Source organism: Chelmon rostratus, chromosome 7 (assembly GCF_017976325.1).
Source record: "Chelmon rostratus isolate fCheRos1 chromosome 7, fCheRos1.pri, whole genome shotgun sequence".
Lineage (NCBI taxonomy): Eukaryota > Metazoa > Chordata > Actinopteri > Chaetodontiformes > Chaetodontidae > Chelmon > Chelmon rostratus.
The window spans coordinates 27,971,570-28,106,569 of NC_055664.1; the positions used below are offsets into that span (position 1 = coordinate 27,971,570).

Sequence of the window (135,000 nt, forward strand, 5' to 3'; positions counted from 1 at the left end):
GAAAAGAGAAACAGAAAGAGGACTGGAAGAAAGAGACGTTACATAATGGTCTAACCTTCCTGTCTGTCTGCTCTGCTGCCTGCACCGCCCCCTGCTGGTCACACAGCACACTGCAGCTGCACCTCACAGCTGTGAATATCCAATCAGGCTCATTATTATGTAAGGGGGCTGACCAATGGCAGAGACTGAGACGCTGAGAGGTGGTGAAGGAGTTTAACAGCCAGTTTTAGCTGAAAAAATGTTTTTATCTACATCACAGACACCACTGACGGTCCTGAGCCAGAACACATCATAAAACCAAAACTGAGACAACTGAAGAATATGGAGCAGTAAATCTGGAATGAATTTCAAGAATCAGTCAGTATTTCTAACCAGCAGCTGTGACATGAGTCATCCAGCAGACGCCCAGAGAGAGTATTCAGCTTGATGCCAGCGGGTTTCATTCACAAACTAAACTCCAGACCAGAATAATCCTCCTCTTCACTGAGATCTGGATCAGCTGATCTGAGCGCTGGACAGAGGGAGAGAGACATGCAGAGACAGAAGAGAGAGAGAGAGAGAGAGAGGGTGATTCTCTTCTCTCTCAGGTCATCGCCGGGTCACAGACTGAAACATCAGTCTGGATGAGACTCAGACCTCCGATTCTGCCTCCTCCCTGTTTCTCCTTTTCTCCTCCTGACTTTTCATCTGACTCATCAGATCAGACTTTTAAATTGACCGATATTTTGGTTCATGACCAAAGCTAATGTGGTACCCATCAGCCCGCGGCGAGCAGTAGTTTATCTTTGGTGCTAATAGCATTTAGCTCATAGCGTCGCAGTGCTTCAGTGCAGCCTCACAGATCTGCTAGCATGGCTGCAGAGTCTCTGAGTGTCCCGGACACTGAAGACAGAGCTGCTGATTTCTGCAGAAACGATTGTGGATGAAAGATCTTCTACAAACCCTCATTGATTTCCATCACACAGTTCACATTAAGCTGCAAAACTGCCAAACGCAAGAGCAATCACATGATAATCATCATTTCACTGAAGCTCTGATGCATCTTCTGTCCTTCACTGCTGATCAGCACTAAACACCATTCAAAACAGCGACTGACCGGCAATGAAAGGCACTCAGGACAGTGTTGAAACTCAGCCCAAAGATACACGATGCTCCACTGCAATCAGCCAACAGAGTCAGAGTCAACAGTACTGAAACCCAGCCAGAAAACGGAGTATTGAGATCACGGCCAAAGGCTGTCTTACACACAGTGCAGAGGAGACACAGTATTGAAACCCAGCCAGCGTGGACGGAGGGATAATACGTCGCCAAAAGGCAGAGCGAGCAGAGAACTGAAACCCGTCCAGAAAGCCCTGCGAGTGAACTCCCGCCGTGTTCTCCAATCAGACAGCAGACAGAGACGAACCAGACAGACAGCAGAGACAGACACAGAGACAGCAGACAGAGAGACAGCAGACAGAGAGCAAACGAGACAGACAGCAGAGACAGACAGAGAGACAGCAGACAGAGAGCGAACGAGACAGACAGCAGAGACAGACACAGAGACAGCAGACAGAGAGAGAGACAGACAGACAGACAGCAGATAGAGAGACAGCAGACAGAGAGCGAACGAGACAGACAGCAGAGACTGACACAGAGACAGCAGACAGAGAGAGAGACAGACAGACAGCAGATAGAGAGCGAACGAGACAGACAGCAGAGACAGACACAGAGACAGCAGACAGAGAGAGAGACAGCAGACAGAGAGAGAGACCTAGAGCGAACCAGACAGACAGCAGACAGAGAGAGAGACAGCAGACACAAAGAGAGACACTGGCAGAGTGAGAGACACTGACAGAGAGAGAGACAGAGAGAGAGACAGCAGACAGACAGCAGAGGCAGCAGACAGAGAGAGACAGACAGAGAGAAAGAGACAGCAGACAGAAAGAGAGACACTGACACAGAGAGACTGACAGAGAGAGAGACAGAGAGAGAGACAGCAGACAGATAGCAGAGACAGACAAAGAGAGAGACAGAGAGACAGACACAGAGAGACACTGGCAGAGAGAGAGACACTGACAAAGAGAGAGACAGAGACAGAGATACACTGACAGACAGCAGAGAGAGAGAGAGAGACAGGCTGCTGGATGTCTGGAGTCCAGCTCAGTCTGGGGCTTTGTGACATTTTTGCTGATTCATGCTGAGAGAGACGAGGCAGCAAAAGACGAACACACACACACACACACACACACACACACACACACACACACCTGGTGTGAAACACTCTCCAGCTGGAGGAGGAATAAAATCCTACAAGACAAATAAAAGTTAGAAGAAGACGAATGTCTGGACTGGACATCCCAGAGCAGCATGTTGACATTAACGCACTGAGACAATGATGGAGGACGTCAGCTGAACTTGTCTCTCAGTTGTCTCATTAAAAGTCACTTTCACCTCTTTGCCTTTTATTCATTTAAGATATTTGTACTGTTAAATCTTTGCCCTGAGTCAAGTCTCACAGACGCTGCGTCCTCTCAAACTATGCTTCACTGTGATTGGCCGAGCCAAACCCCGTCCATTACCATAAAGGTGCTGCACCATAGATGTTGTTCCCATTCACTTCAGTAAAAACAGGTTGAGACTTGGTCACTTCCTGTCACAAAGAGTTCAGTCAGGCTCAGCGGGGACATGTGAAACCAGCAGACTCTCCAGCGTCCTCCACTTTGAGACAGAAGGACTGATCCTCCATTCAGGACATTATTCATATTCTCATTAATGTAGCTGCGGACAAAAAGACACAAGCAGCAGAGAAGTATGGAAGCCCAAAAAGGCCAAAAGTGACATCTGAAAGAGAGGTGCTGCTTGGCTACAGGGAAGGACAACGATAGCTGTGAATGACGATAAAGCATTTGATAACAAGTGGGGAGGACTTTTGTTAGCCTGTTAGCCATGCTAGCTTCACAGTTTGAGCATACAGGCCCGCCCACGCTACTTCCTGTCCTTCCCGCCTTCTGCTACACTACATGAGTTAATTCCAGCAGGTGAAATCCGGACTGCCTGCAGCTCCTTCTCTAATGTTAACTGACGTGTTTGATTGGTTGGTGGGTGAGGTGCATAGTCTGGTAGACAAAATTCAGGGCAAAACACAACATTTGATTTTGTTCCATCTGTTTCCTGAGTGACCGTGACCTCTGACCTCTGACTCACTTTCTAAACTTCATTAAATTTATTGTCACCAATAATAACGTATGAATGTGTTTCAATTACATCTAAATTAACTATAAATATAGACTGCTTTATTTTATGGGTCTGTAAAGTCGAGATAATTCCACAGATATAATTTAGTATTCAGTAATTAATTATAGAGAAAATAAAAACAGTGTTCAATTAATATACTTCCAATTAATTATTTTAAATTCATTGTTAGCATAGCAAATTGACTGTTAGCATAACACTATTTACAAATAATAGAGTCCTGTTTCCCCCCAGATTAGCATCAAGTTACGTAAGATGACTTCTGACATAGAAATAAAAAACAGAAAAATGTAGAAACTTTAAAAAATTACTAAATAAATACAGACTGAGATTTGAAATCACACAGAAAGTTCAGCTCTTGATACCTGTGCTGATAATGAACTATACTGATATTGAACTGTGATTATTGAACTGTGATGATATTGAACTGTGATGTTATTGAACTGTGATGATATTGAACTGTGAATATTTAACTGTGATGATATTGAACTGTACTGATATTGAACTGTGATGATATTGAACTGTGATGATATTGAACTGTGATTATTGAACTGTGCTGATATTGAACTGTGCTGATATTGAACTGTGTTGATATTGAACTGTACTGATATTGAACTGTGATTATTGAACTGTACTGGTATTGAACTGTGCTGATATTGAGCTGTGATGACATTAAACTGTTCTGTTTGTGTACTGAACTCATCTCACTTCAGATTTCGCTGTATAAATATTCAGCAGCCGTTGTTCCTTTTGCTCTTTAATCTTCAGTCTGAGGATTTCTGATAATGTGTTTCTTTGTATTCATGTCGTGACTGTTAATGATCGATCAGATCAGAAGGGGTTGAAAGAGAGGACACTGATTGATCTGCTATTGATCACTGATTGATCTTCCCTCAGAAGTCAGACCGAGCTAACATCACATCAGAGACTCAACAGAAAATTATATTTACATTTCAGGCTTTGAAGTGTTCTTCTGTCTGTAGAGGGTCCTGTTTTAAAACTCTCAGTTATCCTTTGATATCTTACATTTACATGATAAAACAAGGACAATAAAGAGAGAAAGAGAAATTATTATAAATGTCTTTGTGCCACTGTGTATATCTATACTGTGCTCTTACTAAATACTACTGCTGCAGCTAGTACTGCTACTTTAATACCACCACTGTCACTCACATCACCAGTGCTGCTGCTGCAGTAATAAGTAACATAATGGAGACTTTAACGAAGCAGAAAGTCGGGTTTACTTAGCATTAAGTTGAGCATCAGACAGTTTCGGTCCCTGCAGACTGAGCGTGTGCAGTTCAGAGCAGAGAAGGTGAGAACAGCTCGTTGACTGCTGTCATTTCCCGCTTTGATCTCTTCAGTTCGTCTGTGACAAAGATCCTCTGCTGCAGATTAAAGCTGCTTCACTGAACCAAAGCTCCACTTTCACTCTGATATTCTTAAGATATTTCTGAACTGTAGAGGAACTGCTTGTTTTCTTCTCCTCATCAGGTCACAGCTAGAAGAATGGAAGTACTTTTACTCAAGTACTTTAGCAGGCTGAAAATACAACATACTTGTAGTTTACTTGAGTATTTTCATTTGTGCAAATTCTACTCCACTACATTTGTCTGACAGCTTTAGTTACAGTTACTCTTCAGATTCCTTCCTGTCCAGTGAAAAGCTCGTATCTCCAGATGTGTTGCTGTTGAATGTTTGTGATAAACTGAAGGATGAAGTTTTCCTTCATGTCTTCTCGTCCTTCTTCAGCTAAATAAACTGTTTAAAAAGCCTCTTGGATCAGCTGAAAATGCATCGTCACAGAGCTGACAACAGGCTGTTTTTCCGAGATACGAGGTTCTCACAGGACAAACATATGATGATCTTATAGAATATGATGCATCGCTGTAGATTAAACCAGCCAACAGGATACAAAGTAGTTCAAATGAGCTCAACCTGAAACATCTACAGCAGGAATATTAATCCACAAACATCAGAGATGATGAGAAACACTGACAGCAACAGTTTACTGATACAGCAGTACTTTTACTTTAAGTACTTTAAGTACAATCTGTTGATAATACTTTTAAGGTTCTGTGTATTTTCACACTGTGGTTTTAGTACTTTTACTGTAGTATCTGAAAACTTCCTCCAGCACTGACGTGTGACGTCTATTTGCTTCGTGTACGCGCGCGTTTCTGTTGATTACATCAAACAACACTGCTGACATCTGCAGGCCACAGACCGTCACTGCAGGTCATTCTACAGAGAACCTGCAGGAAAAGTTTCATGTGTGAACTCAAACATCAGGAGGTGAAAAACAGAAACAACAGAGAAACTGTGAACTTTGTGTTTTATAGCATCAACCAGGAGATAAACCTGAACCAGGAGATAAACCTGAACCAGGAGATAATCCTGCAGATGCTTCCAGGGCAAATTTAGACACTTTTAAAGTTTTAAAGTTTCCATTTTCTCCTGTCGACACATCATCTCTGGAAAATAAGAAAATAAAATCATATCTATTCTGACAAAAGTTTGTAGACAAGAAGACATCATGGATATTTAAATCCCAGCTTTTAAATCACATATTACACAAATTCTATGATGAAGTCATTAATATAACATGTGATGAGATAAAATGTGTCATATTTTTCTCTAAAAATGATTAAAAACAGGATTAAAAACTATGACGAAAAGACTTAATGGGAAGGAAACAGCTGTCCAATAAAATAAGAGCGTTTTGAAGGAATAACATCTTAACAGACCCACGCGCACTTCGGCCCAGTGATGATGAAGCCGTTTGAAGAGAATGAGCAGCTGAATGAGATGAAATGAGCACATTAAAGTGATTCCAGTGAAATGAACAGTTTTCACCTTCAGTTCAAAGAGTCAAAGAGTTCAGGAGGTCTGACTTCAAGCTGTCATTAACATATTAAAGAGCCGCCAGCTGTTTGATGCGGCTCCGCGCGTCACTTTAAAACTGGACTCTGCGGGTCTCTCACAGCTCACAGGCCTCAGCAGCAGCAGTCAAGTGTGAGGATGGACGGAAGCAGAGTGTCGGACTTCAGCATCGAGCGCATCCTCTCCCCGCAGCTCGGACTCAAGCCGCCGGTCATGCGCTTCTCACCGGACGGATATCTCCCGGGAGTCCCTGACGGATTTAGACTGGACTCCGGGAGCTTCAGACCTCCTGCGCCGGTCCCGGTCCCGGTGCCGATGCCAGGCTGCCTGCAGCACAGAGGGATGAGCTTTGGAGAGGCGCTTTGCCCGTATGGAGCCGGTTTCCATCACACAGACTTCAGCAGCGTTTATTCAGACTCCGGAGTTTTCGTGCACTTCATCAGTCAGGACTCTGCAGGTACGCTAATGACTGTTGCTCACACAAACTTTAATCTAACATAATTTAAAATATTGCTAGTTTCATCAGTTCAAGAGAAACTTTCAGACTTTTCTTAAAAGTTTAATTTCACATGAAGTGAATACAGATCAGACGCTCAGCTCGGGCTTCAAAGTGACAGTAAAATAAAATATGGATGAAAATAGATTTCAGTTTCTGCTTCTTGACTAAATCTTTGAAATGTTTCTCTCTTCTTTACCAGACGCTCAGCAGTTGGCAGGTTACCATGGCTACCAGCACACCGGCGTGTCCGCGCATCCGCAGCTGCGTCAGAAGTCCCGGATGAGGACGGTCTTCACCGACAGTCAGACCAAACGGCTCGAGGCGCTGTTCGAGCTCACACAGTACCCGGCGGTGGAGGCGCGTGCGGAGGTGGCGAGGAGCACCGGGCTGAGCGAGGAGACCGTCAGGGTGAGTCCGACGACACGATGCGCTGTGAGGCCGCTGCGGGCTGCGGCTCAGGCAGCTGCGTAAAAGCTCTCCACGTTCCATTTTACGCATGACGCAAATCAAGTCAAATTATTGTTTGACATCCTATAATTCATATTTATGTTGATTAGGCTACTTCTGACAGAGGCTTTGTTAAAAGTGATTTAGAAATAAATTACGCATTTCAATTTAATTTGTTCTCCATCAAAAAGACGGACTTCATTTTCCGGCCAACATCCACTGATTTTCATTAAATTTAAGTCAGATTTGGGGTTTCGTGTGAGACTCGGTGTAATGGAATACATGAGAAAAAAAACTTTTATTGTTCTTGTTCTGTTAACACTTCAGATCATGCAGTTAACGCTCTCATGTGTGTTTCAGGTGTGGTTTAAGAACCGCAGAGCCAGGAGGAAGCGGCAGCGCAGCGGGTCAAAGGTCAGCTCTCCCTCCCGTCCCGGCAGCGTTTGAGCAGAGAGGAAGCTCTTCACCCCCTTCCTATGAAGCTGACAGAGGGTCCCCCAGCCGCTCAGAGATCAGACTCATCTGGTTCAGGGACTCAGAGGTCAAAGGTCAGCTGACTGTATCCTGCTCAGCGGCACTTCGGCAGGATGGATGTTTGCTTTCCCGTTAAAACAGTTTGTGACTGCTGGTGACCCAACAGGACATTTTACTGTGATGATGCATTCAGAGGCCGCTGGGACAGTCTGAAACTTTAAACTCTGGAGGACTGTGACATGTTTGGCCCACTTTATTCTCTACAGAGAGACTTGTAGTTTTATACCTTTAAATTATTTTTTTCAATTTCTATGTAATTTATGGAATCAGTGTATTAAAGATGCTGTTTGTAGGTTTTAAACACAAGCACTGTTTGTAACCTCGAGGGCTTTCGTTAAGAAATAAATGTAGTTATCATGACATGACTTCAGTCCTGTGTTGGGTTTTTTTTTGTCTTTATTAGCTGTATGAAAGATGTTTCAGTAACATTTGTACAAACTGAATCCCGACATGATCTATGAAGCACTTTGTGCTGAAGCACTCTGGGAAAACAGCCTATAAATCTAGTGCCAGTTCCATTTCCATAAACAGGTTTGTAACTTTTTTTGGTTGATTGCACTATTAAAACTGTGCTGAGACTTGACCACTAGGTGTCAGTGTTACACGTTATCTGTTTTTTGTCTTTTCCAGGCAGTGGTGGAATTAACAATTACTACATAAGTTGTGTATTTATGTACAATTTGAGGTACAACTTGAGCACATTGTTACTTAATACTTTAATAACATAATTTGTGAGATAAAGTTACTTTACAGATTGAGATTTTACATCCAAATCTCATGATAAGGTTATAAAATATGTGCTGAAAACTATCTGTCAGTATATAAAACAGTCTAACATTAAAACAACATAAAACAGACGACAACATTTTGAGATGAGTATTATAAAATCACTGAAGGTTACTTGTGGGTTTCTTCAGTATCGTGCCCATTTTTGTTTACTTCATACACAAATTTTATGTTTCTGATTTGCAGATGATACAAAAATCAGTTTTCTGTTGGTTGAAATTCAAACAGTGTTCGGATTCTGAGGGAGAACTTGTTGGTTTTACTTTAGGAAACACTGAGTTTAAAGCAATAATCGTCATTTTTCTTCGACATCATTTGAATTAAAATACAATTCAAAAATAATACATTACACTTTTTGAAGAATGTACACTTTGCGCTATTTTTGTCATATACTAAAGTGTACTCAGGTAGTCCTTGAGTACCACTTGAGTAATACTTGTCATGTCTCGTCAGATGTGTTAATGTGCTTTGTTCACGAGCGTCATGTCTTGTCTTGCACTTCCTGTTTTATTGTGAAACCTAACTCTCCTCTTGTTTCAGGCCCTTGACTTCCCGGTGTGTTTCCCGCCGGTCTGATTGTCTACCCCCCCCTAATTGTCTCCACCTGTTTATTGTTACCTCGTGTATATATAGTCTGCGTCTCCCTTTGTCCTGTGCCAGATTGTCTCGTGCCTTGTCCTGTACTTGCCTTGCTATCTGGCGTTCCATGATCCTTGTCTTCTGTGTCCCTGTAAGTCTAGTTATTAGTCCAGCCTTGTACCTTTTGTTTGATACTTTGTTGTCGAGCCATCTTTAAGCCTTTGATAGTTTTGTTCTTTTTCTCGTCTAGTTATCCTTAGCGTTTTCTGTTGCACTTTGTTACATTTCTTAGTTTGCATTTTGTCATTTATCCTGAGCGCTTTGAGTTAATAAATTTCCTTTATTTTGAAACCTCGCTGAGTTGTCTGTGGTCTGCATTCTGAGTCCTGAAACCTTGTGCCTCCGGGCTTGTCAATACTTGAGTACACTTGAAGAGGAAATAGTTGCTGAATTAGTACTTTTTTTCCCTCCAAACTTTAAGTGAACTGAAGTCCACCAGTGAAAATCATGAACATATAAAACACACTCGCAGTACAATTGTATTATATCACCAATGTGCTGGAAATATTCTTCAATATACTTCAAATGAAGTGAAATTAGACTTTAATTAAGCTGCTAATAATGTTTTACAAAGGACTTGAGCATGAGTACACCTTTTTATTACTATTAAAAGTCTCTGAAATTTACACTTTAAAGGTCCAATTTATAATACACTAACTATAAAGTGCACCTTTTATAAGTTCTTTGTAATATTTTGTAAAGTACAAAATAAATTCCAACTAAGAAACTCAACCTCCAAACTGTTTTGTGTGAGTCAAAGCAATGAACAGGAGAGGTAGAAAAACAACATCAAAGTCTTTATTATATTCATTTCACTGTTAATATTAGAAGCACTTCCATGCTGATGAGAAGAAGATACACACACTGAAAAACTCAAACCAGAAAATACTGAGAAGGGAAGTGACAGAGAGAGATAGAGAGCATGCAGTGAGTGTCTGTCAGGATGAGGACGTCCGATGCTCGCTCTCTCCTGTTTCCTCTTTAACGTCCGTCAGCTTCACGTTTCAAACAGGAGTGATTCACACACACACGGACTGTAACCGAACACAAAGCAACACACACGCACTACAAAACAAAAAGTACACTTAGTGAAGTTATCAAAAAATAGGCTATATACTGTTTATTCTTAAGACGTATTAATGTTCAAACAGTGCTGAGTTAGTTTCTATGAGAATGAGTTCAACGTTATATTCTCAGACACGTACACCGATCGATTATAGAAGATTTAAAGGACCAAACCAGTGATTCTGAATGTTTTAGTTCGTCGGCTACAAATCAGCTTCACATCCCTGATGATCATCTTCCAAACGATCCATCAGTTTTTCACTGATCTCCTTCTTTACACGCAGCTGTCGTTGACATGAAAATCATTTTACGGAGATTTGAGACTCTGAAGCACTGAATCATTTTGAGGTGTTTGAAGGCAAACTATCAAGGTAGCGACTTCTACTGGTGAACTCTTGGTACTACAGGTGTATGGAAGGGTTACACCCAAGAAAATGATGACTGAGTGAGTCAGATTATAAATGGTCTCACATCTGCCTCTATGTTGAGCAGAGCTAACCACAAATCTGATGACACAGCGATCATTTTATAGAAACTGTGGACAGCTTCTTGAGTTATTTTAGCCATGTGACTAATTTGTGACATTTCTCTCAGACCAGGCATGATACTGATTTAAAGCTCTGTGTGCAGCTGGACGAGGTTTGTCAGTGAATGGATGGATGGAGACTGAGCTCCATGCAGAAAATATTATTGCTTTAACAAACACAGCCTTGTTTGTGGTGGTCATGTGATTTTTGGCGTGTTGAAGCGAGGCATTAATTGATCTTGCTGCAACCTTTTTGATGTAATAGATGTCCAAATTCAGTATTTGCACATTGTTTATCTTCTTGGTTTGATTTTGTGTCAACACAGCAGAACGCCATTAAGTCTCAGATGTCATGAAATTCTTAAATACGCCACCAGGGGGAGACAAATGATATAAAAACGACTAAATGTTATGTTAAGTTCTGCAGTTGGTTTCACAATGATTTTCTTAGAAATGAGGACAAAAATCTAAAACCTGAAGGAAGGTTTTGGCTGTGAATCGTCAGGAAATAAGTACACGTACACTATTTTGTAGTTAAAGAGCTAAAACAGGCAAAACCAGTACAGTCCTTTAAATTGAGCAGAACAAATAGAGAATATGTAATGAGGAAAGCTTATTTAACGTTTTGTTTGTAGTGACATGATTAACCAGTGACTCACTAGTGACACTTACTGGCCAAACCAGAGAAAGCTCCACATTTACACAGCAGTAAGAACACTATGTTCAACCCAACAGAGGCTTCACTGGGACACTGACTGTACTGTACGTTTACTGTACAAAGACAAACCTCACCATCACTGTGGTCCACTGACGTCTAGGATGAAGGAGTCAGCAGGTCCTGACTCTGTGGAGCTTTAGCAACGATTAGCGTGCTGCAGCAGTTTATTTGTAGCAAAACATTTCCCGTGTGTGAAATTATGAACAGATGCAAACTACAACATGTGGAGTTTCTTTAGTTCATCAGGCTCTTCTGCTCAGGTTTGGATGGAGTAGCAGAGGAAGGAGCGAACAGCATCAAAGCAGGAAGGTAAAGCTGTGAGTCGTCTGCATATCGTGTTATCGTGACATATAGATTCTCACATTTACAAGAAACTGTCGTCCAGAACATCTTAAGCACAGTTTCAATAACTTAGAGTCTGTGCTACAGTTCAGAAAAGTGGCTAAAACTGGAGTGTGAGTCCAAAATTTGGATTTTCAAAAAGAGTTGACATTAAGTTAATTTAATATGATCAATTAAGTGTGAAATTTACAAGAATTCAGTGTACACAAATTCAACTTCATCTGGTCTCAGCAAAGCTGGAATTTGCAGGGAGATTGTATGACAATGCATTTGGGAAATTCTGAAATGTTTCTACCAACTTGATTGTACTTTTTGGGAAATCATGTCATTTTTAAGGAAACGTTCAAGCCTGGAAAACTAGCTTACCGAATTCTAGTTTTTTTCAGGACAGGCAGGAGCCCTGGATTGTTAACTGACCGCGGCTTTCCCCCTGCTAGGTGAACTGCAGAGTGTCGGGCAGGCCACGAGTTTGTGTTTAAAATGCCAAGCTGATCAGTTCTGTGTTCACCAATCAGGAAACCACGCAAAACTCAACACACAACTCGCAACAAAGCTCAGGAGCTGGATGAGCCTTCCGCTGTCTCCTTCAGCAGCAACGCTCAGAGCTAAGCTTTGAGCTTTAGCTAGAATGAAAAGCTTTGTGTCGATCGCAGCTGATTAAACTCCGCAGCTGGCTGAGCTAAACCGAACACCTGACGAGTCAAAGCGCGGCAGTTTCATTAGCATAATGTTAAAGCTGATTCTACGGCAACAAAAAGAACAATCATCAACAGCAGTGTGCAGGAGCAACCACAAAGTGTTTCCTTTAGCCGACGCTGCAGCGCTCAAAGAGCAGCTGAGAGAAAAACTCGCCAAATAAATCTCATAAATTCTGTAAAAATGACTGATAATTTTCAGGTCCAGTCCTCAGTTAGAGATTTTTATGATTCCAAACCACAGTTTAGACTGACGCAGACAGGCGTGGATAAAGTTTTACGGCTCAGGTAACATGTAGCTGGATATGCTAGTTTCACATCCAACAAAAAAACAGAAATCAAGTCTTTCTGGAGCTGTTACACAAACTCCACCTGTCTGAGTACAGGTGAACATCCACCCGCAGTCCTAAACTGAGGATGTTACCTGCGAAACCTTGCAATGCCTGCAACATCAGCCCTGGATTTAGATGAACAACTTTGGATTTCCACAGCTGGGTAAATGCATTTGTTTTTGGCTAAAGGTGCTGAAGGAACTCACACTCAGTCACTCGGCGTAAATGCACCTGCACAGGTGAACAGTACAGGTTATTTTCTCAACCTGAAAGCCTCTGAACGTTCGTTAGTTTGGAGCGTCTCGGCGCCGACAGCCTCGGCCGTCAGAGCGCGAGCGCGTTCGTCTCTCTGTATTCATGTGCTGACAGAGTGTACAGAAGCATTAACACAGGAACCAGGTACACGGCTGACATATTGCTGTTTTCAGTTATGAGATTTTAACATTAAGCACATACGTAAGTTTCGATTGACTGTGTTTTTGTCTTTTCGCAGATGCTCACGTTCACAACACATACTGAAGTCTTTTAAATGGAGAGAGAAGGATGAGAGAAGGGGGGGGGGGGGGGGGGGGTTTATCCGGGGTTTGACTTTCTGCGTTAAGACTAAAAAGATGGAGGAGATGGAGGTTTGATGAGGAGCTGTACAGCTGATTATCAAAAACAAATATTCAACTCCAAAATTCAGCTTTTCAGATGTGACGGCGGCAACACAAAAACATGAATATGACGTGTGGGGGGGCTGAAGACACTCGTCGTTTTGGGCCTGTTTGCAGCTCTTCAGGGGATTTCTAGAACATACTGTACTTTAACTAGGTGGACTAATGTTTGTATTTGGCTTCATCTATTAAAGACTAAGTTATCTGGCTCAACTGTCAAACTTTCAGACAAACTTCATTGAGTTCGACTTCCTGTAATAAAATTTCGGCACCCGCGTTACCTACAGAGTCCACGTGTGAGACATTTCACATAGGACCAAGAACCAAACAGTGAAATTCTGCCTGCTTCACCCGTCTGAAAGATAAAAAAATAGAAGTGTAACACTATGATAACTGGTTAACCCTGTTTTCAGTCTGACATCTGAGGTTAAAGCATGCAGGTGATGAAAGGTCGCCACACAGTCGACAGTCTACGAAGTTTTCTGAGTACTGACTTCCTGTCACAGGTGGAACCACGTCCTCTGAGTGGACAGACCGGTGTGTGGCTCTTATAAAGCCACGGTTTGCAGGTTAGTCCACGGACGAAACTGAACAGGATCAGTGCTGCAGTGGGTGGGGAGCCGGAGTCGACACGAGAGAGAGGATTCACGAAGCGGCGGCTTGATATCCGGTTTTCTACAAACACTTTGAATCAAAGCCACAAGGTGTGTTTGGAAAATTCAACGTCGTCCCCTCAGGACTCAGAATAACGTGCAGGCGGCGGATGTTGCAGCTGTTAGCGTTCAGGGACGTCTGCAGAGTACATTTTGTGCAGACATTTTTGAACCACAAACCCAGAGTTTAAACATCAGCGTTGTTTCCTAATTCGAAGCTCGCTGCCGCTGGTTCGTTCAGAATTTGGTGAGAGCCAAATCAAGTAGCAGCTAAAAGAAAACGTGTAGCAGCAGAAGCTAACGCGGTGTGGTCGTTTTTTCTCCTTAAAGAAAGCAAACAGCCGTTTTTCTGCCCCAAATAAAGACACAACATGAACGAATACCAAGCCGAGACAATGAGATGAGAACTGAAGCAAAATGAGATAAAGAGAATATTTTAGGGGAATTGCTTTAGCAGAGCTGGATTCTCAGCTTCATTAAAGGAAAGCAGGACATTTTGATCAGATACAAGGCACTATAGATGTTGCTATAGAACGGCTAAATTAGACGGATTTGGGCTGCGAGAGAAGAGGGGCGGAGTTTCACTACCAGTGGTTTGACTGACGACAGCGAAAGTCTGCAGAGACTCACGGAGGAAAGCAAAAGTAAAAGATGAAGAGAGAGAGGAGCAGAGAGATCGATCTGGTGGAGGAGAAGAAGGAGGGCGTGGTTAGGACTGCATCTCAGCACGCAGCATCCACGGAAACCAGCAGCAGAACAGCAACCTGGAGGAGGAGAGGGAGGGAGATGGAGCGAGGATAAGGAAGAGGAGGCGAAGACAAGGAAGGAGCATGAGTGAGGAGAAGAAAAAGGGAAGGGCGGGCGAAGAAGAAGAGCCGGAGGAGAAGGAGGAAGAGGAAGTTTCACTGAAACGTAAAGTTAGGGCATGTTTACACCACCTCCTAACCACAAACCACACCTGAGGAACATCAGGTGTGAACATTTACAGTCTGCGTTCACGTCACTTTGGACTGAATCTTACAGAAAAAGAGATCTTTTCCATCTCCACCTTTAATCCGCAGAGACATGAACGCAGCATAAACCCACATGGAGTATCTGAATATCTTCAGCTGTGGTGTGAACGGGGCCTGACAGGTTAGCAACAGTCTACCTGCTCTCTGCTCTCACCTGGATATGGAGCTCTCAGAGGTCAGGTCTTTAGGAGAGCGCATGGTGTTGAAGTTGCGTTTGGGCTGTGACACTGCGGGACACAAACAACCAGAGAGCAGCCTGTTAGCGATGTTAGCTTTGGATATAAAGGTCAGTGAGAGCTAATCGCAACACAAAGCTCAATTTCCAGGTTTAACCAATCAGAACACGGTATCAGAACACAAGTTTAAATGTCTAAAGACACACGTACCTGAACAGACTGTTTTCATACAATCTCACAACTGAATTAAATTCAGGTAGCAGGTACAAAGTTAAGCTCGTTAGCGGTCAGAAGCGAGTCACCTGGAACCTTTAGGTTGAGATAACTGGGTTAAACTGGGTTAAACTGGGCTCGTTTAGACCTGTCTGATGGCTCATGTTGTGATTCTCAGATGTAAAGCCAAGCCCAACAACTGATGAAAACCATGAAACCATGATCATCAAGTCGTAATAAAGCTGTGAGCCTCACACGCCTTCCTGTAGGTCTGATGCAACAATGAAAGACACTCACTGGTGACCTGGTGGACTTTCTTCACCATGGATTTGTCGTTCTGTGAGCCGTCTTTAGGGCCTCCGATTCTGACAAGACAACGAGAACAACCACAGTCAGTTTTCCTGATTCATAAAGGACCACGACGCAGCACCACGCTGCTGTTTAGACTTTCATGTCAGCTTTAATGTAATCAAACCTCAGACTATTTGCTTCATGCACCAAAGCTGCATTAATAAACTTGACACAATATGATTACTCAGACAACGATCAGAACCCGACTTTGACCACATGCTTACCTCTGGACACGGGAGGGCGGAGCAAACACTCCATATTTGGGGAGGCAGCTGAAGTAGCGGACTCCAAACACCGAGCCGTCGTGTTTTCCCGTCGGTTGATCCAACTCGATGCCGAACCAGTAACCTGCGGGGACACGGACAGGTGGGGTCACAGCTGGTCTACGGCTGTTTGAAACAGGCTTATCGTCACAGTTCAACTCACACTGAAGACTACAGTCACACTAAGAGGCCTGTGAGAGGAAGACGAAACCCCATGTGATGACAGCTAATGAAAAGGCTGCCTACACCATCAGACTAAACTCAGCTGGAGCTCCACTGCACATGCTGCCATGTGAGTACTTTACACACAGTTACATGCTAGAATGCTAATATTTATCATTAGCACTTGGAATGTTAGCTTGTCACGATGATTATCTTACTGCACAAACACCCATCAAACAGGCGACACAGCTTCATTTTTAATTAGCTGCGTGCTGCTAACTAGCCCGCTGAGCCAATCAGCTGCAGACCAGCCCACCGACCTGGAGCGAAGTCCGTCTTGCCGTAGAAGCGGACGATGCCGTTTTTCTGTCCGGCCACCAGGACCTGATCTCCGACCTCCACGTTCAGTCCCTCCGGATCCAGACTGGCTACTGACGTCTTCTTCCTCTGGGCTGCGAACACACACCGAACACACTCGCATCATAGACACGCCGCTAACAGCTGATGCAAACACACAAGTCCAGTTTGAAGAGATGCGATATTTGGCTACCTTTCTCTCGCTCCTTCTCCTTCTTCTCTTTCTCCTTCTTGGTCTTTCCAGCCAGACGGGAGGCCAGGTCTATGCGGGGGGTTCGGGGGGTGGAGGTGACAGATGACGGCGTCTGATCCACAGCCTTGGAGATCTTTGACACCGGAGCAAAAATCCCTGCAAAAGACAAACACAGTGAAACCTCAAAGCCAGCAGACACAGAGACCCGGTCTGATCAAGTCCAGTAAGTTTCCACTGGAATCAACAGCCCGGGATTGAAAAACCCTCTGGGGCTCCTTTTGCAGGGGTCCAGTGTCTTGCTCAAAGGCACCATGGCAGCAGCTGTTACCTAGTTTAGGAGGGCAGATGAAGTAGCGGACGCCGCCCACGCTGCCGTCGTTTTTCCCCTCCGGCTCGTCGAGCTCCACGCCGACCCACTGGCCGCTGGCGAACTCTGTGGTCCCACAAAACCTCAGAGTGCCGGTCTGACAGAGACAGAGGAGACGTTCTCCGGTTAGAAGTGAAGCCTCTACACACCGAGTGATGCTGCACAGATTTTGATTTGGCATGTGACAGGAAGTTGGCGTCAGAGTGGTGAGTCAGTTCAGTTCAGTTCCAGCCCGGTCCAACCAACCTGTTTGAGGTTTGCAGCCGGGCTGTCGTCTCTGCTCTGGTCTCTCTGGAGCTACACAGTGAGAACACACTGTTCAGAGCTCATGCAGCAGTGTGGAGGACAAAGTGGCAGCCATCACACAACACAAGCCCAAACCTTCGTCTGTCAGGCGCAGAGCACCTGTGCTTTCACCGATTTAACAGGAAATACAAACAGTCCGGCGCAATGCAGAAATGCTACGCTAAGTCTGAGATCGTTTAAAAACAGTGACTGCATTCCAGAGTTTGTCCACCAGAGGGTGCTGACAAGCTGATTCTTTAGCTGTAAGACGCCATAATCAGTGTTGTTTATGTTGTGTCTTTTAGAACTGGACTCATATACTGTTATCAGATCTTAAAAACACCTTTATCCATATATATCGATGACAGTATCACATCACAAAGGTCTGAGAAATGTTTGAAAAACAGCTGCTGCAGCTGTTTCACTTCCAGCCTTTTATTCTCTGTCACTTTTCTTTCCGATGTGCGACCCAGTGCCTTTGTGTTGAACATGCCGTCCTCTCTGAGCTCTTCAGAAACCTTTGGTCGGACATTTATCCCCTGTAGGGTGACGCTCACTGATAGCTTCCACTTCCACGTTCTTTACATAACATCTATTCGATCTATTATTTAGGTAAAGCAGAGCAGCTCAGTCAGGTTTTATTTCTAGTTTTTTTTTAGACATAAGTTAGATCCCGTTCAGTCCTCTCGGTTAGCTGATTTGGTACATGCTGATTATTATTACGTGGATTTAAATGTGTCAGAACAAGCTGCTCCTTCAGTAAATAACCAGTTTCAGCTGGTTACACTGCTGGAAACACTGGTTTCCCACTGAGACATCTCAGCTGTTTCTGTGCACGCTTCATCTTTGATGTTCATACAATCCAACCAGACGAGGAAACGCCTCCTTCCACCATTTAACTACATTTTAAGGTTGTTTTCCATTTGTGCGTCTGACCTTCATGTCGTCCAGCTGCACGCGCTCGCCGAGCTTCAGGCCCAGCGAGGACAGCATCAGGTTTCCTGGGATGTTGTCGTAGTTGGGCAGTGTGGCTCTGGGAAGGTTGCAGCTCAGAGGGACGGCGTCCAGAAGCAGCTGCTTCAGCTCTTTGGCCACCATGGCTGCCTCCGCCTTGTCCAGACTCATGTCCATGGGGTCAGGAACCACGTCTGCTGGAACCAGACCCTTATCGTTCTGCAGAGGCAAAGAAGGGAAAGAGGAAGACACCATGATGACATTTCCACAGCGTCACACAGAGAGTGAAGTGAAACAGACTGATGATTCAGAGCGAGAATCAAGCTGCAGGTAAATATCAACCCCAGAAACAACGTCAGGTGAAGCATTTTTACCCGGACGCTGGGGTTGGCGCCGTGCTCTAACAGACACTTGACTGCACCCAGACAGAGGTTGGAGGCAGCGATGTGGAGAGCTGTGCCGTAGTGGAAATCACTGCAAGTGGAGTTCAACACTGTGGAGACACAAGAGGAAGAAGAAGAGGAGGAGGAGGAGGAGGAGGTCTGTTATCAAAAATATGAACCATAATAACAACAGTAAGAACCGCTCCTGAGCTGCAGCTTTGAACATTTACAATGAGGAGCTGATGATTGTTAATGATGTGGTGTGTGTGTGTGTGTGTGTGTGTGTGTGTGCACCTCTGGGTTTGCTGGCTTTGAGCAGGACTCGGATCAGTTCTGGGACGTCGAAGTAAGCGGCGTAGTGCAGAGCGTTCATGTTGGTCCAGCGGCTCCTCAGACTCACGTCGGCGCCCAGAGAGATCAGCTGGCTGCTGAGACGCAGCGCTGCCGCCGGGTCGCCTGCACACACGGCGAGGACCGAACTGAGATCAGATCCGGCTTCACAGCAGATTAAATAACAGCAGACTAATCCTGACTGGATCCATGTCTGATGAGCATCTTACCGACTCCGTGTGCTCCAGCCTTGCAGCTGTAGTGGAGCAGCGTCATGTCGGTCAGGCCGTCGCGGTCGTTCACGTGGCAGCCACGCTTCAGGATCTGAGAAGACACGACGGACAGCGGCTCAAAGACACCACTCGACCAGCACACGGTCCTCATACACATGTAGCTGTCAGAACGTCCTGACACCCAAACTCTGAGGCTGACATGAACCTTTTTTCAACTCTGATGCTCGTAATTACAGTCCAGGCAATATGACATGAACGCATCATTAACCTTTTACATTCAAAAGACAAATATGAAATAAACAATCATAATAAGAGACTAGACAATTCAATTTTGACAGTGGCACGAGGGGGCTGCTGGTGTTATCTATACCAGTGTTTCTCAAGCCTGGTCCTGGAGTACCGCTGCCCTGCATGTTTTAGACGTATCCCTGCTCCAGCACACCTGATTCAAATGAATGGCTCGTTATCAGGCCTCAGCAGAGCCCAGTAACGAGCAGCAGAGCGGGGCAGCTGGTGCAAAATCCCTCTTTATTTAAATTTGGTGGGGGCTAACCCTTTAAAATTGAAATCAGAGGCAAGAAGAGACGTTTGTCTACAAAAGGATCCAAACATTATGTGTCTCCTATTCACCGTTTGGAGTTCATGGCAATTAAAAAAAAAAAATTCAGGCGATTTCTCACTGCCTCTCGCACTCCAGCTGATGACATCACCCACTCTAGGGGCAGAAATTCTGAGCATTTTTTGAGAAACTTTATGGTCTTCAGACGGTCAGGGATCGAAAACCATAAGAGATATCAAAAAGTGAGCCGAGGTTCATTTTGAGCCGACAAAATTATCCATTCATTTCTTATGGGAAATTTTTCGCAGTTTTTTGCGAATAACTTTGCGAATTATTAACGAATCCTGTCATAACTACAGAGCACACCATTTCCGATCAAGACGCACGTTTTGATATATAGTTTGCGAGGGTTTTCTCAACGCTGCGGGACGAGTTACACGCCGAAATTCTGGCGGAAGATGAAAAATAAGAAGAAAAAACGCGGCTCGAGCCACTCGCCTCCATAGTGAATTGCCTCGTGCCACTAATGATTAGATAAAGATTAAAACATGAAATCCTTATCTCGAGGTGTGGAGTGAACCACCTGATGTTCTGCTGAATGGGGTCTGGATGCACTTTTAGTTATTTATTAAACCCGCGAACGTGATTCTGAGGTTTTTAAACGTCTGGAAACGAAGCTGAAGTTCCAGTTTGGCTTCAGCCGGTGCACCGAGCGTGACGGCCGTCGTCTGAGGCTTCCCTCCATCACTCCGTCACAGTTCACTCCTCCAGGCGGACTCCGCTTCCTGCTGAGTCATGGTCGAGCCTCAGTCACTTCCTATCACTCTCTCTCTCTCTCCCTCTGCACCACTCTCTCTATGCTCGCTCGCTCTTTTCGAGTGCGTGCAGCCAGTTTAACTGGGTCATTACCACCATGTTTGTGTGTGTGCTTGTGTTACTCACATTGTGGGGACTCACCTATTTTGGACATAGAGGAGGTCCCCACTCGGTTAAATTAGATCACGTCTCCAGGCAACAGATGTACATCAGTGCCATGTCTGTTAAAGCAATGGTCTCGAAGTTCTCTGTGTCGTTTTCTTTGGAGGCACCGACCTGTGGCGGTGACTACAGGCGTGTTTTTAAACCTCACTTCCTGTGTGACGTCAGTCGGTTGGCTTGTTTTGAAGTTTAATTGTCTGTAGTCATCAATCTTTGGCCATAGCAACTGCTTACAGACTAAAGAAAAACCGTGTGTTGCTTCACGCACAAGCGACTTGAAGAGCGAGTCTGCTGCTTTAGCTCCGCCTACCCTTTCTTGTGGGCCAACCACTGTTGGATGATGGAAAACGCATCACTAGCTGTTTCCTGGGAATGTCGCCACAGACACCCATAACGCTGCAAAGAGTCGGCTGGCCCGTGACACCTCACGCCTCACAGGGCCTCGCCAAGACCTCTCTCGCTACGACTCATCTCCTCAGAGACCCCCCCCCCCAGTGCATCGCAGCCCACATGTGTTTTGTACTAAACACTGCTGTACTGGAAATTTATCAGAAGTTGCAGGATTTTCTGCACGATGCAGCAGAAAATCACTTTTCTCCATTGAATCAGGCAGTGAGACTCGGCCAACACATTTCTGGAGCGGCCAATAGGAACGCCCCATCTCTGAAATGACCTGTGATTGGCCAAAGAGTCCAGTCGCCGGCTAGATTTACTAAAGGCTGAGAATCGGAGACAAGAGGAGGTGCAGATATCTGAAACGACATCGAACTGTGCAAAACACGAGTACAGTGTGTTTAAAAATGATTAAACTTAATACCTTGCTGCACCAGAGGCAGAGCGACCTTATAAATATATATATAAATATATCAATCAAATCAATGTGTACCCACGATCCTGCAGCTAAAATGATGCATTTAATTAATTCAGTTAATACAGGTGAAGAATCCAAACCAACTGCATTATCGCCTGGCAAAAGTCAGCGCGCACACAGTGAAGCTGTGCAGCAGGTAAAAAACCAGCTCCACCACACCTGCGTACCTGTAATGCTTTAAAACCTGTTCAGCAGTCCCACTGGTGCAGCTTTCACCTGAACCTGGTTTTTATTACATCCAGATTACAATTCACGCCTTGAAAATAACGAGTTTCGCTTTCAGGCTTCGCCCTTACAGCTCTGACACCAGCTCCAGGCTGCTCAGTGGACGCCATTGTTCATTATCTGTGTGTGTGTGTGTGTGTGTGTGTGTCCAGAGGATTGAATCTGGGTCATTGTGACAATGACAACCGAGTACAGATTCAGGCTGCAGGCCTGAACAACTAGAGCAGGCAGTACAGTTAAACACGGCCGCTTAGAGGTTTGAGCCACCAGACAATAGAGAGCTGCAGTTACTGTTAGCTTCGTTAGCTTTAGCTTCCCCTTAACCCTCGCTAACAGGCAAGAAACATCAGGGTCGCATGTAACTCGGGGTTTAAATCTGCTGTGGATCATCTGAAAAACAGATTAAGCGTGTCTGTTTCTCTGCAGTCAGTAGCCGACGGCGACAGAGACGAGTGCGCTCGTTCGGATCCAGCAGGCCCGTGATGCTCGCCAGTCTCTGCTATCTGAAGGAAGCTGTAAATCCATTACAGCTTATTCAGAGCTCTGCAGCCCAGAGGGGACTCAGACCAGGTTCAAGTCGATTATACAGCAGCCTGTTTGTGGAACTTGGTTTTGTGTTTTTCGTGAACTGTGTTTGACTTTCAGCGAGCGGCGTGAACTCAAGCTGAAGAACAGCGTTGTTGATGCGTGTTCTCACCTCGTTGCCGATTACGTCGATCTTGTGCTGCACCTGGGGAACCCACTGACGCACGATGGCGAACAGCTCCGGGATGGTGGTCCGGGGATCCATGAGGATCTCCAGACAGGCCGGGTCATTGGGGTCGAAGAAGGTGAAGGCTGGAGACAGATAAGGTGAAAATGAGGAAAGAGAAACAGAGCAGAACAAAGCTGAGGAGAGAGGAGGCACGTTAGGGAAACAACAGATCACTGGAGACGGTGGTGCCAAGAGGTTTCGGCCACCCTCATCAAATCAGGAGGAACCTGTGAGCTCTGCAGTTTCTCTTCCTGCCAGCTCTGCAGTCTGAGCTCAGAGGCAGATTTCATTTCACAGAGTATCTGCAATCACCAAACGGCACGTTTCCTGACGGTCTACAGCTCAGGAGTCCTTCAGTGGATGACAGAGTGGTCCCACTGCAGACTGTGGTTTCATCTGATGCGGTCCATCCAGGCACCAGAGAGTTCTGGTTTTATTTTCCTGATTCTTCTGATCCATCCATCCAGAATTCTGCTGCTGATCCAGGTCTGGATCATGGTGACAGCAGGCTAGGCGAGGTCGCCCATGCATGCGTCCTCCTCTCTAGCCACGTCCTCCAGGTCTTCTCTGGGGGTCCTGAAGCATTCCCAGGCCAGAATTGAATCACAGTGGACGGCGCCAGGCTCCTTTTTGGTGCCTCCATTAAAAATGAATGGCAGCCTGTTGCACCTCTAACGTTTGAGTCCTTGTGTGAACGAGGGTGAAGGTGAGACCAGCTACCCTGCAGGGGTCACGTGACGTTACGCAAAGCTCGTGACCAGGGCTGAGGATCGGAAAGTGGATCAACAGGTAAACCGAGAGCTTCACCTTGAACCTCAGCTGCCTCTTCATCACAACAGAGCAAACATCACCCCACATCACGTGACCCCACATCAATCCGCCGGTCCGACCTCAGGCTCCCGTTAACCTTCATTTAAACTAGACCCTGACAAACAAATATCAGCGAATGGTCGTTGTCGAGGAGGGTTGTGTTCTCTGTGTGGATAACAGACACACACACACACACACACACACAGTGTATAATGGAGCTGGCCCACTCTGAGCGGGTCTGATGAATACCAATGAGCCCGTCGTCCACACAGCAGTCGTTCCAGAGCTCCTCGAAGCTGCCGTTCGATCAAAGCTCTCACAGACGGCGTGCGGCGACCGTCCTCTGAGCTTTCACTTCACGGCTTCGTGTATCTGAACGTTTGCAGCCACATGGACATTCTGTCGATGCTGTTTTATGGGAATCAGAGCAGAACTCTGAGGCCTGCTTAATGCTGCCGGTTTCACTTCATGACAACTCAACTGTTTTGAGCTCAGCTGAATTATTCTGATCAACAGCAAAGTGAAAATGGCGACACCTCAGTGTTACTGTTTGTGTGACTCCTTTAAAACGAGGTCATTGCTGAATGTGAAAGCACTGAATGTCTGTTGCAGACAGCAGCATTTTAAGGTGGTATGGTACACTGTGGTCTTTGCTCAACGGTGCGAGTACAGATTTAAGTCAATGTGATGTACCGCTGTCCTTACACAACACTGCCTGGTTGGAGAGTACAACATTACGTATTTAAGGTGGTATGAGCCACTGCAGTGTTTAGGTGAAGTACTGTATGCCTGAGCAAAGATGTATGACAGTATGCATTTAAGGTGGTATACCATAGTTTATGGGTAGCTGTGTCTGGACAGGAGGTTGTGGCAGTGTCTGTTTCAGGTAGTATGCCTTCGATAAGGGGTGCCTGGGTGTAATGACAGTGGGTATTTAAGGTGGTATAACAGTGTTCATTTAAAGTGGCATGATGTACCATAGTCTTTGGGAATTAGAGTATCATACTTAAGGTGGTACAACAGTGTTTAGTTAGTTTATTACAGTATTGGTGATGTAATAGTGTGTATTTAAGGTGGTATGACATTTTATAGTATTGAAGGTGGTGTAACAGTGTGTATTTTAAGGTGGTATGATGGTACTGAAGGCCGTCTAAAAGTATATATTTAAGGCAGGATGATAGCATGTATTTAAGGTGGTATGACAGTGTGTATTTAAGGTGGTATGATTGTGCAGTATTGAAGGTGGTGTAGCAGTGTGTATTTAAGGCGGTATGACAGCATGTATTTAAGGTGGTATGACTGTGCAGTATTGAAGGTGGTGCAGCAGTGTGTATTTAAGGCAGTATGACAGCGTGTATTTAAGGTGGTATGACGTACTGTAGTCTTTGGGCAGCGGTGCCTGGGCAGAGGGGTGCACCATGGCTCGGCGGCGTGGCTCGTGAACTGGACTCTGGTACTCGGACACTGACAGAGGCTCCGGCTCCGGCTCGGCGTCACACTCCCGGCCGGCTGGCGGATCCTCCTCCTCCTCGCGCTCCTCTCTCTCCTCCCGCTCCTCCTCCTCCTGCTCGTCCTCCTCGTCGTCTTCCACCTCTGCCCTCTCCTGCCCCTCCCTCTCTTCCAGTTCATATTCCTCCTCCTCCTCCTCCTCCTCTTCTTCCTCTTTGTCCTCTTCCTCCTCCTCCTCCTCGGTCAGCGCCTCCTCGTCCTCTCTCTGGACCCTCCCCTCCTCCTGCTCCTCCCGGTCGTGCCTCTCCTTCTCCTGCACCTCCAGGTTCTCCTCTTTAGTCATGATGAGGGATGCTGCAGCTGGGCCTGTGAGAGAGGAAGCAGGGAACCTTTAATGATGGAAAATGTTTCAGCTTTTGTGTCTGTATAAGCAGAGATTACGAGTATTGATAACATGAATACTGAATCACTGTGCATTGACACGACCTGAGAGACAACGACTCTTTAACGTGGCTGAAACACACACCTGAACCTCAGCATTTTGTTCCTCCTCCTAAAACATCCAGCCTCTTCACATATTATCCAAAACATGACACAGATTAAGATGAAAAAACGATTAATGGTGAAACAACGGCACAGGAAAACGTGTCACCGTTCACACCGGCACCACAACAACTGACGAGAACCGTGAGTTATAAACAGCCAGTAGGTCTCACAGCCATCCAATCAAGCAGCTCAGACTTATCCTGCGTGAACCAGGTCCAGGACACATGAACCTGCACACAGCTGCACTCAGAGGGCGTGGCGAGGATTCAGGTTAAAACGGCGGTTTGGTCTGACGTGGCTGCCAGCCTGATGGTGCGCCTCCTTCTTTTCCTTGTTTCTGTTCTGCATCACCAGACCAGTGCTATGTTTAGCTCTGGAGTGTGTGTGTGTGTGTGTGTGTGTGTGTGTGTGTGAAAGAGAGAGAGCTAATTGACCCACTGCATCCTACTGATAATGGCAGTAGCTAAAAAGGCTAATGCTCACGCTCCCTGTCCATCATTAGCTGGCGACAGGCCTGACTGGATTAAATCTACTCTCCACTTTAGCAAATGGACGAGACGCCGAAATCCACCCAGCAGCCACTCCCTCCATCACCAAACCGTCCATCTTCTCCTCCGTCATCCGACATCCGAGGAGGGAGGACAATACGCAGACGAATTTATTTATTTTTTATCGTCTCAATGCGGCTGATTAATTCACTGACACTCTAGATGTGATCGTGGATCACTCGACCTGCACTGCGGTCAATTTTAAGACAAAAAAGTGTTTTAATATCGTAAAGGCAGCTTTGTCCTTATTATTCTGATGTGTCAATTAATGATCGTTTCTAAAACAACAATCAGCAATGGATCAACACTTGGCTCAAATCTTAATGATCAGTGCCAAAGGGTTTACCGATTTCATTTAAGTTGAGGGATAGATCCTGGTTATAGTGACGGAACACAAACTCTGGTCTCCAGGTTGGGGTTGATATTTTCATCTGTGTGCAGAAGCTGTGCTGGAGGCTGTTCATCAAATTAACATCTTGACTTGTTGTTTCTGTTTGGCAGCTCAGAACGTGTTCTCACACGTTTCTGTGTCCGTTTCTCTGTGTCCGGGTTCGGGTTAGCGTAACTCAAACCATGCATGCAAGGGTTAGCATAACTCAAACCATGCATGCAAGGGTTAGCATAACTCAAACCATGCATGCAAGGGTTAGTATAACTCTAAGCCTGCATGCTAAGGTTAGCATAACCCGAACCCTCACAGCTTCACTTCACAGGAAGAAGATGTTCATTTTAAATCCCTCCTACAACGCTCTGATTGGCTCAGCTGATTTTTCAACCGTCACCGTCCACAAAGATCTGAATCTCTGAGCAGGTTTGAGATTCAGTAGCCTGGAGCCGTGTTCAGTTCTTCCTGCGCTGACTCTGGACATTAGCATTAGATGTTAATTTACAATGTGCGCTGCATAATCGTGCACTATGAACACACAGATCAGAGACCATCAGATCTGAGTCCCACTGAAGGAAAAGTTGATTCTTAATTAATCTGTTCCTCAACGACGCCACATGATGAGAAGAGCAGCCAATTAAAGTCCTGCCCAGTACAGGAAGCCAGTTCAACCAGTAACATCCTCTTTAACTGTTATCTTGGAGGCTTAGTGCACGCACACAGACACACACACACACACTCTCCCTCTCTCTGTCACACACACACACAGATCAGCCAGTAGGTCAAATACGAGAGTCTCTACAGTCTGAGTTCTGCAGTTTAATCCCCACGAACAGCAGCTCTGTTGTTTTTAATGAGTCAGCTACTGTCTGCAGCTACATGCTAAGCTAACAGCTGCTCTCCGTTGCATCAGACATCCACACCGACGGGATTCTGATCTGTAGAAAAGCACAATCGATCGATCCAGATCGATCAAATTTGACGTCAAACTTCTTGTGAATGCAGCTTGAACAGCAGCTCTTCGGTTTGATGACGGAGGTTTAGGTGTTAGCTCTGACGGCTGCAACCTGCAAACACACTGTGTGGAGTAAAAATGTCTTCTGCTGATCCCAGAGCAGCTATTATGCGATCACGAAAACAAAGCTCGTTCTGCCGAGATCACAAAGCAATAACACATGAAAACAGCACGTGATGGAAACCCCCCGCGGGCGGTGACTTTTGGTGGATTTAATTCTCTGCTCGGAGTAATTATTGTATCTGTAATGTGGTTTATGTAATCTGAGGCCTCAGCTGGTTGATTCCTGCCTGAACTCAACAGTAATCACCGTCTGAATGGAGCTGAAGCAGGACTCAGCTGAGGCCACGACAAAGGTTACGCAACACGACCGTATGAGTCAGCAAGGACACACACACACACACACACACACACACACACACACACAACATGAAGGCGAGCACACCAAGAAGAGGTGTGTATAATAACCAGGGCTACAAAATACTACAAAATTGAGATGTTTAACAGTTTAAACATTCTGACGAGCTTCTCTTAAAGTCCTAAACGTGTCTTCCACGAGGATTTTGTGTTGAGTTTTGCTTGAACTGTGACGCAGCTTCACGCTCTTCAAACCAGAGTCCATCTGGTGTCTGAGGACGGTGAGAACAGAAGATTCAGAGTTCACGTCTCACAGTTTTCTCTCTGAAGACCTGAAACCTTTCTCTCTGCTGAAACAGTCAAATCTGAGCAGCTCATCACTTTTCCACAGACGGAGCGAGTCAGTTTCACGACATGACTGAAGGAGATGTTCATCAGTGTTCATCAGAAGAGGATCAAAACAAGTGATGCCGTCAGTCAAAACCAGAGTTTTATAATGAATATTAGAACGACGGGGAATGATGTTACATCTCTCCTTTTAAACTTCTCTACTTTCTGAATGTTTGTCTCCTTCGATGGTATTCTTACTGTTGTATTTCTGGAATATTGTAATGACATGATGGATGGACGGACAGATGTGTTATGTGTGAGCAGCCCCAGCAGTAATAAAAGAGGTGTAGAGTTATTAATTATTGGATAATATTCTTTTAACCTGAGTTAATAATGACCTTGTGCTGGTCAGGTCTTTGGTTATAGAGACTGGAGCATCACTCACACTGAGCCTCTGTGGGAAAACTGATGGAAATCACCGTAATAACCAACAATAAGCACGTTTTAAACACTCAGCACCGCAGACAACCTGCACACTTATTCGATCCGACCGTTTGGTGGTTCTGTTGTTCTGGTTGTTTTCGGATCTGAAGGGTGTGTGAACACCATGTGATGTGCGCCAGCAGGCTGTGAGAGGCGGAGGAAGGCCGTGGCAGCATCCTCCTCCTCCTCCTCCTCCTCCATGCAGCCTCCATTTTACAACAAACCAAACCTGAGACACAAAATCACAGAAAAACACGAGCAGGTGGCCCAGACAACGAGCCGCAGAGCTTCAGTTCACACCTCCCAGCGATGTTTGTGATCCAAACAGATAAAAAAAACAGCAGAGACGAACTGCGACAGCCGCCGTTTGCGCTTTGTGCCAATGTGCGTATGAAGGGCTGGACCGCGGGCACACAATGAAGACCCGCACCCGCAAAGAGACACCGAGGCGGGACCGTTCACACCGTTAAAAACAGACGACGCTGCTTCCGACGGGTTCTGGTTCGGGCTCGGCTCAGACAGGCTGCCAGTAAACAGCAGCTTTATTTCAGGGGGTTCAGGGGGCAGCGCCCCTCGGTCCTCTTCCTCAGCATCTTCATCCTCACACAAACAGCCGCCTGAAAACGAGCCGCATTCATCCAAACAAACAAGCTGAAGGTGTTTTTACCTGAAAACAAGCCGCTGGTGGTTCGACGATGAGCTTCTCTCCTCTCTGACACGGATGCTCTGCGCTCTCTCTCCCGCTGCCTCCACAGCTCGCTCCACCCCCCCTCTCGCTCTTTCCACCGCTGTCTGTCTGCCTCTCTCTGCCGCCCCCCTCCCTCACTTCATTCACTGCAAGTCACTAAAGCCTATTGGCTCAGGGAAGCAGTGAGGCGTCAACTGACCGACAACAAACAGCAAAGATGTTTAAACTGATGCCTGAATGACATAAAAATATGATAATGATGATGATGATGATAATAATAATAATAATAATAATAATAATAATAATAATAATAATAATAATAATAATAATAATAATAATAATAATAATAATATCATGGCTTTATGAAATGTCCTCACATTTCCAAACTGTTGCCAATACAAAAAAAAAAAACATCTGTATAAAAGTCTCAAATTCACCAAAATGTTTCCAGAATTTTCCACCTTGTACAAAAATATTTTCACTTTCCAAAATGTCCTTATTCTTCAGGTCTAAACTCGTGTCGATCCTCACAAAGATAGTAGACACCGCGCGCACACACACACACACACACACACGGTAAACCCTGAGGAGGAGGAGGAGGAGGACAGGCGGTGTCCTCTCAGTCTGTCAGGAAACGAAACTGAGACACAAGACTTCTCTCCAGCTGATATTGCTGCTTCTTCACTGAGAGAAAACGTTCATCCAGGTGAGTTTGGACTTTTTTACCTCTGATTCGTTTCTCTGCGGTTCATTTTGGACACTGTGGAGTTTCACATGTTGAGTCTCTCTGCGCACCTTGATAGAAATCAACAGACATTCTCTGCGTCATTAACTTGTGTGGAATAGAAAAACATCCCAGATTTAAAAAGTGTTTTATTTGAGAATAACTAGTTGTTCTGCAGCTGTCCTCCACTCTTCATCCCTCAGCCCATTAAACTGTTTTTAGATAGGACTGCAGATTGAAAACTTTGACATGTTTAACTCCCACATTTGACCACATGACACACTCTGCTGCTACTTTCAGTGTGAAAGCTGAAAATCACACATCATGTCAATATCGCTGTGGTGGTTATTTTCTGATTCCACCTGACATAATTTACACATGAACAAAGTGCTACATGCTACATAAACTGTTTCACATACAAACTCATTTATTGAAATATATAAAACATTAACAAGGGGCCGTGTGTGTGTGTGTGTGTGTGTGTGTGTGTGTGTGTGTAGACTTAAAGCCTTTCTAACAGGATGTGTCTGTAGTGTTTCTGTGTCAGATCAGGAAGATGAATGTTTAGCCACACTAGCGACGTGGCTGTACAGACGGTGTCAGAGACAAGCAGTGAAACCAAAATGCAGGTTTTTATGGAGCCTCCCCAGGAAAGGAGAAGAGGCACAGCAAAGGGATTATTAATAAAAATTTGATCAGTGAAACAGAATTGAAGGTACAGCAAACTGAAGGGCAACAGGCCTGAGTGACTAATCTGACCTCAGCAAAGACAAAGCTGACCTAAGACAGGACACATGAGAGGAACATGTTGTATTCAGCCTGACAGTTTGTCTGTAAATCAGTATTAACCAGGCCAAACCAACAGGTGGCAATATAACGCTAACCCTAAAGGCATGCTGGCCAATCAGAAGGCTGAAAAAAGCACTTACCTGTAGGCTACCTGCAGCTAGACATTGGACCTAAAGCTGATGGGGTCTGTGTTGTGGGACCTCCATCGTGCATTCTGACACCTCTGATCCTCAGTGACAGCAGAATTTTACATTCATGTGTCAGCATGTACAAAGTCCTGTCAGAAAGGTTGATGCCTGCATTATTTTGGCTAACGCTGCTCACTCTGACGTCACGAGGGAAAACATAAGCAGGCATGCGTCACATGTCCGGGTATGTGAAGCATTTCCAGAAATTCAGGGTGGAGGCTTCAGCTCGCTGTAGTTCGGGTTGAGGGATGCCACCACAGGTGACTGCACCATAAAGAGGCACCTGTTACATCTAGTTCTGGATTCAGTCCTTCTACCCTCTCCTCTTTCTTTCCTCCTCCAGAAATGGCCTCAGCCAACATCTCCGCATCTGACGACCAGTTTTTGTGTTCGATCTGTCTGAGTGTTTTCACTGAACCCGTCTCCACTCCCTGCGGACACAACTACTGCAAGAGCTGCATCGTGGACTTCTGGACCCTCAGCGACGTCCACCAGTGTCCGCTGTGCAAGGAGAATTGTCGCACAGCCCCTGAGCTGCAAGTCAACACCGAATTCAGAGACATGTTGGAGCTTTTCAAGAGGACAAGGGTTGCAGGTGAGGACGGGGGTTCCTGTGCCAGTCCTGAGGAGGTGCCATGTGACCTCTGCCATGGTGTGAAGCGTAAGGCCCTGAAATCCTGCCTGGTTTGTTTGGCCTCTTACTGCCACATTCACATGAAACCACATCACACGGTTCAGGCCTTAAAGTGGCACGAGCTGATCAACCCTGTGGTGACCCTGGAGGACAGGGTGTGCCAGAAACACAACAAGGTGAAAGAGTTTTTCTGCAGGAGAGATGGAAGCTGTGTTTGCGTGGTGTGCTTGAGGGACGACCACGTGACGCACACAGCCGTCTCTTTGGAGGAAGAGATGAAGGAGAGGAAAACCCAGCTGACACACATGAAAAGGAGCGTCAAGCACACTCTGAACCGGAAGTGCATCTTGGCTAAGAAGATTGAAAATGCGATGATGCTGGGTCGGCAGGAAGTGGACAGAACGAAAGCAGAAACTGCCGAGGCCTTCGCCGCTCTGGCGGCCATGATCGAGACCAAAAAGGTGAAGCTGATCGAGCTGTTGGAGGAGAAGCAGAAAGCGGCCGAGCAGCAGGCCGAAGCACTCCTGAGACAACTGCAGCTGGAGATTTTCGAGAACGATCGGACCAGAACCAAGCTGGAAGAGCTCTCAAAGACCGAGGACGACTTCAGACTCCTCCAGGACCTCCCGTCCGTCCCCTCCTCTTCAAACACAAAACAGTGTTTTACAGCCAGAGTCCAACCTCTCCTGCAGGTGGAGACAGTGAGGAGCGCGTTGGCCAAGCTGGAGGAGATGCTCAACCAACAGATGGAGGATATTACCAGAGAAGTCAATCAAGCAGATCAAGAGAAGACACTCCAGGGACTGATGCCTGATGATGAGCTTGGGAAAATCCAGAAGGAATATGCAATAAATGTTACTCTGGACCCCAACACAGCACACCCATCCCTCATCCTCTCAGAGGACAGGAAACAAGTGAGGGACGGAGGCGCAAAGAGGAACGTCCCTGACAACCCCGCAAGGTTTGACAACCTCCATTTTGTCCTGGGAAATGAGGGCTTTTCCACCGGCAAGTTCTACTATGAAGTTACGCTTAAAGGGCAAACAGGATGGGAAGTCGGGGTGGCAAGAGAGTCCATCAGCAAGAAGGGTGTCAATCTGTGTCTCAGCCCTGAAAACGGATGCTGGACATTGGGGTCGTATTGGGGACGTTGCCAGGCCAACACAAACCCTCCAGTCATCCTGTCCTTGTCTCAGCAGCCCCAGAAGGTTGGAGTGTTTGTGGATTATGAAGGAGGGCTGGTTTCTTTCTACAACGTGGATACCCGGGATCTGATCTACGCCTTTACGGGATGTGTCTTTGCAGGAAGTGTACCGTTTCTGAGAAATTTACTAGCGTTCAGTGTTTACTCAGCAAAGACCAGGATCTACCCTTTATTCCGGCCAAGCTGTGAGGAGGGGAGTGACTCTGCTCCTCTGCAGATCACTCCTGTCTGATGCACCAAAGGGAAGAATAGTGATCCAGTAAGGCAGTGCCTATTTTAGAGGGATTTTTTGGCTTTTATGTGTTTTTCTTATACTTGTGGGTAAATTTCAGTGCAGATTCAGATGCCTTGTATAGCTGTCACTATTATACTACAGTCACATCTGGAGATAATGTTTAAGATTCGTGTGAAACAGACGTATACACCAAAAAAATCTCATTGGTATATAACAGACACATGATAGTGTGTACATTAATGTTCTATTATTGTTATTATGCTAATGTTCTACATATGGTTGTTGCTTATGATTAATTACTTTATCACATATTCAGAACCCATCAGACTCTGCGTGCAAGCTTTGGGGCAAAGTTATTGTCGTGTCTTGCCAAATGTACAGTCAGAGTCGGACTCTGCTGCGCCACCTAGTGGAGCGCACAGTTAATAGTTGGTCATATGCACAGTTGAATGTTTGTGTTGAAACTGATATTATGTTGGACTAATAGAGGACTGAAGAAATGGAGTTCAGGAGGAGATGAGAAGTGAAGCTCTCTACGTCATGTCTACCTGACTGTATGTCTCATTCATGTTCAGGTATGATGTTACTTGACATTCCCTTTGGTTCTTTGGATTCATTGTCTTGTTTCTTGATTTTTACATGTTTAATCAATATAGAAAGAAAAGTTGCAGCCCATCTAATTACATTTTGAAAGTTTTCACCAGAAATGAGCCATTCTGTCTGCTGGTGCCATGGGAACATTTATATTCATGTTAGTACACCGCCCTCTGCTGGTCAAGGCATGTAACGACATCTTTGTTTATTTTGAAATGGGTGCCGTTACGTCCCGTGGCCACTGGAGGACGCTGCAGAAATAATTATAAACGCTTTGATTCAATGAAAGTAAAGTGGAAAACAGGACGGTGGTGTTCTGAGCTGGTGTTTTGATATGTAACACGTGTTCCCTCATGTATGCTGTTGTTTTTATCTTTACATGTGGTTGGAGTGTAATTACAAGACTGTTTATTTTGAAATCTGATCGGCATTTGAAGGTTCAATTCAGTGAAGGATCTTGTAAATAAAGTTTATTATTTGTACAAAAGAAAAAAAATGCACACTGTGATTTCTCACTTCGATGAGATGTGGCTGTAGGGATGGTGTGTCGTTAAGTCAGCCTCGTTGTCATGCAGCATAAAGAGAGAAGTCCATCATTACACAGTGTGGTTGCACAGACAGCACTTTAATAGCAGAGCCTTCGCCCTGAGAGCATGACTAGAGCATCACAAAACCAACATCTCACAAAGCAGGTGGTGACAAAATGACCACTTTGACCGCCCAGCCATGCTTCCATCACCAGCTTTGGTGAATATTGCAAAAAGCAAACCTGCAACATCAACAATGGTATGTAAAATATGTGATGCTTCTAACAAATAAAATCCAAATAGTGTGTATGGGTTTGAAATGTGAGTGAAGAGAATTTTCTCATTAACGGAGGACAACAAGTCTCAGATCACTCCTGCAGCATGATCGAATTATTATCCAGCTGCTCGCCTTCACGTGACAGTTTACACCTGAGATGTCCGCTGTCTTTCCACAGCGACATGAGGACGATGTGCTGCAAAGCAAAATGAACAGCACAGGAAAATTATATTTTCCTCTGATGAACAACTCCAGTTTGGAGGAACTTTAGTCAAGTCATTTTGTGATCGGTCAGACTATGAGACCGGCTGGAAGCAGATGGTCTATCCGGAGCACCCAGCGTTACCATAGCGATAAACGAAAAATAAATGCCAAGGAAAAAAATATCCTGACATATTTTCCATCGGACGTTCATGCTGTGCACAGATTGAAAAAGCGTGCTAGCAGCTGTTGGCTAGCACCAGAGCTAACTCTCTTTCCTACAGCTCACACAAAGATGCCGAGCACCCAAACACCTCAGCTGTGAACCAGAGCCTGAAGGCCGGGTAGACGGGCTCGGTGAATGAGCAGTGGAAGGTGTGGAGGTGGATCAGTGTGTCAGAGGACACTGCGTAGAAGGACAGGATGCCAGCAGGCCAGTCCACGTACACTCCGACTCTGTGAGAGACAGCCGGAGAAACTTCTATCTCTGCTCCTCTGTTGTTGTGCCAGACGGAGTATTTGCATTCAGAGCAGACCAGCATCCAGGACTTGTCACTCCCGCCAAGCCAGTAGGCGACATCCTTCGCATTTCTTTTCATTCCTTTGTAAGTTACCCCCATAGACACCAACTGTCTCCACTCGACCTCCCAGTAGCAGCGACCGGTCAGGGCGTTTCGACACAGCACGTGACTCCAGAACTGTTGCTGCTGCGCTGAGAATCTCGCCCCCAGCACCTTCCTGTTGTCTTCAGACAGAACGAGGTTGATATGGGCCGTATTTGGGTCCAGTGTGAGATAACAGGCATCTGATGGAGAAAAAGACCGAGTGAGTCACGTTGCTGTGATTTGTTGATCACAAATATTTTGTGCAATATTGCACATTTTTTACTGTGCTTATATATTCTTTATCTACTGTTACATACAAACTGAGTTTTAATGAAAACTGCAGATCTGTCTGTAAACAGGGCCATCAGCGCCTTCACTGCCTGAGGAAACTGGCACACTTCCACATTGACCGAACCATTTTGTTTTATTGTTCTTTTATTGAGGCTGTTTTATCTTTTTGCACGGTGGCATGGTTCGGTCAGGCCTCAGTAGCAGAGAAGAACTCGCTGAATCAAATAGTCAGGCGGTCCAGTCGCCTGATAGTCGAACCCCAGTCTTCTCCTGCCTCCCTGTGCACTAAACAGGTACAGAGGATGGCCACATCAATCCTTAATAATGACTCCCATCCTTTACGGGGTGAATTCTGGCTCCTTTGTTCTGGACGAAGGTTTCTAGTCCCAAGGTGCAGGACACAGCGTTATAAAAACAGCTTTGTTCCTGTCGCCGTCACTGAGCTCAATAAGATACACTGACATAGCACTTTATTTATTTATTTACTGATCTCGTTATTTATCTTATTTTTCCTATTTATGTGCCCTCTTTTATCTTTTATCGTGATTTTTACTACTTTTATGTTCTTATATTTATCTTCTTGAGGTTTTTTTGTCTTTTAGTGTGTTTTATTGTTTTATCTATTCGATTTTATTAATTTTGTCCTTGTACTTATCCATGAAGCTATACTGAGTCACTTTGATCAAGTACCAATTGGTTTGATGTGTGTTTTGTTTGTATGTGGTTTGCTGTGAATCACTCTCTGCAAAACAAATCTACCCTCGGGTATAAATAAAGTAACCTTGAACCTTGAATACTGTGCAACAGTAGACTAGAAATGTGCTATATTTAACATGTTTCTAATATGTACTTATTCACTTTTAATTCCACTAAACGCTCTATGATAAGACATCAGCAGCAGATAATTAATCAAAACAGTAAGGTTTGATAAAATACTGCCACTGCAGGTGCTTTCCAATAAAAACTTGGCTGTTTTCTCAAATTAAAGAATAAAAATTCTACTTACACTTCCTCAAATGTGGTTTCAGCCTGTGGGCTCCTCCGTTGTCCACCCTGAGGTGAGGAGCAAACAATGTCAGACACGACATCCTTCTTCATCACAGAAACATGAGCGTGTTTGGTTTCTGTCAGTTATTTTTATTAAACTGTTATAATGCAAAGATGTGTTCAAACTGCATCGGTTACTCCCGGTTATCACCAGTTAACACGAGTCAAGGCTTCACTGAACATAAAAGACATGAACTTCAGGTGCCAATATCAGTATTTCCAACAAATAATCACAACTGATTACAACAGCATTCCAAATATATGGTTTGACAAATACAGTTCCCAAACGTGACGCTTCTTTAGATGTTACCTCTGCATGACAGCTCTGCATACCTGAGAGTCTTCAGTCTGCAGAGTTGGTCCTCCAGTCCAGCAGACAGCAGCATCACTCCTGAGTCTCCCAGATGGTTGTAGCTCAGGTCCAGCTCTCTGAGGTAGAAGGGGTTGGTGCTCAGAGCCGAAGCAAGAGAAGCACAGCCGACTTCTGTAACCTGACAGCCCGAGAGACTGCAAACAAACACCCAGAGCATGTGTTTACTGCGCAGTCAAATGTTAAAAAGGCGGAACTGAAAATGTCTTAAAGGAGTCGACACAAGCGGCTTCAACACACAACACAGACTATGACAAAATATTTAACTTGCACACAGAAGAATGGCCAAGAGTGAGTTATGAGAGGGGCTGGTGAGGTTGATCTAATGTGGAGAGCGGCACTAAAGGTGGTGGTAGACCTAACCTAAGTGGTGTTGATGTCTATACCTAACCAAACTCTGACCGTTTCACCACATTAACCACATGTTAGAAAGGCTTCTGGCAGGAGGGCTCGCTCTGATCGTCTAATATTGATGCGGACAGGTAAACGGTGGAGTTAGTTGAAAGCCTGGTGCATCTAATACAGACATTAAAAGGTGCCTCGCTGTTAAAATTTTGTATTGGTCTCAAAGTTAAAATAAACTTCACATTCACAGGCCAAATGTTCAGGTGTGCCTCGGAGTCTGTCCTCTGTCATTTCTGAGCTGAATGTTTCAGAGGAGTTGGGATGTGTTTATAGATGAACTGTTCAGTTTGAGGAATTGTGACCTGAGAGTTTTCAGCCGACAGTGAGGACGTCCCAGCTCAGCACAGAGCTGCATGACTCCTGAATCTTGCAGGTCGTTGTTACTTGGATCCAGCACTCTCAGCCGAGAGGATTTAGATCTGAGGACTGAAGCCAGAGCTCCACAGCTTTTCTCTGACAAACCACAGCAACTCAGCCTGAAGAAATTCATTATTATCAGTGATAACACGGACACAAATGAATCAGCATGCAATACTGGAGCAACAACACTGCATAGCCTCAGCTGACCTGAGAGTTTCCAGTTTACAGTGTGGACTCTGAAGTCCAGGAGAGATTAGCCTCACTCCTGAATCCCCCAGATGGTTGATACTCAGGTCCAGCTCTCTCAGACTGGAGGACCCAGAGCTGAGAACTGAAGCCAGAAATCCACAGCTTCTCTCTGACAGATTGCAGTCAATCAGCCTGAAGGAGCAGAAATTAAAGCTGTCTGTTACACGTATCCACGAGAGGCTTTTTTAGCAGTACAGACAGCAATATGAGGAAAAATCTCACCCGAGACTTTCCAGTTTACAGAGTGGACTGCCCAGTCCAGCAGACAGCAGCTTCACTCCTGAATCCTGCAGGTTGTTGTAATTCAGGTACAGTTTTCTCAGACTAGAGAACTCTGAGCTGAGGACTGATGACAGCTTCTGACAGCATTTCTCTGTGAGGCTGCTTTGATTCAACCTAAAATTGAAATGAAACACTCTTTCCTTCCTCTCTTCTCTCTCAACAGCCACAAAAAGGTGGAATACAGCATTTCAATCACAGTGGTTATGCAATACAGAAGATTTACAACAACAACACTAAATATAGCACAAAGACAAGACAATCAGTGCACAGAGTTACGCTATTTAAAATCTAACCTTAGGGCTTCCAGTCTACAGTTTGAACTCTCCAGTCCAGGGCAGAGCAACATCACTCCTGAATCCTGCAGGTCATTGTTACTCAGGTCTAGCTCCGTCAAACTGCAGGACTGGGAGCTGAAAACTGTTCCCAGGACGGCACAGCTTCTCTCTGACAGGTTACAGCCACTCAGCCTGAAGAAGATATGATGAGGATAAAACATAACAGTGGAAAAGTCATCAAATGTATTATTCATGTGTCTACAGTACATATAGTGTGTAATGTACATATTTATTTAACTGTGCGCCTACAGAGATTTGTGGGAGGATCTGACCACTGGCAGCAGTCTTAGAAAGCCCTCCTCTGAAGGAGAATATTTCTTCAGGTCAAACACACCCAGATCTTTTTCTGATGACAGTAGGATGAAGACCAGAGCTGACCAATGAGCAGGAGAGAGATTGTCTGTGAGGCGACGGCCTGAAGCCAGGTACGGTTGGATCTCCTCCAGCAAAGAATGGTCCTTCAGCTCATTCAGGCAGTGGAACAGATTGATGCTTCTCTGTGGAGAGAGATTCTTCCTCATCATCTTCTTGATGTACTGGACTGTTTTCTGGTTGGCGTGCGAGTTGCTTCCTTTATGTTTTGGCAGACCTTGTAGAAGAACCTGATTGGTTTCTAGTGAGAGACCCAGCAGGAAGCGGAGGAAGAGGTCCAAGTGTCCATTTGGACTCTGCAAGGCCTTGTCCACAGCATTCTGGTAGAGGTTTGTGCATCTATCCATGAATAGTTCAGACCACTTGGACTTTGATTGCACCTGAGAAAACAGATCGACACCATAGTTGACGAAAGTCAGATGGACATGAAGAGCAGCCAGAAACTCCTGCACACTCAGGTGGACGAAGCAGAACACCTTGTCCTGGTACAGTCCCCTCTCCTCTTTAAAGATCTGTGTGAACACTCGTGAGTACACTGAGGCCGCTCTGATATCGATGCCACACTCTGCCAGGTCGGATTCATAGAAGATCAGGTTTCCTTTCAGTAGCTGTTCAAAAGCCAGTTTCCCCAGAGACACGATCATCTCCATGGTCTCTGGAGTCCACTGTGGATCCGTCTCAGCTCTTCCATCATACTTGACAGTCTTCAGTTTGGACTGAACCGACAGGAAGTTGATGTACATCTCAGTCAGGGTCTTGGGCAGCTCTCCTCCCTCTCTGGTCTTCAACAGATCATCCAGAACTGTCGCAGTGATCCAGCAGAAGACCGGGATGTGGCACATGATCTGGAGGCTTCGTGTTGTCTCCATATGGGACATGATTCTGCTGGCCTGCTCCACATCTTTGAATCTCTTCTTGAAGTACTCTTCCTTCTGTCGGTCAGTGAACCCTCTGACCTCTGTCACCATGTCGACACACTCAGGAGGGATCTGATTGGCTGCCGCAGGTCGTGTGGTTATCCAGATGCGAGCAGAGGGAAGCAGTTTCCCCCCGATGAGGTTTGTCAGCAGCACATCCAGTGAAGTTGACTTTGTGACATCAGTCAGGGTTTTGTTGTGGTGGAAGTCCAGAGGAAGCCGACACTCATCCAGACCGTCAAAGATGAACACAACCTGGGGCTTGTCATAGCTGTAGGCTCCTACTTCCTTGGTTTCAGTGAAGAAGTGATGAAGAAGTTTCATCAAGCTATACTTCTTCCCCTTCAGCACATTCAGCTCTCGGAAAGTGAAGGGAAACGTGAAATGTACGTCCTGGTTAGCTTTGTCTTCAGCCCAGTCCAGAGTGAACTTCTGTGTTAAGACTGTTTTCCCAATGCCGGCCACTCCCTTGGTCATCACTGTTCTGATTGGTTGACTTCTTCCAGGTGAGGGTTTAAAGATGTCTTCACATCTGATTGTTTCTTCTGGTGTGGCTGTTTTCCTGGATGCTGTTTCAATCTGTCTGAACTCATGTTCATCGCTGGCCTCTGCAGTCCCCCCCTCTGTGATGGAGAGCTCTGTGTAGATCTGGTTCAGAGGGGCCGGGTTTCCCGCTTTAGCGATCGCCTCAAACGCACACTGAAACTTCTTCTTCAGATTAGACTTGAGTTTTCGCTGGCAGATGACGGCTTGAATTTCTGAATGAACAAACAACAACATCAGTGGGAGGACGGTACAGATCAGATGGAAAAAGTTATGGAATGAACTGTACATTCTTGACATGTGGGAAACGTATATGCATTGGGTCATATGTTCATTTCTCACAGGGGGTGGCCCTAACCCAAACCTTATATCAACTATATCTGTAGTCATGTCACCCCGAAAATATTTTGTTGCAGAGGTGGTTTGGTCTGGTGGTCTATTTTAGATCTAAGATCATAGAAATATTACAGAAATGCTACAGGCAGCAGTGTGTCTCTATGATCCTCTCGCTCTTGCACAATTACACGTTGCAACTTGTCATTTTGGGCCTGAAGGCTACAATACACGGTATAGAATTGAGCATTTATAATATATTTTAGAGAATATTATAGATATAATACACAGCAGAGTTAGGCTACTGATATGTCAGAGTATAGTATTGAGTATATGTAACAGAACAAGCTAACCTCTTACATGCTTTCAACCACATTTCATTCACATCCGATACCAAAAACCTTTAAACAATGCGGGGTTATGATTCATGTGAGGCAGCTGAGGAAGATTGTAATTTGTTTGGAGGATTGGGTAAGTGCTGGCAACATGCTGTATGCACAAGTGTAGTATCTGTCTTAGCTAGGTTAGCTTGGCTATATTACATTAAAGCCATATACTCGACACTTTAGCGGCCATTACCGCAGTGAAATAATTTTTTTTAATCTACAAGAACCATGCAGATTTGGGATTTGGATTTGCTCATTTAGTATTTGATATGGAGATGTATACACCTTGTCGGACAAATGCTTACATTTATGAGAGGTTGTAAAAATGCATCTTTTGCATTTCCCCACTGTTCGCTGGCCTGTTCCTGTTAGATCTGTCACGTCTCGTCGTATCTGTTAATGTGTTTTGTTCACGAGCGTCATGTCTTGTCTTATACCTCCTGTTTTATTGTGAAACCCTAACTCTCCTCTCGTTTAAGGCCCTTGTCTCCACCTGTTTCTTGTTACCTTGTGTATATATAGTCCGCGTCTCCCTTTGTCCTGTGCCAGATTGTCTCGTGCCATGTCATGTACCAGCCTTGATCTATCTAGCTTTCTATGATTCTTGCCTGCCTTTTTACCTTGAAAGTCTTGTAAGTAGTCTAGCATTGAGTTATTTGTTACTTTGTTATCGAGCCATTTTGAGCCATTGAGAGTTTTTGTTCTTTGCCAACCAATTTATCCTTAGCGCTTTTGTTTGTACTTTGTTGCCTTACCAAGCCTGTATTGTGGTGAATTATCCTGAGCGACTTTTGTTAAATAAATTATTCCTTTTTTGAAACCTCGCTGTGGTGTCTGGAGTCTGTATTCCTTGAGTCCTGAAACCTCGGGCCTCCGGGCTTGTCAAGATCATGTTAAAGTGCTTACTGCTCTGCAGAGAATCGGCCAGCTCCTCCTGCTTCATGCCCCTCATGAAGTGCAGCGCGATCTTCAGAAACGCCGCTCTGCTGTTCCTCTTCTGCTTTTCGGCCTTACTTTCTCCCACCTCCTCATCCTCCCTATTAACCTCGAAGCATTCTGGGTAATCTGGACTCAAAGCCCTCTGAATCATCTTCAGCTCCTTCCTCACAAAGGTGACAATGCTCTCCTCAAGCAACTGGAAGGGGAAGGTATACAAATTAAACACTGACTTCAAAGACAAAAATGCAACATCCAAGTAATGCCACTCATTAAACAGTGCTGCATGAAGGCTCGGAGCAGACCGGCTGTTTTCCTTTGGTTTTAGGAAAGGTGTGTTTTCATTCACATACACTAAATATGGAGTCCAGGTCTGGTTGATGCTTCTTGTCCTGAAGGTTCCTGTGGAGGGAATATGATGAATAACGTGTTGTAACTTACTCATATAATGTTGAAAGAGAAAATAAATGAACAGAATCTCAAATATAAATTCTATGACTGAGAGTCTGACAGCTATAAAATGATTTTCTGTGGATTGTCACTTTTAAATCACAACCTCTGTCCAGAAGGAGGGCGTCCATCTTTGAATGTGAGAGGTTCAGACTGTGACTGGTCACAGTTCATGAACACAAAGCTGGGTTCACAGGATTTTGGTCTCTCCTGATGGATCCTGAGAGAGACAGAATGAACATGCACAATCTCATGGAGCAAGCCAGAAAGTCAGGGTGTGGAGGTCGTGGTGGTGGAGCGCTGAAAAACACATCCAACTTTAATGGAGAAGACCAGAGTTTGCATCCTGTCGATTGACACTCTCAGTTACCCAACAGGCATCATACCTTTACAGTAAAGTTCATTTGCCATAACCTTAAAGCAGCTAGAATCAATATTTTCATGTTAACAATGGGTCACATGATGTCTTGCAATGGATCATCATGACAAACTCATTGAAAATGATCATCAGATTCTGCAGTTCGTCTCAGATCTACCGAGCCTTTGAGCATCTTTCAGCTGATTGTTTCGGTGCTTCCAGCAGCTTTTGTTAGCACGCTAGGTCTGATGAAGCCACTTTACACTATCGATTCAACACAGCAGACAGACACAGTCAGAGACCAGCTGGTGAAGAAGAGGAACATCAGCCACTGAAGAGCCAGATGTTTTTCTCAGGAGCGGGTGAAGACATAATAAATTTAAATGAGAGTAAATATTAGACTTAGATTCATCTGAAGAACAGAAACACAGCTCTGAATGAATTCTAGTACTTCATATCTGCTGATTGTATAAATAACCAACTGTTCTCTCAGGTCAGTGTTGTGTTTACAACTTGTTTCTGCCTCCCCCAAGTGGCAACAACAGTTATTACAAGTTTAACCACACCTGAAACTTTTGGTTCTTTTTTTGTCATTTGGTTTGGCAGAATGGACCAACACAAACATTCTCAGCAGGTGAAAGGGTTCAGGTAAGAGAGGACGCCGTCACTTCAGGATGCCAGGAATGTGCAAATGAATGTGCAAAAACCAGCATAACCAGACTAGACCGTGATGTCACCTGAGCTCTGAGAAGCAAATCCTTTCAGCACATGACAAATCAGCCTGAAATCCTTCCCCTTTTCAGTAGAGTGGGTCCGTCTTTGAAAGCAATAGGATGATGCATAGATCGATTACTCTTCAATGACACAGAGCTGAGTTCAGGGGAGTCCGGTCTCTTGTGCTGGACCCTGATTAAAAGAGGGAAGTGATTTTTTGTGTGTTTCTTGCAGTTTACTAACCCGTTTAATAAGAAACTGAAGCCTCCCTCTGTTTAAACCTGCTGTCAGTAACACACAGTCCGCTGTAACTAAAACATAAATGACTGCTCTGTACCTTTTCCTGTGGGAGCTTCGTGCTACACCTGAAAGTAGAGAAAGAGAGTGTGTTAGCTCCTGCACAGTTAACACAAGAGTCTTTGTTTCTGGATTGAGGATTATGTGAATTATTAATTATGGTGTCATAGAGGTTATTCTACTCAAAAAGAACAAAAAGTTATTGATGAAAGGAGAAAGTATGTCAGAGATTTCTCTCATTTAAAGACAGTGAGTCTTACTCGAGTTGTTTCCTTTAACGTCCGTCATCCCAGCAGCTCAGCTGGTGTGTCCCGAAGAGCTCTGACTGGAAAAACTGCTTCACGATGTTCTTGAAGGGATGATGTATCTGGTTGAATAAACGCTAAATCCACAATCGGTAAATGAGACGCTGCTTATCTCCTGTATGAGTCTTCTGTGTCTGTAAGTAACTTCAAACTCTGAACCAGTCGATCAAGTCTGATGAGTCACTGGAAGAGAACACAAATTAGGTGATTTCAGGTGGTGAACTTCATCCCCAGTGACCACGAAGAGGTAAATAAGCTGCAAGTGCAGTGTCCTAATACTGCAGTGTACCCTCTTTTGATATGATTCTCCCATTTAATTAACTGTGAACTATCGTATCAGCCTGAGGAGTCAGAAGCCACTCTATGAGGCTTAAAAAAAACATTATCACAAAACTGAAAGAGACAGATGGAAAATCAGTAAATCCTAATATTAAAAAACTTCAAAAAGTACACGTCTCCAAGGACATTATTCTCAGTGCCACACCTGAAAAACACAGACTGTGCACAAGCATACAGAAAACTTAACAAAATGAGTCGATTTAAACTCCCCTTTCACAGCAGATACACACAGTGTCCAGGTGAGTTCATGTAAGGGAGAATTAAAAGAATAACATAAAAAGAAATTACAGCACTCAGAGGCAGCACAGTGCCGACGCTGCACATTCACAGATAACTGACAGACTGAATTTGAACCTCTTTTTCTCAAAGTTATGTTCATTGTATTTTATTACTTATTGGAACTTTAGCATGTGTGCATGTGTTTTAAGCAACAACTTAATTTGTGCATTAGTCTTCCAAATGTGGCTGCAAGAGTTATGAAAACTGATGTCCAACAGGTCATATCCTCGGAAATCTGAGAGATATCTCAAAAAAACAATTTATGCACATATTATTAGATTATCTGGATCCAAATTTAGCAAATATCCAGAAAAAAAATGTGAGCTTAGTAAAATCTGTTCTGGTGGAAATGGGTGATAGCTCACGAGTTGTGCCAAAATGTACAGTTACAGCGCTTATAATATTCATATCTGATAATGATTTCCTGTGTTAACATTAACGTTGTTTCGCTTCAGAATGGTTCAGTTTTCTTGTTTTGCTACAGGTGAAATAATTGACCAGACTTTGGGCGCTTTGCCATCAACCATCATGGCAGTTTTGTGTTGCAATCGAAGGTCAGACTCGTTCTTGCTTCTGATTGGGCCGGACGCTCTACTGCCCGCCCTCCTCCCTCTCCATGTGGCCTCTAGCTGCTCTCAGCGCGCCCCCTGCCTGTCACTCAAACCGACCCGAGCCAATCGGGTGCTTTTGTCCTTTTCACGTACGTTAGCCGGCAGCTAGTGCTACTATCCAACATGTCGGCTACGTCTGTGTTCCCCATGTGTGTGCGAGCGAGCCGGGGCCTGATGAGGCTCAGGAGCGGGGCGGTGGGTGTCTCTTCCCCGGCCGTGGTGGACATCGTCCGGACACTCTCCACGGACAAGCCGCCGGCCGGAACGGGCAGTGCGACGGGCGGACTGGCTCAGGCTATCCTCCAGGAGAGACTCCAGCAACAGCAGCAGAGTCAGGTGAGGCGACTAGCCTGCTTATGTGCGCTCGATTTGTGTAACGCATCAGCAGTCGGTGATGTTGGCGGGGAAGGCGAATACGTTGCAGATCGAGGGTTTGGCCGTGTGACCCCACCCACGCGAGTTGTCCTTGTAAACCAAATTGAAGCCACTTTTCTGACATTTCTAACCTTAGGTTAGGCTGAAAGCTAGCTTATATCTACATATTTAGCAGAGACAGAGAGTGGCAGACTGTGTTTGTTGTATGTCATTTGTCACGACTAAGGTGACCTTCAGAACTGCGACATTTCTGCTCCTCACTGCGTGTGTCTCGCGGTGTGCTCAATGAATGAACCTGAAACTGTAGTAGCTAACAGGTTAGCTAGCCTGTGTTAGCATGCGTTTTTACAGGGACTGCTAGGTTGACCGTCTCTCAGTAACGTTAGTAAGAAACACGCTAGTATAACAGTCATTTCCTGAGCTCACTCGTTATATTTTCCATCAAAGTAGTGTATAAATTCGTGTGTGGTCTGTCTCTCTGGCTAGCTGTGACAGCTAGCATGTAGTTAGCATCAGCTCTGTCCCTCAGTGCCTGCTGCTGTGAGCTGTGTCTCGTGTTTCCGCCTCGCTGTAACGTTGAGGTTCAATCAGCTCTTCACAGACACACACACACACACACACACACTCACACTAACACACTGAACCAAGTGTGTCGGACAAGGACTTCGTGTTATCTGTGGCAGCTGTTGGATAAACGGCGTCAACAGCCAAGGTTTGTTCGTTTTGAAGGTCAGAGCACACCGCCGCCTCCTCGCGCTCACTACAACCTTCCCCGAAAGCCAAATCCGTAGCACACACACCGTGACACACCTGACGTGTTGCTGATTTTTCAGGCAAATTCCTGCTCGTGCAGACTGAAGCTGGAAAAATAACTGACAGCAGCACTGACCTGAACATTTCTGTGTTGCGCAATAATTTAAATGAGCCACAAATTGTCAACATGTGACCTTTTGCTTGAAGAAGATTTTAGCTGTGGACCAGTTCTTTGTCAAACAGTTGATCAGTGAGCTGGCAGAAAAATAAGAAGTCCTTCAGAGTTCAAGCACACAGCTGCAGGGCGATGAAGAGTTGTCCATCTTACACACCAGAGAGGGGTCAATGAGGCAAAGCTGCTTTTTCAGTACAAAAGGAAATTTAGCCGTGGATGTATTGGAAGCAGCAGACTGGCTTTGAAATGAGTGTAATCCGTAAAGAGGAGGAGATTTAGATAAAATGTGTTTTGAAAAAATCCATCATTTGCTGATTTGTTTTGAAAATTGGAGGTTAAAGCTTTAATCCACTAATGATGAGATTTTTATTTGCTAAAGAAAATCTTGAAAATTTGGCTGTAATATTTTATGTTTTGTGTTCAGGATTTCAAATTCAGTTATTTTCTTTTTTAAAAGACGATGGTGATGTTGTATCGTGTCTTAATATCTTGCCGCACTTAAAGAAACGTGAAACAACCCTGGTGCAGGTGAGACAGCTGGAATCGCTTAGTGAACAAACCCTGATCTACTGGAGGAGAGTCCTGCGACATGTTTTGCTTTTGATGAATGCACTGAAGCTCATTGTGGTCTGCAGCTCGCAGCATTTGTGTTCTGAGGAGCAGAAAATATGAAGTGACATGTCCCTCCCTCTCTTCATCATTGGATATTTGTCGAGTGAGATCAGAAGATCAGACTTACTCTGGTATTTTGACTTGTAGATTTTTGACACGTCGGTGTTACAATACAAAAAAAAAAAAAATCAAGATATCACTTCCTGCTTCTGGAAGTTTTGATTGGACAGTAGGTGAGTAGATAAGGTGGTGATCTGATCTGATTGGCGTCAGTGTAATCAGGTAATACTCAATCCTCGGTTCAGTCCAGTCTGTGATCAGCACAACAATAATTCGCTGACATTATGGGATTAATGATGGTGAAATTAAAATTTTTGTGTCTGTGCAGGGCCAGCCTCCTCCTGAAGGAGGCGAGGGTGACAAGGATGGAGAAAAGGCAGAGGACAAGAAGCAGAAGGAGAACACGGCCTACGCTAAGAAGATGGTTCTACGGCTGGCGGGGCTCATGGGGCTCGGCGGGGCGTTCGGCGTGGTCTACATATTCGGTGAGTGTCAAGCTTGAGAATCAGTGTCTGCTGTTACCTGTAACCGCTCACCAGACAGATCATTTTCCAAAAAACAAAGAGTATTCAGGTTTTGTCTCGGGGCTGAAGTGAAAACACTGAGAATTTGTGCAAACAAAGGAGCATTGCAGGTCAGATAAACACTCACCATCACGCTGTCAGGGGTGCAACGGGAATCATCAAAATAAGTATTAACAATTAATCAGTAATCACAATAATCATTAATTGCAACCCTGCTTGCTTGATGGAACTCTCTGTGAGAGTAAGTGGGATTATGGCTGAGCTGAAACTTGATCAGAAGCCCCCTTCCCTCCCCTGAAGATGTTGTAAACATCGGGTGTGATTGGTTTATCGCCCCCCCAGCTTCCTGTTTACGGGCACAGCCCACAGGTGGGTGGAGCTAGCGGCTGTCAGTCAGAGGTGAGCAGCAGAGAAGGGTCAGACTGAGAACGTTAAAGAGGCTTAATTCATCAGTTTGTCAGGCAGAAAATACGCGAGTGGAGTTTGAGGCAGCGAAGAGAAGCGCACTCACATTTGAAGTAAGTAAACAGCTTCTCTCAGGAGCTCAGGGGGCGAGCTGGCGTTCAGCAGCGGTCGGTCAAGAACAGTCACCACAGCAGCGACTGGCTGCGTCATCTGAGGGCTTCATGAAGTCACCGCTGCTGTTATTCTGGGACGAGGCCACATTTGGATCCTCTGTTTTTTGCTGTGTGATGTTGAGAGAGGAGCAGGCGGTCTGATCAGAGGTTGGCTCTGACTCCTCTGCAGCCACAGAGTCTGCAGAGGAGCGAGTGGTGGCACGATGGATGGAGCACGCAGAACATGGATGGATACCCGTTGTTTTATTATTTCAGAAACTACTTTGGAAGCTTTGGAAGTGCAAGATGCCACATATTTACCATCCTTTTAACAATTTCTCCCACGTTTTCCTCATCTCGTCTGAATCATGGAATAATTCTGTTGCACATTTGGAATACTGAATCGGAATACGTTCTTCCTTTATATGGAGTTTAATCACGTTTCTGCCATGTGGATTAGCCCCTTTGACATATTCTGGAGAATCTGGAATATAACGAGAAAATATGCACGTCTGCACCTTTCTGTGTGGTTTCCTGCAGATAGGTTTGTTAAACGCTTTGTTTTTTTCCTGTTGTCAGAAGATTTGGGTGACGTGCAGATAATATTTGCACAAGAGTCTGGGAATGAAATCTCTCCTCTCTGACCTCTTTCATGCTGTTTCTTAATGCTACAGTGCAATGCACGAAACTGAGTGTGACTGCGTATGATTTCTGCCTTTATTGAGGCTGCAGCTGATAATTATTTCATTTAAGTATTTTTTCAATGAATCGCTGAGGTTAGAATATTTACAAAAATAGTGAGAAGTACCCATCAAATGTTCTTGGTGACTGAGGTGAGGTCTTCAGATGTCCTGCTGCAAATGTGTGTCAGGCGTTTGATGACAGCTGTCACTTTACAGTTTTTAATACTCGACTGGTACTAAACTACAACAATACTACAGTCATTACAGCTTGTGGTTTATGAGCTTGTCTTGTCTAAATGTCATAGAAACGGCTTCCACACAGGTGATAAACTGTTGTCTTTCTCTTTTAGGCACCAATTCAGTGGATGAAAAAGGAAACACGGTAAGTTTTATTGACACACACACACACACACACACACACACACACACACACACTCTGCCCACCTTACCAAGCTGTCAGTGCCTGTGTTTCATGGTGGTGGTGTCCACACAGTGAGGACACCTCGACCCATCTGTTCAGGCTCAGATGGGGTCTTGTCGTGTGTGGCGGTTTGAGTCGGCACACTTCAGCGCTCCGCTGTGAATTTCAGCCGTCTTTTCTGTTTGTCGCGTCCTTTTGATGTGCGGTGGTGTTTCTCTCACCTCACAGGTAGGAGATCCTCTTCCTGTTGTATAGGATGCTGTAAAGGGCTCAGGGTGGACACCGCTATGAATTAGTATCGGTGTTAATTTTGACCCGTTGAGTGCTCATTTTGTTCGACCAAAAGAAAAAAGATGAAGTTGTCCAAAGAGTCGACATCATCAGGCTGCGCCAGTGAATCTTCTGGAAGACGTGAGAGCTCAAGCAGCTTTGTTAGGAAACCAAGAAATGGCTGAAAGTGAAAGCTGAAAGAAGAGTTGGTGGAAAAAGTCCATTATATGGATGTGGTTCAGGTTTAAAAGGTCAGTCAACGGGATGTGTTTCTCAGACAGGGAAGTTACTTTTTTCTATTTATTAGTGCAGTTGTGCTCAATGAATGTTCTTAAAATACGTCCGTTCTATGTGAAATACAACAAAGCTGAACAGAAATAGCTGCTGCACCACATCAGAGGCATTTATAGTTTAGACATTTAAAGAAAATGAGTAAGCCGTGATAGATGCTGTTTCCATCTGTGCGTCGAATTATTACCGTGATATAAATTTGCAGGACTCAGATCACAGCTCTGTCTGTCTGTCGGAGGTGTGAACGTGGACAGACGATTGCTGTCAGAGGTGTCGGTGTGGGAAAGGAAGGAGCACACTTACATCACCTCCGCCGTCCCCTTTTGTTCATTGTTATACTGTAACAGAAGGGGCAGCACACTCGGCAGCTACCTGCAACATCACCTCCCTCCGAGCTGGGAGTTTGGGAACGTCAGGAACATCAAAGAGCCAATTATCCCACATCCACACAGTAATGGCCGTCACTTCCAGTCCTCTCATGCATGTCCACTCAGGGACCAGTCTGCCGTCCAAATGCTTACAAGACTGTTACTGTACAATCCACCAGGTGGAAGTCAGTCTGATCACCAGTTAGATTCCAGATCTCCACAATGAGTCTGAAAACTGCTTCCAGAACCAAATATGGAGCCAGCGAACACCCGCATGATGTGAAAACCTCCAGAGAAACAGCTGAAAGACTGTCGGCCTTCATAACCTTTCAGTATTCATATATTCATGATGGAACGGTGTGACCTTCATCTGCAGATTAGATTAGATGATATTGTTCAGTAACTGACCCTGTTTGAAAGTATGAATCCCACAGACGATTGCCATCTAACACAGGAGCTGTGTGTGTGTTTTGAAGCACAGATTGTGTCTTTAATGTCATTAACCTACTGTACCAAACTGGACATCTTAAAGGAGCCGAAGTCAAGAATTCAGCAGCATCAAAGCTTCTGCGCTCATCCGTGTTATTACAGCATCGTCGCAGTAAGACTCCTGCTCAGATAACAGCTGACGTGAGGTCTCAGGGTCTCTCTGGTTCCAGCTCTCAGACAGGATCTGCTGTTGGAGGTGTTGGCCTGGGAAGACGGGCCACGTCAAAGGGCACACTTCTGTCACGTCAGGATCCTTTTGTTGAGAGCCGAACGTGTCAGGAGGACTTCCTGCTGAGCGCCCTTCACCATCGTGACTTTGAAGCCATCCGAATGAGATAGAAGGTCGTGCAGAGAGAACCTCAGAGGGCAGAAGAATGACCTCAAACCGGAGCCTCCCGTGACCTCATCATCATTTTTCTTCTTTGTTGGACAGACGATAGTCCACCAAGATGAATGTTCTGCTTTCCTTTAGTTTCTTATCCAGCTTCAGACTGTCTGTCAAACTCTTGGGGCACCGATTGTCTCAGTCCTCTTGTTTTGCTGCAGAGATCTCTGGGAAATTAACTTTAAGGGCACAAGGATCCAGGTTGTGACGTTTGATAACCCGCAGGACGAACCGCCCTGACATTCAGATGATTCTGAGGGATAAAACGCCACCAAAGCACGGCGTGATGAGGTGTGGATGTGGGAAGGATCGCTGTCTTTTGTCTCCAGCCTGTTCACTTCCTTACAGCCGGAGGGGATTGCTTCCTTCAAAGAGCACACTTATCTCACCTGGACATCCTGTCGGGAGCGTCCAGCTCCCAACAGACGACACACTTCGCATGTCAGTGTGGCGCCCGCCCGCTGCCTCTCATCTGAGCCTTCAAAAGGCACACTTATGACACCTCGTCTCCTCAGGATCTTTGTCGTCTTCTCACGCTAAACAGGACTGTGACATGTGCCGGTGCTGTTTGTGAGCGTGGGAAATTCAGTTCACTTCAAAGGACACAATCACTGCCAGGTGTGTGTGTGTCTGTGTGTGTGTGTGGACATTTCCTGTGTTGTTCAAACAACAGTCCAAAACCCCAGTTTAGCTCTCGTTAAGCTTCAGAGAAAGGTTCAGAATCAGCTTTGATAAATCATCATCTGACATCCATGACGACAAGCTGAGGACTTCATTATGTCTCTTTGGACAAACAGAAAATAAGCAAGAGATGAATCAGACATGAAAGTCATTTTTAATTGCAGGTCGATCTGCAGGGAACTGTGCTGTCCTGTACTGTATTGCCCAGAGGTCAGAGGTCACGGTCAGCTGTATAACAGTAATCAAACCCACGTCTGAGATCTATCTGAAAGAGTCACCGTGCGTCAGTCCGTCCTCTCACCGGCCACGGCTGGACGCAGGGCCGAGGCTGCCCGAGATTGAATTTGTAATCAAAGTGTTATTGAAGTGTCCTCTGAAGTTTTGTGAGGATGCGGGAACCAGGACCCGTCCTCTCCTCCGTGCTCTTTGCTTCCCGTTGTCACACGTTATAAACCCTCCGGCCGTATCCTGTCTAGCCAACAGGCAGACTGGATCACTTCAAAGCCCGGGCACACTTCTGCCACCTTCCTGTTCCACCCCCACGTGGGAGGAAGTTCTTCAAAGGACACACTTCTCATTAGCGTTGCGTCGTGCCGTGCTCAGACTTCTGTCCGCGGGCTGTGACGTGACAGTACGGGAAATCCGGACACGCTCGTCTCATCATGCGGCGCAGCCTCGATGCTCAGATTTAATTAGATCATTCTCATTGTTTGATTCTTTCATCAGACATCCTGCCACTTGAAACTGACTTTCCAAAAGCCTGCTTTACGTGCCTGTACGTGAATCTGTCACTCCACATGTGATGGATATATCAAGTATTCTCCAGTATATCTGAAAATATTATAACGTAAGGCAAGAAAAAGCAGATTCTCCCATTTGAGGCGCGGTCTTAAAGGATAACTTTCATTTTTTACAACCTGGACCTTATTTCTAACATTGAATATGACCATTTACTCACCCAGACAACTTTGGTGGCATTTGGAGTCGTTTTGAAGAAATTAGCCCCAGAGGAGCGGCGCGTATATCCGTATAATGCGAGTACTCGGGGCATCCATGCGCAGCCTCTATATAATGCATAATCTGCTGCGAAACTCGTTCATATTCCAATATTTTGTTATGATATGCTGGTGCTATTCCCCTCTGAGCCCGTGGTGGTATGTTATCAACATCCGGCGTCTCTAGGCAACTACCTCTGACGTGGATGATGTCATTACCGAAGCAGCCAGCCACAACACGGCTGACTCTGCGGCGGTCGGCTACGAATACGCAATAACGAACCACAGCTGTGCCAAACTACAGCTAAACTAGCCGACCGCCGGCTCAGAGGGGAATAGCACCAGCATATCAGAACTAAATATTGGAATATGAACGAGTTTCCGCAGATTATGCGTTATATAGAGGCTGCGCATGGATGCCCCGAGTACTCGCATTATACGGATATACGCGCCGCTCCTCTGGGGCTAATTTCTTCAAAACGACTCCAAATGCCACCAAAGTTGTCTGGGTGAGTAAATGGTCGTATTTAATGCTACAAATAAGGTCCAGGTTGTAAAAAACGAAAGTTATCCTTTAAGTTTAATTAGCTCTAAAAGTGCTGATGTGATAAATTTACATGTGGCTTTTTATAGATTGAAGTGAGTAACACGTACAAATCTGTTCACAGTTTATGTATTTCAATATTAACGTACTGTAGCTTGTTATTAGATAGAAATACTCCTGTTTTTGTAGCATCAGAGCACGGTGTAATTCATACTTTAACTACTTTTAATACCTGAGTCAGACCTCTTGCTCATGTCTTCACGAGGCTCGTTGTTGGTGGCACACTTATCTCACCTTCCTGTCCAACCTTCTGTCCTTCAGAGGGCGCTGCACGTGTCACAACTGGACTTTTGTCCTCCTTCCCTTCTTCCTCTGAGTGGACAAGCTGCTGCTGCTGCTGCCGACACGTCAGAGAAACCCACAATAAGAACGATGATAAGGAAACCATGCAGAGTCGTCCCTTTTGTCTTTGTGCAGAATGTGATCTGAAAGTTAACTCAAAGAGAGGAAACGTCTCAGTTTGTATGATGTGTGAGGAACTAAAGGATGGAGGATTTCTGCACACTGCACCTCAAAAAAGACACACAGGTGATCTTCAGCTGTTGCAACCAGCTCTGACATGTGGCTGTTACACTGTAGAGCGAGCTGGATCCTTCAGAGAGTTTGTTTTTATCTGCATTATAGACTTCAAAGACATTGGTTCAACCATATTTTATATTTCACCGTTGAATATACGAAGCTCCAACTGAAGAAATAGTGAGTTCAGTTCTTTGTGGTTCAGCAGGTAGAGCAGGGCGGTGTTTAAGCGTCCTTTAGGAAGAATCTTTACTCTCTTTGCTCCCATTGGTCAAGCCAGGACCTTGTGTGGTGGCTTGCAGGCATTTGTGTGTGCATGAGAGACACATTATGTGGAAAACATGGAAAACTGTTGTCAGCAGCAGTGATCATTGATTAAAAACTGGAGATACTTCAGGCTGAACTCCACATCAGGAAGAAGTTACTGACGGAGGATTTTGGTTTGGTTTTTGCTCTCAGATCTCAGCCAGCGACTTAGCGTCTCGCAGTAAATCAGATATGGCAGAATGGCCTGTGTTCACTCTGTGATAGTTTAGTGTTTCCGTTGTTTGTCACGCTGGGTGTGGTGTGTGGGAACCCGTTCCCCTCCCGCTCCCCCGGGGTGCCGCTCTGCAGTCGTATCAAGGTGTCGATGAGCTTTAACGGCCTGTTTCACACCTCCGTCCACACCGGCCCTCACGAGACACCCGGCAGCAGCTGAACTCCAGCCCCTGACATCAATTCACCCCCATTTGTTAGCATCTGCTTCCCTTCTAATGGCTCATTTTCACCGCCCTGTCAGGTCTCATACAGCGTCATCTGTTTGAGCTCGTTGGAAAGTGTAGGTAACGTCAAAAGTCTCAGCCGAGAGTCAAATGTGTTTACACCCGGTGGTCCGTTGGGCTGATTTAGCCTTTCTAGAAGCTTTTTCAAGGACTTTGCCTTCAGTTCGACCTCAGGAACCTGCTTCCAATTTTGATTCCTGCCAAACTGTGTGTACAGACTTCCCTCAAACAGCAGGAGAGTACTGATAGTGCTGTTGCCATTTTTAGTCTCCCCTCTCCTCTCCTCTCAATTTCTGATAGAACTGTAATGTGACCAATTACAAAAGTGCTACGTGTTTTAATGTGTGTCAGTTTAAAAACATATTTCCCCATTAGCCATGATGTCCTCGTTGTGTTTGGGTCATGATGAGACCACAGAAATGTAGACTATAGAAACTGAGAGAATGAGCATTTTTCATTGTACCCTCTTAATTAGTTCAAAATTAACACCCACACTGGTGTTTTCAACCATCCTGACTAATCACACTCCCAGTTGCCTAATGTGTCGTAAAACTAATGAATTGTCATTACATTGAATCAGTGAATCTTTGGTGAATACGGCTGCACGTCTGCTTCGTGGCCACCAGGTGGAGCCCTACACCCGAGCTGTGAGCTCTGCTCCAGAGTGCTGACCAACCCTGCAGTGCCCCCTCTCCTCCTCCTCTTCTTCTCCCCTTCCTGCATCATCTTCTCCATCCATGTTTCTCCTTCTCCCTCTCCATCTCCTCCTTCCTCTTTCTTCCTCTCCTCCTGCTTCCTCTTTTCCTTTTCTTCCTCCTTTATACTTTCCTTCTCCTCTTCCTTCAATGGCTCTTCCTCATTCTCCCAGTCCTTCTCATTCTATGTCTCCTTCTTCTTTTCCCTTCCTCTTGTTCTTCTTTCTCCATTTCTTCTCTTCCCTCCCTTTCCCTTGGATCTCCTTTTTGGTCTTAATCTGTTTTTTGTTCAAACATTTTTTATTTTCGTATTAAATAGTGTTATTATTATTAGGGCTGCAACTAATAATTTCCATTATCCCTTAATCTTACTATTATTTTTATTACTTTTCTGATGTGCTTTGTAGTACAGAAGTTGGCAGTCTAACACAGGGCTGCCCTCCTGCCTCTCATTGGTTTCTATCCTGTCGGTCGTAAAGTGATTTCTTTGTTGCCGTCGCCAACATAAACCCCGAGTCGTCACGTCACGCACACTGATTGATGTCAACACAATCAACGCCGCTGATGATTGATTGATGGAGTGATGTGGTTGAATTCCATCCAGCTGTTGTGTTTGATATTAACACCTTTTCTCACCTTTCTCCCTCCCCGACAGATCCCAGACAAGTTCGACAGAGGTGAGTGCAGACACACTGGTGTGTGTGTGTGTGTGTGTGTGTGTGTGTGTGTGTGTGTGTGTGTGTGTGTGTGTGTGTGTGTGTGTGTGTGCGCGCCCTGCCTCGGTCCAGATGAGTCCTCCTCCATCATCTACTGAACATTTGTGTTTTTATTGACACCCTGGCAGCGACGCGTGTGTTGATGTCGGTGTTTGTTTGAATGATGGATCTGTCCACAGAGTCTCTGTGGCACTGCCAACTGCTACCAACCCTCCATATGCCCCCGTCCCATCATTCACCCCCCCCCAAATTGCCTGTCTGACTGCCCAAAAACACTAAACACACACACATGCATTTACACTCTGGTTATTTATCCAGAGACAGGGACTCAGCAGCAGACCGAGCTTCAAGCCAACAGGACGGAGGTCAGAGGTCACTTCATTTCACTGAAAAGCACTCGGACACTTTTGGACAGTCCTGGAAAAGTCCCAGAAAACAACAAAACTGCCAAAAATGTCGTGGAAAACAGAAAATCATCCGTTTCCAAAAAAACTAGATGAGATGAAACTGACTTCATCAAACTGAAAGTGACTATTGGACAACAAAATGTTCATATAATATCACTGGTACTAATAATAATAATAATTGGATACTTTCAAAATAAAAGCTTTCACAAAATCTTGATGTTTTCTCCAAACCATCACATAATCCAAACCTCCTTGCTGCATTCTTAATCACACCTGTGTGAACCTGCCGCTCTGTGGCTGAAGTTTGACTCAAATGTCCAGAGAAACACAGACGTGACAATACTTTTAATGGACAGACACCACTGATGAGTGATGAGCTCCAACATCTATACAGATTCAGGATTAAAGTCCAGATGCTGCCGCTGACCACGGCTAACTAAAGCGATTGATCTGCTGATTTGACTCGCCCTCTAAACGAGTTCTGATCACCTGCTGCTGCTGATAATCACTCCATCAATAACTCCTCCTCCCAGAGGTCCAGTGTGTGTGTCCTGCCTGCACACATCCCTCCTCCTGAATCCATCCCTCCATCGCAAAACACTCCCCGAGGTCCACTCTGTCCTCATCTGTCTGCAAAACTCCATCTCTTCATCCCTCCCTCTGTGTCTGTAACTTTATGACTGTCTCTCCTCTATCTCGCTGTCTTTTCATCTTCCTGTCTGTCACTATTTGTCTGTCCATCTGTCTCCATCTCTGACCTGGTTTCTGGCTCCCTGAGGTCCACACCTCATAAAACTAATGTGTTGTTTACAGCCGGCGGCTTGTTGGTTTTCACCGACACTGATGCTTTTAGACGCAGGCTAAACTAAAACTGGGGGAAAGATGACAGGAGTCAGGAGAGAATGGGTGGATGGATGGATGGATGTGTCGAAGCATCGGACAGAAGGATGGATGGATTGATTCGTGAACAGAAGGAGGGATGTGGATGCAGGCAGGACGGGGCCTCCGGGATGCTGACGTATTGACGAAGGGATTATTGGAATCAGCAGGCGATCAGAATTCGTTTAGCAGGAGAGTTCTGTCGCAGCAGATCGACGTGATGTAAAACTCACAGCTGTCTCTCACACACACACACACACACACACACACACACACACAGTATGGATGCTTTAAGGCACCTGTATTCTCTGTTAGACCTGCTTGCTGGATGGCTGAGTAGCCTCAGAAACCTCCTGCCCACGGCAGATTTAAACTGCAGATGTCATAAGGAACCTTCGCTCTTAATTGCTTCAAGACGCCACAATTAAACGACCCCCCACACTTTTCTTTCGGCCCTCACATTCACCGCCCTGCTGCCACAAATACTCTCCTGAGCGCCGAATGCGGGGTTAGGGTTAGGGTACACAAACGGCTGCATTTGTGTGTAAATCAGTCAGTACGTTTGGGACTTTTTGTCGTTAGGCAGTCGTCATGGAGACGGGCGGAGAGGACAGAGATGTGATGTCCTGGATTTGAACCCGCAATGTTATCCTTTCATCTAGATTCAACTGAGCTTATTGGAAGCAGTGGTCACATGATCATTACCATATGATTATTACAACATCACATACTGATTTCACTGAAAGGTGTTAAAGGACCGTCGCCGCTGACCCAGATCTAAACGCCACTCTGCACATTTCCCATCAGCCCTCTCCAGAGTAATGAGGGCCAATCATGACCTCAGGGACCTCAGGGACCTGTTAGGGACCTCCGGGACCAGGGCCAAATATTCCCTGATGAGCTTAGGGACCAGGGTAAAAGTTCATGATCCCTCAGGGAGCAAATACGGATAATCTCTGCCTCTTCATCTCCCTCACCATGTCCTCCTCTTCCTCCAACCCTCTGTTCTCTCCAACTTCGCCATCATTACCTGTTTCGTTACAACCGCTCTTCTTCTTCAACTCTCCTCTCCTTCATACCGTGTTCCTCCTCTTTTGTCCTCGTTCTCCACTGTTCTATCTTCCAGCCCATCCTCCACCTCTGCCATCCCCTGCTTTCCTCCTCCTCCTCCTCCTCCTCCTCTGGGAGCAGCAGACGGTGAGCAGTGGGATGGATGGATGGATGGATGGATGGATGGATGGGTCTTATGGGGCGTGTTTGGCTGCAGACTCTGTTTGCGTGCCAAGTGGCGGCATTCGTGTGCGTGATGCAGAGGGGCATCGGATACCATAGCAACCAGGAAACGTGACACCTCCTCCACACACACACACACACACACACACACACACACACACACACAGTGACCCTCGATCCTCACAAGCTAACCATTATCTAGCCTCTTCTCTGTGTGTGTTCCCTGCGATGGCGTCTGACTCAATGATATATAGACACACATATAAACACGTTGCAAATAGACCAGCACCATGTGTTTTCTGGCATTTTCTATTCATTTTCGAACAGTTAACACAAAAACATGTGTTGCAAAACTATCTTGACCCAAAGTGTGCTCATTACTGGGCTTTCATCTCTGTGGATTTCCTCTGAAGTAAAACATGCTGCTTTGTTAATAATGTTAAATAGACCAGAGTATGCAGTTGTGTGGAAGTTAGGGGGTTCCAGTATGCAAGTTTGTCTCAAAACAGGTGTCTGTTGTTAAAAATTGGCCAAAAATAACAGAAAAACACATGTTTTCAAACCATTCCAATATCTATTTTTGCACATTGTCTCCATGAGAAGGCAAACCCTGCTTAACTTATTTAAATATAAGCTTGTCTTTGGCACCTATTTTCCATGTTTTTGTGTCCAAACTGACTAATGGCGACAATAATTTTTGTAATTGGTCCAGTGTTGAGCGAGAGCGCTGTAGCTCAGATTGTTAATTGCATCTGGCAACATAAAGGAAAGGATCCCGACAGAGAGAGACCTTATTGTTTAAGGGTGAGATCTGTTTTGTTTAAGCAGAAACAGCTGTTATATTTACTTTGCCAAAGCCACCAGACTCCATTCACAGAAACAGTCATTTTAGCATCGTGAAACACGCTTCATTCTAACTCGACAGAAACAATAAAACTGACCGAAGCCTTCTTGGTTCGTCGTTCACTGTTCCAGCAGTCATCACGGCTCTGGTTGGGTAGAAATAAACGCTTAATTCAGAAGCAGCGGGGAAAACAGCGTGCAGCGCCGGAGTGTTTCCACATCTAGCTCTGGAATTATTTTCACCGGACGTTCTGTCTGCAGGGATTGAATATGTCTTAATTTAACAGACAATCTGATTGTATATTTGAATGCAGAATAGTCATTGACGGCCCGAGCGCCTCTATGAACGTAGAACTACGCCTCCTGTTAAACGCCTGAGAGATCCCGTCCAGTGATGGGACACCAAGTCCACAGTCCTCATCCTGTGCAGAACTCTATTCACACGTTTGTCTCGAGCTAATATGAAGCTTCAGTAGACGAAGGCTCACAGCAGTCACTGAAGCTCAGCACAGAAACACACACACGTGTCTATATATACGTGTGTATATACACACATAGATACGTGTGTGTGTATATTCTATATATACTCACATGAACACACACACATGCAGATCCAAACATTACAGAGGCCGCCCTGTCGTTTGTCTCCCAGAGAGAAAACAAATGATTGACGGAGGAGGAGGAGGAGGAGGAGGGTGTTGTTGTGAAGCAGATGCGGAGCCTGACCACAGCTTTTGTTTGGGACTGAGGCCCCTCCATCCATCTCTCCACCTCCATCCTCCCTTTTCTCCTGCGTCCCTTTTTTTCATCCCTCACTTCCTTCCTTTCCGGCTGTTTCCTTCGTTTTCCCTCTTTTTCTTCTTCACTGCTTCCATCCTTTCTTCTTTCCTGTACTCGTCTTTCTCTTTTATGTATACCTTCTTCTTTCCTATTATCGTTCCTCATCACCAGTTATTCTCTCCTCTCAGTCTTCTCTCCTTCCTTTACTCCCTCATCTGCTTTTCTCCATCCTTCTCTCCTCCCCTTTCATCTGTCCATTTCTCCCTCCTGTCCATCCTTTCCTTCCTCCCTTTCCTCTTTATCCACCTTTTTCTTACTTACTCCCATCCCCTCTCTCTCTCTCTCCTTATTTCCTCCCCTCTTTCCTCCCTCTCCATTCCCCTCCTCCCCCCACACTGCGTTCCTAACCGTCTCTTTCTGTTTATCCTTCGTCCTCTTTCTTCTCCTTTCATCTTTTCTCTCATTATTTTGGTTGACCCCTCCCTCCTTCATTCTTTCTCTCTCCCTCCTTAACTGGCTTATGTCAACTTGTTTTCTTCTCCCCCTCCTCCTCCTCCTCCTCCTGCTCTGTTTCGATCTGCTCTTTTCTTTTTTCATCCATCCTTTACAGCTTTTTAAAGCTTTAAAAAGAAATATTTTCCCACACCACGACACATGTGGCAGAAAGTACAACTTAGAATATTTCTTCACTTTCAAAATATGTGGCGCTCCTTCCTGCTGTTTTATTTCTAGATGAAGTGGAATTTGTTCTTTTCCGTCTCGGGTTGTGATGCCACTTCCCTGCGACCTTCATCATCTGCTTCTACTTCGCTCACCGGCTTTAGATCATAGAAACGCAGAAACTCTGTCGGAGCTGTGAGGAATATTTAGATCGGCATCATCAGGCACGTCGTAGAAACGATCAAACTGAGAGGAGGCGAGAAACTTCTGCCGCTCTTTAGTTCTAGAGTTGATCAGGACTGGGGGGTAAAGCCAGCTGTTGATCTGATCATTATCAGGCTGACTCATATTCAGAGGAAAGTGTGTCACTTTGCAGCAAGTTAAATGATCCCCTCTGGACTCGCGGCTCAGCGTTCGCTCCTCCTTCCTCTCAAACCTCCACTAAGCACCAAACAGCAGACAGACAGAAGCAATCCTTCCATCCAGAGCAGAAGAAGACTGGCAGAAGACTGTGAATTTGTGCTTGTTTCCCTCCACGACCGTCACGTGAATGTTCAGAGTTGGTTTCCAGTCTTTAAACCATCGTAAAAGAAGAGGACATCACAAAATGATGTCATTAAATCAGCGCCAGCCAGAGCTCAAATGGTGGGAAACATAATGGAAATCAGACTTTTCTGTGACTTAGTTAATTAATGCGAGGAAGATGACAGGCTCCTCATCCTCATCGCTCCACAGTTCTCATGTTTTTTTCATTTTCATTCTTCTTCTCTTCGGGACGTTAAAGTCAGTTGCTTCACGTCTGTTTCCATTTCACTCCGTCGCACAGATTTTCGCCGTCTGTGTTGCACAAATTGGAAATGTGCATAAAAACAGGTGGATGGGAACGAACCTGCAGTCAGAGCCCTGCAGCCGCAGGAAGGGGAACATCTAGCAACCAAATCTGTACACTCGCAGTATGATAGCCTCGGCCGTGATGCCTGCAGCCTGACTGTCCTCAGCAGCGACCTGGCAGATCAGTTTCAGGGCACGAGGAGAGTTGTTTGGCCCACGTCGGCCCACCCAGGCTGGTTTCGAGGAAAACACAAACAGGCCCTGATCCGACAGCTCGACCGAGCGAGGCCTCTCGCACAAAGAGCTGACATTGACTATGAAAGGAAGACCGTTAGAGAGGGAGAGACGATGAAAGGAGAGGAACAAGAGAGGAGGAGAAAGAGGAGAAGGTGGCCTCTCGTCCTTCACTCCCGGCATATCATCAGCGTGAAACGCACAGGCTGGACTTCACTTTGGACAAGACCTTTCAAGGCCCTAACGGGGGCTAATTTAAGGAAAGGTCTTCAAACTAGTCTCCTAAATTCCGACTTTGTAAAACATATAGTCAGAAAAACAGCCTTGTTTTGGTCTCATCCAGGTTCGGTTTGTTTCCATCAGTAAGGCTGTGAGGCTTTGTCCGTCCTGTTGTCTGCACCCGCTTGTCCTTTGAAAGGTGGCATCGAGCTGGAGCCTGTCCCAGCTGACACTGGCGATAGGTGGGGTACACCTGGACAGGTCACTGCTGCGCAGAGACCGCCAGCCGTTCACAGCTAGAAGAGACTCTGAGTGCTGCGAGCAGCCGTGCACAGGTAGAGTCAAACACCTGCTAGACCACAGGACAGTCAAAGCAGCCGTCCCTGTCCTCACAGTCTGCGTGTGGACGAGGTCGTTCTCAGACGGTCGTGGGTCCAGTTTGATCAAGCTCCCGAGCTCCTGCCCACACTCGGACCTCAGCGTTGTAGTCAGATCACCAAAGCATAAGATTTGTTTCATCATTTTAATGAAATATTCAGGCCTAAAGACATCAAGACAAAAAGCACATCGTCTGATGTCCAAAGGGACGTTTTCATCATGTTTGTTTTGTTCAGACAAAGGTCCAAAACCTGAAGACTGAGAAAGACACAAACTGCTCATATTTAAGAAGCTGGAACTGTATCAGTCATGATTAATTCTGCTGATGGAGTAATCAGTCACTCAGCTCAAAGTGTCAGCTCTACATGCAGTGATTCACGTCCTTTCCTGTTCCTGGAGATGTTTCTAACAGTGTAAAGTCAGCACAGATCACTGTAGATCCCAGTCAGGCCATAACAACCAATCAAAGCCCCCGATACACCGACAGCTTTAATCATGGCCGACTGGAAGCTGACGGGGTGGCAGATACTCCACCCTTTTCCAGCCATCCTCCGTTCATCCACCCATCAGCCACCCTGAGACATCACTTCCACCCCTCTGTCCTCCCCCATCACCACCACCACCACCTCTCCTCCAACCCCATTCCCCAACAATTAGCATGAAAAAAGCCTGCCTTTATCTGCCCCCACCCCCACACCACACACACACATCACAGAACGCATCAACACATACGTCAGGCCTATACTGCAATGTACTGCATAACACACACACACACACACACACACACACACACACACACACACACACACACACACACTCATCTTTCCTACTAAAGGGTGTGTTTGGTTAGTTCTCAGGGGAGAGGTTACCCAACAGCCATGCATACACTCCCACACCCCTGCGTGTGTGTTTTTCATCACTCACCTTCATTTCATTCCTCACATGCACACACACACCTCCTCAGATACGCACAGATACACAAACGAGTAACAGGAAAACATTCCACCTTAAAATGTGCCGGTAGCTGCTGTCAGCCTTTGAGCAGCACAGTGAATGAGATGATTTGGTCTCCAGTCTGTAGCAAAGCTAACGTTAACCAGTAAAGATGGCAGGAAAGCATCCTTCTCTTCGTCGTTCACACTTCTAAAAGTTTTATTATTTATTTGTGATTTAGCTCAGCTGCGTTTTCGTGGCCTGCTGGATGACGCCTGCTCAGAATGGACGTTTCCATTTGCACGAGTTATTAAATTAAATCATTCAAAACACAGAATAACTGATTATAATTATACCTAACTGTAAACCAAACCCCACATATATATACCGTATTTTCCGCACTATAAGGTGCTCCTAAAAGCCTTTAATTTTCTCAAAAACCGACAGTGCGCCTTATAATCCGATGCGCCTTTTACAGGCATGTGAGAAAATTAGGACACCCCATTAAATAATCAGCTCTTTATTTAGAAATGGTACACATACCAATATCCAGTCATGTTTTTATGTATTTTTCAAAAAGAAAGTGATTTGATTGCAATTTAACAACAAAAATGAACATTGTTTGACAAATCCAAAAAAAGAAAAAAAATAAAGTATGTATTTCAATGGAGGAAAAAGTTAGGACACCCTACCCCCTAGTAGCTAGTGTTGCCCCCTTTGGCTGATATGACTTCAACGAGACGCTTTTTGTAGCCTTTTACCAGTCTCTGACATCGATCAGGAGAAAGTTTGGCCCACTCCTCAATGCAGAATTCTTTCAGCTGTGAGATGTTTGAGGGGTGTCTTGCATGTACAGCCCGTTTCAAGTCACCCCACAGCATTTCGATGGGATTAAGATCAGGGCTTTGACTTGGCCATTCCAGGACTCTCCACTTCTTCCTTTTTAGCCAGTCCTTGGTGGATTTGCTGGTATGCTTTGGGTCATTGTCTTGTTGCAGTATCCAGTTACGCTTCAGCTTTAATTTTTTGACAGATGGTTTCACATTTTCTTCAAGCACCCTCTGATACACAGTAGAATTCATGGTGGATTCTATGATGGTGAGTTGGCCAGGTCCTGCTGCAGCAAAGCATCCCCAAACCATGACACTGCCCCCTCCATGCTTTACAGTTAGTATGAGGTTATTTTCTTGGAAGGCTGTATTTGGTTTACGCCAAACATGTCTTCTGTTCTGGTGTCCAAATAATTCAATTTTAGACTCATCTGTCCAAAGAACCTTATTCCAGAAGTCGTGGTCTTTGTCTATGTTCTCTCTGGCAAACTTCAGTCTGGCCTTGATGTTTTTTTTAGAGAGCAAAGGTTTCTTCCTTGCACACCTCCCATGCAAGTCACACTTGTGCAGTCTCTTTCTGATGGTAGAGTCGTGCACTTTCACATCGACAGTTGCCAGAACCTGCTGTAATTCCCTTGATGACACTTTAGGATTTTTCAGGACATCTTTGAGCATCTTGCGTTCTGCTCTGGGGGTAAACTTGCTCGGACGGCCAGATCTTGGCATGGTGGCAGTTGTTTTAAATGTCCTCCACTTGTAAATAATTTTGCGAATGGTGGAATGGCTGATGTTAAATTCTTTTGAAATCTTTTTAAATCCTTTACCAGACTCGTAAGCGGCCACAATCTTCTTTCTGAGGGCATCAGGAAGCTCTTTAGACCTCACCATGGCGCTCACCTCAACATACCAACTGTCAGGGCCACACCAGACTAAATTTGAGGTTTAAATAGGGCAAGGCTCCATTCAAATGCTGGGTAACGATGTACTAATCATGTGCACCTGACGTGATGCACCTGTTTGGGATTTGCAACATTTTAAGAGGGATAATATAGGGGGGTGTCCTAATTTATTCCTCACCAGAAATTGCATTATTTTTTAATTAAATTTTACAGAAAGTTTTAAACAGGCTTTTCTTATTTTTTTATTGTTTAGTTATATTACTTGGATCCCTCAGTTTAATTAAAATTGACATTAAATACCCATATGTCCAAATATATTTTAAAACACACAGGATTTCATGAGGTGTCCTAATTTTTTCACATGCCTGTATATGGATCAATATTGGTTAACTATCGTCGTCAGGGGGCGTGGCCGAAGTAACAGCTGTATTCCACTCTCTGCGTGCCGTCAGTCTTTTACTGGAGCGTGCAGTCAGCTGTCAACCTGAATAATAAAATGACTGTTTCACTGAACAATGAAAAAATATGGATATATGCTAAATAATAGGCAATTAAAATATTTATCAAACGTGGTTAATGTGATTTCTGCTCCTGAACCTCAGCGCACAGCGTCTGCACATCAGCGCTGTGCGCCGTCACCTGCATCTTTACGCAGGATCAGCTGTCATCTGTGAGCGCGCGGTGTTTGTTTCAAACGAACAAACTAAAATTCATTTTAAACATTTTAAATAAATACTCATTAATTATTTTCAGGAGCCGCATCAGAGGGATGAAAGCGCCGCGGGTTGCCGACCCCTGATCTAGTGGATGCATAACACAACCCAGACACCACAGGACGGTAGTTTCTGTCTATGCGCCTCATAATGCGGTGCGCCTTATATATGAAAAACGTTTTAAAATAGGCCATTCATTGAAGGTGCGCCTTATAATCCAGTGCGCCTTTATAGTGCGGAAAATACGGTATATAACAGTATATTAAAGTTTGTCACTGTCATATTGAGAAGATGTTTCAGTCCACGTGTGTGTTAAACTGACCTGTTTAAAGCTCTTGAGCAGTTTGGCACATTTTTATAAAATAAATAAAATGTTTAAATGTTTAGATTCCTCAAACCAAAAGGCGAACACACTGTTTTGACCCTCTGTGTTTCCTGTGGGTGCTGATATTTGTGACATTGAACACATTGACCTGTAGGGGGCGTCGGGGGCAGTTGCCTCGCTGGTAGTGCGGCCTCGCCAGTTTGGGCATATTCTCGCCTCACTTGACTCTCACAGATGTGACGGGTCTGCGTGTTTACTCGCTAACTGTGCGTCGCCGGAAGCTGTTTCTGTTCTGAACTCACACGTGAGTCTTCACTTGCGCGGGTCTGTTTTCGCCTCAGAGCATTTTTACATCAGTTGGAAGGTCTCTGAAATCCACTTTGTGCTCCACGTGAGTCCACATTTAGACTTCAGAGTCCTCAGTATCTTCCCTTTAAGCTTTCAAACAGCTGTAAAAATGAATGGAACCTGTTCATGCTGCTCGCTCGCAGCTTTGACCTGTATTTATTTCCCTCCTCCATCTGCTAACACACACACACATACGTACACACACCCACACGTGTGAAAGCGTCAGCGCGTCATCACAGCAGGATTGTGGCAGATGGCTTCTGCTTCCTGCTTCAGCACGCTGCTATGAACTCTGGGGTATTGAGTCCCCTGGGACCAGAGCATGCTAGCTTCGGCGTGTGTGTTTAGTGAGCGGGGTGGATGCTAGAGAGGGGCACGTGCATGTGTGTGTGTGTCTTGTTATTGTGCTTCTATTTGCAGTAATGAGCCTGCGGCCCCATGGGAAGCAGAGTCTTTATTATTATTAGTCATTAGCATGTTGACAGCTGGAGGTGTTATTAGCAGGACGCAGTTAGCTCTCTTATCAGTGGCGTCATCAGCAGGTCGTATCTCTGCCTCGTCGGTCAGTCTGGAGGCTGCAGGTCAAAGCGGGTGACTCCTCTGATCACCACACTGATAACTTTTCAGCCTCATGGCGTCATCCTGACCAATCAGAGCTCATCCTGCTTTGCTTTATTTGTGGTTTGCTGGATAATCGCATCGTTTTTGACCTTTCATCTTCTACAGTCAAAGACATTTAGATATATGCAAACACAAAGCTTCATATGAATACAGTTCATGTCAGTTAGCACACTGTGTGCGGCTGATGCAGTTTGTGAGTGCAGCTTCAGTCTTCAGCTTCAGTTTAATGTTAGACCAGAAGAGCACGCTGAACACGTGAAAATGTGAAAGACGTCCTGAACGCCTGTTGAACTGCTCTGTCTCTGTCTCGTTTCCGCTCTTCAGATCCTCCAGTCGTCCAACAGTTGAAAAGAACCTACAAATACTTCAAGGACTACAGACAGGTGAGTGGAATCAGACCTCCTCGTGCACTCATGCACTTTTCTGTCATCAGATCAAAGCAGGAGGATGAAAAACGTCACGTAAACGTGCAGTGAGGTATCAGGCCTGTTGTTTAGAATCAGCGCTTTTAAATGAAACTGTTTTAGAAAAATAAAATTGAATGAAATCACATTTCATTCTAGAAATCTAAAAACACGTACACGGTGGTTTGCTGTCTAAATCTTTCACTCGTCTCTGACGCGAAAACAAAAGCTGATTCACAAACTACTGATCAGGAACATTTTGTCTTCTTTGCCTTGGGTTGCCAAAATAAATATTGATGCTATGAATAAGTTGTTGCTATGGAAACCACAGGTCTGCTCTATCAGGCGATAGATGAGAAAATGTGCTGAAGCTTCTGTGAAGCGCTCACCAGGCTCGCTCGTCCCCGTTTGATGTGTGATTTCTGCTTTGGGGTTTTCCTCAGTGCTGTAATACTTTCACAGATGTATATTCTGTTGGCATATCTCAATGTGGGCCTATCCCGCCTTCCTGTTGGGGTTTTTCAAAGCGGTGATTGCCAGAACTTCCTGAATTTTCTCCAACTTCCTTGTCTGATTCTGGAATGTATTGTGAAATATGTTAATAGTTAGTGTGCGTGTGTGTGTGTGTTTGTGGTGATCATCAGATGATCATCGAGCCGACGAGCCCGAAGCTGCTGCCCGACCCTCTGAAGGAGCCGTACTACCAGCCGCCCTACACTCTGGTGCTGGAGCTCACTGACGTCCTGCTGCACCCGGAGTGGTCGGTACGTGTCCTCAACACTCCTCTGATCCAGGAGTTCTCACGATGCCTTTACAGCATGATCCGATGTTAGGTTTCCTCGTTGCTCTCCAAGCAAAGTCCAGAATGTCTGAATAAGATAAGATAAAACTTTATCAAGAGAGACAGAGAGAGATCAAAAAGTCAATAAAAAAGGTTGCAGACTCTGCACGCTGAATCTCAAGCATCAAGTCGAAAAACTCTTTGAGACTGTCCTGATGAATGTTTCAGCATCAACAGAGAGAAGTTCTGCGTGATCGATATCAACACAAACAGATGAGTTAAACTTTATGTGTAACATGTTTCATTAACACAACGCAGAACAAGCAGGAGGAGGAGAGAGCAGGTAAAGAAGGAAGGAGTGGAGGTGAATGGTTTTATGGGACAGGTGGAGGACATGGAGGCGTGTCCCACCACCTGTCGACTTGTCTTGTCTGCTGAGACACTCCCCCCTTTTAGACACGCACACACACACACACACACACACTCTATCTCTCTCTCCATCCACCTACCTGACAGGTGTGCAGCAGCTGTAACTCGACACCTGCCGCCTGTTTAAACTGGCAAACGTAGTTGAAGTACCTGCACCTGCCCCACCACTCAAATCTCACTTCCTGTCCCGGAAACACACACACACACACACACAATCAAACCGTAACTGCTTCAACTGTCACCAACATTTTAAAGCTGCAGATGATCAGCAAGAGTTTGAGCAGAAATAATCATAAAAAATGCTTCACTGTGTTAAAACATCAGTCTGGTCACCAACAGCACGCACGCGCACACACACACACCAAACAAAACATTAATCAAGCTCTCAGGTCACAAAGTGCTTCACACAAAGCTGCAGTTAAAATCAACTCTATAGGATTTAATGGAGGACCTGGAGGAGACGAAGCCACGAAAGACGGGAAAACACGAGGTCAAACAAACAGAAAGACGACCAAAGACTCAGCTGAGAACACTCTGCTGCGTCGGCCAATCACACACCGGCAACAGTGTGTGAGCGCCGTGTTTCTGCTCTTCCGATAAAAACTTTCCAGAACTGTGAACTCTGTCTCTCGTATGATAAACCTGTGTGCAGTCCAGTTTGAGTAGCCCAGGTACCGGACCTTTAGCAGCATGCCTCCGACAACAAGGAGGAACTGCACCGGCCAATCAGAGAGCTCTCTGTGCCTTACTGTAATTAGCTGGAAGCCCTGTGGTGTCACATCATTCATCATTAGTGAGATTCTCCATGCAGAGCTCCCATTATCTAATAATAATCTTTTAATGCGTGAGGTTTCAGTGTCAGGTCAGGAAATGAAAAGCTTCTTTTCGTTCGCTCTGTCGCTCCTCTCACTCGTTTCCCGCCTGTGTTCTCAGTTGTCGACGGGTTGGAGGTTTAAGAAGCGTCCGGGCATCGACTACCTGTTCCAGCAGCTCACTCCGCTCTACGAGATCGTCATCTTCACTGCAGAGACTGGCATGGTGAGACACACACACACACACACACACACACGCACACACACAGGCCTGTAGGTGGCTCGGCCGTGTTTACCTCTAAATAAGCCGTCAGAGGTTTGGCTGTTGTGCTGATGCGAGCTGACTGATTGTGTCTTGTTTTGTGTTGCCTCGCTGTCGTTTACCGACGGGGCAGGCGCCGCCCGAGGAAACACACAGTTTCACATCATTTCAATAACGCGTCGACAGTTTGACGAGCGCTCGGGTCCGCCCAGACCGCATCTGCTTTTCAGCTGCATTCAGAAACGTTCAGAGTCTCTGAAGGTAAAACTGACCTCAGTGCAGCTGTTAGTGGGCTTGTACAGCTGCCGGTCTGGACTACAGTCTCACAGCAGGGAGGAAAATAAAAAATATGATATTTAACATTAATGAGGTAATGTTATGAGAGGTTGTTCATTCAGTACAAAGCTGCAGCCAGTTAGCTTAGCTTAGCACAAAGACTTAAAACTGTTCAGAGGTTACAAAATCACCACTAATTAATACTAATTATTAAAATAAATGATTAACACATGAAATCCGGTTAGTTTTGTTCGTATTAAAGCGACATGTGGTTTTTGACCTGTTTGTGATAAACAGGAGTTAGCTGTTGCTGTTTACGCGTGCTCAGTCCTGGACCTGGTTCTGCTCTGTCCTTTCAGATGCTAACAGGGTCGTCAGTCAGCTCTCTGCTCTGTTTGTGTGTGAAGTGTGTCGACTTGTTTACGGTCACACACACACACACACACACACACACACACACACACACAGACTGGGAGTCTTCCTCACAGATCCAACCTCGACTTACTTATTTTAAGTTACTCATTAATTCTAATTATTAAATATAAAGACATTTACAGATTATTCCGTCTGCTAGCTCATTCCATCTGTTGTCTATAAAATGTGTGAAAATACTGGAATAAAACAGAAAATGTCCAGCACAGTTTCCCAGAGCTGAAGCTCTGCAAAAGTCCAAAAGCTAAAAATATTTAGTTTACAGAAACAGATTGTCGCAGCAGAGAAGCAGCAGGAAACCACTGTTAGAAAAGTTTGTTTAATCCGACTGATAAAATTTTACTCTGTTGCAGCGATGATGATGACTTTGTCCTTCTTTGCTCGTGTGTGTGTGTGTGTGTGTGTGTGTGTGTGTGTGTGTGTGTGTGTGTGTGTGTGTGTGTGTGTGTGTGTGTGTCTCCAGACTGCGTATCCTCTGATTGACAGCATCGATCCTCAGGGTTTCGTCATGTATCGCCTCTTCAGAGATGCAACTCACTACATGGAGGGGCATCATGTTAAGGTACGTGCGTGTGTACGTGCGTGCGTGTGTGTATGTGTGTGTTTTAACTCATGGCTCACAGACCGTCGTCTTTTTTCTGCTTCATCTTCTGTGTTTAAAGGGCGATCCCGTCTAGTTTTAGAGTGTCTGTTGTTGCGGCTGCTGCTCTGCTCGTGTCTGTCACTCACTCCAACCTGTTAGAAACAGGTAGAGTAAACCTGTGGCCTGGTCAGTGAGTCACAGTCTAACCTCTTTGAAACAGGTGAGTGGCTTTAGAGAGAAGTGAGTGAGTGATCATTCACTAACTGAAGCCTGATGAGAAACTTTTGGACGTCAGTCAGTGAACTCTGAGCAGTTTCTTCTTCCTGTTCGTGTTTTCTGACTGAAGAATCGGACGTTTTGCTTCAGCTTTTCTTGATGAAACACCTGAACGCTGTTATAAAAACGCTGCGTGTCTGCTCTCTGTAGCTGCCTTCTGCCGCTGCCATTGATTCCTCCTCCTCCTCCTCCTCACAATAGACCTCCCTCCTCCCCTCTCTCTCCCTCTCAGGCCTCATTAACCTTCTGCCTCCTTCCCTCTCTCCCCTCTTCCTCTTCTCTCACCTCCCGTTCACCCTCCTTTACCCCTTCCTCCCTTCTTTTCCTTCTCTCCTTTCTCGTTCCCTTTGCTCCATTTCTTCTGCTCCCTCCTTCGTGTTTCTCCTCTTCGCCCCCACCCTTCCTTCCTCCCCCTCCTCCTCTTCCTTCTGTCTCCCTCCAACTGTCATCTCTGTGTGTTGCTGACCAACAGTCTGGAGGTTTAAGGAGCAGTTTAACCTACTTCTCAGAAAGAAGACACACTTTTATCATCTCATCTCCATAACGCCAAGACGGACCTGAACGCAACAGATGCTGAGAGAGAGTTATTAATGCTCCATATGCTCAGGGAGAGTCATGAAAGCTGCATATGTTAAGAGAAAGTTAGTAAATATCCATGAAATTAAAAATGTTGTTGTTTATGTGTGCATGGATTGTTCATTTTCTGCCATCTGTCATCTGTCAAATGCACCTCAGTGCACAGAGAAACCTACAAGCTTTAAGTTAAAGCGTCACGGTGGCAGACAGTTTGATCCCAGTCTGGAGGAGAAACTGTAAATCTGGCGTCATCTGATGCTCGTAAAGCTCCAGATGCACCGAATCAGCAGAAGTAACCAAGCAGACGTGGTGCAGCAGAGCCACATGTGTCAAAACCTACATTACCCACAATGCAACTTGCCCACCGACGGCAAGTGTTACGTCACTTGTGTCACTTTGGTGGAACGTTTTTACTTTGAATCCCTCCTCCAGCTCGCTCGGTTTTATGGTTTTCATCCAAACCAGTTATCTAAACTGTGATGTCATAGTGACGTCATGGCATAGTGACGTCATGGCATAGTGACGTCATGTCATGATGATGTCATGTCATGATGATGTCATGTCATAATGATGTCATGGCATAGTGACGTCCTGGCATAGTGATGTCATGGCATAGTGACGTCATGGCATAATGACGTCATGTCATAGTGACGTCATGGCATAGTGACGTCATGGCATAGTGACGTCATGGCATAGTGACGTCATGTCATAGTGATTCTGAATCAAACTGTGAGGCTTCTTCTTCATCCCATGTGGGATAATCCAGCGCCGCCCGTCCTCTGCTGTGAAAAACACAATGAACTTGACGAATGTCACGTGACTCCTGAGGCGCAGCAGTGTGATGTCACGCTGTAAAACCCTCAAACAGCTACAGTCACGTTAATTCCTCGTCGGCCGGCGTCGCCCCGTCGTGTCGACCCGACCGACACGCAGCTATTGTTCGCTGGCCTGCATCCGAGCGTGGGCTGCAGGCCTGAGATGGATCAGACGTCTTATTGTTTGTTGGATCAGTTGGATTAACTGCCCTCCTCCAAACTTTGTTGTCTGTTTTCTGTCCTGCTGTCCATGCAGGCTTCACTGTCTCTGTCTCTGTCTGCTCAGTTTATTCATCTAAACCAGATTTATTTATGTCGTAATGACGCCCCGCCGTCCCGACCACGACCCACGCAACACACACACACACGTTTGAGACTGTTATTTCGAACTGAAGTGTCGCCTCTTTGTCGATTTGTCGGTGCTTTGGGCTGCGGTGAAACGCCGTCACGTGACGCCGCGTCTGCTCGTCACAGCAGTCGATGTCGTTTCTGCTTTTGATCTCCAAAGCGAGCCGGCGGCCGCAGATGGCTCCCGCCAATAACATAACGGAGCGGATTTGACGAGTGGCGCATTCATACAAAGCACGGTGGCGCTGCGGAAGTTGTCGGGGCGCGACCTTTCATTGATGTGACTGTGTGTGTGGGAGAGTTAACCACCACCCTGCAACGAACCGCTGCTTTTTGTGGAAAAAAATGAAACTTGAATCAACCACAGTCTTTAAATGCAACATGACGAGCTTCACAAACAGACGTGTTATTCTAACGTGTGACACGCGCGGCGGCGCACGCCGGACATCACAGCCCGGATGTGCCAGTGCATGTGATAAAACCGCTGCTTTGACCAGCGTTTGACGCTCGTCTGGAAGAAGCGACGGTTGTCACTCATGGAACTCACTCTGGGTGTTCTGACAGTGACAAGCCGCCCCCCCCTCAGCCTGCGTGAACCTGATCCTGCAGTCCACGTGAACGCTGCTGTGTTTCGCTTCGGTCCGGCTGGCGTGGAGGCGCCATGATCAGATCCCCGTTGTTTTAATAAAGTTTAAAGCGGCAGGTAAAGACCAGACGGCAGTTTGACTCCATGTCGGAGGTCAAACAGTTCAGAGGATCCTCACTGGTCCCATAATGATGACCAGAAGGGTCAGAAAGATCTGCTCAGATACATCTAGTCCAGTCCAGAGGCTGGTCCTCTGCCGTCACGTACGTAGTTAAACCACCTGATGCAGAAGGCTTGAGCTGATTGGCCGAGCCTGATAGAAGGTGAATGACAGGAGGAAACTGTTTGAGCTTCTTCCGTCCAATAATATGATTTTTGCAAATTATCATTTGTGAATGTCAGTGTTCATATTTAATGTATAAACCAGGACCTGGACCAGACCTGGACCCGCAACAACAGGTCTGAATGAATAACTAAAGATAAATAAACGGTTAATGTTTGATCTCATGAGCCCGCCGGTCTAAACCATTTGAAGTGAAAACGGGGGTGAACGTATTTAAATATTATTATTGTACTGTGTGTGCAGACACTTCTACCCAACACACACACACACACACACACACACACACACACACACACGCACACTCTGAAGGAGGACAGATGCTTTTTATTCATTGGCTGTGAGGAGGACGGACGTGTCTGCTGGGGTTTGGGGGGGGTTGATAGAGACAACAAGCAGCGTCCCTCTCCATCTGTCTCACACACACACTGACAATCACCAGCTGGAGCCACCAGAGAAAGTGTGTGTGTGTGTGTGTGTGTGTGTGTGTGTGTGTGTGTGTGTGTGTGTGTGTGTGTGTGTGTGTGTGTGTGTGTGTGTGTGTGTGTGTGTGTGTGTGTGTGTGTGTGTGTGTGTGTGTTTTGTGGCTTTTAATTTGAATATTAAGGTTCATTAAGACAATAATAAAGTTGCTTATTTGATTAGGCTTTAAGAAGGTCAACAGCTTATGTTTTTTTAGGGGGGGGGGGGGTCACACTTATCTGTCAGTGCACCCACTTTAATCTGTGCGTTCTTGTCTCCGGTCTGTGCAGGACGTGTCCTGTCTGAACCGGGACACCAGTAAGGTGATCGTGGTGGACTGTAAGCGGGAGGCGTTCAGCCTGCAGCCCTTTAACGGCATGGCGCTGAAGAAGTGGGACGGAAACTCAGAGGACCGAACGCTCTACGACCTCGCCAACTTCCTGAAGAGTAAGTCACCTGATCCGCACACGTTTCATCAGTTTCATCAAAAGTTCTAGCTGTTCTGTGATTGTCGAGTCAAAGGAGCGTTTGACCCGTGTCCTGCTGTCTGTCCTCCGGCAGCCATCGCTCTGAGCGGAGTGGACGACGTTCGCTCGGTCTTGGAGAACTACGCCCTGGAGGACGACCCCATCGAGGCCTTCAAACGCAGACAGGCTCAGCTGGCGCAGGTGGGAGGAGAAATCGAGCGCACCCCGGTTCTGTCTGGGTGTTCTGTGATGTGATTGGTCTGATGTGATTGTCTGTCTGTCCGTCAGGAGGAGGAGCAGCGACTGGCCGAGCTCTCCCAGCAGAAGAAACAGGGACTCTCTCTCGGCTCCATCGCCTCACGGTTCTGGCGCTCCAAGCAGCAGTGAGCCCCGCCCCCCTCTCACACTTCCGCGGTGAGGGGAGGGGCCAGAGGCGGGAGACCTGCGTCCTGTAGCTGAGGGTCACGAGCAACCAATCACATCTCAGTGGGCGGGTCTGCTGTGCTGGAACATTGGCCGGCCTCCGCACCAATAAGAGAGGCACTTCCTGTTTTTTGGAGGCGGGGCATCGGCGGCCCCCTCCCTCAGTCATCTTGGTGTCACCTGATGCGTCTCAAGCTGCCGATTGGGGGGGAAAATAAGAAAGCGAGGGAGGATCCAGGTCAGGCTGAACTGTTGAGGCTGCCCTGAGATCTGCTATCACCGCTCGAGGTCGGCGCCGCCACTCCCAGGATCTGACCTCATCAGCAGTGCTCTGTAACATACCACACCTTCAGAATGTGTATTTTATTTTATTTTATTTCTGTTCCTCCGTGTGTCTCAGACGTGGCGACGGGCTGCTGGAGATGATGTTAAAATAATGAAGATTGTTTATAAGACAAATAAACAATAAATAGTAAACTTAAGACTATATTTAATGTGTCAGCGTGTTGGCGGCGGCGGCGGCGGCGGTGGGCTGGATGGGCAAACGCCACGGCTTGCAACCACAATAAAGACTGGAATGGCAGCTGAGCCGCGGGTGGAGGCAGGAAATGAAGAAATAAAGTTTCCAGTGCATTTACACGTCAGTTTCCTTATTGTCAATAAATCCCCCAAAAAAAACACCCGAACCAACGATGTGCATACTTTCTGACTTCCTGTCAGCTCCAAGCCCATTGGTTCTCTCGGAAGAATAAAAACACCTGATACATTGTTTCATTTTTAAAACACCTGATACATTGTTTCATTTTTAAAACACCTGATACATTGTTTCATTCACTGTTTTTATAAAGCAAACAGGAGGAAATGGAGCTTTTGTTCGGGTCTATTTTCAGCGGCGGATGAATCCACGCTTGTTGCTTTGTGGGACTGAGTGAAAATAGAGTCCGGTGTTCGTGACATAAAGAACGTGTAACGAGATAAACGCCATCCTCTACATACATTATTCCTTGTGCATGCTATCGAGGGACTGACGGCACTCTGAGGCCTCTGGTTTTTATTTCTGTAAGACTTTCAATCCAGCTTCATCCTCTGAACTCTCCTCCTCCTCTTCCTCGCTGGAGGGACGGAGCGAGTGCAGAAACGTTGACTCGGCCGCTGTCGGTCTTCATGTGCTTGTTGAAGATTGTGTGACTCGTCTTCATGTCCTCAATAAAGGCAGCAGATCACGTTGTCGTGTCGGCTTCATTGACGTTCTGCTGCACGTGCGGTGTTTCTGGCTCAGCTGCTCCAGGACCTGCTTTCCCTTCTTTCTTTCCTGTTCACGTTCTTGTAAATCGGGCATTTTTTAACTGGAGTTTGGTCCTTCAATCAAAGCGTAAAACAGCGGAATCTCAGCTCAGCAGGATAACCGGCCGTTTTTCCAGTTATATAAATAATTTTAATTGCTTTTAGTCACGTCAGTTTTTCCTTCACTGTTTACAACCAGTGAATTTCCCCTGTATAACTGTTTCCGCTCGTTTAGGACGGTTCTCAAAAACAACCCAAATGTTCTCCCAGTCGAACCAGCCTGTTCTGAAGAGGACTCACTAAGCCCACATGTGAGATAATGTCCAGCAGAAAACCGCTGTAGAGGCTGAATAAACAGTTTACTCTTCTGTCTCTGAGTAATTGAGTACTTGAACTTGTTTGACTTGTTAAAGTTGAGTAACATCTGCGTGGAGCACATAAGGAGACGAGAAGATTTGAGCTCTGTTTGCTTCTCCAGGCTGCAGATGAAGCGTTCCTCAGCCTGTTTGAATGGAACATGTGTCAGAGCTCCTGTATGTGTTCAACAAACTGAAACCCGACCAAACTTCAGGAATCTCTCACACTGTTGGACTGAAAGCAGAGACCCCGCTGTGCCTGAAACCTGTAAATCTGTTGTTCTTCTCTCCTCTCGGTTGGGTTTCTGCTTCACCAACACCCATCTTTAAATCCCGTGAAGGTGTCGGGACCATTAGCGCCTCTGGGGGGCCTCTGAAGGGCCGCGGTCCCGCCTGGCCTCGGCAGCCTGGTTTAAAAACCAGCAGCAGCTCGGAATCTTTACCAGATTCACGTTCGGTTTGCCAGCTGTGGAAAATCACCTCTGCCAGGAAAATAAACCAGATTCTAGGAGTGATTTTAAAAAACACTGATTAAAATGATGAGAGACGATCAGAATCTGACGAACGAAGTCGAAACGATGAGGTGTTTTACTTTGTGTTTTGTTTGATTTCATTTGTCATTTTTAATTTTTGCTTAATCACAGTTTTGTCTTAATTTTTAAACAATGAATTTCATCCCTTTGACTCAAGTAAAGAGAACCATGTTGGATATTATACTTTTAACTGAAATGGGATTTAGGCTGGGGTTTTGACTGTGAAGGTCATATTGTGTATATATATATATATATATATATGTATACATATATATGTATACATATATATGTATACATATATATATGCATATGTATGTATATATATATTTTTGTTTTGTTTTGTTTTGTTTTAATTTTAAGGCACTGCAGTAAAAGACTTTTTAACTGTCACATTTCAGATTTTCACATTTTGACAAACCTTATATATTTTTTAAATTACAGTCATTCCCATTTAGTTTTTTGTTTTAGGCAGGACTGGACAACTGACAAAATCAAACCTAGAGAAGCTGTTTAAAACAGACGGAGAGAGAAATGAGTCCTTCCATCACGTGTCTCCATGACGCTGAGGACGCTGGACGCCGGCGGGTAGATAGAGCGGCTGTCCTGATCCAGTCAGCTGAAGTCATCAGTGAAGTTCACAGACCGTCCGGACATGAGGGGTTTGGGTTCAGCATGTGAGGACCAGCTGACCCGCTCAGAGGGACAGAAATGTAGCATGAAAGAGTCCCATGAGGACATCCACAATAAATCCAGGTAGAAAAAAGAGATTATTTAACATTAAATGCAAAACAATGTTCAAACTTCACATAAAGTGAAAGCACACAGCTCCACCAAAGAAATTACAGATCATAAAACCACCTCCCAACCTCATAAACTGCGGCGTGGAAACAACGAGGAGTTCGCTCTCCTCGAACACACTGAAGCTGAGTCGTAGCTGAAGACGCTTCGGCCCGCCGTGGTGCAAAGCAAACAGATTAAAGGCTCCTCTCACTCAGATCGACTCAGATTCTCTCATTCATCCCAAGTGTGAAGCCTGCAGGGTGACTGGAGTAAAGCTGCTCAGGAAGGTTTCCAGCTGGGTTTCAGAGACTCGCTGAGGACTCGGCGGAGTTTAGAGGCCGTTAAGAAGCTTTTTATGGAGGCAAATCTGACTTCAAGATTCAGAATTAAATGGTGTTAGCAGAAGGGTAAAAATCCTGTTTTCACAGATTAGAGGTTATAAGCAGGAGACCACAGGCTGAGCAGCTGGACCAGAGAAGTGTTATAAAACTGAATTAGCTGCACTAAAACTAAATGGATAAATTCTCTTTAACAGAGGACAAACTTCTTAAAATGTTAATATTTTGCCATAATTTCCTTCATCCCATTGAGTTTTGGTGCCGACTGAGAGCCCCCATGGATGATTAATATTGTGATAATTACTGCGTGTTAAGAGAATCAGCTTTGTCTCAGTGTTTGTTTATAGATGCAGTAAAAGTAACAGTAGAAGAGTTTTAATTCAGCCTCTCACAGAAACTGAATATTAGTTTCTCCTGAGTGGTGACTGATCCAGGGGGGGAAGTAAAGTACTGAAGTAAAAACTAGTAAAACTAGCAGCAAGTTAAAGTCCTGCCTTCAAAGTGTTCTAGAGGTAAATGTACAGAAGTATTAGCAGCACGTCTCTTCTGCAGAGCGGCTTTATTATACATACTGCACCATAAGATGGAAGTATTACTGTACGTACTGACACGTCTTCTAAACTGATGTCAGACTGCGTGTGTGGAGTCTGAAAAGTAACTTAATCATCAAATAAATGTAGTGAAGTACAAGTTTCAACATAAAGCAGCATCAAATGAGAATACTCAGAGTATTGTGTAGTAGCCTACTTGAGTAAATGTATTTAGTTACTTTACTCCAACACTCCTCCACAAAGCTCCAGCTGAAGTTTTTAGACTCATCAGAATGAAGCATATTTTACTCAAAAGTGTAAAATGTTATAAGGTGCAATAAACACTGTTCAGATACAACAACAACAACAACAATAATAATAATAATAATAATAATAATAATAATAATAACAATAATATAACCGTATATTTCACCACCCAGTTGATCTAATGTGTGTGTTTAATGTGAGTGTGTAGCTGAGATATGAGCGCGTGCCTAGGACGTGCACGCGGACGTCCATACAGTCGCGTGCGTGTGTGCGTGTCTTCTCACTCATGTTAATGTCCCCTGAAAGCAGCGCGTGAAACGACGCAACAGGTGGCGGGAGGAGGGGGCGGGGTGCAAAGCGTCAGGTGAGGGAGGCTCCTCCTCCTCCTCCTCCTCTGCAACGGACAGACGACCACGTGCCAAGATCCCGAATGAAGCCTGCGGCAGTGTGTGTGCGCGCGCGCGTGTGCGTGTGTGTGTGTGGGTCTGTCGAAGGCGGTTTGAGAATTAAGCAGATTTAAAAACACCATCAAACTGCTCATTTAATCTGTCAGTTTGTGTTTACAGCTCTGTCCTCAGGGCACAACGCTGAGGAGGAGGAGGAGGAGGAGGAGGAGGAGGAGGAGGATCTGCCTCCACATTAACGTCCAGCTGCTTTTTTATTAACAAACCCAGAGGAATGTAACTGAAGTACATGAACTCCGAGCTGCTTTTTGCCCCTCTGCACGGCTTCGCAGGCTTCGAGTGCTGATGTGGAATCTAATGAGCTGAACGGTCACATCACTGTTATTGTACTGCAACACAGAAGAGATGAACACATGAATGAACCAATCAGTCTAATCCAGCAAGAAGCCTTTAATATTTCCTCATCAACACGCATCACGAGTCGTCCACTTCTTCTTTTCAGCAGCTCCTGATACTTTCCTACTTTTATTGAATTACACGAAACAGTATTTTTACACTGTAGTACTACTACTGATCCCACCTCTGCCTAATTCTGCTGCCAAATATTAATCAACAGCACATTTCTAACATAGAAAAGCACAAATTTGAAACGCAGTTTTTAATGTTGGTTAAAATCAGTTTACATACTGACGTCACAGGTTTGTTTGTATAATCATTAAATACATAAAAGTTCCATTTCCAACTAATTCAGTAATCAATAATGACTTTTTAATCAGTGACTTATTAGCTTGTGAGATTTCTCGTTAGTTTGTCAGATAAGCTGCAGCTGGAGGTGAAGTAAAGCAGTGACTCTGGCCTCCGGCCTTCAGGCTCGCAGGATCCACCTGAAGTTTTCTCTTGAAGAACTTCTCAGATCTGAACCCGACGTTTCATCCGGTGTTCCCAGCCGCAGACCGCTCGGTGTGCTGGGAGCTCTGAAGGTGTGAACCTGGGAGCTCTGAAGATTATGACTGCAACCATTTGCCTTCCAGCAGCTCAGGGTTGTTTAGCTGTCAGATGCTAACAGCAGGCTAGCCGATGGACCCAACAGCCTGCAGGGACTGAAAAGTAGCACCTTCACCGTCATCATCATCATCACACAGTGGTACACTCACATGTAGTCAGCAGCGCTGATGTTGAACCATTATATTTGTTCCATTCAAAAATGTGAATAAACTAAAAGTGTTTTAGTTCAGTGTGCAAATATCAAACCTCCTCTGACTGCTGCTGGGCAGCCAATCACCTTTCACCTTCAGGTGAGAGGGGGCGGGGTGAGGACGAGCCCTGACTGACAGGTAAAAAAGCTAGTTTGTCACAGTTCCCAATGTTTCTGTCCTGTTTCAGTCGGACCGCGTGAGGACGAGCCGTTTGTCTGGCTGCGGTCTGCGCATGTCTGCGCAGGTGTCAGCCTTGACGCCTCGCGGAGCTCTTTGCGCTCAGTCCGCTCACACCTCAGCAGACTTTCCCACGGCTCTGCCTCCCCCCACCCACCACCAACGACCACGTCCCTCCTCCTCGGGCACGCGGCACTCGCCGTGTGTTCTCTCACCTCAACAAAAGCTCGTGCCGCCTCTTGTTGGACCATTTGGACACGTGTGGCGGGACAAAAGGTGCCAAGACAGACAGACAGATAGACAGAGAGACAGACAGACTCCCATTACATCCTATAATAATAACGCTTCTCAGCGGTTTGAGGTTGACGTGCGCGTGACGGATCACAGTCCTTTGAAGAGACGATCAAAATCCTCGAAGAGGCGCACGCAACTGCCCAGTCAAAGGGGCGCGTGGCGTGCTTCTCTTTTGTGGAATCTGTCGACCTGAGACGAGGAGGAGGAGGAAGAAAGACAGCAGGTCGATAAGCAGATGGCGCACGATCGAATATGTGCATATTGTCGGCTAATGGCAGTGATGCTTCCTCCTGTTGTGAGCACGCGCCCCCTGTGCTCTCCAGGGAGCGGACGCTGCACGTGCAGAGCAGGTAGCTTCTGCAGAGCTATTATTATTATTATTATTATTATTATTATTGTTGTTGTTGTTGTTGTTGTTGTTGTTGTTGTTTTATGTGTGATTAATGATCATTATTATCAATCAGCGGGATCTGATGGCGCAGGAACTCAGACTGAGTGTAACAGTGTAACTGAACATGTTTGTGCGCCGAGATCCTCCAAAGTAGCAGCAGCTCAGACCCCCAGAGGCCTCCGGGGGGTCCAGCGGGTCCGCGGGGTCCAGGGTCCTGGAGAGGGTCAGCCTTTAATTCTCATCTGTCTGTGCTCAGATATTCACATAAAGCTAATTCATGTTAAACCGGGTGTGTGTTCAGGTGTGTGTCAGCTCTCCGTCAGCGCAGTGATGCGCGCGCGGACGCCACTTTCTTTCCCTGTCTGCATCACTGTTTACTGTCCGCGTGCGGGCTCGTATCATCTTATTCATCTATGTGGCGCTTTTGTCTCGAGCCGCCAGAGGACACGCACACACGTCTGGATACAAGCACGGTGACAATAGCAGGCTTTTGTGTGTGTGTGTGTGTTTGTGTGAAGCGTGCCTCGTGCCGTGGGTGGGGCTTGGATGGGGGGTTAAAGTCAGGGCCAGCGGAGGCACGCGCTGCCCTCATTAAAATGACAATATAGAGGGCGAGGTGGGTCGCGAGCGCCAAGAGAGAGAGAAAAAAAACAATTTGTCATCATGCACCCCCCAACTCACACACACACACCTGGCTCACCTGTCCCGCCGACTCACCTGTGTCCTCACAGAGACATGTCCACACTGATGGGTCACATGACTCAGTGTAACAAAGTCCAGGCTGCTTGCACAAAACTATCAGCTTCAAATATACTGGAAGTACCGAAAGTAAAAGTACTTCAGTACAGTACCTGAGTACAGTTACTCTCCACTGATCCTCACTTGTAATACCTGAGTTCAGGTCACCTGTGTTGAACTCAAGAGGAAGGTCTGAATCCTTCCTCCTCCTCCTCCTCAGCCAGTTTGTTAATGAGCTCTCACAAAGTTTGATAAAGATCTTTTTGAATGAGATGAGCTTCATGCTAATGGATACACACCCTGAAGGGGGGGGTCATTATCATACAGCTGGGACCCCCAACACACACACACACACACACACACACACACACACACACACACACACACACACACACACACACACACACACTGGACAGTTAACGCACTTAAAGAAGAGAGGCAGAGAGGAGATACATATTTAAAGAAGAAGTGTGTGTGTGTGTGTGTGTGTGTGCGCGTGTGCGTGCGTGTTACTCGTGTTGTGGGGACTCGTCTTCTTGTTCGAGACAGACCAGAAGGTTGTTCTTACCTGAGCATCAACAGACAGGTGAGACCAGCAGGTGCTGACTTCTGTCTGGAGGATTCAGACCACAACAAGTGGAGCCTCGGAGTGTGTGTCACTGTGTGTTTTGTATCGTGTGTGTCAGCGTGTTGTTGTGTGTCAGTGTGTGTTTTGTGTGGTTGTGTGTGTGGTTGTGTGTGTCAGTGTGTGTTGTTGTGTGTGTTGTTGTGTGGTTGTGTGTGGTTGTGAGTGTCAGTGTGTGTGTTTTGTGTGGTTGTGCGTGTCAGTGTGTGTTTTGTGTGGATGTGTGTGTGGTTGTGGCGGGGCGGCAGTCTCAGGAGCGTTTGGCCGCTCCGGCTGCCGCTGCTGTCGCCTGACAGTTTGTTCTATTGCTCCGCTCTAATTGCCTCCTCGGTGGTGAAAGCGAATCAAAGCGGGGGTCCATGTGAGCCCCCCCCCCCCCCCCCCCCCCCCCCCCCCCCCTCCGGGTCGCCTCCACGCTGTAAGAAATGTCCTTTTCCATCTTGACTTTACTGACATGTCGCGGCTGCACTCTTGTCGCCGCGCGGACTTCGCTCAGTGCCGCTTCGTGTTGCAGATTTCTGCAGCAGCGTCAGAATTGCGAACAAACAGAAAGCAGAAACATCCGTGACAGGCAGCCGGTCTGCTCCTCTGGCTCGCCGCCAGCACTGATGGGAAAACGCTGAACCTGATTTGTAGTAGACCTCAGGTGTAGCCTCTGGCCGCAGGTGGTGTCGCGCCTCCTGTTTGACGAGAACTTTCCCTCTTTCATGTGTTTCTTGTCAGTGACACCAGGAAAAGTTTCGCTTTGGGTGAACCGGGTCCGGTCACAGCGCTGCGCGTCTCTCTGCAGAAGGGGGAGGACCCTTCAGGTGGATATTTCTTGCAGCGCCCTCCTGCCCACACTCCTCCTCCTCCTCCTCCTCCTCCCCCCTGCTCCTCCTCGGTATAAAGCTTGAGGTGTAACCGCAGTTGCAACAGTCCAGAGTCCAGCAGCCGAGCGGATCTTTAGTCCAGTGTCTTTTCTTTTTCTCCATCAGATCTCCGCCACACACCGACTGCTCCTCTGACCTCCAGCCTGTTATTTATTCCTTCCCGGAGCGTCTTCATCTCAGCTCCTTTGGACCGTTTGGATTTTACCTTTTTCTTTTCCTTCCTCGGACCTCCGGCGCTTTCTGCCCTGGACGCTCCGTGCCGACATGGCGCGTTTGTTGCTGTCGTGTCTCCTGCTGCTCGTTTCAGCGCAGACGGTGAGTAGCACCGACAGCGAGCTCACATCAGTCCGGTTCATTAGAGGCGCGGTGGTTTGGTTTAATGCGCTGGTTTCTGGGGAGGTTTGGAGACGTGCGCCTTTACGCGCAGCTCTTACAGTTTACTTCATCTCTGCGGGACGTAAATTACTCTCGTGTTAACTTCACATGTTTGTGTCTGACTGGTAAACGATGCAGTGCAGAAAACCATAAACCACAAACATCATCGATGCCTGCAGATAAAATAAGAACCGCGGCGACAAACGTGTGCGTGCATGTTTCTGCTCATTTATGTGTTTTTTTTGTTTTTTTGTTTTTGCATCTTCTTTCACATCTACATATTATTTCCTCGTATCCGCTGATATTCTCATTCACTCTGTTTTTGAACTCTCTGCCCCCCCTCAGACTCTCTCCTCCGGGGTCTTCGAGCTGAAGATCGACTCCTTCACCAGCTCCCGCGGCGTCTGTCGCTCCCCGTCCCGGGACTGCCAGATATTTTTCCGCGTATGCCTTAAACACTCACAGGACGTCATCAACCCGGAGCCGCCGTGCACGTACGGCACCGCGCTCACCGAGATCTTCGGCGCCGACTCCAACTCCATCTCCGGGAGCGCCCCCATCAGGGTGCCCTTTCACTTCAAGTGGCCGGTAGGTGACGGAAATCACACGCGCTCTTTCTAACAGCTTCAGTCCTGCAGCGAGCAGCGTTTCACATCACTGCTCATCATCAAAGTCTTACATCTACTTTTATATTCAAGTCACACTTAGATTACACACCAGCACTGACTTTAATCTCCTGAATAAACCACGTTCAGTGGGATGAAACTGATGGAACACTGCCCTGCAGGACTAAACTTTCATCCATCGAACGCATTTGCACGTGAAATCATGAAACACCTGGTGGATCTGCTCAGTAATCGATCCTCTCTCACTGATTTCAGGGGACCTTCTCTCTGATCATTGAAGCCTGGAACGCGGAGTCTTCAGGACTCGAATCTACAGGTAAACTGCTGCCGCTGCAGTACCGCTGCTTCACCGCCAGGCGGCGACAGCGGCGGAAGAGAGTCTGTGTTTGATCTAAGAAAACCAAACAGGAGGAAAGCAGGAGTTCAGGTGTGAGAGCAGTCTCACGTGCTGCCATGTGCCTGTTTCTATAAGTTGTAGTTGTTTGATTTTCTTTTGTTGTCGCCTCACACTAACTGAGTCCCTGCTGCCTGCTGGACTCTGACAGAGATGCCACAGAAGAGCACTGCAAACTCATTACAGACTCTTCATCAGAGGATGACTGGATCATCTGTTTTAACACCTTTTCAGATGGTTAACGACTTAATGTCTGTCACAGGAAGTCTTCAGTTTTCTGACTCAGTAAAATTCTGACCATCCGTTCCTTCCTTCATCCAGAGAACCAGAACAACCTCATCAGCCGGCTGGCCACCCGCCGCAGGCTGACCGTGGGGGAGGACTGGTCCCAGGACGTGCACTTCGGCAACCAGAGCGAGCTGCGCTACTCCTACCACGTGGTGTGCAACGAGCACTACCACGGCGAGGCCTGCTCCGCCTACTGCCGGCCCCGCAACGACACCTTCGGCCACTACACCTGCGACGATGACGGGAACCGCCGCTGCCAGGAGGGCTGGAGGGGAGAGTACTGCTCAGACCGTGAGTGTCTCTGCAGCCTCGTTCACATCACAGCTGCTTTACAGTTTGAACGCCCCAACGGTAGAATCAAGCCCTCTAAGGCCTCCTCATGTTGGTGTGACGTTAGTTCTGAAGGTTAATTTATGTCAGCAGCACAGAAAAGTAAACCTAAACTGACTGAATGATGCTGAAAAGTATTTTATCAGCTATAATGTGGCTTTGTAAATATTTCTATAAATTCCTGAAGGAACTCCTGTGTGGTTTCTTTATGGCGACTTTATTTCTAATCTGTGCTGCCACTGAGCAGGAAGTTTGATCCCAGTCAGAGTTAGTTATCGACCTCCTGGAAGCCACGAAGGTCGTTTTAAATCAGAAAAATTCATAAAAGCTGAGTTTAGTGTTGCCTCCGTAAAGCACCAAAACTGGCTTTAAAATGTGGTTTTACCCCCTCCTCTTCCTCGCCTCTCCCTCTGTTTTATTCTAACGTTTCTTCAGATTTGGAGGGAGGAGGGGGGAGGTGAAGAATAGGACCCTTGGTGCTTCATTTTTTGTCCGGCGGCCTTGAAATTGTTAAGTCAAGCAGTTGTCAACGCCGCTGTGGCTGCGGAGGACAAAAAAAGATCTTAAAGCTTCTGGCGTTTCCAGTGTGTGTGTGTGTGTGTGTTGGCTCTGAGGTCTGCTCCTTTTGTTTTGAGCTCAACAATGGGCCCCCGGCCGGCCCCCGGTCGGCCCCCGGCCCGCCTGCTTTAACAGGGACACGCGCTGGAGCTTAATGTGCGCTGCCTTGCGTGAAAAGAGACGGCATGTGTTGCTTTTGTTGTGCGGGCCAGCTGCTTCGTTCACTACTTAACAAGCACTTGTAGGGGAGTGTGTGTGTGTGTGTGTGTGTGAGGCCCTGACTGGGGAGGGAAGTTGTTTTGTGATTGAGTGAAGAACATGAGACTCACACACACATGCACTCATAGTAATATTCTCTCCTTCTCCTTCTCCTCCCCCTTTCTCCCTTTCCCTCTCTTCCTTTGACTTGCCCCCCCCCCCCCCTGTGCTCCCTCTCCTCCTCCCATCAGCCATCTGTGCAGCGGGGTGCAGCGAGCAGCACGGCTTCTGCGAGTCTCCGGGGGAGTGCGTGTGCCGGCAGGGCTGGCAGGGGAAGCGCTGCGACGAGTGCGCCCGCCACCCCGGCTGCCTCCACGGGACCTGCCAGCAGCCCTGGCAGTGCAACTGCAAGGAGGGATGGGGAGGCCTGTACTGCGACCAAGGTGGGTCCAACCTCCAAACCAGCTCGGCCGGTCAGGTCGACGGGAGGCTGACTGGTTTATTCACGTTTGTCAGTTTTCTACCAGCTTTAGGACTAAAAAGAAGCATTTCAGCCTCTCATTAAGCTGAAATGCTTGCAGATTCTCATTAAAAACGAACTTTGTTGACCCGCCAGCGTCCCTGTTAAAGCAGATTAACGAATCCACTGACCCACACGTGATGTCAGTCCAACTGTCGGCTAACTAATCAGCCTGTTTTTACCCTTTAAGTAGCCAAATATCATATTAGAAATGGCTGATGGTTGACTAATACATGCAGATGACATTAATTAAAATGTAAATCAAAGGTATTAACTTACTTAATAAACTTTTTGACCTTTTTTCAAATCATTGCATCTGATTTTAGAACCTTTGCTTGATTTATTTTCTGCAGATTCCCCATCAGTCTCAACATCGTGTCTTTAAAGATATTCCTCAGTGAAAAGAAAAAAACGTTGTCAAACATTTTCAATACAAAATTCATTTTCAACAGTTAATTGACCGTTTGTCTTCCTTTTTTGTGTAATTTTCCTCCAACGTAGCTCACGAACGCGACGTTATTTTACAGCCGACTCTCAGTTCTTAGAAGTCGGACCTTCCCACCAGCACATAAACGTGCCAAAGCTCGTAGACTTCAAATCCGCCCGCCCGTTCCATAACACAGCGTTAACGTCCACTGTAACGGAGGAACTGTCACAGGCAAGTTTCACATCTCTGCGAGCTGTTTTTCAAACGGCGGTGAAATGAAATGAAACTAAAGGCTCGAATATTTGAAATTATTCTTTATAAACTGGGCAGACTGCAGTTTTGTAAAAGCAGTTTATTGATAATAATTGAATGAAACAGTCAGAAACAGAGTAAAATATCAGTCTGTAATCTGTGAAGCGAAGGAAAACGGCAGGTAAAACCACCTGTAAACTGTAAGATTATATCAGCTGCTTGTTTGTAGAATAAAATGTTAAAATTCATTGCTTAAACATATAAAACACACATTTCTAGATTATGTTATGATCATGTTGTGTCAGCTGGTTTCACTTCAATGTAAAGTTGTTTATCATCTGCATATGAGCAAACAGCAAATGTTTCCCCAAACCAACATGATCTGATCGATCTCACGACAGAAACCAGTGAAACCAGTTTGCACGCTGTGCGCTGAGCCTCTCTGGCCTGGTAAAGGATTATGGTTAGAACTGTTTAAGCTACAAAGAGAAATAAAGCCAGCTAATTCTAAGCTAATCAATAACCTTACTGTGATTCTAATTCCAAATAGATATCAGAGATTTTAAATGCCTCCTAAAAGCAGAACAGATAAAACTTGATGTGACCCTTCATCCCTGAACACGATGTACCGACGTCTGTCCAGCTGACCTGTGGTGTGCCTCAGGGCTGTCTCCTTGGTCCTCTTCCTCTTCTTTGATGATGATAGTAGGATGATGATAGCGGTAGTGTCAGTCCTGTGGAAGCTCCACTGTCTGCACGCTGTGTAAAATTATAGAAAAAATAAATCCCGACCAAACTGTGTTCCCGATTCCAGGTGTTAATCTCTTTATCCAATCATGTGTCGCTCCATCCTCACTGTGAACCTTTAAATCATGATACTATCACCTGTTACCAATCAGCCTGTTTACCTGTGGAATGATCCAAACAGGTGTTTCTGGAGCGTTCCACATCTTTCCCAGTCTTTAGTTGTTTGAAACATGTTGCTGCATCAGATTCAGAATCAGCAGATATGTTCAGAAATCAATGAAGCCGATGAGGTCAAACAGTAAATATATTGACTCTGTGCTGATTTCAGGTCAGTTTATGTCAGGATGGATCAGCAGGTGATCACATCTCTCAGGTTTTCGGCCTTTGTCCCTTAATGCTGGACGATTTGAAAGTCTGTTTTTATAGTTTCTGCGCTAAACCTTTTTACATCTTTTATTATTCTACAGTGAATTCCAGCATTTGTTTGTTGCTTTGCACATTATCGCCTCTTTGTTTAGGGACAGTTTTTCCAGTATGAAGTTAATTCTGCTTTGATCACAGCTAACAGAATGAGCTCGAAATCTGCAACACAAACCAAGACCAGCAAACTGAGAAACTTTTAAAACTGGCAACATGCTAACATTTCTCCATGTTAGCTGCTACTTGGCAGCTTTAATTCAACAGTTTCACTTGAGATGTGTGAAAGATGTTCACACAGAAAACAGATAATCCCTCGATGACTGATTGACGATATCTGATTTTGTAAATGAACCCTGTCATCATGTCAGCTGTTCCAACACTTCTTTACATCTCTGTTTATTGTTTTGTCGATATCAACATTTTGAAAGAAAATCATTTTAGTGTACCAGCATCCAAAAACACGAACATGATCAGCTGTTTGACCTTTACCGTAACAAAAGTCAACATTTGTGGTTCACGTTTCCACTTCACTGAACTAACATCGCCGTTCCTCTCCATCTGTTTCTTAACTCCAGACCTGAACTACTGCACCAACCACAAGCCGTGCCGGAACGACGCCTCGTGCACCAACACCGGCCAGGGCAGCTACACGTGCACCTGCCGGCCCGGGTTCACCGGCAAAAACTGCGAGATCGAGACCAACGAGTGCGACAGCAACCCCTGCAAGAACGGCGGCAGCTGCAAAGTAAGTGAGCTGAGATCAGCTTTCATCAAGCTGTTTAGCAAACAGATTCCTTCCAGAATCCTTCGAAAAGAATGCAGCATAAAGTGACGTGTACCTGATGAAGACAGAAAGCATTTTTCAAAACAAAATAAACGTATATTACATATTACTTGTACTGTGAAATCTTCACCTCCTCACTCAGTTTTCTCCTCACGCGTTTCCTCCAGGATCTGGAGAACGATTATTCATGCGCGTGCCCTCAAGGCTTCTACGGGAAGAACTGCGAGATCAGCGCCATGACGTGCGCCGACGGGCCGTGTTTTAACGAAGGGACCTGCGTCGAGAACGTCGCCGGCGGGTACAGCTGCCGCTGCCCGTCCGGGTTCACGGGCTCCAACTGCGAGAAGAGGATCGACAGATGCAGCAGCAACCCCTGCGCTAACGGTACGCACCATCTGTGACCTGTTCTAACTTGTCATGTCATGCAAAAAAAAAAAAAAAATGCAATGATTTCACAACCAAAATAATCTGACTTCCACTCACATGCTCCATTTAGTATTTGCTGGATTGCTGGATTCAGCGTTGTGTAGCCTCTTGTACCAGAAGCACTGTGATGCTTTTAAAGTTCATAAAAGTGAGCACTCAAAGAAGCTTTATTGGCCTTATAAGAAAAAATGTGGGAAACTGTTCATGCAAAATATGAGAGGAATGCAAAGTTTGTGGAGCTGCAGACTCTGCAGTGACATTAAGAATGAATCTCTTTGTCAATATTCACACTTTTGCAAGAGCATAAAACAAATTGGCAACATGAGCTAGAACGCACCAAAAGCCCGAATCCAGTCGGCCCAAGCCCATTTCCTGCATTTCTTTAGCATGTCAGTGAGGCTGGACTGTTCCAGCTGCTTCCTGAATTAATCTGATGCTTAAAGAAGAATAAAAACGTGGAGAATACGGCACCTATGTGAGCGATGTGCCTTCATAACCACTCAGTCCTGTCCGTACTTGCCGGCTGGGTTTCATTTTTACCTGAGCCACAGAACAACAGCCCAGCCTCTGACATGTGAAAAACAAGTTGCGAGGCTGAGTGGAGACAGCCGATACGACTCAGTGATACTTGGTGACTTTCTAGAAGTTCAGACTTGCAGGCGGACAGCATTCAACCATTTCATGTAATCAGTTTCTCCTTCACTCCCACTGAAGCAGCTCCAGATGTTGATGCATCTTTTTGTTCTATACCTTTGTGGCTCACATGCACATGATGTTTCGCCCGAGGACGTGAGAATCAGATATTTTGATCGTGTAGAAATTTTTGCAGGTGAAATCCCTGACTTGTGTATGAAGGTGTATGAGTAGTTCAGGTCTGCAGGTGTGAAGGTCCCGTCTTCTCTGGTCAAACAGATCAGTATAAAGCTTTTCAGCTGTAGTGTTGGAGTGGTTGTAAGTAGTTACACATACACCAATAAATCCATTTGTTAAAGCTGTTTAAACTTTTACGATAGTTGTAGAAGAGCCTTTAAGGTCATTTCTTATCTCATCAGCAGCAAAAGTCCAAAGACTGACCGAGTGGGTCAAGTGTCCTGCTGCTCCTGCTGTCAGGACAAACAGCGTAGATCCTTTTGGACTGTGGGTGATCTTATCAGAGATCCACCATTCGAGAGCCGTTGAAACGAAGGCAGCTTGATGTTACTGAGTCCAAGCAGAAGAAAAGAAAAGCAGCAGCTCCTCTGGTGCTGAGCTGCTCTCACTTCAGCACTCTGCAGGTTTTTATGGTGTTGATCGTCAGATTATAGATCTTAACTCTCACTGACTGGATCCACCTGCTGCAGGTTGTTTGGAAACATTCAGATTTTTTTTTTCACACTTCACCATCATGAGTGTTCACACGTGGCTTTGTTCACACCGTCACACAACCACAAGATCAATATATCAGAATCTAAATTTTCACAAACTTCGTTAAGGTTGTCAAATCTGCTTGATATCAAAATTTTAATTATTTGGTGGAGTAAAGCCGACATTTAAAGCCTTTTTTATTGATTCTAAAATGACAGAGCGCTTCAGATATGTCACAATTGTGTTTCTTAGGAGTCTGCAAGTTCTTAGTGTAACCCAGAATATTTGTCTCTGATGGCTCGAACTCAGAAATGATTGTGTGCATTTTTATCCAGTCAAGTTTGCAATGAGCATCTTATTTTATCCTGAATAAGCTTCATCAGACTCACAGATGTACAGTTGTGTGTCATCTGCATAAAATACAGACATTTACCCCATATCTCCTGGTGACATTATAAAAAAAGAGGAGTGGCCCAAAAGTTGAGCCCTGTGGAGTGCCGTCATTAACACTGCAGGTTATAGATGGCTGACAAGTTATAGGAAAAAACAACATAAACCATCTTAGTCAGGTGTTGGGCCACACCTGCCTCCACAACAGCTTCAGTGCACCTTGGCATTGATTCTGTCTGGAACACCAGTCCTTCAAAAGATAATCCCTCATTTGTTGTTTTGATGGTGGTGGTGGAGAGCACTGTTGAACACGTGGGTCCTAAACCTCCCACAGGTGTTTAGTTGCGAAGGCCATAGCATCGGACTAACACCACTTTCATACTCATCAAAACATTCAGTGAGCTCTTGTGCCCTCTGGATGAAGGCCATCAGGAAATGTTCGATCATACAACCCTGATTCCAGAAAACCTCGACTCAGCAGTTTCCTGAAGTGTTCCTGAGTCCAGGTATTAATCTCTTTATCCAATCACGTGTTGAACCTCGCTCCATCCATCACCTGTCACCAATCAGCCTGTTTACCTGTGGAATGATCCAAACAGGTGTTTTTGGAGCGTTCCACATCTTTCCCAGTCTTTAGTTGCTCCTTGTTTGAAACGTGTTGCTGCTTTAATACAGAATAAGCAGATATTTAATCAGTGAAGCTGATGAGCTCAGACAGTAAACAAACTGACTTTGTGCTGATTTCAGTTGAGTTTCTGTCAAAAACAATGAGCAGGTTATCGCATTCTGCTTTATTGATGTTTTACACAGCGTCCCAACTCTTTTTGGATTCGGGGTTGTGGGATAAAGGTGATCACTCAGAACAACTTTATATTGATTTGCAGTGACCCTTCCCTCCAAGGGGACAAGCTAAATGCCCCCACATTCAAGCTTTTCAGGCCTGTATCTAATAAGGTGGAGGATGACTCACCTCTTTAGATCACTGAACTCTTTCACGTGCATTCATCTTTGCTGTGAGGGTTCATGCACTGCCACCCCTCTCTAAGATCCCCTCTTTGTAACCGCTGAAGGACTGATCCCGCCCTGCACTGGCATTGACACCTGAGGAAGATTCACTCTTCTTCCTCATATATCGCACTAATGCACAAACATCACGGTCATCAATCATGATGTCTTTGCCATAGATCTAAATGTGCCACAGAGCATGGCTGGATACTAATTGTATCATGCAGTGCACCTTTGTGAAAACTGCATTTGTGATGTTTCTCGTGTTTTAGATCTTTCGGATCTAAAAGACGAAAAGTGTCGGTGCTCGGGACAAGAGCGATGTGGACTGTCTGCAAACAGACTAAACGGTTCCAAACTGTTTCATGATATGATGAGTGATTAATGATCAGAAGACAAAAACATTTCTGATACGTTAACATGCTGTCGTCTCATAGTCACAACAGAAAACAATCATTTGTCCTGAAGTGGACTCGTGAGACTCATCGACCTCATGTTGAATCGCTTCAAGTTTCAGTCCAGATTTTTAAAAATGAAGGATGTTTTCTTACTGTTGTATGTTATTTAATATTAGTGATGATCTGCCATGAATAGAAAACAGTAATGATTACTTTGGTTTAAAGTGGGGGGAGGCAGGCATTATAACCTTTTAGTATATTGTAATCAAGAGGTCCAGGAGAAAACTAGCGAGCGTTCCGATTGGCTCGTCTACAAATGCAGCTGTACGTGCTCGTCAGATGGTGAAAGCCGGATTTAGTGGCAGAAAATGCTGCAGAAAGTCCTTCAGCTTGTGATAAATTTCCAAAAACTCCTTTGAAGTCGGGGGCGATCTGCTCTGAGACCGTGAAGTGCTGTACGGGGGTCTTTCGGAAGAGTTTGGTGAGGGGGATCGTGGTCTTGGCGAGGCTCACGACGTGCAGAGGTCTCTAGCAGAGAGAGGAAGAAGGTTTTGGACAGATTTCTTCTACCTTTCCTGCTAATAACAAGGACCTGTGTGTCAGTCAGGGTGGGGTCAGCGTCCTCGTTGTCACTGTGAAAAGTCAGGTACCAAATGAGGGGTTGCTACAGTGAAACTACTGCTATTGGCTTCCATTAAGGGTTTCTGTTCATACATCCAGTCCTCAGGTTTCCTGGTTTAGCTGGTTTAGTGGATGTCATTCTCAGGTTTTATATTTCACACAGTTTAAAGGACTTCTTTGAAACTCCTCTATCGTTTGCAGCTTGTTTGTCCGTCTGTGAGCATCCACACATCTGTTCAGTGAGTGAAAATAAAGGACTGCAGGAGTGAGCTGAGCCCGCTTCAGGCCCTCTTCAGGGCCTTTTAGTGGATCTGATCGTGGTGCTAAGTGGTCGAGACTTTGTCCCACGTCAGTCTTGATTGTACGTGATGAGTCAAGCTTGAAGTGTGAATGTTGAGTGAATTCAGTTGCTTTGATGCTTGTTTTGGGAGGTAAAGTTAGAATTTTCCAGCAGTCAATGCACGCAGAGATGTTTGGGTTTGAAGCCTCACGTCAGGTGTGTGTGTGTGTGTGTGTGTGTGTGTGTGTGTGTGTGTGTGTGTGTGTGTGTGTCAGAGGGCAGATAAACCCCCGGATCGTCACGCAGGAGCCTCTGAACATGTCTTATCACCTTCTGTCTGACAACACAAACATTTCACCCATTGTTGCTGTCGTAAACAAGCCTGTTTTTAGCAGTCGCCGTGGCGACACTCAGACCTCTCCGTCTCTCTCTCTCTACCTGGTTGTGTTGTCGTGGCGTCGGCCAGGAATCCAGCGCTGACGGTCGTTTCTCTCTGGAAACGCTCGGTCTCAGTTCTCAACAGTGTTTTACATCATGGTTTAGACCCGTGTCCTGTGTCTTTACATCCCCGCTGAACATTTTCCAAAACGTACCAGCAGCTTCTAGATTTCCCTTCTTCCAGGCGGCCGTAATCACCTGGCAGACACTTGCAGCGGAGCAGTTAGCCATCATAGTCAACACTGTGCTGAGTTTGGTATTGATGCTTCATTAGAGAGAGCTCGAGCTGGAATCAAACCCACGCAGCGGTTGTAAGGACTCAGCCTTGATACATGATACTCACTGTACCAGCAGAGCTACTAGGACGCCCGTGCTCAATTTCAGTTTTGTCGAAGTCGATGGGTGTAGATCGTTTGAATTGTTGGTTTGCTGTGTTTAAAGCTTTAACATCCAAAAGCTGAAAGTCAGCAAACCAAATTCACTCGATCCTTTTCAAATCATCCGTTCAGCTGATTGTTATTACTCAGCAGAGACGTCTAGGATGTCTGATTTTCCTGCCACCACCTGAATGCACCGCGCAGGATGGATCTGTGGGATGAGTTTTGTAGTTTTGAGCATGAAGTTTATTGCGATTGATCAGCAGCCTGCAACAAGTTTCAAGTCTCTGCAAGTCAGTTTTCACAGCCGTGTGACACCAACTGCAACCGAAGAATTTATATTAAAACTTTTTGGTGCTACTGAGTTGGGAAACTTCATCAGGACAGGGATTATTAGGAAATCTCTGTAACTCACAGATGCTTCTAGTCACCTGGTCTGGTATCATATGGACGTCCAGTCGGCTCCAGACCTTTTTGTGGGAACAGACAGATAGTCAGGATCAGACGGCTCCACTGACAGAACTGGCATCACAAAACAAAACTTTATCGCCAAATAGTACAACTAACATCCAGCTATCGCCAGCCTGCTGAGCGGCATCGTCCCCGAGGGTCCCAGTTCGGCCCCCAGTCCTCCCTCAGGTCCTCATTAGGGCGTAGAAACCACCGCCTGCTTATCTTCAATCTGTAATCATTCCTGCCTCTCAGTGAGCCTCACAGGGAAAAAAGGTTGTAGCTGCGCTCTGTTTGCAGTGTTGCAACACAGCAGCTGCACAGAACGACCAAATATGGAGCTGAGTCAAGAGTTTGTTATGACAGAGTTCAGCCTGCAGTTTGAGCTTCAGTGTCCCGGTTCAAGTCAACCCTGCAGGTCCTCTTAAAATGTCTGGAGAAGTTCAGTCGCTGCAGGACGAGTGTCCTCAGGTCCTTTCCTTTCCTTTCCTTTCCTTTCCTTTCCTTTCCTTTCCTTTCTCAAACAGATAAAGACTGAACTCACTGCCAAACCTGGTGACGTTTAATAATTATAAAACTCAAAGTAATTGTAAGACACAAAGAGTCAGTGAGTCAGTTCAGCTTTGGGGGTCAAAGGTCTTCAGTGTTGTCCTCAGTTAATATTTAATCGTAGGCTCCAGTGACGTGGAAAACGTGGAAAACGTGGAAAACGTCCTCGGGATGTTGCTAACCACACACACATGTCTGTCTTGGTGTGCAGCATCTGTTGTGAGGAAATGTTGGAGTAAACACACTTTTTTTCTCTCTCTCCACCCTCCTTTCTGTCCAGAGGAAGTCTTCTGTTCTGAACTCTGTCTTCTTCTTGTCTCCGGAAAGTCTAGAGGAGTCTAACTTGTGTTAAGTGTTCAGCTCTTTGGTGTTTTTTGGTATTTTCATACTGAAACACTGTTTATTCAGTTGATTACGATATGCAGGACTTCTAGCGGACATGTAAGATGCTTCAGACTGGCGTCCCTTAAGGCTCCGTTCTTGGTCCCTTTAGTTTACACGCCAGTAAACATCAGATTAAAGTTTGCAGATATGATTCTCCCTTCAACATTTCTCCGTAATGTTAGCCCCATTGATCAGCACTGAAATGAAAATGAAATTGTTCATCATCTTAATATCCCTGAGACAAACTTTCACCACATGCGAGCAGCTACAGCCTGTTTTTTGGTTTTGGGGTGTTTTCAGAGAACATCCTTTGCTCTTTATCTTCTGCATCTCTTCAGCGAGTGTTTTTCCTTTTGGCTGCAGTGTGTTCTCCTTCCATGTCAACAGCAGCTTAGCTTTAGCCATCTTAGCTGCATGTCCACCAGAAGTACACAAAACTTTCAGTCCCGGGAACGACTTTTCAAGTAAAAGGTGGCTTCAGCCCATAGTGGTCTGCGTTTGATCCCTCCATCTGCCACGTGCTTTCTCCTCTAACGCCATGTAAAAAACAAACTGTTTCATATAAAATGATGTGAGTACTCAACCAATCAGAAATGTTCAGCTCTGCAAGCCCCACCTCCAAAGTTCCTGTGCTGTCCTGAGCAGGGCGGTAAGGAGGGAGGTTTAGGGGGTAAAAAATGCCCTTAGAACTTAATTTAGACGCCTCTTCAAAAGGTTCCCTGTGGAAATGCTGAGAGACTTACTGTCCTGAACAGCCTGGAAGACAGACCTGAGGACATCATAACCCAATGACAGCTTATAACAAACTGTTTCTCCTTCCCTGACATTATTTATTTTATTTTGCTCTTTACATTTTATTAGCTTGTCCAGCATTTTCTTCTCAAACACATTGCTTTATTGCACTCAGGAAAAATGTGATTGGATGTTTTGCTCAACCAACACAACATCTGTCCTTCTTGTTGTCCGGTGTCCTTCGCTCTGCTCAGCTGCTCATCCTCCTGCGTTCAGACGTGTGTCTTCCAGTTGCATGACGATAACTAAACTCTTCCTTCTCTTTGCCTCTGCAGGCGCTCAGTGTTTGGACCTCGGCAAACGCGTCATGTGCCGCTGTCGGCCAGGCTTCACCGGCTCCCGCTGCGAGACCAACATCGACGACTGCGCCGGGAACCCCTGCCGCAACGCCGGCACCTGCGTCGACGGCATCAACGACTTCACATGCACGTGCACGCTCGGCTTCACCAGCAAGGACTGCTCCGTGCGCACCAGCCCCTGCGACCAGTTCCCCTGCGACAACGGCGGCACGTGTTACACCCACTTCACCGGCCCAGTGTGCCAGTGCCCGCCGGGCTTCATGGGCGCGCGTTGCGAGTACTCGGTCAACAGGCCGACCACAAAGCCGCCCGGGAATGACGCCGTCCCTCCCGCGCTGATTGCCGCCGTCGCCCTCGGCCTGGTGACGCTGACTCTGCTGGTGTGCGCCGCCATCCATATTCTGCGTCAGCTCCGCCGGGGCCGAATGCTGCGGGCCATGGCCACATCGGTGAAGAACGACCTGGAGACGGTGAACAACCGCAATGCAGTGATCGGCGGGGGTGGACCCAATAATGGCATCTTACCAGGAGCACCACTGGGCAGCCTGAGAGAGAAGGAGGCCTTCCTCATCCCCGGAGGACATCTCAAAGTGTCCAATAAGGATGCAGCGCTGGTGGAGAAGGGCGGTGACAACACGGCAGTGTTTAAAAACAGAATGGCCGACTGTAACCTGGCGAAAGAGGAGCAGCGCCTGGCCAAGAACAAGTTTGACCTGTAAGGACCAGATGATGGTTTGATGGCTTTCTGTGTGTGTGTGTGTGTGTGTGTGTGTGTTTGCGCTCACTCTTCACACTCGCCTGCTCTGTGAAGACGAGTTGCAGCGTGTGTGTCGTCTGTTTTCTGATCGGTGTTGCGTTCGCACACCTTTACGCCGTCAAATCGTTGCCGCTGTACCAACCCTCGCTCTCTCTCTCTCTCACTCTAACAGAAAGAAGTGCGACTCGTCCATCATCGTCCCTCCTCTCAGCTTTGGGAAGGACAGCCTGTATCACCCGGTGTTCATCATCCCGGAGCAGATGGAGCAGTGTGTGTTTGCCACTGAGGTGAGGACACGTCCACCAGCACAACACAGTTTGTGTAGTTTTTGTTTGGTCCAGGAGAGACTGAGCTCTTCTCTGGTTCGTCAAACTCGACCCTTCTGTTGTTTTTGTGGGCGAAACGGCCGTCAGAGTCTGTGAAGCAGGAAGGAGAGAAAAGAAAGACGACAGTCACAAATAAGACAAATCAAGTTAACTCTGAACGAGTTAGAAAGGCTGGTTTAAACTTCACGTGGTCAAGGCGTTTGGTCAAACCTATCAATGATTTTATCAGCTGGTCTCTGAGAAATAGGCAGCGTGAAATGTTCTAAATACGTGATTAAAGACAATTAATTAGTTTTCCCCGTGCCGTCTGCACACTGAGCTACACAACCTCTTTTAAATTCAATATTTAGATAAATTCACATCAGAAAATAAGTGAAATTCACCTTGTTTGATTGTTGTATTATTGATCACAGCTCTCCTCTGCTGCGCTGTTGTAGACACTGTTTACAGTGGTCTGATAATATTGCTAATATTCATCGTTTATTTATTCATATTTTGTCTTATTCAGGTGTTCAGGAATGCTATGGCTCAGACATTGATGTTTTTATCATCTCAATTTATGAAAATTAAGCATGTGAGAGTCAACAACTCTAAGAAAATACATTTTTTGTTGGCTGTTAACGATCACAGTTGATTAATGTGCTAAAAAATGCACTTTAGAGAAAAACACAGGTTCAGGACCATATTTAATGAAGAAAGAATGTGATATGAATTATTATCATCATCATTGTCATGTGATCAGGATATCGATCAGAATTTTAAATGTGTCTGATTCCAAACTCGTCATTCTGTTTTGATGACGACATGTTTTAAAATTGAACTGAGAAGAAACAAACACATACGCCGATGACTAACCGCTGTTTCTCTGTGTCGTTCTCAGGTATAACCTCCAGCTTTCAGAACACCAGTGGAGGAACTTCTGCGCTGAAGGCCTTAAAAATGTCTGTCCGGGACAGTTCACCCAGAGGATCTATTCTACACACATTATTTTATTTAATATTTATTACTGCTGCTCAACGGAAAGAAACAAAAAGAAAGGACTTGCTTTTTATTCTTCTCTGCTTTGATATTGACAATGTTTGGATGAGAGTGAGCGAGAGCAGTGGAGGAGAGAGAAAAGAGACTGAATGTCTGGCATCATTTGCACTATTTATCTTTTTTATATACTTTAAATCTTAATATAATATTTCTGCCTGTATATCTGAATTTTCTTTGGATCGAACGTGAACGACAGGACGTAAAAAATCGGAACTGTCCACCAATCGGAAAGACCGGTGCCTTAGCTATGCTCCCTAATCACTGTGGCGACCGTTTCCTGTACAATTCCACAATGTGATGCCAATCAAATCATCAGAGGACCTGCTCGCAGGAATGGGGCACGGGACATTTTGGTTTGGCTCCATCAACCTGAACTTTCTTCAGATTATCTGAAAGCTGAACTGGATAGTTTCTATCATCATGCCGTCCATTTTCTTTTATATCTTGTTTTCTTCACATCGTGGCCTGTTTGAAAACAGCGGCCTTACAATCATGCCCATTGAAGTGCCTCTTAGAACAAAAAACTGCAACAGGACTAAAATTCAGGACTCAGAGTGAGCAGAATTTGGTTCTTCTGGAAGCCAGTGAGGGTTTTTATTTGTTAAGAGCCCAGAATCCCACTCACCTCCACTGGAACCAGACCTTTCTACTGGTGACGTGCTTTTAAAACCATCAAATGTACTGTTCCAGTCCTGGATCCCATCCCAACATCCTCTAAACGAGGTTTCAGGTGCATCAGGAAGAGGTTGTACCTCCATCAACAATCAGCTGTTTCCTTCATTTTCATCTCATGAGCAGATAATCGACCTTTGACTATTTTTAAATCAAACATGTCACAGGCTGGATGAAGGTCCAGCCGAGCTGGATTCATCTCACAGATCAGTTTTATGTTTTTATTTGTCTTCCTGTGGCTCCCACTGTTGTAAGTTTTTCTGTTAATCAAAGAAAGCGAAAGCTGAACTTGCTGCCTTTATTTAACTACTGCTGTCGCAGCAAGTGAAGCGCATCATGCCGTCGTTCTGCAACATTCCCGAGACTCAGCGTGAAGACTTCGGTTCAGTCTGAACACAGTCGCAGCTGCGGGTGTTTTAATTCTGGATGGAAAGAAAAGAAACTTATACAAAAGTGAACGACTCCAAAGAGAGTTTTTAATTATTTCCTCCTTTTTTTTACCTAATCCATTTGATACCAAAAATATGTGTTGTTCCTGTGTAGTCGTGTCTTTGTACTATCTTCGTTAATTTAAGAAAACAATGCAATGTGTACATGTCCTCCGGAAGATAGTTTTCTTATTTAAGTTTGTCCTCTGTAAATAATTTTGTATTTATGAAAGAGAATTGTATATATGTCTATGTTGTTGTGCCTAATGTCTGAATCAAGAAATATATTTTTTCATAAATAAATTAGAAAATAACATTAATGTGACTGTGTGGTTTCACGTTTTTTCCTGCCTGTGTTCATGAAGCTTCATGGTCAGTGAACTCACACATAAAACATCCAATGATGCGTCCCGATGGATGAGCTGAAAACGCCACAGTGCCGTTGTTTTCTGAAGCAGGACTCGTGGAAATCCATCACTTGCTGTCATGTATCCGGGGGGTAGAGGCAGTTAGAGGCAGTGCTCAACCTGACGCTGGTACCTTTAGTCATTAGAGGAGGTTCTGATCACAGATCTGTTTAACTGTAATGTGTTAGTCAGAGAGCTTTAGAGGGACTAGTTACCTTTGGACAGAGCCAGGCTAGCTGTGTCCCCCTGTTTCCTGTCTTTATGCTAAGATAAGATAGCCAACTGCTGGCTAGCTTCATATTTACCTCACAGACATGAGAGGGGTAATGATCTGAACGTCTAGCTCTGGGATAAAATCCCAAAAGATCAATCAAAAAGTTGTCCCAAACCAGACTTTTGTGTTTGTGGACTGGCAGCTCTCCTCATGTGGAAACAAATAATGACATCAGCAATAAATGATCAATAACCTGAAGCACATTCTGAATAAAAGTTTAAGTGGGAATAATGTCATGTTCAATAAAGTGTGAACAGAGCAGCTGTTAGTTACTCAGTGTAACCAGTTCTCTGTGAGGGAGGATGATCAGCAGCTGCTGGTAGGCTCTTTGGTCATGATGTGTGTGTGTGTGTGTGTGTATGTGTGTGTGTGTGATGATAATCCACCCTGAGCCGTGCAGTTATCACACAGTAACACGCAGCGTGGAGGCTGATCCTCATGGATTATGGTGGATCATCGTTGTGGATCAGGCAGAGCCTGTAGAGATCGGCTCTTTGAACCTTTGTGTTCTGTTGCTTTCACTTTCTCGCGCGTTATCTGAACTAATGCTGCTGACTCAGATCCTCGGTGTGGTTAAAGCCACTGAGAGTGAACAAGTTGAGTCACTTCAGATCAAATGAAGACAAATTACTCGACTTTGTCCTCCTTCAGTCTCTCTTCTCGCTCTTTTCCCTCCTGTTCTCTCTGTTTTCTTTTGCTTTCCCTCTCGTTGCAGATCGAGTTTCACTGTTTTGTTAATTGATACGGCGTCTCCGGGTTAATGAGTAGCTGCTGCCATGCGTCTCACACACACACACTCTGACAGCAGGCGAGTGGAGAGAACTTCAGACTCTGGCTCACCTGCTGTTCACCTGGCCGGCTTTGTCTCTGGAACACACACACACACACCTGTCCTGAGGCTGAACTGTGAACCTCTCTGAGCGTCACCTGTGGAAATAGAAGCCAGCAGTCTGCGTAAAGGTCAAAGGTCGGTATGACAGCCAGTGTGCTGCTGAACGGGCGCAGACGCCGAAGCCGCTCATCAGTTCCAGCAGTGTGTCACGTTTCAGGACCAGTTAAACTAAACGCCGCCATGATTCACACGTGCGTTGTAACGTTCAACGACTGTTTGCGTGTCGAAGTGGACTCGGCATCCAAGTGCCTCAGACACGTTGATACCGTGTTGAGATGGTGTTTACGATCTGCTGATCTTTCACAGGGGGGGTCTGCGGCCTCTGAACAGTCCAGCTCATTCGGCCAATCGTGCTTCTCCGTACGAGCTTCTGGAACACCAGCTGAAGCTGCCATCACACCTGCACACCTGAGCGTGAAAGGACGAGAAAAGAAACAATGTCCTGTATCCACAAAGCTTGACCCATTTTCTGGATTCTGATGATTATCCAGTCAGAACGAAATAAAAGTTGTTTTATTGGTGAGATGGCTGCAGATTGGCTAATGGACCGGGTGGGTGGTGCTTTACCTGTGACACACCTGGTACACCTGGAGTATTTACTCGTCTTCTGTGAGAGTGTTGATGCTGCATGCATTCAGACAGAGAGCTTCCTCTGCTGTCTCCTCCCAGCAGAAATCAGCTTCTTCTTCCTGAAACAACACAAACTCTGATCTGAAGCTGTTTCCTTTAATCAACCAACAGGAAGCTGAGCAGGATCACACACACACACATGCACACACACACACACACACACACACACACATGTGCACACACACATGCACACACACACACACACACACGCACACAGAAGATATGGTCATGCATGATGAGTGTTTGTCTCAAACACATTCTGCTCTGTGTGCACACACGTTTCCTGTTTTCGATGGCATCTCAGTTTCTGCACGCACACACACGCACACACACGCACACACACACACACACAATGGGAGTCCTCGAGCGAGCTGATATCACCGCAGCTTCGGTGGATTCCTGAGTCGTTTTTCAGGACACTTCAGTCAGCTTCTCCTGCAGCTCCGCATCACTGACGGACGCGAGGTGTTTCAGGCGCTGCCGTGCTGCAGGCTCTGCTTTCATGAGTCTCTGCCTTCCCTTCAGTACAACTGAGGTCCACAAAACTTCAGCTCTTGCGCCTTTTCTTAGAGAAAAGTCACATTTTCTTTACACATTAATCAACAATCGTGAAAACCGTTTCCGAGGATCAATTTAGAAGTACACACCCGTGTGAAAGACGTCGATACAAAAACCAGAAGAAATGAAATGACGGTATTTTTCTGCCTTTCTCTCTTATTTGGTATTTCTTGTGTTCCAGTGGTCGAATCCATTTTGAATCTGGTTCCTCTGCCTGCTCGCATCACATCAGATCAACTGTCAATCATGTCAAATCAATAACTGAAGCTGTCAGTCAGGACATCAGAGTGTTTGGGCGGAGCGGCTGCAGCGGCTGCTTCAGGTTCTCACTGGATCGGCTTTTCTGACACAACGAAAGGAGATTCAGCTCATTTCAACACATTCGATAAAGACGCTGTTGACACCAACTGTAGTGTGAGAGCGTGAGACAGACAGTAAAGACAGAGAGAGACAGACAGATGAAAGGAGAGAGAGACAGTGAAGAACACACACACATGAAACACACACCTGTCATCACTCCATCACCGTCCGCGACCTCCGACCTCTCCGCCTCCCGCTCTCTTTCCCAGCCTGTTTTGGATACACACAGTCTGTCCGTCCTCAATCCTGCATGACACGGTGTGTGTGTGTGTGTGTGTGTGTGTGTGTGTGTGTGAGGGGGAAACAGGAACAGGAAGGATAAAGACGAGGACATGAATCAAGTCTTTTCTGTCTCCTCTTCCTCTACCTCTCTCATAATGAATATTTCAGACACACGCACACACACACACACACACACACACACACACACACACACACACACACACACACACTTCATGGGAACCACAGCATGTTTCTCCATGGTGGACAAAATAATGGAAACACACAGCAGCAGGTCAAGGTTCTTTCTCACTCGTATTTTTTTTTCTGCCTCGTCTTCACAGTAAAAACGTAAAATAAATGAAATTAAAAGTTAAAATCTTTAAACGTTTAAACGTGTTTCTGCCTCACAGACACGTGAACATAACGTCTAAATCTGATTCATTTGATTCATTTGAAGCTCTCGTTTGATGTGCGGCAGGCGGAGACGAGCGATGTGGACAAAAGTTTTTCTGACAGGAACCACATGACCAGCCGTCTTCGTTCATGTCTCCTCTGCGGTGGACCACAGCTCCGCTGCAGAGGATCCATCAGCCGGTCGATCCGCTGAATGCTGTGACCGTGTTTGATCTCCAGGTGCTGATCACGTTTACTGAAGCTCGTTCACCACAGACAGCTCGTCCTGAGCCTGCCGGGCTCTGACGATGACACCGCTCTGCGTTTCTTCTTCTCTGGTTGGTTTCTCAAAGTCAGCTTCACATCGATGACTCTGGAGAGAAGCCCTGGTTCCAAAGAACTGACACCCTACTGCTGGATCTACTGCTGGATCTACTGATAAATCTACTGCTGGATCAAGTGCTGGATCTACTGATGGAACCACTGATGGAACTGTGAATGGACATACTGCTGGATCTACTGATTGATCTACTGATAAGTCTACTGCTGGATCTACTCATTTGATCTACTGATTGATCTACTGATGGATCCACTGATGGATCCACTGACGGATCTACTGATGGAACCGCAAATGGAACTGTGAATGGACATACTGCTGGATCTACTGATCGATCTATTAAATCTAGTACTGGATCTACTGCTGGATCTACTGGTGAAACCACTGATGAAACTGTGAATGGACATACTGCTGGATCTAGTGCTGAAAATACTGATGGATCCACTAATTGAACTACAGATGTATCTACCAATGGAAATACTGCTGGATCTACTGATCGATCTACAGATGGATCCACTGATGGAAATAGTGCTGGATCCAGTGAAACTAGATGATATAGCAGCTGGAGTCATGGATCTCCTCTTCTGTCAGTCACATTCCTTCCTTCTCACTTCTCTGACCTCTAACAAACACACACACACACACACACACACACACACACACACACACACACACACACACACACACACACACAGTCTGTCAGCTCTATTCCTGTTGCTCTGTCACTTCCTCCCTGGACGACCTCTGACCTTCCAGGAGGGGTCGAACCCCTCCAGCAGCTCCGTCACGACACACTCCTGCTGTGCCGAACGAGAGCGGATTCCAACACGGTCTTCTAAATGTGGTGAAAGGAAAAAGGAAAGTGTTTACCTGACAGGTGCAGTGGGAGTAGAAATAAAGGGAACATGTGAACTGAAGACCAGGACTCGAGTAAACTGTCTGTGGAGATTCTCATTCATCCAGGTCATGGTACTTCTTAGCTTTTTAGAACTGATCAGACCTGCAGACCTCCGTCAGCAGCAACACCTCAGCCAGCACTGAGCAACACACAGTTTCACTTCAGCTCCTCTAATCATTAATATAATATAATAATGTGTTCTGCTTTCCTCCAGCACTTCTTCCTCTCCCGTCTTCACCTCCCTCCCTCTTCCTCCTCTTCATCGCTTCCTGCAGCGAGGACACTTCTCAGGTCGATGATATCGGACCACCTGCAGCTCTGATGAACTTTTCAGCTTCTTCACAGGATGGAAAGTGATTTCTGCTGCAGCGTGAACAGGAACTGCTGCTGACTCACACACACACACACACACACACACACACACACACACACACACATACACACCTCCTCCCCATATGACCCTGGTTTGTCTCAGCTGGACCTTGACACTTAAAGTGGCATAAATCTCTCTCTCTCTCTCTCTCTCTCTCACACACACACACACACACACACACACACACACACACACACACACACACACACACACACACACTGAGGGCCACCCAGCCCTCTGTAGGTCACTGCACGGGAAGCAGAGGCCACAGGAGAGTAAAAACACTGTTTGTGCTTCAGAGGGTGTGTGTTTTTGTGTGTGTGTGTGTGTGTGTGTGTGTGTGGTGGTCAGTAAAGCCAGGGTGATGATGATGCTGTTGGAACCTCCTCCTGCTGATTAAATGATGAAACATGAGTCTTATGACTGTCGATCTGGTAACCAATAGGAGCACAGCAGCTCTTCGCCTGTAAACATGTTGATGATGAAGATGACGGTCGTAATAAGAGTCCGGATGTACCCTCCAGTCACACCTTTAGTTGATTGTGTTGTGCAGCCTGAGTGGACGTAGCAACACCTCCATCATTCAACGTGAACGTCGGCTGATGTAGTTTTTACTGATGCGGTTTTTGTTCTGTTGACTGAGAAGAATGGAACTGAAGAAGAAGAAAAAGAAGAAGAAGAAGAAGAAGATATAAAAACATCATCTACAGATCAGTGACATATTTTTCCTCCATCCCTCTCCTCCCTGTATTTCCCACCCTCCTCCTCCTCCCTTCATCCGTCTAGGAGCCGACCTTCGACCCTGCCCATCGTGGGAACTTCTTCAGGGGGATGAGTTGGCGTGACGACCGGGAGGACATTACCACGGCGATGATGAGTCTAACAGAAGCCCAACACCTGTCAGACCCCCCGACAGCACACACACGCACACACAGGCACACACAGGCACACACACACACACACTGGAATGTGTGATGTTGTTTCCTGAAATGAAGCCTCATTTCTCAAACACGGATGGAAGAAGAAGAAAGAACAAACATTCACACAATAAACGAAGATAAATGTCACGTGTCCACCTTCAGGTAACACAGGTACGCAGCATATCTGCAGCTCAGGACACTCGCTGCTGCTCAGCTCATGTTAAAGTTAATAAGAATTTAAAGCTGCAGCTGAACATCTTCACTCATGAGCAGGAAGCTCAGCTCGAGGAGCGAAACTCGACTCCATCACTGGAGGAGGAGATGACGAGAAAAATTTACAACCTGCAATCAATCACAGAGTGTGGGAACTGAGGAAAGAGGGAGAGAGAGGGGGAGAGAGGGAGAGAGAGGGGGAGAGGGGGTGAGAGGATAGAGGGAGAGAGAGGGAGAGAGAGGGGGTGAGAGAAGAGAGGGAGAGAGAGGGGGAGAGGGGGTGAGAGAAGAGAGGGAGAGAGAGGGGGGAGAGAAGAGAGGGAGAGAGAGGGGGGTGAGAGAAGGAGGGACAGAAGAGAGAAGAAACTGATGATCTGGATCAGTTTTTTGTTCTCTGTTTCATTGATGAATTTAAACGTATGTAGCAGTTTAAGCCTGAATTGATGACCAATGATGTCACTGATAAATGATGTCGTTGTTTTGGTGGATTTTCAGTGAATCATGGAGGAAGTGCTGCTCTGAGTATCTCTGAATATCTCTGTGTATCTCTGAGTATCTCTGTGTATCTCTGTGTATCTCTGAGTATCTCTGAATATCTCTGTGTATCTCTGAGTATCTATGAGTATCTCTGTGTATCTCTGAGTATCTCTGAATATCTCTGTGTATCTCTGAGTATCTCTATGTATCTCTGAGTATCTCCGTGTATCTCTGAGTATCTCTGTGTATCTCTGTGTATCTCTGAGTATCTCTGAGTATCTGTGAGTATCTGTGAGTATCTGTGAGCATCTCTTATCACTTCCTCCTTTGCTCCTGTTATAATTACTTCGCCCACCAGGACAATAAACGTGAATATGGGTTGTAACAACCTGCCCTCACGGACGACATCATCACGTGACGAATCAGATCAATCAATGAGCGGTGAGGTGATTTATAGATGTTTGTTTATGGTTTGGTGAGGAATGCCATGGCAACCCAGCAGTTTACAGCAGGAAACAGCTGTTTCACACCACCTGCCTGTCTCACTCTCACTCATTCACACACTGTCTCACTCTCACTCATTCACACTGTCTCACCCTCACTCATTCACACACTGTCTCACCCTCACTCATTCACACGCTGTCTCACTGTCACTCGTTCACACGCTGTCTCACTTGTTCACACGCTGTTTCACTCTCATTCATTCACACGCTGTCTCACTCTCACACATTCATACACTGTCTCACCCTCACTCATTCACACGCTGTCTCACTCATTCACATGCTGTCTCACTCATTCACACGCTGTCTCACTCATTCACACCCTGTCTCATTCTCACTCATTCACACGCTGTCTCACTCATTCACACACTGTCTCACTCATTCACACCCTGTCTCACCCTCACTCATTCACACGCTGTCTCACTCATTCACACCCTGTCTCACCCTCACTCATTCACACGCTGTCTCACTCATTCACACCCTGTCTCACCCTCACTCATTCACACGCTGTCTCACTCTCATTCATTCACACGCTGTCTCACTCATTCACACGCTGTCTCACCCTCACTCATTCACACGCTGCCTCACTCATTCACACGCTGTCTCACTCATTCACACGCTGTCTCACTCTCACTCATTCACACGCTGTCTCACTCATTCACACGCTGTCTCACACATCAGCAGATGTGTTGTTTTCTGTTTTAAATGCAGCCATGAACTGTACATTTCCAGGAATGTGAGCTCAGCAGATCGGAAGCTGCTCCTCCCTCCACAGATAACCTCTCACCTGACTCCACCGACACCCACCACATTCAAACTAATCAGGAGCTGACACAGTCGGACGATGAATTGAGAATTATGGCAAAGGTGTCTGGGATAGAATCCAAAGGAAGTGTGTGTGGATGGAGTTAGATTAGACGATGGGGGGGGGGGGGTGCATCGCACCCAGCGGATGAAATGGAAAGCAGAGAAAGCAGAAAGTGATGAAGGTGAAGAGCTGACAAAAGATCAAGCTCGTCTTCTGTACTCAGCACACTCTTCTCTTTCATGTCAAAACATGGCATCTACATTACCCACAATGCAACTCTTCCTCTGACAGTTGTGTGTTATGTTAGCAGCAGCGCTGTGCTAAGCTCACTTCTTCTTCCCACAGTTCAAACACATGGAGGTTCACTGGTGAGAGGTGTGAATGTACGTGTGTGTGTGTGTGTGTGTGTGTGTGTGATGAATCCAGGATGTAGCCATTGACAGCTGGGATGTGCTGCAGCCCCACTGAACCCTGCAAAGGATAGATAATGCATGATTGGTCACCTCTCAACCAATCACGGAGTGAGTTCATTCATGCAACATGATGTCATCATGATGTCATCCTGCTCCTGTCTCGGCTGTTCAGTGAAACGAGAGAAACTGTCCCTCCATCTTTTAGCTGCGTTCAGGAAGTCGACACTTTGTGAGTGATTCGAAAGTCGAAGCTGCGTCGTTAGTGAAACAATCATCAATTAATCACAGAATGTGTCATTTTCTCTGACTGACAGGCGGGCTGCGAGCACAATGGCCCCGTGAGAAAAGAGGAAGAGGAAGAGGAGTCTTGTTGTGTGGGGGCCTGATAAAGATCTGCTGCCACCAATCAGGGGCTTTTCCCAGGGGGACAGAGTGTGTGTGTGTCTGTGTGTGTGTGCGTGTGTGTTCTAGTTCCTCTTGTTAGTGTGTAAAGTGTGTGAGTTGAGTGTGTGAGGCATTATGAGTACAACGTATCTACAGTAAGTTCCTCTTTTGTTGTTTCTGTGTTTTCCACTTTCAGTCTTTCAGTCTCTGGCTTGTGTGTGTGTGTGTGTGTGTGTGTGTGAGTGTGTGTGTGTGTGTGTGTTAGTTTCAGCAGAGCGTGGGTGTGCTTCACTGAAGGTGGTCATAATAATAGAAAATTGTTTTTTTTTAATGTGTATCCAGGCAGAAAACACTTGTGTCTGTGAAGCAGACGTGTGACGTTTTTATTATTATCATTATTTCAGGTGCAGTCGTTCATGACAAACCAGCACAGACCAGGAACTGGATCAGATCCTTTAAACCTTTACGTCGCCTGCTTCTCTTCTGGGAGTCTCTGTTTCAGCAGATCCATGAAAATTAGATTTTTATTTATTATTTTTATCCTGTTGAATCCATGATGTTGATCAAATTAAAATACACCTCTACACACTTTTAATTCTACAGGTTGAACAAATGTTACTGTAGCATGAAGTTTCAGAAAAGTCCAAACCAGAAACAGCAGTTTGCTTTGCTTTTCCCGGCAGGACGCTGGGATTTCCCAGCCTCAACCTGCTTTTGAATGCGGCATCGGTTTTGAAACGTGATTGACTGCAGTGATTGGCTGCATGTGGTCAGGTGTGTTCACGGGTCAGCTGATCCACCGGAGCCTGTTCGCTTGTCGCGTGAAGAAGAAGCTAAAGAGCTGATGAGTCGAAGGAAGCTGTGATCAGTTCCAGGTATGAAGGAGACACACCTGAAGGTGAATGAGTTCAGCGCCTTCTCTTCTTCACTGTGAGCTGTGGCGTTCACGTCACATCACGTCATTCAGTTCTCACTGCTGCTGTTGGTGCTGCAGTTTCTGTTCGATCCCACAGAGTTAATTTATATTTTAATCACTTTAAAGTTTGATCAGTAAAAAAACAGCAAGCTGCTGGAAACATGATTCATGAGGTGTGTTTTAAAGAGTATTCAGTAGGAACCAATGAGCTGAACAGACAGGAAGTGAGACAGGATTGAGAGACGGACTAACAGGTAGCTGGTTGGATTTATTGACAGAAAGTAAAACAGAACAAAACCAGAAATAGAAGTCAAGGTAAAGTAAAATATTAAAAATATCAAGCAGTGCTCATCTGCCGGAAACCTTCTTTGCTTCATAGATAATGAATTAATTGATCAGTGATCCACTGAGCTCAACAGTCAGACCAGATTAATCGATCTGGTGTGAACACACACAGTGAGTGTGACTCACACCACAGAGCTGAACCAGCGTTCAGACACTCTCAGGCCGGTTTTAGACGTCACACACGTGACAGGAAGCAGAATCTGGCGTGGCGTGGCGTGGCTGGCCTCGCCGTGGACCGTGTGCATGTGCGTGACAGATAACCTGCTTCGCTTCCTGTTTGCCTCCTCAGAGCTTCAGCATGTTGTTCTGCTGCTTCACCTTCAGAGGCTCACATCAACTGCTCCTGCTGCGTTTGAGGGAATGACGGAAATCTGTTTCATTTGTAGACTGTTGAGACGTTTCAGCATCAGTGATAATGAATCCTTTAACGTAACACTTCTAGAAAGAGGATTTGACGTTTTCGGTCTTGTTTGGTGACAGATTTTAACGTCAGACACTGAAATCTCGGGTCCTTCTTGATAGCTGACGGTTGTCTTTAGGCTCAACACACTTCTGGACCACTGAAAGCTAAATCTAACCTCAGACCAAATCCCCTCACTGGCCCCCATCACATAACCTCCAACAGATTCTGCTTCTTTTACTCGTCAGCGACTTTAACTTCCCAGTGTGAAACATCTGTTTAAAATCCCGTGTTTCCACAGAGTCACCGGCTTCGGCCGAGAGAGGCAGCAGAGCGAGCGAGTCCCGCTGCTGGAATACAGGTGAGGAGTCAGCAGGTACTCAACAGACCTGGAGCTGAAGAAGATGGATGGATGGATGGATGGATGGATAGATACATAGATAGATACATAGATACATAGATAGATAGATACATACATACATACATACTTTATTCATCTCCAAAGAGAAATTTGCAGTTCCAGCAGCTCAAAAGCTGGACACACAAGGGCATGCAAAAAGAACAAGAACTACTTTCAAGTAGGAGGTAAAAATACAGTACAAAATAACAATATAAGAAAGAAGTAAAAATAAAGAACTAGGCTATCCAGGATAAACATCTTAACATCTGGCTATACAGGATTAACATCTGTAATACAGGATAAACATTCGAGCAGTTAAATATGGGCGCAGTAGTGCAGCTGTGCAAAATAACAGTGTGCAATAGTCGGTTTGTCCACACTTGGGTCCAGCATATCGATGTGTGTGTAATAAAGTCCAGCATGTAGATGTGTGTGTGATAAAGTCCAGCATGTAGATGTGTGTGTGATAAAGTCCAGAAGTTGGTTTCATTAGTGGACTGACAGAATTTACCCGTGCACATTTCTTTGGGTGTGGGGCTGTTTGTGAACAACACGACACGTCACATTTATCACCGAATTATTGATCAAAGAGTGGCAGATACTCGATAAGGAAAGCAGCTGTAGACTGGATAAACTGAACGAGCTGCAGGCTGATTTTACTGCTGAAGTTTGTCAAAAGAGGAAGAAGAGGAGTTTTCTCCTCTAATGTGGGTGAAGAACAGGTGACCGGTGTTAAAGCTTGAAACCTAACTCGCAGCCGCTGTGGATTTCTCTGCTTCTTCAGCCTGTCAGGACGCGTTTGGTCCAGAAATAGACGCTTTGGAGTTTTCAGCTTCTCGACGGAGTTTGTGTTGATCCGTCTGGCCGCCTGCAGCGTTTCCTTCAGAGCGGCCCGCTGGTTAATCAGACTCATCTGTGTTCGCAGGCCTCGGCTGAGCGGTGACCTCATGGAAGGTTGCAGCTGCTAGCGGAGGTATGTAGTTAGCATCTGTAGATTTAACAACGTGTTTGTGTGTGAAACTTGTTTCTGTACATTCAGGCATGTGCCAGATGTGCTGTAAAGTTTTATGTAAACCGTGTTCGCTCCAGCTTTCTTCCCTCCGTATGAGACGCTTCAGATCTCAGCACGAAGAATTTTTCACGAGCGTTTTGTTTACAGCCGTCGCGAAGAAAGACGTGTCGCTCTGAGCCTTTTTCCTCTGGACGGGACACGTTTTCTCTCTCGGCTCAAACGGGATCCATTCATACGTCGTGTTGTCCTGACCGATCGCGCCCCCCCTCACCTGACATCAGAAAGGTGTTGGCGAGGCGGTCTCCGAACTTGTTTGACCATCTGACGAGTTCTGGAGAAGCGCTCTGCCGTGCACGGCGTGCTACAGACCAATCAAAAAACAGTAATAAACACACACGCATCCCAGGGACCAATAGGACGGCTGCTCTTGCAGGATGTTATCTCAGAGCCCATCTGGACCCAGACTTCCTCTTGTCCGGTCTTGTCTCCGTAAACACATATTTGCTCTTGAATGCAGATACTGTGAATTAAAAGCAGATGAGAAAAAGCTGAATCCTCGGCAGGAAACAGCCGGCCGGCTCGGAGATGACACTTTGACCGATGGCCTCCACCTGTTTCACTCCACAGATCGTTTACCTGCATGCAACCAAAGCCTGCTCAAACCTGATTGGTCAAACAGAAACCAGAACACCTCTGATACCAAGACCGTGTCCCAGACGTCTGCCCCTCAGAGATAAAACTGAGTGACCGACCGACTGAACCTGGACGGAGAAACTGACTCTCTTTGGTTTCTCTTTAGATTTTCTTTGCACAGTTTATGGCTGAAGAGTGACAAAATGTTTTCATTCCTGCTGGTCAGTGAAGAGTCCGCAGCGATGAAGACGTGCTGAGGGGACTCAGCTACGTTCGCGGGTTTCTTCGTGCACCGTTTGTGTCAGTAATCCACAGAACTGTGTCTCGATCGCAGGAATCTGCTCTGAGAAGCAGCAGCCGAGTTGTCTGGATAACGGCGCTGAGTAAACCCTGGACCCCGTCACCGTGGACCAGTTCCTGCTTACACACGCTGTCTCCATGACTCACGGCTCGCCGGCCTCCACGTCGTCTGTGGTCATTAATGCCCTTCGTCTCTCGGGTCCGGGGTTCTCTGTAGTCTTGGTCTCGCGAGTGTTCTGCCTCAGACCCGTCTCTGTCTCTCTGACCCCGGTGTCTCGCCTGTCCAGGGTTTTGGTTTCAGGCTTCCTGTTTTCATCTGTAGTTTTTGTTGACCTCGTTTTGGACTCTTTCTGGACGTGTCTTGCTGTCCAGCTGGTGGGTCTTCTCTGAACCTGCACACATGTTCAGCAGCCAGAGCGACGCACACACAGCTCGATGTTTGTGATGCGTCCGGCTCTCAGCTTGGACAAACCCACATTTTATCAGCAGCGACTGTCCCTGGACGATGTCTTCAGTCTGTACAAGGCCTCCGCCGTGTTGCCCCCCCCGCGTGCATATTAAATTAGCCCCTGAAACATTCGAGGTCACATGATTTTCAGATGAATTCTGCTTAATGGCCTGTTTGGGTGGAGGAGGTGACGGCGTGTGATGGTGCGCTGTCGAGCTGAAGGTCGCTCACAGAAGAGTTCAGTACCTGAGCTGGACTCCTGTCAGATTGTTCAGTCCTCTTTAAATCACACCTGAGTTAAAGTGGACTCCCAGGAGCCTTCACCTGCTCCACCTCAGCTCCACGGATGTGGGTGGAGCTGTCCCAGCTGACGTCCCGCCTCCTTCGGTCTTCGGACGTGCTCATGTACACTGGCTGAGGTGTTTCTCCTGAGTGGCAGGTGCCAGTCTGTGCAGGTTCTGGTTCAGAGACCAAACCACCTCAGACAGAAAATCCACCTTGTGGGAAACACTGAGCTCGGACAGTAAACAGGTTACACACGATAAAAAAAACACATGTGCGGTGAACCACAGCGGTGATGGCATGAAAAACTCCCCGTTAACAGGAAGTAGACCGGAGCAGCACGCCGCTGCAGCCGTTCCTGTGGCTGAAACTTCAAAGACAAACTGCAGCTGATGGAAACCAGAGACTCATGACTGAAACGACGAGTTGCAAAATCGTAGAAAGGTTTGTGTTTTGAGTGATTCATGTGATTCTTTGGCCCTTCTGGTTATCAGTGGTTCCTTCCAGGGAAATGGTTGCTGTTGGTGGAGTGTGTGTGTGCGTACGTGCGTGTGTGTACGTGCGTGTGTGTGCGTACGTGCGTGTGTGTGTGTGTGCGTGTGTGTGTGTGTGTGTGTGTGTGTGTGTTCTGCAGGTCTTACTCAATCCACTCCTCCATCACTGAAGAGATCAGTTCATCTTGCTCATCCTGCTGCTGTTCGAGCGCTTACGTGGAAATCTGATCTGCAGGCGCACCTGAAGGTGCTCAGACGCTCTTCATCAGGACAGGTGTGCAGCCGCCTTCCTCGCAGCCTAAAGGAAGAGTTCAACATTCAACAAACATATTTCTTTCTGGCAGAAGGTGAGACTGATAGCGCTCTCATCTTTTAGCTTAGCATAAAGAGTGGAAACAGGTGGAAACAGCTAGCGTGGCTCATTTAAAGCTGCCTGCCAGCAGCTGTAGAGCTCCCTGATGAACACATCATATCTCAATCTGTGCAGAGGTGACATTTCACCGTGTGTGCAGGCTGCTGGAGTCCTGCAGCTGGTTTAACGTGATCTTTGTCTGCTCGCAGCTCTAATAAATTCAGACATAAACATTCATCTAATATAAACTGTGGAAGAAAAGGAGGTAGATAATAAATGATGGTCGAACACATCAATGAAAGTTCAAGGTTTGATAGATTAGAAGCGATGAAAACAGTGTATAAAAATGTCCATTTATGTTTCAAATGGTGCTTTAAAGTGACAGATGAAATAAAGCTCAGCAGGTAGTGAATCGAGAGGATTTTAAAAACAGAGGGAATAAATCTTGAAGAGAACTCAGGACGTGTCGCGTTGAGAATGAGCTGCATGTTCGTTTACAAAAGAGAAAAGAAGTAACGTCACCTGGTGAAGCTTTAGCCACAGTTAGCTCGGTAAGGTTAGCCGTCGGACGTGTGGAGGGGTGATTGTGGATGGCGACCTTGCAGGAAACAGACGTAGTTTCTCAGTGGACGTCGAGTTGGAGGCGTCTCAACAGCTGCCTGCTCCTCTCTGTCTGTCGCCCGCTGTGCTGTGATTGGCCGGCTGAGAGCTTTTGATGAACTTTGACCTTTTTGGACGGCGCTAAGCTGCTAGCTGTCAACAAGGAGCTCAGAGGGAACGTGTCTGACTGCGGGGGAGACATCAGGAAGTTTGTATGAACGTAGTTCATCTTAATTCCTGTGTGGTGTCAGACAGCATGAATACAGCGTCTGTCGTCGAGTGTTCGAGTGTCACCTGTCAGGTGTTACACTTCCTGTGTTCACCAGCGTCCAGGTGAACGCTCAGTGTTTGTTGTCATCGGGTTGTTGAACGTGTACATTTCCTGTCAGCTGAGGCACTTTTGAGCAGCATGTCGTGATTTTGAATAAACTTTATTGCGACAGAAAATGATTTCTGAAGAAACTGGAATGAATCGTTCTGTATTTATATCCAGCGAGTCAAACCGAAACACTGATGTCTCAAGAACCTGATTCAGCCTGGACGAATGATCAGGAAGCTCTTCCACTGAATCTCTGTGTTTTTAGCCGCATTCAGAGAATCGGACTTTTCTTCCTGTCTGAATTCAGGAAACGTGCAGTCGAGTTTGAATCCCGAAAAACCTCCCAGCTCATCTTGATGACTAGAGAACTTTTCTTCTTCTCTTCTTCTTGTTCCTCTTCTTCTACTTTTTTGCAGAAAATGTGTTCCTGTGACTGATGTTTGCTGCTCCAGGTGGAGCCGGTTTATCTACAGTCAGCTGGTTTAGTCCAGTGGTTCCCAACATAGGGGCCGGGCCCCTCCAAAGGGTCACCAGTCATCAGTGTGAGGGGTCGTCAGATGATTGACGGGAGAGGAAAGAAGATATTTGTATGAATATTTTGGAGAATTCTTGATTTTACCTCTTTGAGCCTCAGTTATTCACATTAAAACAAAAGATTGGAAACGTCTGGTTTCATCTTTAACAAATGTTTTCTAAGGTGATCGTGTCTTCAATGTAAAATGTGAAAGTGAAAGTGATCAGTGGTGAACGCTGTCAGACAGTGAAGCAGTGGTCCAGTACTTCTGGTGCATGTGGGATCCAGTCTCTGATCTGGATCAGATCTATCAGGCTGTGATACATCTGATAACGGTGACTCTCGGCTCGTCTTCCCTCCAGTTTCAAACCCACACGTTCCACAGAAACGAAACTTTGAGCCGTTTGCGATCTTCCCGGAATGAAGTCCGGTCGAGTGTTTGTGGAAAGTGAAGAGGCTGTCGCAGGCTGCTGTAAACTGTTGTGATTTACTCTGCCGTCGACCTCGTGCAGCGCTCAGAGGTGGTAAACAGTCGACTTGTTGAGAAACATCACAAACATCCAAATCCACTACTGGAGTACTTACTCTACATAGGAAACCTTATTTTTTTTAATCTTTTGTGGTTTGCACAGTCGTAACAGCTTCTGTAGGAGTACATTTCTCCATTGTGAGATTAATAAAGTTTTATCTAATCTAATGAAAACTGTCTGCTGGGCTGATCCACGATGAAGTCGGGTTCTGCTGGAGAACGTGTGACGCTGGCCTGAATGTCCTGTTTAAGCCTTCCGTGCGAGGCTAACGGGGGCTAACGGCTAACGGGCCGTGCATCTCTCCGTCTTCCTCCCTCCATCACTCCGTCTGCTCTGTTCGTCTCGCTGCGTTTCTGTAACCGCTCTCGTTTTTACTTTCTCTCCCGTTGAGAAGAATTATTACATCTCTGGCCTCCATATCAGCGACCCCCGGCCTCACATCCTGTTTGTGTGTTGGACTCTGACAGCAGGAATGAAGACACTTCACAAACGCTGTGACCTTTTGCATTCAGACCCTCTTTTCAATCAGCTCCTCCTCCTTTCTTCTTCTTACTGTAACGGACTAAAAAAAGTCTCGTCTCCATTTCCCAGCTCAGCTTGGCAGGACTGTGGAGGACATGTGGGTCGGCATCTGCTGCGTGGGAGAGCAGAGCTGCACTGTTACATGATATTTGTGATAAAACCACTGTTGACCACGGGCCAAGTCTGTCGTGGAAATGTGGCGGAACGCACGCCAACGTGGATGTGGGATGTTTAAATGAGTAGTAATCTAATTACAACACCATGAGTGTCAACGTTATGAGTCCTTCATTCAGACACACGGGACCAAGATGTCGGAGTCAGATTCCTTTGGACTGCTTCAAGGTTACTGATTCCAGATTCACATCAGGCTGAGACGTCAGAGGAGGGTAATCAGTGTTGAAGCAGTAATCACTTCAATCCTCCGTTACACCAGGCTCCGCTCCGAACTCGTTCCCACACCGAGTTCACACATGGATGCTCGACCTCTTGATTTCCAGCCTGTTCCCACTCCTGATGCGTAGGAAGAGCGAGGAAGGTGTGCGTTTGGAGGCAGTTTGGGTGGTTCGTGGTTCAAAGAGAAGGTTTTCTTTTTTCAGTGAAGTAATTTAATGAACTTAAGAACATACGAAACTGACGTACACCGAGTCGTCTGGGTGCCTGAACCGAAGTACGAACATTGTCTAGATGTTCTGTGTTTGTGACGCTGAACTGGGACTCAGCTCCTCCAAACCTGGTCCTGACCAAGCGTCCATACGTGACGAGTTCAGTTACAGTTTACTGATTCATTCGTTAAATTTGCAGCGATATTCGGCTGCAGCCCTGCCCTGCACTGACTCCTCAAAGCTCGTGTAAAACCTGGTTACCGTGACATCAGTGCGGACTTGGAGAAATCTGATTCATGCAGGTGGATTTCTCCTGCAGGACGCTGATTCCTCTGCCACGCATGTGATAACTTTCTAACCAGATTTATGTAAATTGTTCAGACATAAATCCATCCGGTCAGAGTTAAACCAGCACCAGGTGTCCTGTGGGGGTCTACGTGAACACCTGGGCCGGCTGTGATAAACACGCTGCAGTGGTTCCTGAGCTCAAACGTGCAATGTTCAAGTCACTTTCTGTCGATTTTACCTGCACAAAACCTCAACGCAGTCCCTTCATGTAGACCACCGGGGGTCTATTCTGGGTCCCCTGGGGCAGATCATGAGTCTCTGCAGCAGCGAATATCAATACGACCGTATTGATATTCGCTGCTGCAGAGATGATGTCCCTGTCTTTTATTGTGTCCTTCCTCACTGAGATGAGGAAGAACTGGGCGTCCAGATCAGAGACGACTGGAATGACCCCTCCCGGCTCTTCAGCTCTGGCGGCATCAACGCCGCCTCGGCTGGTCCAGCTGCTTCATCTGACTGTGTTTAAAAAGAAGCTTTTTGAAGCTGAAGTTTCAGCCGAGCAGCCGAGACGTTCAGGTGATTCCTTTCATTCACACACGTGGAGTTTTTCATTCTTCTTTCACTGCAGAGATCTTTGTGATGCTCTGAAGGGGAAGTGAAGTGAAGACTGCTTCGTTTTGTCTCAGTCTTCATATAAACAGACGTTCTGTTACCGTGGAAATGTCGTCGTTTATCGTTTTCATCCAACCGCAGCAGCTCTGCCCGTCTGACTCGCCGTCGGCCGAACTCCCCGCTGACGTTTTCACATGAGCGAGAGGCTGATGAGCTCAGAGCGGCAGCGTGAGATGAGGGTGGAGGATGTTTTGACTTCGGTTTCATATCGTAGATTTATAGGCCGCTGATGTGTTCAGCATGTGTTCTTCCTGTTATGTCTGTCCACACGCACTCTGTCTTCAGGCTTTCTCTGGTAGCGATGACAGAACCGCTGTGGTGATCTGATCCTCTGCAGTTCAGAACGTCGTCCGGCTTCGGGCGAATCGGGATCTTCAGACTCTGAACCGCTAACCTGCAGCCCGAGGCAGATTCTGAGGCTTTTATTTAATAAGTTATAAAACATGTTGATGAAGGCGTTTATGTGGTCGCATCAATCCGATGTTATTTCAGGTGTTTCAAACATTGTGTTGCGACACAGCTCTACTGTCTCTACAACAAACATGAAAAACTATAAAACAGGAAGCTGGAAAGGAGGCGATGAAACGAGATTAATGAGCTGCTTTAACCCGTCTCATGTGTGTACAGGTGTGTGTGTGGTTATTGTGTAGCAGCCTGGTGTCACCTGAACGTGGCTTAATGAAGGTAAACAGGGTGGACGTCAGGTGTCTGCAGGGTTTCATGAGAAAGAGTCGCTCACATTCATCGTGAAGCAATGAGAAATGTTCATTTTTGATGCCACTTGATGATTCTGATGAGGTCAAACATCACCTGAGGTGTGTGCGCTCTGCGCCGGGTGTGAGGAAGACGGCCTCGGCGCTGCTTCAGCTGCTTGTTGCTTCAGCATGAGAGTAGAGAAGAAAAGTGAAACCGAGCCTCGAGTAGAAAATTGTGCAACGTAATCCTGTGGCGTTAATCTGAAGCACATTCTGACAGCCGAGTTCATGTTTGTTGAGCAATTAATGAGACGAAAGCAAAGAGTGCTGCTGCCGAGCGATGGATGTTTACTGACAGGAAGCAGCTGGTTGCTTCTTCTTCTTTCTGTCTCATTAGCTACAGTTTCAAAGTATTATACTTGTGTATTTACTTCCAGGCATGTGCAGGAAGATGAACTGAAAAATATTGCAGATGTGCATCAGAAACTCAGAATCAAAGGCAGCTCGACTCGGCCGCTCGGAGCCGCTGCAGGTCAGATTAGATAAATGTCAGCGCGAGTGTTTTACGGCCACTCGGGGGGGAGGTGATGATTGGACACGGTCACGCCGCTCAGCACAGCGGCTTCCTCTGCAGGAACAGCCCGGCGATGCGACTCACCTGTTCACCTGTCCGTCAAACCGCAAGCAGCTCGTAAAGACGAGTGCGGTGAACGCCGGGAAGAACAATCTGCTGCTGCTGCTGCTGCTCTGGATCCACGTGGACGGACTGAGACAAAGCTCCTCTGCTCAGATCTGATCCCAAACACTGCAGAGCAAAGAGAGCTGCAGGCTGTGTGTTCTCCAGTTTCAGATTCAGAGCTGACGGACGTGTTCAAGGAGCGAGACATGAAGACCAATGCAGGGAGTCCAGTTTGAGCTGCAGATGAACTGATGTTGAAGTCAGAGGGAGTTCTCATCGTAAACATGTTTCAGTGACTGAGAGGCTGCAGTTTGGTCTCTAACATGTTTATTTTCTGTTTTATTTCTTTATCAGTTTGTATAAAAACTCAGAAACGTTTCCGTAGCAGCAGTGGTGGACAAACTGCTGGAAATCTGTACTCAGGTAACGGTTCAGTTCCTCTTCAATAAAAAAGGACTGCAGTAAAAGTTTTCAGGGTTTGTTGGTGCAAAACAATGAAAAAACATTCTGGATAAAACTGATGAAACTTAGTTAACGTTCATGTTACTGTACAATCCCAACAGATCATAAGCTAGCGTTAGCTGGCTGCAGCGTTAGCATCGTAGCACTTTTATTTTTCGCTCAGTTCTGCTCAAACTTTGAAACGAGTGAACTTTGATCCGAATGCAGCAGAGTCAGAAACGCTGCTGCACTCACGTGGTCGAACACTCGTGATGCGCAGAGCACTTTACCTCTGCGGCGTTTCCCTGTGGAACACCTGTGGAACACCTTGCTGTCAAAACGGGATGTTAACCGCTCAAAGTCAAACAGCAAAACAATCCTGTGCTCATTTATTTCTCTTATTTATATCGTTTCAGTCCTTCAAATTCAGGTCAGTTCTTGATTTTAACATCTGAGGGCAAAAACGTTCTCGATGAACGTGCACAGTTTCTGTTTATGAGACTCCGTGCTAAAGAACACGTGGATGCAGAAATGTTTTTCTGTCTTCTTTCATTTAAAGAATGCAGTTTGCTCATTGATCATTGAGTCTGCGACTGTTCTGAAGCAGACTGAAACATGCAGACTGCAGCGGCGCAACGGAAATACGAAAGTGACTCTTCATTCCTCTCTGTGAGCAGCGCTAGATGCTAACGTGCTAAAGTAAGACGCTACCAGTGACTACAAAACCAGCCTCAACATGTTTGTTTCTGTCTTTCAGCGATGAAGAGCCGGAGGATCAACGGAGGGATGAAGAGGAAGAATGGAGGGATGAAGCAGCTGGAAGAGGAGGTACTCACACACACACACACACACACACACACACAAAGGCTGGTTTTAGATGAGTGGTGTCTGTGGACGACAGAGAGAGAAATAACAGCTCGCTGTGACTCAACCCTAAACCCTGACCCTGAACCTCACCCCCGACCCTAATCCCTGACCCCAACCCAAGTCTCCACCAACCATCATGCAATGCACCTTTCAACACGGGGATAGAAACCATGCAGGTCTGCGCAGGTCCAGCACCAAGAAATGACCGACCAATCAGGAGACGGTAAGCATGCAGAGAAAACATAAACAAAGCGACAGAAAGTGGAGAAAACGAGGAAAGGCACTTAATGAGCTGACAAAACAATACAGAGAAATCCTCCTTTCTTTCCTCCTCTCTCCTCGTTTCCTGTTGTTTCCTCCTCCGTCGGCCTCCTTTCCTCTCCGGTTTCCTCCCTGCGCTCGCTCACATGTACAGATGTGTTCATGTGCTGTTTTTCACTGCGTGAACCTTCAGCTCGGGTCAGTCAGTTCATATATAAACGCTCCTACTTGTCGTGTTTCTATAAAAAGCTGCTCTGAGGAAGACGTCCATTTCCTGTCCGCTCATTTCCTCTTCCTGTTGGTGGGCGGTCACATCCTGTTGTGTCAGGGAGCGGCTGATCTGTTTATTATTGAAGTTTTGTGCGACATCGTGTTCATGTCACAGTGGAATATTGACAATAACAGCTGATTAAAGGCATGTCTACATCCACATATGACCATATATGGATATCTGTGGGAGTGGCTTGTGCTCAGTATCAATGACTGAGGTCGATTAAAAACAGAAGGTGTGCAGTGTGTGTGTTTGTGCACACAGATTTGTTCTTTACAGAGTTTTCTGCATTAGAGAGACAAGTGTTTAGAATCACTCAGCAAATCTAGATCCTGCAGATCTGGATCCATTTTCCACGTCGTAAATAACAACACGACGGATGCGGTTCGTCAACACGAGGCCCTCGCCAGCGGACGACCAGCAGAAGGTGTGAAGTCTGTAATCTGTGTGTCGGCGCTGCTGCTGCTGTTCCTGAGAGTCTGGAAATGACCCAAATAAGCCTGCGGCGTGTTCAGGTGCTGCAAGTCTCATCACGCCTCAGCTCCCCTCAGCTATGTGGCCCTGCCGGCCTCCACCTGAGCCCTGCTGCAACCGCAGACCTGAACCTCAGACACACAGAGACCAGAGCCCACGACAGACCTGCAGACCAGCAGCTTCTGTTTCCTGGTGCTCAGCTTCAGTTTTAAAGAAAAGACTGAAAAGTTTAATCCAACAATGACGCATTAACCTCCTCTCCTCAGAGCAGCCGGTGAGTCCCTGACAGCCGCAAGTCGAATATGAATCTGAGTCCAGAGAAAAGACTTTCTGCAGCAGCAGTGGTGGACAAACTGCTGGAAATCTGTACTCAGGTAACGGTTCAGTTCCTCTTCAATAAAAAAGGACTGCAGTAAAAGTTTTCAGGGTTTGTTGGTGCAAAACAATGAAAAAAACATTCTGGATAAAACTGATGAAACTTAGTTAACGTTCATGTTACTGTACAATCCCAACAGATCATAAGCTAGCGTTAGCTGGCTGCAGCGTTAGCATCGCAGCACTTTTATTTTTCGCTCAGTTCTCCTCAAACTTTTAAACGAGTGAACTTTGATCCGAATGCAGCAGAGTCAGAAACGCTGCTGCACTCACACGGTCGAACACTCGTGATGCGCAGAGCACTTTACCTCTGCGGCGTTTCCCTGTGGAACACCTGTGGAACACCTCGCAGCGAGCGCACAACTAAACACCAACAATGATAATCCAAACCACGGAAACTGCACGTGGAGCTGCCGGCGTTCACGATGACCAAACAGGTGACGAGCTGCACAACAGAAAACAGTCCCAGCACATAACTCCCCCGAAAAACTAGGTTTTCATTAATGAGCTTTAGCGGTGCTGCTAAATGTTTCCCTCTGCTTCCAATCTTAATGCTAAGCTAGGCTAACCACATCCAGACACACAGACATAAAAGTGATCTCCATCATCGGGATTATTTTTTAAGTCATTAAATGAGCCAGGTGTAATCAGATTACCTCGACCACGTGATGTTTGTCAGGTTGTTTGCGCGACGCAGCCGTCAGTCAGCTGCAGTTCTTCGTTCACGCCGCTCTGGAAAAGGTCTCGTCTCGTGTCGGTCGAGTATCTGCAGCCTGCGAGTGAAACCGAGTTCATACTCTCTGACCTCGGCCCGCTCGCCTCCCGCAGGGCGACTGTGCAGCTCCGACGGGACCCGGCGACATTCCTCCGCTTTGTCAGTGTCTTTATTGTCACTCTGTGATGCAAAGTGACAACTCCTCACTGTCAATGAGTTTCTCCCAGAGCTGAGTCCAGCAGACAACTCCCCAGGTTTAACCAGAGGGGCAGCGAGGGGGGGGCGAATGCTTCTGTCTCTTCATATTTCCCCGTTGTGGCCCAGATTGTTCTGCTTCCCTTCACGTGCCGGCGGCCTCGGCCCTGGAGGAGCGCTGTACAGTCGTCTTCTGATGTGTGAATCACATCACTTTGGGAGCCCAGTTGTGTTTGAACAGGTATCCCAGCATGCATTTCACATCAGCCTGCAGAGGTAGGCAGAAGATATGAGGCAGACTCAGAGCTGTTTTAGTCGTCCTCCGGTTGTTGTTGTTATCAAAAACACTTTTTCCTGGAACGAAATCAGTCGTCTGAATTTCGAGAACAAGGTCGATTTATCGTCGTTTTGAAAGCCGTGAGGGTCCGGCGGGCGGGCGGGCGGGCGGTCGGCGTGCGTGCGTGACATCCCGAGCAGAGCGGCGTGAAAAGTCACTGCACAGAGTTTAGAACAGATGACAGAACAACATTTGGAAGGCGAAGAGTCAGTATGTTCTGCTGACGGATGGGTCTGTGGGACGGGTTCATGTTGTTGCTGGACGAAGGACGGCGTCGCTCTGTGGACAGATGTGACACGACTGCAGTAAAAATGAAATATGGATGAAAACAAGCTGCGGCAACTGGCTGCAGGATATCGTACAGCGATGAAGTGCTGGTTGAGTCCAGGTTTCAGAGTGATGCTTTCAACAGAAAAGAAGCAAAAAACACAGAAAACGAGATCTGGACCAAAGCTTGATCAGACAGCCCGATCATCATCATCATCATCATCATCATCATCATCATCATCATCATCATCAGCTACGAGTGGCTCACTGGTTCACCAGTTTTTACTGGGAACGTCCTTCCTGGTCTAAATAAACATAACAGCAGTGCAGGAACCGTTCTCGCCGTCAAAATGACGCCGAAGCTGCTGTTTTAGGGTAAAAGTGACACGATGATGTTTGAATCAACTAAAACTGAAATGCTGACGTGTAGATGAACAGTCTCTGTGTTGAGGAGCTTCGGCTCGGCTCAGCAGTCTTCGGTTTGTGTGGATGAAGCAGATCTTATGTGTGACGAGTGAAGTGTTTGTGTGCTTTGCTGAAGGTTGCTGCGATCGCTCTGATTGGATGCTTTCACTTTCGCTCTGCTGGAGCGGGTCTTCCTGCATTCCTGCAGGCGCTTCGTTTTTACCGTTCTCGCTAACTTCTCCAGCACAGCTCGGATGACGAAATAGCTTTTCGTGGAAGTTTAGTCACTGAGTGAAAGCGAGGCTCCTGTTGCCTCAGGTGCATCGAGCTGGTGTCACGCCTCAGGTATGATCCTGGCAGCCGCCGCGTAACCGCAGCCTGTCGGCAGGACGCCAGCCGGGCGAGACGGGACCGGCGAACAGGTTGACCAGAAACACACAAATAAACAGACTCTGTCAAAACAGAATGAGCAAAAGCGATAAGGCGTGAGCTGCATTTCTGCACGTTTGCTGGCTCCACAGTGAAAGACGTGTCGGTGGCGGCTGCAGGATCGACCGCTGCCTGCAGGCTGTTTCTCTTGTGTGGCTCAAACACGTCCTGTGTCGACACAACGTGACAAGTATTCAGTTACATACTTTCTTACTGTCGGCAGAAACAGCCGTAGCCAACGTGCATCTTATTCCTCCGAACACATTAACAATAAAAACACGCTGCTGCACCAAAGACGTGCAGCTGCGATCGCTAACAGGACGCTTTAATCACTTCCTACCTCATTTGTCAAGCATAAACAGGCTGCGGTTCACGATTGTCAGTACTTGCATATAAAACTGTCAAATCTAATAGAATTAAACTTAAAAAAAAAACACTTAAAGCACTAAACCACATTTTGACTTTTATTCTTTGGGTTTTTTAGCTGCAGATGGTTCTGTGATGCCAAATAAAACCGGCACTATTATGACCCGAGGGTCCCGAAACATGCCTCCATGCTCTTGGCAGCATGTTTAGCTGCTGTTTTAAGTCACAGCCACCTGTGATGCAGCAGTGATTGGTCAGGTGAGCTGCGTGAATCACCTGAAAGCAGAGGAGTGTTAGCTGTTAGCCGTTAGCCTCAAACGCTGCTCGAAGGGAGAACAGAGTGAAAGCAGTGAGATGCAGCGCAGGAATCAGCAGCCGGCTCAGGAAAGGCTTCCACACAGCTCGCTGTTTGTTTGCTGTGTTTATTTTTTTCCATCTTAACGGCCGTGACGAAGACCTTACTGGAAATTCAGGAAATTACGACACAGCACACGAGCCGAAGGACACCGGCCCATAAAAAAACTCTGATCTAAATACTTCCTTCAATGTGTTTATCATGACAGAACGAGTTTCAGCAGATAATCAGAAGGAAGCAGAGCTCTGACTGCTCAAAGGTCCTCGAGTTCCAGAGATCCAGAACGAGTCGTGATGAAATAACATCCAATCAGTCGATTAACCTCACATCTCTTTTGATTAGCAGCAGGAAAGCGAGGCAGACGAGGCTCAGTCAGCTTCTTACAGCCACATTTACACTAGAAAATAAACACATTCAGTGATTTCTGCAGCAGCAAACCATGTCAGCCGCAGTGAAACCACATGAATGAATGATCTCCAGCTGCACTGAACATTCAACCTCAACGAGCTCTATGTCTTGACTCTATGAAAAGCCCTGATATCTAGATACTGGACGAGAAAATGCTCTTAGACCAAGAGAACGATACAGAAGCCGCAGTTCAGCTCCCAGGAAATGAGTCCGGATCTCAACAAGAACTCGTCTTCTTGGTTCCAGTCCAGTATGGATCGAGGTCTGGACTTTGAGAAGCCCTGTTGGTGAGCGGACCAGACCTCTGTAGCTGCTCCTGATCCCCGGCGCTACTATCATAACCGTCCACGACCTCCCACACGACTGCCAGTGGCTGAGCTGCATTGTGGGTAACGCAGGCAGAAGACTGTGGGAATAAAACATGATGACGATTTTTCTGGTTCAGCTGCATCAGTTTTGGATTTTTGGAGGTAAACGTTTTGTTTGTGATTCACTCCTCTGCTCAGATGATTCATACGTGCAGCGGGTGAATTCTCTTCTTCATCCAGCACAGATTATTTCCTCATCGTGCTCTGTTAGTAATCTGGCCTCTGAGCTCACTGTTTACTTTGGCACCAGGACTCAGATGCCGGGTGACGTAGCGGACGTTTGTGGAGTTTACCAAACTTTACGCGGCGTACTGCACCGGCTGCAGCCCAGCGCTCAGTCACAGCGCTCACGTGTTTGTTCTCCACCCAGGCTGAATTTCATGTGGAACTCCTGGTGGCATCCACCTGACGGGGACTTTTGCAGACGTAGAAAATGGACAAAAGGCTGCAAACGTGCCGCACGTTTGTGACTGCAGGTGCGAAGCCGGCGTCGGGCGACCCGCACGAGGTCGATTCCTCCGGACGTCGAGCTGGATTTTCCCATCAAACGACCGAGATGTGACAGAAACTCAGGAAATGACTGAGCGGTGGAATCTAAACAGCTCGCCCCCTCACACACACACTCAGCGCTCGCTCACCTTTCTCACACGATACACATTCAGAACCGTACGTTCCCTCAAGGTGTAAACATCCCGCGACCGCTAAAAACAAACAGGAAGCATTTGTTAGTGTCCTCAGCGTGTCCTCCTTCTCTGAAGCCCCCCTCCACTCAGTAATCTTCCTTCTTGTTGAACATCTGAGCTTCTCTGTGCAGAGTCATCAGCGGTTTTAAAGAGACAGACCGGCGAGCAGCGCGTGATCTCACAGCAACACGCTCGCTGTGAGATGGACGAGATGACGTTTTATGATGGAATTGTGGAAGGATTTCCTACATCGAGCCAATCCTGGTTCAGTATTCAGCTTCTATGAGGATGATGTGGAAACCTCCAGTGCACAAACTGGCACTGAGCTTCACAAAGAGGCGGGCAGCGTCTCCTGTGAAGCTGATGAACTCCTTTTTTCCCATCATTATTTTTTATTGAGTTTCAAAGCATTTTCATGTACAAACATGAAAAAAAACAACAAAACAAGACTACAACAACAATAACCCCAAAACAAAGGCTTCTCTGTTTTATCCTGTGTGATTAAACACAAATATATAATTCACCCATAATCAGGATGTGGAGTATCAAAACAAGAAAAAGAGAAAGGAGAAAATAGGACTACCAATAACTACAACTCCTCCTCCATCTCACCCCCCCACCACTCGAATCCACACTCTCCATGTATTCAATAAAAGGTCCCCAAATGTTTGGAAATAGTGACTGTTTCCCTTTTATAATGTCAGTAATCTTCTCCATCGGTAAAGTTGTAGATATTTCTTTAATCCAGTTAATGAATTTTGGTTTACTTGTACTTCTCCATGAGGTTGCTGTAACTCTTTTTGCGAGCAGGAGACATAAATCCAGGTCAGTAATTATTTTTCTAGAAATATTCTGTCTATCAGGATGTAAACCGAGAATAAACAATTTCGGGTCAAGGACTAATTGTATCCCTTTAAACTGATGAACTCTCTAAATTACATATATGATCAGAGTTATGGATTTAGGATTTTTTGATGAGGTGTCTTTTACTTGTTACTGCTGTCCTTAAAAAGAGATGCGTCATTAAAAAATGCCATTATTTAATTTCGATAGAGAGCCAGCACCCAGTTTATCAGCCAGCCTCAATCAGTCTTCAACAGAAACTGTTGACGGTGGGAGAAACCGAAAACAGGAAACCAGGAAGTTCCACGATAAGGGGGTGAATTAGCTGATTTCCTCTTGATTTCAGGAGTGAATGGTTTCACGGAGCAGCTTCCAGTGTTACAGGCTGGATGTGAATGCACGAGTTCAGAAAATCTCAGAACCTCGATGCAGGAGACCGTTTCCTTCCTGTTTCCTACCAACAGTCGATCCTGGTTCCTTTAATCCTAAAGGCCTGAACGTGAACCGTAGTGAGGTCAGATCAGCCAGCGGTTTCTGATAATAATGAAACCAAAACTGGCAGGAGGGACTCGGCCAGGGGGATCTGTGAACTGACCTTTGCCTTGTTTATCTGTGAAAAGGTCTCTCCACCGTCTTTGCATGCACACCTGCTCTCGTTAGCTAGATTTCAGTATCGAAAGAAAGCGATGCAGGATAATGCTGAAGGGCCGCGATGATGTCACAAAATGTGATCTTTAGATCCGTGTACGACATGAATGTTCTTCATCGTGACTCTGACTGACTAACTAAGGATGAACGTTGTATAAAGAGAAAAGAGGAGCCAGTGCTAGCGCTAGTGTTAGCATCGGTTCCTGCAGTATTGCTGCTGTTTGGCCTCTACGTCTTTTTCCTTTGCAGAGGAATGACTCATCTGGAGCTTTTATTTTGATGTGTGTCCAGATGTTGTTCACTCCTGGCTGAGATCTGATCATAATGTGAGCCAGACCACCTCCAGATGTGGTCTGACCTGCCTTCTGTCTGCATGTTGGACTGATGGTGGTCATATCTTTTCCCACCAAGCTTCCGCTCTTAATCCACTTTTTAATGTTGAATAAACTGACTTAAATTGACTTAAAGTCAAAGTCTTCATTCTGAATAAAAAATGAGACTCAATCCAGAATCAGTTCAGACTCCACAGCTGCCCCCCCCCCCCCCCCGTCTGTGTAACTTTAACTTTCAGTCGGCCTTGCTTCATGTTCACAGGCTGCTGGTAGAAACTGAGCATGTAACTAAGTACATTCACACAAATACTGTATTTAAGTGCTATTTTAAAGTACTTTAGAAGAGTATTTTCATTTGCTGCTGTACACGTCTACATTTCATTCGTAAACGACTCCTAAACAACTCAGACTGACAGCACATTAACAGAATACAGCATTAAGATAAGATAAGATAAGATATAACTTTATTGATCCCACAGCGGGGACATTAAGATGTTACAGACAGCAATAACAGCAAGAATAACATAGAAAAGAACAAATAGACAATAAAAAGGAAATAAAATCAACTACATATATGTACATTATAAACAAAAAGAGAGTACAGTGTTACTGCATAGTGAGTACTTTTACTCTTCGTTCTTGAAGAATAGTACTTTTTGAGTACTTCTTCCACCATTACTGCCTCCATGAATACCTGGGCAGGTAGCAGTACCTCAGTGAACAGGTGTGCAGCCACTGGATGGTCAGCTGACCTGACCTGCGGGGCTTCTGTGAAATCCTGAGTAAACAAAGAAACAAAGATAAGACCTGCGGGAAAGTCGCTGTGAGGACAAACATCGCAGCTGAACGCTGACGTCAGCGCGTATTAAAACTTTCTAAAAATTCTGTGCTGTGATTCACACTCTCTCACTTTCACTACATGACACAATAGACTTTGACCCCCCCCCCCCGAGCGCAGAGCGCTGTTCGGACTGGTCGTTAAATAAAGTCAGTCCCGTTCAGATCGAAACAAAAACCTCCACAAACGTCCACTTTTATCACAATCGAACGCAAACATCCACAGTTTGATGGCACAGACACGTGAGTGCAGTTATGTTCAGGACCGTCTGTGATTTTCAGTGTCAGACGCTGTCGTGTATTTTTATGATATTTAGATAAAGTTCTTGTAGCTGCTGGTGTTCAGACATTAAACGCTGACGCAGTGAGAAGTTTTGTCAGGTTTTCAATGAGAACGCTGCTTTTGCAGGAACTTTTGGAGATTCCTGTTTCATCCTGATGAAGATTTCGACTTTTATTCTGATTTTTAATTATCAGCCCTGAAATTCCTCTGGAAGAAGCTGAAAACTGATGAATTCTCTTTGCAGCGACAAGCAAAAACTGTCTGATCCCGACGGTTTCATTCAGTGAACTGAAACCGCTTCATGAATCAATCAATCAATCAATCAAACTTTATTTATACAGCACTTTTCATCCATTTAAAATGCAACACAAAGTTGCAGATGAAATCAAACGCTGGCATCATCTAAATGAAAGAGAAACACAACTTCATGTTCCACTCATTTGTTTTCCTTTGCCCTTCATCACCTTAACGGATGTTACCAGCTAAAATGTTTCTGATTGGCCTCAGAGGACGATGAGTCAGCGGCGAGCAGGAGTTTAACTGTAAGTACTTACAGTAAATCAGATCCTTCAGCTTGAAGCCGACAAAGAAAGTCAGAAACCCGTCCAGCGATCAACATGAGTGGAAACTCCCGAGCTCGAGCAGGAAGAGGAGGAAGAGGCGGCAGCAGAGGCCACAGGGTTTTCAGCTGGGAAAGTAAAGCCGGATCACCTATTACATCTTTGGAGAGATGATTATCTCCTTCAGTTACACAATATCTGCGACAGCAGCGTCCCACAATGCAACAGAGGCACCGCAGGCGTCCAGCAGGAGAGGATTATGTTGGGGAAACTCGACTCGAGGAAGGAAGTAGTTTCACACTGAAGCTGGTTAGTGAAGGAGATTTCAACCAAGGCCGCCTACTGTTGTCACGGAAACGGCGCTTTCCTTTGCGACCTTCCTGGCCAGCTAGCTTTGAGCTAGCTGACACACAGTGCGGTGAATGAAAGAGTGTCAGCAGGTACTGTGGGGAATAATCACTGCCTCTGATGAAAGCTGCCACAGAGGGCCTGACAGGAACTACCTCCATCAGATCTGAGTCCAGCATCGCCACAGCGACACAAGCACCTCTCCTATTGGACGATCCTGATCATGTGTCTGCGGGCAGCTGCTCGCTGACACGCAAGAACAGCGACTTTCAAACTGAGTGGTTTCTAATCTGCACCTGCTACGTGGAGTAAAAATAAGAAACTTTATTTCATGTTTGCTCATTTGGAGGAAAATGGAGCAAAACAGAGAGTCTGCAGCCAAACTGGCGGCTCTGTGCAGCTACATGGAGCTAAATGCTATGCTAACAAGAACGCTGCTAATTAATAAAGTGAAAGGTTCACCATTCGTTAAGTGCTGACATTTGCTACAAAGGCTGAGGCTGATGGGAATGTCTTTACCTGTGCAGGTGGTTGGTCATCAACTAAAGGATTGAACACATGAAATGTTGACCTGATGGTGGCGCTAATGAAACGTCGCAGAATCACAGAAGTTAGCACAGTTCATCCTGAGGGGAGCGTGAATATCTGAGCCACATTTCATCACAGTCCATCTGATAGTTGCTGTTCAGTGTGGACCAGAGTGACGGACACGCCGACAGACGGACTTCTGGCTCGTACAGCTGCTCTGAGACCAGTTCTAACCTATAAGACAACAGCAAGAAAGCATCAAACAAGAAGAAGATTGGCCACAAACCGGCCTGTGGCTCTGCTAAAAAGATGTTTTTCTGTTTGGTTTCTGGTGGAGGTCGTTGACCAGCGCGATGCATTTATCAGCCCACTCAGTGCCGGCAGGAACTCTCGACTGTCTGAGGCAACGACCGAAAAGTGTCATTCTGAAACTAAACCTTCGTCCTCAGAAGTTCAGGACAAACATGTCAGTCGCTAAAGCGCTGAACTGCAGCCCGACATGTGTCGCAGTCTGTGGGGAACCCTCAGACTTGGTTCAGTCCGGCCTGGCTCAGCACCTGTCTTGGATTTGTTGTCATATACTCGTCACACTGATCTCATGGCAGTATACTTTATATAATACTGCTATGGAGTATTTCCCATAAGCTGATTCGCTCCGACGTATGTTGAGATTTTGCTTTTAAAAGGTTTCTGCTGGAAACTGTTGGACTCATTGAACTTATTTCATGTTGGACCATTACAGACCAGGACATTAGTCCAGTTTGTCCTCTGGTTGGTGCTCAAGAAAAGCTCATTGAGATCTGATGGGTTCGTCCTCTGGAGAGCAGGAATGTGATCAGGAGGTGTCATGATGGTGGATCTGTGGAAACTGAAGGAATCGTCAGGGTTCTTCACCCTGACGGCGTGGTCAGCAGACGTAGAGGTACCTCAGGTGTGACAGTGCAGGTTAAAGTGATGAATCAGTATCACTGAAACACTTCCTCTCCATGTCTTTGTCTCCTGCGTCGAGCAGGAATTTTCTCTCATTACCGGCCTGCCTGGACTCGGTGGGATGTTCCTCCTCCTCCTCTCTGTCTCTCTGCTGTTAGAAGCTGGACTGCAGAATGTCACCTCTCATTTGTCTCTGGAAACAATGGCACAGTTATATAACCGCATTCTTCACATACTTCCACAAAAAATAGGTTTTAACGAGAGAAAGTTTCAGCCTTTTACGCAGATGGTTAGCGTGTTCCTCACAGTCGGACTGGGAGCTGACCAGTACAACCAGTCGGTCCTCTTATTAAACCTGAGATTCATTCAACACTCGTTAAGCTGTTATCTGAGGACCTGACTCAACCTGAGCTTTATTAATACAGAGAACAGCAAGTCGAAACATGTTCCGTCAGCTTGAACTGCAGAGAACAGGAGGACGGGGGGGGGGGGGGGGGGGGTTAGCCAGTGAACACACACACCTGTAATCCTCACTGTCATGTGTACGTACAGTGTATGAAATCATTCACGACAACGACTGTTTCCTGTATGTTCTTGTAGACATTCATTAGTATTTGTGGAAGTTTGGTGAGATCTGAACTTATAATGAACCAAAACTCCACAGAGGAAACTTTTACCTTCAATCTGGCAGCTGCAGAGATTCAACTCTTAGTCCAAAGTTTATCTTCCAAAACTTCATTTGTGTTCTGATCCACAGTTCACAAATACATCGCCATCGATGCCAAAGGCTTCAACCACAGTCTGCAGTCAGTCTGCATCCGGGAACGTACAGGCCTCAGGTGTGTCTGTACCAGAGTCTGCAGTCAGTCTGCATCCTGGTACTTGCAGGCCTCAGGTGTGTCTGTACCAGAGTCTGCAGTCAGTCTGCATCCTGGTACTTGCAGGCCTCAG

At 46.0% G+C, this 135,000-nt stretch overlaps 7 protein-coding genes across 8 annotated transcripts in view; 5 read left to right on the forward strand and 2 right to left on the reverse strand.

Moving 5' to 3' along the window:
• The first annotated feature begins 6,255 nt into the window (after positions 1–6,255).
• Positions 6,256–7,510, forward strand: dharma. The gene is made up of 3 exons (XM_041939940.1): positions 6,256–6,574; positions 6,816–7,024; positions 7,424–7,510. Exons 1-3 carry the CDS (start codon positions 6,256–6,258, stop codon positions 7,508–7,510), a joined length of 615 nt encoding a protein of 204 aa, XP_041795874.1.
• Positions 7,511–9,798: 2,288 nt separating this feature from the next.
• Positions 9,799–29,371, reverse strand: clip3 (CAP-GLY domain containing linker protein 3). Its single transcript, XM_041940350.1, has 15 exons — positions 29,267–29,371; positions 24,864–25,301; positions 22,620–22,759; positions 19,287–19,380; positions 19,021–19,182; positions 18,718–18,836; positions 18,326–18,562; positions 17,351–17,401; positions 17,066–17,201; positions 16,738–16,893; positions 16,508–16,639; positions 15,987–16,110; positions 15,709–15,776; positions 15,177–15,249; positions 9,799–14,773 (listed from the first exon to the last, which is right to left on the reverse strand). The coding sequence occupies exons 2-15, from the start codon at positions 25,276–25,278 to the stop codon at positions 14,719–14,721; spliced, it is 1,962 nt and encodes a 653-aa protein (XP_041796284.1). The 5' UTR covers positions 25,279–25,301; positions 29,267–29,371; the 3' UTR covers positions 9,799–14,718.
• A 515-nt stretch (positions 29,372–29,886) lies between these two features.
• On the forward strand, positions 29,887–34,194 carry LOC121608915 (nuclear factor 7, ovary-like). The gene is made up of 2 exons (XM_041940351.1): positions 29,887–29,993; positions 31,332–34,194. Exon 2 carries the CDS (start codon positions 31,334–31,336, stop codon positions 33,056–33,058), a length of 1,725 nt encoding a protein of 574 aa, XP_041796285.1. The 5' UTR covers positions 29,887–29,993; positions 31,332–31,333; the 3' UTR covers positions 33,059–34,194.
• Positions 34,104–44,354, reverse strand: LOC121608913 (NACHT, LRR and PYD domains-containing protein 3-like). Its single transcript, XM_041940349.1, has 12 exons — positions 44,171–44,354; positions 43,951–43,978; positions 42,648–43,805; positions 42,062–42,493; positions 38,854–40,651; positions 38,563–38,736; positions 38,210–38,383; positions 37,946–38,119; positions 37,681–37,854; positions 36,937–37,110; positions 36,563–36,609; positions 34,104–35,465 (listed from the first exon to the last, which is right to left on the reverse strand). Exons 3-12 carry the CDS (start codon positions 42,670–42,672, stop codon positions 34,939–34,941), a joined length of 3,699 nt encoding a protein of 1,232 aa, XP_041796283.1. The 5' UTR covers positions 42,673–43,805; positions 43,951–43,978; positions 44,171–44,354; the 3' UTR covers positions 34,104–34,938.
• Positions 44,355–45,526: 1,172 nt separating this feature from the next.
• Positions 45,527–77,006, forward strand: timm50 (translocase of inner mitochondrial membrane 50 homolog (S. cerevisiae)). Its single transcript, XM_041940664.1, has 11 exons — positions 45,527–45,780; positions 47,748–47,904; positions 49,534–49,565; positions 56,318–56,339; positions 67,836–67,894; positions 68,560–68,679; positions 70,059–70,163; positions 71,371–71,469; positions 75,184–75,340; positions 75,455–75,561; positions 75,649–77,006. The coding sequence occupies exons 1-11, from the start codon at positions 45,568–45,570 to the stop codon at positions 75,745–75,747; spliced, it is 1,170 nt and encodes a 389-aa protein (XP_041796598.1). The 5' UTR covers positions 45,527–45,567; the 3' UTR covers positions 75,748–77,006.
• A 7,619-nt stretch (positions 77,007–84,625) lies between these two features.
• dlc (deltaC) lies at positions 84,626–100,704 on the forward strand. The gene is made up of 10 exons (XM_041940507.1): positions 84,626–84,883; positions 85,289–85,531; positions 85,825–85,885; positions 86,285–86,542; positions 87,589–87,780; positions 90,279–90,448; positions 90,655–90,871; positions 98,217–98,955; positions 99,170–99,284; positions 100,204–100,704. Exons 1-10 carry the CDS (start codon positions 84,833–84,835, stop codon positions 100,207–100,209), a joined length of 2,052 nt encoding a protein of 683 aa, XP_041796441.1. The 5' UTR covers positions 84,626–84,832; the 3' UTR covers positions 100,210–100,704.
• Positions 100,705–111,353: 10,649 nt separating this feature from the next.
• chp2 (calcineurin-like EF-hand protein 2) overlaps positions 111,354–135,000 on the forward strand; it is a 32,746-nt gene continuing 9,099 nt past the window's right edge. Inside the window, exons 1-3 of one of the 2 annotated variants that reach the window (XM_041940360.1) lie at positions 111,354–111,395; positions 112,483–112,542; positions 122,722–122,792. The gene's annotated coding sequence lies outside the window, so the exon portion shown is untranslated. Of the gene's footprint in view, positions 111,396–112,482; positions 112,543–122,721; positions 122,793–131,147; positions 134,051–135,000 lie in introns of those variants that run through there. The other variant, XM_041940361.1, reaches the window with a different exon arrangement.

Bases quoted from the DNA above. Each gene is read 5' to 3' on its own strand.
- dharma (XM_041939940.1), top strand. From the start codon at position 6,256: ATGGACGGAAGCAGAGTGTCGGACTTCAGCATCGAGCGCATCCTCTCC. The intron at 6,575-6,815 runs GTACGCTAATGA...CTTCTTTACCAG, and splicing joins CATCAGTCAGGACTCTGCAG to ACGCTCAGCAGTTGGCAGGT. The intron at 7,025-7,423 runs GTGAGTCCGACG...TGTGTGTTTCAG, and splicing joins TGAGCGAGGAGACCGTCAGG to GTGTGGTTTAAGAACCGCAG.
- clip3 (XM_041940350.1), bottom strand. From the start codon at position 25,278: ATGACTAAAGAGGAGAACCTGGAGGTGCAGGAGAAGGAGAGGCACGAC. The intron at 19,381-22,619 runs GTGAGAACACGC...GTGTCTTCTCAG, and splicing joins TCGACGTAATCGGCAACGAG to ATCCTGAAGCGTGGCTGCCA. The intron at 18,563-18,717 runs GTAAAAATGCTT...TTGCCTCTGCAG, and splicing joins GCGCCAACCCCAGCGTCCGG to AACGATAAGGGTCTGGTTCC.
- LOC121608915 (XM_041940351.1), top strand. From the start codon at position 31,334: ATGGCCTCAGCCAACATCTCCGCATCTGACGACCAGTTTTTGTGTTCG.
- LOC121608913 (XM_041940349.1), bottom strand. From the start codon at position 42,672: ATGGACGCCCTCCTTCTGGACAGAG. The intron at 38,737-38,853 runs GTAGGCGCACAG...TATCTTCTTCAG, and splicing joins AGATCCTCCCACAAATCTCT to GCTGAGTGGCTGTAACCTGT. The intron at 37,111-37,680 runs GTCACAATTCCT...GTTTGTTTGCAG, and splicing joins TGTCGGCTGAAAACTCTCAG to TCTCTCGGGCTGTCAGGTTA.
- timm50 (XM_041940664.1), top strand. From the start codon at position 45,568: ATGTCGGCTACGTCTGTGTTCCCCATGTGTGTGCGAGCGAGCCGGGGC. The intron at 75,341-75,454 runs GTAAGTCACCTG...GTCCTCCGGCAG, and splicing joins CCTCGCCAACTTCCTGAAGA to CCATCGCTCTGAGCGGAGTG. The intron at 75,562-75,648 runs GTGGGAGGAGAA...TCTGTCCGTCAG, and splicing joins GACAGGCTCAGCTGGCGCAG to GAGGAGGAGCAGCGACTGGC.
- dlc (XM_041940507.1), top strand. From the start codon at position 84,833: ATGGCGCGTTTGTTGCTGTCGTGTCTCCTGCTGCTCGTTTCAGCGCAG. The intron at 85,886-86,284 runs GTAAACTGCTGC...TCCTTCATCCAG, and splicing joins TTCAGGACTCGAATCTACAG to AGAACCAGAACAACCTCATC. The intron at 90,449-90,654 runs GTAAGTGAGCTG...CGTTTCCTCCAG, and splicing joins AGAACGGCGGCAGCTGCAAA to GATCTGGAGAACGATTATTC.